Source organism: Zingiber officinale, chromosome 4A (assembly GCF_018446385.1).
Source record: "Zingiber officinale cultivar Zhangliang chromosome 4A, Zo_v1.1, whole genome shotgun sequence".
Taxonomy (NCBI): Eukaryota; Viridiplantae; Streptophyta; class Magnoliopsida; order Zingiberales; family Zingiberaceae; genus Zingiber; species Zingiber officinale.
Window position 1 is genome coordinate 103,597,495 of NC_055992.1, and position 144,179 is coordinate 103,741,673.

General features: G+C 38.7%; 8 protein-coding genes across 10 annotated transcripts in view; 5 read left to right on the forward strand and 3 right to left on the reverse strand.

Annotated features, from left to right (window-relative positions):
* Window positions 1–18,915: 18,915 nt before the first annotated feature.
* LOC121970412 (glycine-rich RNA-binding protein GRP2A-like) lies at window positions 18,916–19,806 on the forward strand. Its single transcript, XM_042521130.1, has 2 exons — window positions 18,916–19,108; window positions 19,214–19,806. The coding sequence occupies exons 1-2, from the start codon at window positions 18,995–18,997 to the stop codon at window positions 19,586–19,588; spliced, it is 489 nt and encodes a 162-aa protein (XP_042377064.1). The 5' UTR covers window positions 18,916–18,994; the 3' UTR covers window positions 19,589–19,806.
* A 1,808-nt stretch (window positions 19,807–21,614) lies between these two features.
* On the reverse strand, window positions 21,615–22,354 carry LOC121973511. Its single transcript, XM_042524927.1, has 2 exons — window positions 21,971–22,354; window positions 21,615–21,904 (listed from the first exon to the last, which is right to left on the reverse strand). The coding sequence occupies exons 1-2, from the start codon at window positions 22,193–22,195 to the stop codon at window positions 21,800–21,802; spliced, it is 330 nt and encodes a 109-aa protein (XP_042380861.1). The 5' UTR covers window positions 22,196–22,354; the 3' UTR covers window positions 21,615–21,799.
* A 1,399-nt stretch (window positions 22,355–23,753) lies between these two features.
* On the reverse strand, window positions 23,754–26,570 carry LOC121970413 (L-galactose dehydrogenase-like). The gene is made up of 5 exons (XM_042521131.1): window positions 26,267–26,570; window positions 25,956–26,184; window positions 25,445–25,744; window positions 24,390–24,518; window positions 23,754–24,158 (listed from the first exon to the last, which is right to left on the reverse strand). The coding sequence occupies exons 1-5, from the start codon at window positions 26,434–26,436 to the stop codon at window positions 24,015–24,017; spliced, it is 972 nt and encodes a 323-aa protein (XP_042377065.1). The 5' UTR covers window positions 26,437–26,570; the 3' UTR covers window positions 23,754–24,014.
* A 17,974-nt stretch (window positions 26,571–44,544) lies between these two features.
* On the forward strand, window positions 44,545–93,366 carry LOC121972567. The gene is made up of 5 exons (XM_042524220.1): window positions 44,545–44,835; window positions 49,991–50,152; window positions 92,987–93,067; window positions 93,150–93,236; window positions 93,346–93,366. Exons 1-5 carry the CDS (start codon window positions 44,545–44,547, stop codon window positions 93,364–93,366), a joined length of 642 nt encoding a protein of 213 aa, XP_042380154.1.
* A 5,554-nt stretch (window positions 93,367–98,920) lies between these two features.
* On the forward strand, window positions 98,921–102,355 carry LOC121970414 (leucine-rich repeat receptor-like serine/threonine-protein kinase BAM1). The gene is made up of 2 exons (XM_042521132.1): window positions 98,921–101,610; window positions 101,694–102,355. The coding sequence occupies exons 1-2, from the start codon at window positions 99,000–99,002 to the stop codon at window positions 102,095–102,097; spliced, it is 3,015 nt and encodes a 1,004-aa protein (XP_042377066.1). The 5' UTR covers window positions 98,921–98,999; the 3' UTR covers window positions 102,098–102,355.
* Window positions 102,356–110,202: 7,847 nt separating this feature from the next.
* On the forward strand, window positions 110,203–113,457 carry LOC121970416 (growth-regulating factor 6-like). The gene is made up of 4 exons (XM_042521135.1): window positions 110,203–111,373; window positions 111,772–111,996; window positions 112,111–112,438; window positions 112,558–113,457. Exons 1-4 carry the CDS (start codon window positions 110,875–110,877, stop codon window positions 113,345–113,347), a joined length of 1,842 nt encoding a protein of 613 aa, XP_042377069.1. The 5' UTR covers window positions 110,203–110,874; the 3' UTR covers window positions 113,348–113,457.
* Window positions 113,458–114,690: 1,233 nt separating this feature from the next.
* LOC121970415 (kinesin-like protein KIN-7L) lies at window positions 114,691–119,014 on the reverse strand. Of its 2 annotated transcripts, none has more exons than XM_042521134.1 (15): window positions 118,797–119,014; window positions 118,633–118,722; window positions 118,449–118,567; window positions 118,235–118,348; window positions 118,075–118,156; window positions 117,931–117,998; window positions 117,756–117,833; window positions 117,531–117,673; window positions 116,925–117,027; window positions 116,770–116,850; window positions 116,408–116,476; window positions 116,278–116,337; window positions 116,012–116,161; window positions 115,639–115,914; window positions 114,691–115,225 (listed from the first exon to the last, which is right to left on the reverse strand). In XM_042521134.1, the coding sequence occupies exons 1-15, from the start codon at window positions 118,996–118,998 to the stop codon at window positions 114,842–114,844; spliced, it is 2,019 nt and encodes a 672-aa protein (XP_042377068.1). In that variant the 5' UTR covers window positions 118,999–119,014; the 3' UTR covers window positions 114,691–114,841. The 2 variants fall into 2 exon arrangements, with proteins under 2 accessions (XP_042377068.1, XP_042377067.1); XM_042521133.1 differs by having other exon boundaries at window positions 115,639–115,917.
* A 21,619-nt stretch (window positions 119,015–140,633) lies between these two features.
* The window catches only part of LOC121970417 (BEL1-like homeodomain protein 2), a 3,951-nt gene continuing 405 nt past the window's right edge, over window positions 140,634–144,179 (forward strand). The window contains exons 1-5 of one of the 2 annotated variants that reach the window (XR_006108916.1): window positions 140,634–141,012; window positions 141,189–142,298; window positions 142,899–143,299; window positions 143,398–143,796; window positions 143,878–143,965. Coding sequence is in view for 1 of the 2 variants with exons in the window: in XM_042521136.1 (XP_042377070.1) it covers window positions 141,246–142,298; window positions 142,899–143,299; window positions 143,736–143,796; window positions 143,878–144,179 (1,817 nt within the window). In the remaining variant the exon portion in view is untranslated. Of the gene's footprint in view, window positions 141,013–141,188; window positions 142,299–142,898; window positions 143,300–143,397; window positions 143,797–143,877 lie in introns of both variants that reach the window. The other variant, XM_042521136.1, reaches the window with a different exon arrangement.

Below are 144,179 nucleotides of genomic sequence, written 5' to 3' on the forward strand. Positions count from 1 at the left end.
CTTAAATAAATAAATTTTGATTAACTGGATCTGGGTCTTGATTAAGATTTGGATTGATTTGATCAATTTTAATTGTATTTAAATTATTTAAATTTTTATTAATTAAATTAGTTTTGTTAAGTAAGGTAGGATTTTCATGCTTTTTTAGATTTATAGTACAATTCAAATAGGAAGGATCTAAATCATACAATTTTTCATGTAACATAAATTGTTTTACCTTAATTGCTCCCCCTGAATCCTTAGGTCTTCTCTCCGGACATTGAGATTTGTAGTGTCCCATCTTTTTGGACTTGAAACATTCGATGTGGTCCTTCCTTTTCCGGACTCTAGGCATCGGTTCCTCTTTTGCCTCCGGTTGTGCGGATCGGTTCATCGGACATTTATTTTTGTAGTGTCCCTCTTCACTGCAATTAAAACATGTTATGTATTCTTTAAAATTTGTATTTAAAATATTACCTTTTGAATCCTCATTAGGATTCTCCCCCTTGACCAATGTCGTTTCGGATTCAGGCTCGATTGTTTGGTCAGACTCGGGTTCAGATCCATCAGCCTCCTCCTCAGCCACTAGTGTGATGAAGCTGATTTGGTCTTGTTCTTCTAGATCTAGTTATGAGGATAGCTCTTTGGATTTGGATTCGAACTCACTTTCACCTTGATCTTCTAGCCTCGATGGAGTCTTATGAAGCTCGATCAATTTGGTCCACATCTCAAATGTGTTCTTGTAATCTTCTAATTGATATAAAACATTATTAGCTAAAACACTAATTAAAATATCAATTACCCTTGTGTTTGCTTCTGAGTTTTGAGAAGATTGTCTCAGTGCGATCCAGTTGTCAAAATTGTTGCTTCCAACGAAGCATTCCATCATTTGCCTCCAGGAATTGAACTAGACTTGATCATGCGGAGGAGGGTCGTAGATACTTTGTCATTCTTGATATGATATCGACATTCTTGCAAGAAAAGATTTTAAAAAAATATTTCCAAGACTTTTGTCTTGGGATTAGTAGTGCTTGAAAGATAAAGACACAAAGGAAAAAGAATATACTAAAAGAAAAGAAAAAAGTTTTAAAATGCTTTGAAAAATGATTAAGTTATTTCAGAGCTAACGAGATTCTGATACTAATTGATAGATCGAATGCGAGCGATAGAGGAGGGGGGGTGAATATCGCTTCTTTTAAAACTCTTCTTTTACTTTTAAATCAGAATTGTGCAGCGGAAAGTAAAAAGGGAGACAAGTTCATTTACTTCGTTCGGAGCCTAGCTCGACTCTTACTCGAAGGCCCGCGGTCCTCGACCGCACCTATGGGCCAAGCACTAAAACCCTTCTTTCCAAAATTTCCGGAAAGAAGCAGATCGTATAAGTACAATGAAATAAGATAGTAACACTCCTACTATCTTATTTTAATTTAAGTGCAATATGAAAATAAATATACCGACAATCGTATGCGTAGGATGTAGCTTGGTCGGTACTTCCGGACGGAGTGACTTGCTGAGCTGTTGAAGATGTGTAGCACAATCCGTACGCGAAGAAGAGCTTTTTAGATTATCAGAAGAGTTGTTGTGGCCTCAGACTTCGAGTCTCATTTTATAGGTGTCTTGGGTGTTCAGTCGACCGATCCCTGTGTTCGGTTGACCGAACCCGCTCCCTTCCTTCCTGGCTGGAGTCTGACGTTGGCTCGATCTCCGGCAATCAATGCTCTTTAAGGGTTCGGTCGACCGATCATGCCTTTCGGTCGGCCGAACAGGATCTTTTCCCTGTTCATCACAATTAGCTGAGATCTTCTTTTAATGCTGTATTTAATGCTGATTGGATCGGTCAACCGGTCCTCCGATTCGGTCGACCGATCAAGCTTTTTTCCTTTTCCTGTTGATCGGTGCTAATGAGCTGGCCAGTGTTGAGTCACCATGGATCGGTCGACCGATCCTCTGGTTCGGTCGACGGATCAAACTTTGACCGGACTGTACTCTGTTTTGGTCTAAACTGATACTTGCTTTGAGTTGACCTGGTTCGGTCGACCGATCCTCCTGTTCGGTCGACCGATTGGGTCGAACCTACAAAACAATGTTAGATAATAATCCTGCAAAACAGAGATTAGCATAGTAATATTATAATGCATGAGTAGTATAAAAGACAGTAGAACTGTCTTGATCTCAACTTGGAAACCTTCCCGGTTTCTTCAGTTGGATCAGCGACCTTAGGTTGTTCCTTTCAGGAACCCGACCTCACTGTCGCTCTTCCAGTTATTTACCTCAACTTACCTACCAAACATGGTCCTCCAGACATGTTTGGACTTTTCCTGCTTAGTGTCTGATCGCTCGATCCACTAAGACTTTTCCTGCAATACTACATTAGCCAACAACAATAATAGTAATATAAAATACAATGGTAAACCTAAACCTAGATTTACCGAGATCCGCTGGTCCGGTCGACCGCGCGCGGTTGACCAAAAATCATCCGAACAACCATGCTTGGAGTTCACTCCTCCAAGATTTCTCGTTACCTAAGATTACCACCCCCTAGGGTTTTCTCAACCTGGCTTCACTCACCAGCACCTAAGGTTATCACCCCTAGGGCTTTCTCAACCTGGCTTCACTCACCAGGACCTAAGGTTACCACCCCTAGGGTTTTCTCAACCTGACTTCACTCACCAGGACCTAAGGTTACCACCCCCTAGGATTTTCTCCACTTGGCTTCACTCATTAAGACTCAGTATTCGACTACCCAGGGATCAAGACCTCCAGACCTATCCACCTGGCTTCCACGATATACCAAGATTTTTACCCTTGCCTAGCCTACAACTAAGACTTCCCTTGATCAAGTTCCATACTTAAGCATACTTAAACATATTTGTTTGACATTAAAACCTTGGAGGTCGATTGCACCAACAACAAACTGTACAACACTCCAGCTACCACTCTCTCGAGTGGCTGAGTGGATAGTTGCATAGTAGCTAACTAGCTACATCTGCGTCGGGAGTCCCTATTGCTCGCAACTCCAGCTTTCTCTACTCATGAGTGAGTGAGTGGGGGCACGACAGGACAAGCGGCATCTGCTCCAGCTACCACTCTCTCGAGTGGCCGAGCGTGCGACCCTGGTCAACGACTCTCTCAACCGCAAGGGAGAATTTGTCGTTAACATGCATGCAATGATATGATGCGCAAAATACAACAGTCATCATATACATATAAACAGGAATCAGGTATGCTACATGAAACTAGCATGCTTAATACAATACATAAATAAACAACAATCAAAGAATACAAGGTTGGTATCTAATATCTGCTAAATATCATAGATGACATCAAGAGACTGTATGGATATAGAAATGAATATCTCAAAGGTTTGAGTGGAAGTATCAAGCACAGGAAATATTTACGAGTGGAGGCAAGGTAAAACAGTCCTTATCCAAAAAAATATAGCTCATGCACCAAGTTCCAAAAAACTAAAGAGAGTAAAAGTAAAAAGTATCCGCCTTTATACGTAGACCATGTCAAGTAGTCCCACGTCAAGACGCTCGTCCCGAACCTCAGCTCTACGATCACATAGTGTATGATATAACTAGCCAAGAATGAACTAGTTAGTTAAATCCATCATGAACCAAATAGTTAACTTAACCCTAATCTGATTAGGAATCTAAACATTAATTCCATTTCAATTATTAGCCCCGCATTTGACAATTAACCAATCTCATTAATCCGGTTAGGTTTAACTAAATCCATAACCTTCATTAGATTAGGTTTAATCCTTCTAACATTCTAATAATGATTATGCTATCGTCCAAATTAACCTAACTAGAGAAACCAACTCATAATTGAATCTCTAACACATAACCAAATAGATTAAGCATTCTCAATCATTTTCCCTCCAATTAAGATCTATTACCAGGATAATCAATCCAAATCTCACTAATCAACACACTAATCCAACCCACATAATTCATCTAATACTTAGTTAACCATCTAACAACAATTCCACCATTTTACTCCTAAAAATAACTTCAACCTTAATACTTACCAAATTCTGATAATGATCACTGGTGGCTCATGATCCGAGTATACTCCACAGCTGGAAATCACTAGTGATACCCACTACTGCTCACACCTCCATCACATATTAGCCTAACAATCCAACCAACCTTTTAACCAACAGATCAAATGCAAGAATAAATCAATACTGTACCAAACCAATATTCATCATAGCTTACCTTAATCCGATGCCTAACAATGTGTCCGTGTAGATAAAAGAGCCCCCTCCCCAATCATGGCTGGTCCGGCACAATCAGATGCCCAAAATCAACACCTTCACCTTCTCTGGTACAGTGAAATCACCACGGTGGTTCACAGCGGCATCAATCGGTGATAGTGAGCTGGGATCGACACCAAAAGTGGCCAGCACCACAATAATCTTCGACAACAAGGGAGGTCAAGGCTAGGGTCAGGATTCCTCTTCTTGGTCGGAGATATGCTCACACGGCAGCGACTCGAAGAGAGCAATGCATTGGCGATGGCTCTAGGGCACGATCAAGAACTGAGGAGGGACGGCGACGGCCGACGATCGACGCGATGGATCGAGACCGCAAGAGGGCTGCAACGAATCACAAAGAAGAGGGGGGAAAAGACTCCGCGCCTCAAGAGGGAGAGGGAGAGGGAGGAGGGACACTCGGTCGACGGTGGGTCGAATGGCGTTGGCGCGATCAACTCCCTTATGGCGTCGGCGTCGGAGGTCGAGTGACACGGCATCAGGCGATGTCTGCCGGGCAACATGGCTGGCTACGGTGACCGACAGTAGTGAGATCGCGAGGGAGGAGGAGGAGATGATCGGATCGAAGGGGAGAAGAAAAGAATCGGGAGCAAGGGTTCGGCGGAGATTAGGGATCAGGTAGGAGAATCGGCGTGAGGGAGAGGTGGCGTCGGGCTTAGGGCATGGGAGAAACGCAAGAAAAGAAAATAAATAGAAAAATTAAACATTTCTTCGTTTAAATATGATAGCTTAAACAGACTTTCCCCTGATTCGATAATTTATCCCCTTAACATAATCATACGAGCTCCGATTAAATTCCAAAAAATTCCTAAAAAGTCCAATAAGATTATTTTCTCAAATATCTTATTATTTAATTATTATTTTGTTACCGTATTTTACATTAATGGCTTCCAATGCAACTATTTTGCTTTAGATTTTGCTTCTTTCAATTTCCCTAGTGCTATTTAACTAATTTCAATGGCAATTACATTTAATTATATATTAATTATAATATAACTATATAAGATAAATACACCCAATATCTTTTTTTCATCTCATTTTGTAATTAGTTGATCATCTATTCATTCTCTCATTAGTGCTCCATGTATTTTTTCCTCTTTTATCATTGATTCTCTAAGAAGACATCCTTCTCCTATCACTCAGTGATATTTTTTCGCTCTTTTCTTTTCCTCGGAATGTTCTTTATTATTTTGTATAAATGATAAATTATAGAACGAATGGACTATGAACCCAAACCTAGATTATTAACAATTGTATGAGAATTTTCTTATATATTTATGTCGATAATAGTCCAACTTTAAAATATCATTAAATTAAAATTACACTGTATAAATTTTTAAATCTAATATATTAAAAAAAAGCTAAATCCGTTGATCCGGTGGTAAGGACGAAGGACCACTCGTTGGCGGGAGGTCAACGACACGTGGAGGTCAATGGTCAAGAGGGGCAATCTCAAGGTTGTGCCGAGCGGCCAGAGGTTGTGCCAAGCGGAGTGGCCGGCCGACCGGACATCCGGCCAAGGGTCTCCCGGACCGGACGGAAGACAACCAGACCATGGGTCGGGTTTTCGATGCTCCAGGTAAAAGAGGCTATGGGTCGGGCGGACAGGCCGCTTGGTCGAGCCGCAGGACAATAAGGCGCAATTCCATCCGAGCACATGAGCAGAGCCTCCCAGGAGGCCATGAGCACCGAGCGGCTAGTCCGCTCGTCCCGGGATCAAGTAAGAGCGCTAGGAGACAAAAAGGACAACTGGTAACTTCGTCCTCGAGACATCTGCCGTCGACAAATAGCATGGTCGACGGCCGGAGTGGGCAGAGTATCGTATGGTGGAAGCTTCCACCGTCACATCCGGGATATGCTCGGACGGTTGTGGAATGACGTCAGACATGCTTTTCTGACACAACCCTACTGAGGTATGTTTGGGGAAGCGTGCATGCATCGAGAAGCGTGCCCACGCCTCCCCGGGGTCCTATATAAGGACCCCCAGACTTCGACGAAGGTATGCAATCTTGATCACTGTAGCCACAGTAACGTTACTCTGCTTCTTCATTGCCTGACTTGAGCGTCGGAGGGTCATCGCCGGGAAACCTCTCCCGACTCAGCTTTTTTGCAGGTTCGCCGGAGGTCCACCTCAACATCAAAGGATAGCGGAGAGCGCCACATCCCCAGCGTCCGTTGACTCAGAGCTCGGACAGGATCAAATTGGCGCCGTCTGTGGGAACACACTTGAATCCGAGCAAAGACGATGGAAGAAGCTGGACGCCAACTCATGGTGACGCTCTCCCCCGAAGAATTAGACGTGCTCATCCAAGCGCGGGCGGCCAAGATAGTCGAGCAACAGCAAAAGGCTCAAGCCGAACTGATAGCGCAACAGGCAACGTCGGCATCAGGCGGTCGGGCAGCACCAGATAACCGGCCGGAGCAGCTCTCAATATGGGGCCAGAACAAAGGTCCAACCGGCACTCAGGTGGAAGCTCCGCCCGCCCCGATACCATTCCACCGGGCTTTATTCCAAACGCCGTCAGAAGTCGCGCAAGCCAACCTCGACCGAGGTTCTTCGTCTGACGAGGCACCCATTCGTGACGCAAGGAAGGGTAAGGCGCCCCGGACGGATTTGTCTCCCGAGCAGATCAACCGGCAATTCTCCGAGGCCATCCTACGCGACCCCCTACCAAGGCACTACACACCCCCCGCGATCGGGGAATATAACGGTACCACTGACCCAGATAACCATCTGAGTAAGTTCAACAACACCGCCACTTTACATCAATATACAGATGGGGTGAAGTGCCGAGTGTTCCTCACCACCCTTTCTGGGTCGGCACAACGGTGGTTCCGAAGGTTGCCGGACAGATCGATCACAAGCTTCAAAGAGTTCCGCACGGTGTTCCTCCATCACTTCGCGAGCAGCAAACGCTACCAGAAGACCAGCGTCAGTCTGTTTGTCATCAAGCAAGGCGCGAAGGAGTCGCTCCGAGCTTACATCCAACGCTTCAACCAGGTGGCCATGGACATTCCAACGGTCACCTCGGAAACCATGATGAACGCGTTCACACAGGGGCTTGTGGACGGTGAATTCTTCCATTCGCTCATCAGAAAGCCACCTCGCAGCTACGACCATATGTTGAACAAGGCCAACGAGTACATCAACGTGGAAGAAGTGCAGATGGCGAGGAAAAAGGAAGCACCAGCCGAGCCACCAGCTCAAGCCGAACGGAAGCCGCCTTCCAACTATCAGCCACCAAGAGGACCCTGCGCAGAAATAGCTCGCCCTCATCAGCACACAAGGTCGCATGCCATCCAACAGGTGGCAGCCGATCAACCCAAGCCAAAAGGGAAGGTATGGACTCCCATGTTTTGCTCGCTCCACTAATCCGCCACACACAACACCCGGGATTGTCGGAATCTCCCTCCGATCGCTCATCCCGCTCCCAGGAGTTATCGTTGTCGATCCCCCTCACCTGATAGGCGAAATCGGCACCAATAGACCGGGCGACGGGCAGCCAGAGAATCTCCCGAGCGGCATCATCACCAGCCGCAGAGAGTTAATCCCCGGGCGTCGCATGAATGACCTAGGCCTTCCGCTCAGGAGGAGGAGAACAGAGGAAATGTCTCGAGGGGCGAAATCAACATCATCGCCGGAGGGCCGACTGGAGGCGACTCCAACAGGGCACGGAAGGCGCATGCAAGGCAACTCACGGTCCATGCGGTCGGCTGCAGTAGAGAGCGGGCGAACGGGCCTGAGATCAGCTTTGGGCCTAGGGACCTCGAAGGAGTCGAAGTCCCGCATGATGACACCCTCATCATTCGAGTGGTAATAGCTAACTATACTATTCACCGCATCTTCATTGATACAGGCAGCTCGGTCAACATAATCTTCCGGAAGGCCTTCGACCAATTACAAATTGACCGAGCCGAGTTGCTGTCGATGACCACCCCCCTCTACGGGTTCACCTGTAACAAAGTTTTGCCAGTCGGACAGGTCCGACTGTCTATCTCGCTGGGAGAGGAGTCACTCAGAAGAACACGGACCGCCAACTTCATCATGGTCGATGCTCCTTCGGCATACAATGTTATCCTAGGGAGACCAGCTCTCAACGAGTTTCGAGCGGTCGTCTCCACCTTCTGCCAGAAGATCAAATTCTCGGTGGAAGACCAAGTTGGGGAGATCCGAGGAGATCAGCTTGCTGCTCGGCGATGCTATGTAGAGATGGTCCGAGCCGAGGCTAAATCCGCTCGAAAAGTGCCACGAGTCGAGGTAAACGCTATAACCGAAAAGCCACCTTCTCTAGTTTATGAAGAAAAGGAGGAGGTATAGATCCACCCTGCCCGACCGGAGGCCATTACTTTCATAGCGTCTGACCTGGAAGCAAGCCAGAAAGAGAAGCTGATCAGATGCCTCCAGAAAAACTGCGACGTGTTCGCTTGGTCAACTCATGAGTTGCCAGGAGTTTCGCCGAGCATAGCGCAGCACGAGCTTCACGTCCGGCCGGATGCTCGGCCTGTAAAGCAAAGGAAGAGGGACTTCAGTGCCGAACAGAATATCATCATAAGGGACTTCAGCGAAGGTGGAGAAGCTCTTGGAGGTCGGCCACATAAGGGAGGTGCAGTTCCCGAGCTGGCTCGCAAACGTTGTGCTGGTCTCCAAACCAGGCAACAAATGGAGAGTTTGCATTGACTTCCGGGATCTGAACAAGGTCTGCCTGAAGGATTTCTACCCTTTGCCCCAGATCAATTAGCTGGTAGACTCCACAACCGGGTGCGAGCTGATATGCATGTTGGATGCTTATCAGGGCTACCATCAAGTGTCGCTCGCCCGAGAAGACCAAGAGAAGGTCAGTTTCGTCACTGCAGATGACACTTACTGTTACAACGTAATGTCGTTCGAGCTGAAGAACGCAGGAGCCACCTACCAACGGCTGATGAATAAGGTATTCCGGGAGCAGATCGGGCGCAACTTGGAAGTATACATAGATGATATACTTATTAAATCATTCCGAGCGACAGACCTTTATGCGAATTTGGAAGAAACTTTCCAGACACTAAGAAGATACGGGGTCAAGCTGAACCCCCAGAAGTGCCTGTTCGGAGCAAAAGGCGGGCGTTTCTTGAGCTACATTGTGACCGAGAGGGGCATAGAGGCGAACCCCAGCAAGGTGAAGACATTACAAGATATGCCTCCTCCCAGAAATCTTCGAGAAGTACAACGCCTCACCGGTCGGATAACGGCGCTATCACGATTCATCTCCCGAACGACTGACCGAAGCTTTCCTTTTTTCAAAATTCTGCGTAAGGCTACCAAGTTTCAATGGGACGAGGAATGCGATCGGGCGTTCGAGGAGATGAAGACTTATCTCAATTCTTTGCCCATGTTGGACAAACCGGTTGTAGGAGAGCCGCTCCGGATTTACTTGTCTTCGACCGAGCATGTTGTGGGCTCGGCATTAGTAAAGTCGAACGGCGAAGAGCAGCCCGTGTACTTTTTAAGCCACATACTAAAGGATGTTGAATGTTGTTACATAGGTCTCGAGAAATTAGCTTTTGCCTTGATCCTCGCCGCGCGGAGATTGCACCCTTATTTTTTGGCGCATACAATCATCGTAATGACGAACAACCAGCTAGGAAGGGTACTCCTGAAATCCAGAAGCGTCCGGGCGGCTCATCAAGTGGACAACAGAGCTGAGTGAGTTCGACATTTAGTATCAACTCCGCTCGGCGATTAAGGCACAGTCCTTGGCATATTTTGTGACCGAAGTGCAAAATCCCGAGCCCGATACTATGTGGAAAGTATTTGTGGACGGATCGTCCACTCGGCTCGAAAGTAGAATTAGCATCCTGCTGCTCTCCCCTCAAGAAGAGCGGATGCACTTGGCCGTCCGGCTGGACTACCGAGCAACCAATAATGAAGCGGAGTATGAGGCCCTCATAGCCGGCCTGCAGGCCGCGCGGCACGTGGGAGCCATCCGGGTGACACTATTTTCAGACTCCCAGTTGGCTGCTCAGCAACTCTCAAGGACCTTCGAGATAAACAGCGTGAGGCTCAGGCTCTACGCGGAGGCCTTTGAAAAGCTCAAGACCAACTTCGTAGAGGTTGTCATACAGAAGATCCCCCGGGCTGAGAACCAGTCTACGGACGAGCTAGCCAAGCTCACTAGTTCAATTTCGCCGATCGTCCTCCAACAACCGATTAAGCAAGTGTCCCTGGTGGTGCACATCGATCGGATGGAAGGCCTCACTTTCCCGAGCGATTGGAGGACATCCATAATAGAATTTTTGCGATCGGAGGCCATGTCGTCCGATCGGGAGGAAGCCCAACTATTGAGGAGGAGAGCCGGCCGGTTCACGCTCATCGGGGACCAACTCTACAAGAAGGCATTCTCCCGACCGCTGCTAAAGTGCGTCAGCTCGGAGGACGCAGAGTACATTCTCCAAGAGGTACACCAAGGATCTTGCGGAGGTCATCTGGGCGGTCGATCTTTGGCTAGGAAGATCTTGCTGGCCGGTTACTTCTGGCCAACTCTACAGGAAGATGTCGCTCGGACCGTCGCCACCTGCTTGTCTTGTCAGAGGTACCATAATTTCTCCCATAGGCCTATGATGGAAATGAAGGCGTCCACAGTATCCTTCCCGTTCGACCAATGAGACATGGATATCATAGGGCCTTTCTCCATGGCGACCGGTCAGCGGAGGTTTCTACTAGTGGCAGTCGACTACTTCTCCAAATGGGTCGAAGCCGAACCACTAGCCAAGATAACCGAGTAGATGGTCAAAAAGTTCATCTGGCAGCATATAATCTGTCGGTTCGGCATCCCTTGTCGACTCATCTCGGATAACGGCCGACAATTCGTTGGTCAGGAGCTCGGAGAGTGGTGCAAAGGATACGGCATCGAACAACACTTCACTTCCGTGGCGTATCCTCAGAGCAACGGTCAAGCCGAAGTGGCCAATCGGGAGATCCTGCGAATACTTCGGGTTCGGCTCTATCACATAGGAGGAAGCTGGGTGGATGAGCTGCCCGGCGTACTATGGGCCATCCGCACAACCCCAAAGGAGGGAACGGGAGTAACACCATTCCACTTGGTGTACGACAGCGAGGCGGTCGTCCCAGTCGAGGTCAGAGTGGAATCCGATCGGATCCAAAGCTACGATAAAGACAATGCCGAGCGGAGGCAGCTGGAGTTGGACCTGGTGGACAAAGCATGAGCTAAAGCAGTCGTCCGGCTGATGGCGTACAGGCAGAGAATGAAGCAGAATTACAACAGGCGTGTAATTCCCAGAGCATTCTAGGTCGGTGATCTTATATGGAAGAAGGTGAAGTCGGTCGGCGATGTGAGCAAAATGGTAGCTCCATGGGTGGGGCCCTTTAAATTCATCAAGAAGCTCCGATCAGGTGCCTACTACCTTGAAGATGAAGGCGGACGGCGGCTAGATCGACCATGGAGCGCAAACCACCTCCAGTCGTACCATGCTGGATAAAAGGTGCACCAGTGTAATTCATTTTATGTACGTTCCGTTCGTATGTATCCTTTGACTGTAGGATTGAAGATAAGAAAAATTGTGAAGAGTGTGAGTGTTACTCGCCGAACGGCAAACAACATGAAGACCGTCGAGCGGTGACGTTAAACTCTAGAGTCGGACCGACGACTATAAACCCCCCGGCTTGAAGACCGTCGAGCGGCGACGTTAAACTCTAGAGTCGGACCGGTGACTATAAACCCCCCGTCTTGAAGACCGTCGAGCGGTGACGTTAAACTCTAGAGTCGGACCGGTGACTATAAACCCCCCGGCTTGAAGACCGTCGAGCGGCGACGTTAAACTCTAGAGTCGGACCGGCGACTATAAACCCCCGGTCCGAAGACCGTCGAGCGGCGACGTTAAACTCTAGAGTCGGACCGGCGACTATAAACCCCCCGGTCCGAAGACCGTCGAGCGGCGACGTTAAACTCTAGAATCGGACCGGCGACTATAAACCCCCTAGCCCGAAGACCGTCGAGCGGCGACGTTAAACTCTAGAGTCGGATTGACGACTATAATCCCCCCCCTCCGAATGGGACAACGTCGCGCAGATAGACTAAGGCCCAGCATCTAGGGCCAATGACCAGCAAGCCTTGATCCTAAGGAAAGGAAGAAAACAATGGCGTGCGCTTACCACCGCCGATCAGCAAAAAACTAACGAAAGTTCCATGTAGGATGAAGATCGTTAGACCGAGCGCCGCAGTTAGGAAAGACACTTGTAACAAGAAACTAACGGGAGTTCCATACAGAATGAAGGTCGTTTGACCAATCGAGGAAGTTAAGAAATTACATGCGGAAAAAAGGTCGAGCGACCGGTCGGCACGGTTACAAGGAGCACAACAAAAGGCTAACAGAACAAAAGTTGGCATTCCAAAAAACATTTAAAAGTTCGCCGACCGGGGGCAAAGTTACAGATGCTACTCATTAAAATTAAGGCTAGCCGATCGGGAGAATTACAGAAAATACTTCATTCAAGGAAATCGAAAACATGCTTCGGAATGGTGGTGAGAAGCGCCGCATGCTCCGTAGCAGGGATGACCTCGGATGCGGGAAGCTGGCCCTTGGACTTCAGATAGTCCGCCGTGGCGGTGATAGCCAACTCGAAGGCGATGACCAGCCGGTCGCAGACCTTCTCCACAAATTCCGCCGAGCGGATGTAGTTTTGCCTCAGGGCGGCGACGCGGCCTGGCTCCACCTCCTGGTACTCTTTGAAGGCGGCACGGGAAGCATCAAGAGCCTCCTGCAAAGCCTTCAAATCGTTCTTGAGTTTAGCCACCTCCTCCGAGCGGCCTCTCTGCTCTCCTTCTAGCAGCTCGGCCAGCTCATTCACACGCTGCTCTAGAGCTCGGGCTTCCACATTCTTTTTATCCAGATACGCGATAGCGGTGTTCTTCCGAGTGGTGGCGAGCTCAATCTTGCGATCATAGGTTTTGACCTGATTGTCAAGCTGGTCCAACATGTATGCTTGGTCGGCCGTCTTCTTCCTCTCGGCATCTAGCAGGTCCTTGGTTTTTGCGAGCTCCTTCTGCAGCTCAGCATAAGAGGGACCTCGAGAAGAAGACGGGCCGCTCGGACTCTTCAGTCTTTTCAGCTCCTCCTCCACCATTGTCAAGCGGTTGGCAACAACAATTTCTTCCACCCATCTCTGATATACAAAGGCATGTTGAAAGGCCGACCGGGAAGGCTACATAAAAGGGCAGGAATGAAGCTTACCCTTGTAGACTGCTGCATATAACTGTCAGCCAGCTTGTCGATTGGTATCATGGCCACACGGGCCCGGGCGTCTGCCCACATCTCAGCGAGGGGCCCCTTGATGGTGATCATATGTTTCGGAGCTGTCGGCCGATCGGACTCGGCCATAAACGCCTCAGTGGGGAGGTGCAGGGTGGCCCTAATAGTGTGGTGCCGACCCGGAGTCGTGTGAGCGGATGTCAAGGGATCGGAAGCCGGGCTGGACATTGTAGATAGAATGCCCGAGCGGCGGACTTGGTGTGGTACAGGAGGTAGAGAGCAGACCGACACCACTTCAATGGGGGTCGCGGGCGCATCCAGTTGAGAGGGGGTTCAGTCGGAGGAGAGCGCCTCAACTGATGGCACTTTGTCGCGTTGAGATTCGGCGCCCGTCCGCTCGGATGCTTGCACTGCTGAGGTCGCCGAACGGAGCGGCATCTCAACCCGCCGTCTTTTCCTGTCGAGCGGGAGCTCGTCCTCCGGTTCGGAGTCTTCCTCCCGAACGGTCGGTTCCATGCTAGGAGTTGCACCGCCAGCCGCATCCATAGGCGAAGCCTGAGCGGCCGACTCCCCTACCTGCGCTTCACTCTCGTCCTCATGAGAGCCGACCGGAGCAATGCCCAATTGCTCCATTTCCTTGGCCGCTGCCGCTTCAAGCGCGACCGCTTTCTTTTTCAAAATCCCGAACAGCACAGACTCCATTACGATGTTTGCTGCAAGGAAAGGAGAAAGAAATCAGTTAGAACTCAAGGCAAATGTACAAGTGAAGTTCTTACCAAAGCTGCTCGGGAGGGGGGTTCGGCTCGGACTCAAACCGAATATATACATCACTCCTTCAGGTAGGAGCTTGTTGATGTCTAGCTTCAGACCGGCTAGCAGATTCGCTGCATGAAGATAGTCTGGTCGGATCTTAAACTTCTTCAGCTCGGGGGAGGTAGGTGGTCCGACCTGCCATTTGGTCCGGAAAGGAAGCCGACCGGGATACGAAGAAAAAAGTAATTCTCTTTCCAATGTTTGTTGGAAGAGGGCAGTTTATTAAAAAAGACCAAACTAGGCCGAGCTTGAAACAGATAAGTGCCCGGCTCGGACTGCTTGGGATAATAGAAAATAAAAGAAAACTTCTGGGAGGAGGGGGATGTTTGTTAGGACCAAAAGTAGCTAGAGGGGGGGGGGGGTGAATAGCTCGTCGCGTTCGCTCGGTGCTCGGCGTTGCTTGTTCCTTCAAAGATGTGCAGCGGAAAATACAGAAACAAACACACAACGCTAACACGGTTGGTTTTACTTGGTATCCACCTCACAAGAGGTGACTAATCCAAGGATCCACACCAACACACACACCCTCCACTAAATAAAACTCTCCTTTGTGGTAACTACCAAGGGCGGAGAAGCCCTACAATACTCAATACAAGAAGAGAGGGAAAGGATACAAGAAATAAAAGCTTACAATGAGTACAAAACCCTAACCCTAGCTTCTCTTCTTGGCTTTGATCCGCCTCTTGACTTGGAGAGCTTCCAAGATCCTTCAAGAACTGGCGATCTGAGCTTTGTGAGCACTGTGGAGGAGTTGACGAGAGCTCTGGAGTGAATCGGAGAACTTCTTTTGCAGCCATCGAACGCCTGCAGCTATAAACGATGTCAACGGTCGGATCCCGATCGATTCGAATGTTCCCAATCGATCGGGGAGGCTTTGGATCGATCCACGGATCGATCCAGAGCGCCTCTGTGCTCTGGAAACGCGCCTGGATCGATCCACGGATCGATCCAGCGCTTATCGGGCGAAGCAGTCGCGTCCCAATCGATCCACTGATCGATTGGGACCTCTGGATCGATCCACGGATCGATCCAGAAGCTCTCTGTTTGCTGGGACAGGTCTGGATCGATCCAGAGCCTGGATCGATCCACTGATCGATCCAGCACTTGGTTTTTGTCCAAAACCAAGTCCTAAACCTTCCAAACCAACATCCGGTCAACCTTGACCTGTTGGTATGTCATGCCTTGCATTTATCACTCCCTTGACCTGCTAGGACTCCCTTACCAAGTGTCCGGTCAATCCCTTTGACCCACTTGGACTTTTCTCTGTGCCAAGTATCCGGTCAATCCCTTTGACCTACTTGGACTTTTCTTTCATGCCAAGTATCCAGTCAATCCTTTGACCTACTTGGACTTCCCAGCACCAGATGTCCGATCATCCTTGATCCATCTGGATTTTCCCTTGCCTGGCTTCACTCACCAGGGCTTTCACCTAGCTTCACTCACTAGGGTTTTCCATCTGCCTAGCTTCACTCACTAGGGCTTTCACCTAGCTTCACTCACTAGGGTTTTCCACTCTGCCTAGCTTCACTCACTAGGACTTTCACCTGGCTTCACTCACCAGGATTTCCATCTGCCTAGCTTCACTCACTAGGACTTTCACCTGGCTTCACTCACCAGGATTTCCATCTGCCTAGCTTCACTCACTAGGACTTTCACCTGGCTTCACTCACCAGGATTTCCATCTTGCCTAACATACCAGTTAGGACTTCCCAGTCAAGTATCCAGTCAACCTTGACCTACTTGACTCTTCTTCAATCAATATCTTATTGTCAAACATCTAAACCCAAACCAAGACTCAGCTTGGTTACCCAGGTCAACCTTGACCTGAGGGATATTGCACCAACAATGTTGTGTATCTTAAATAAGACCACGACTCCGCACAGAAGGCGAAAGGTGTTTGGAACCAATTGGGCGAGCGGAATGCCGAAGAAGTTGCAAACTTCAACGATGAAGAGGTGGAGGGGAAACCGCAGACCGGCTATGAATTGGTCGCGGAAAAGACAAAAGGCATCGCGCGGAGGGTTGTGCGGCCGAGCAGAAGGTGAAGGTAAAATCAGTTCGAAATCTGAAGGGATATCAAAAGCGTTTAGCAGGCTCTCGGCATCGTGCCGATCAAACCGCGACTCCATGGTGGTATACCATGGGTTGAGAGCGGGGTCCGGAACTACAGAAGAGGCAGAAATCGAAAGGGAAAGCAAATGTGCGAGAGAGAAGATGAGCAAAGCAGTAACCAGAAGACGAAACACGGCCAAAAGCGCAAAGAAAACACAGGAATCGAAGAGAGAAAGACAGAATAACCTTACAGACAAGAAGTTCGAAGGAAGAAGATGAGGGTTAGCCGGAGGGCCGATGGGCAGGGTCACCGGAAAGGGGAATGCAGCGAGAGCTTTGCGAACAAGAAAGCGGAGGTGCGGCGAAGGAACGGGGCGAAGGCATTATAAGGTTATACCCGATCGTCCTAAACCGTCGGATTCAGGTCACAGAGACCTAGGCTCACATCGCTCCGTCCATTTCAAACCGACGGACGTCGCATCAGGCGTAAGGCGGGGGGGGGGGGGGGCGTACGATGATGTCAACAGCGCCACGTGGTGCTCGGTAAGAGGAAGCCATTTAATGAGCTACATCACGAGACAAAACCCGCGTGCTCAACCATAATGGCGGAGATTTATACGCATTACGAGAAGATCCCGAGGACATCATCATAGGCCAATGGGGCAGCCTCGGCAATTAGCCGACCGACTCTATTTTTGTCCCCCAAGGGGTCGAGCGGAGGTATACTTTCGGAAGTAGCGGATCGGCTGTCGCTTGGCCAAACTCATAGTCCAGTCAGTCGGACTCAGCGCCTCCTTCGACTAGACTTGAGGGGGAGGCATGTGATCTGGTGGTAAGGACGATGGATCACTCGTTGGCGGGAGGTCAACGACACGTGGAGGTCAATGGTCAAGAGCGGCAATCTCAAGGTTGTGTCGAGCGGCCAGAGGTTGTGTCGAGCGGAGTGGCGGGCCGATCGGACATCCGGCCAAGGGTCTCCCGGACCGGACGGAAGACAACCCGACCAGGGGTCGGGTTTTCGATGCTTCAGGTAAAAGAGACTATGAGTCGGGCGGACAGGCCGCTCGGCCGAGCCGCAGGACAATAAGGCGCAATTCCATCCGAGCACATGAGCAGAGCCTCCCAGGAGGCCATGAGCGCCGAGCGGCTGGTCCGCTCAGCCCGGGATCAAGTAAGAGCGCTAGGAGACAAAAAGGACAACTGGTAACTTCGTCCTTGAGACACATGCCGCCGACAAACAGCATGGTCGGCGCCGCCGGAGTGGACAGAGTATCGAAATTCCATCCGAGCACATGAGCAGAGCCTCCCAGGAGGCCATGAGCGCCGAGCGGCTGGTCCGCTCAGCCCGGGATCAAGTAAGAGCGCTAGGAGACAAAAAGGACAACTGGTAACTTCGTCCTTGAGACACATGCCGCCGACAAACAGCATGGTCGGCGCCGCCGGAGTGGACAGAGTATCGTACGATGGAAGCTTCCACCGTCACATCCGGGATATGCTCGGACGATTACAGAATGGCGTCAGACATGCTTTTCTGACACAACCCTACTGAGATATGTTTGGGGAAGCGTGCACGCATCGAGAAGCGTGCCCATGCCTCCCCGGGGTCCTATATAAGGACCCCCAGTTTTCGACGAAGGTATGTAATCTTGATCACTATAGCCACAGTAACGTTACTTTGCTTCTTCGTTGCCTGACTTGAGCATTGTAGGGTTGTCGGCGGGAAACCCCTCCCGGCTCGACTTCTTTGCAGGTTCGCCGGAGGTCCACCTCAACATCAGAGGACAACGGAGAGCGCCATATCCCCAGCGTCCGTCGACTCAGAGCTCGAACAGGATCATCCGTCATTATCATCGGTCCCAAGTCTGAATAAAAAATAATAAATAAAAAATTATTTTTTTAAAAAATATTATTAGAGATCTATATTTTTTTTTAGCCTAAGGAAATTTTGAGACGATCCTGATTAAAGGAAATTTTGAGACGATCCTGATTAAAGCAGATCAATTATCTAAAAGCCCTGAATAAGCCATCGCTAGTGAGTGTCCGGTAGCCCAGTAGGGATCCTATGGTCTGTAAATTGTGGATCAGGGGATGATCCATTACATGAGGACTTTTGATTTAGATGAACCCCATATTTAAATAGGTAGGATCCATCCAAACCAAGAATGTAAAAAAATGAATTATCTCCTAATCCGCAATTTACGGATCAGAAGATCCGTACTCCCGATAGCCACGATGACCATCTCCTCCCCTCCTTTCTCGTACTGCTGCTATCTCCGTTGTTACTGCCGTTGTTGCCGTGCTCTGGCATCCACAGTTTGATCGGCCCGGCCTGCTTAGTCACAAATCCAAAGCACAGGAGGGCGTGATTAGAGTAGAATTTTTTTACGATTAATAAATTTGTTATTTTTAATCATATGCACACTTCTGCGGTAAAGCCACAACGGTGACGGTATCGCCGATTACATGGCAGAGGTATGCCGACCTGGAGGTGAGGGGATCGCTGACGCACTATATAAATGGAATGTCGGGGGCGGCTAGGGTTTTTGTGTTCTTTTAGGGGTGGGTTTTCTTCTCCTTCCCCGTTCGCCGTTTTAGGGTTTGGATCCGTTCTCGTCTTTCTCCATGGCGGCTTCCGATGGTGAATACCGTTGCTTTGTCGGCGGCCTTGCTTGGGTTACAGACGACTCCTCCCTCGAGCATGCATTCAGCGCCTATGGCGAGATTGTGGAATCCAAGGTTACGATCTACTCTATACCCCCTCTTAGATCTGGGCTTCCATGGATTTGTTTGATTTATTTCTTCCTATCTCGCGGATCTGATTGCTTTTCCTTTTTTTTCCAGATCATCAATGACCGGGAGACGGGGAGGTCAAGGGGCTTTGGATTCGTGACTTTCCGCGAGGAGAAGGCGATGCGGGATGCCATAGAGGGGATGAACGGGCAGCCCCTCGACGGTAGGAACATCACTGTCAACGAAGCCCAGAACCGTCGGAGCGGCGGAGGCGGTGGCGGAGGCGGAGGTTTCCGTAGCGGCGGCGGTGGATTCGGTGGCGGAGGGAATGGATACGGCGGCCGTCGTGAAGGGGGCGGTTACAGCCGAGGTGGTGGAGGGGGAGGCTACGGCGGCGGTGGGTACGGGTCACGTGACCGTGGCTACGGCGATGGCGAGTCCCGCTACCCGAAGGGCAACGCTTCCGATGGCTATTGGGGGAATTGAACTTGATTCGTTGCCGCTGTGGCTTCGATGGATTGAGCTCCGTAGGTTTCTTATTATCGGTCTAGTTTATTTCAGTGGGTGTTTGATGTTGGATTATCCTTAATTCTAATCTTTTGATATCGTAAACTCTAGTATCTCGTTCAGGTTTGTTCGGAAAACCTGTCTTTGTTATGCGATTGAAATAAAATTCTTCAGAAAAAGTATAGCACTTTCTGTTAGTTTTGAGCGATTAGTACTGCCGTTCACGCTGCCTCTGGCCGATTTGGCACTAAAATCACTCTTGGAATGATGAACTTATCGAGGCAAGTCTTGTCCTCCATTGAAAGCATGAATAAACTCATCGACGCGGCCCCTCACATCCTGCAATAAGCTTGATGCCATGGCTGGATAAACTGGACGAGTTCGCTGAATCGAGTATGGCCATAAGCATACACTTTGTGGTGCTATGGATGAACTAGGAAACAGAGTACTATTAGATTGGTTGATGTTCTTAACGATGGAGAGCAGCAAAGGAAACTGAAAAGGCTAAAGAGAAACTTGTTAATAAAAAATGGTGAAGACCCAGAGAAAGAAACTCTGAGAGAAGGAAGGGGATCGAGAGCTGGAGAGAGCGGTCGAAGGAGAAGAGATGGGTTGAACCGGCGTGGAAAATTTGTTGTCTTCAAAAAAACAAGGGGCGGGCGCCGCCAACAAACGTTGAACCGCATCGCAAACCTTGGACCGATCCCGAGTGAAATGACCAAAACGACCTTTTAGTTGCAGTTGCCTTTTTTATTCTTCTCAAAGATAATTTTTAAAAAGCAAAATAAAAAAATAATTATTCTAAATACTCTCCGTTAAATATTTTTACATTAGTTATTATCTTTATTTATCAATAGCTTCGAGATTTTTTAAATCCTGATGTATTTGTACAGTAGCATTCGATTAATTTATATAATTTTTTATTATTTTTAAAATAAATTCGATATTGAGTTCACCTTTTTCTCTGTTTTTAACAAAGACAAAGGTCCAGTTTACTGAACCGTGTTTTGAAATTTTTAATTAAATGGGCGTTCCACCGTTATAAAATAATACAAATATTTTTCTATACCCTAAAAAAAAAAATTTAAGACAAATTGTTAAATGATATTTTTTAAGTTTAAAATCAGGTTGTTACTAGTTCTATAATTGATTGTAGATTTCTAAACGAGTTTCGATTTGATATATTAGACGCCTCATGATTTAACATGAATCAAAAGTTATAATCTTTTAAAATTTAAGGATTAACATTCACGTTATAGTAAATATGAAATCGTAATTACTAATATATAATAGCTATAAAATCGTAACGGTTAGCTACACAACAACTACGATTTTATAACTGATACAACATTAATGTTAAATCATAAATTTTGAAATACCACAACTTTTGACTTGGATTGAATCATGAGACGTTCAATATATCAAATTGAAGTTCGTTCAAAAATCTATCATTGATCATGGGGTGAAACTAGTAACAATCCAATTTTTAACTTAAAAAAATATCGTTTAATTTTTTTTAGAAGATTTCGATTAATTTTAACTTTTTTTTTCATACCCTAGCATCTACAAAATCATTGTTACTATAACTATATAGTAATTATGATTTTATAGTTGCTATAATGCATCCGACCGGTTCAAGATTTAAACATAAAATGCGTGTGTCAGAAATAAAATATTACATCATAGGACAGTTGAGTATTTGTACATAAAACTGTAGCCCCGTTTTGAAAAAAAAAATTAAAATGGATGTCATCTTGGCGGTTCAAAAAATAAGAGACCTTGTTTTTAACATACGCAGCAAAAAAAAAAAAAACCCTTAGCCAGGACGAAATTCTCAAAGTCTCAATCCACACAATGCCCTTCACTTCAATGTTTTCTCATAAAGCAAGAGAGCTCCGTTCAGTTCTGCGACAATGGTGTAATGGTTAGGCTTTCAAATAGATAATCAATAGATTTAAGATTTGAATCTCATCTGGCACTACATAAACCTCCTTTTATTGAGGTGGGAGGCCGGTTAATACACACAAACCAGTGCAGTAGTTCAGAATTTCATTCATAATATTGATTGAACACTGACCTTAGAACATGTTTCTATCTATTTCAGACATACAGATCGCAAGAAAGGAATCACCTCCTAGAATGAGTTCTCCCAACCAAATTAACAACTTCAAACTATCCTTTAGACAGAATTTAATCTTGTCGCGATGCCATCTCTGCATTTTTAGAACCAGAATTGCTCTCGGTCACAAGGTTCGATGAGGAGGAAGAAGAAGAATCAGAAGCAGCAGCAGCAGCCTGAGATGGATTCACCAACACCATGAAGCCAACGAAGACATGCATCAAGCAAAAGACAGGCCATACCTTTCTCTGCTTCCTAAGCTTAACGTAGTCGCTCATTCCTCGAATGGTCTTCTTGAGGCAGATCCTGTGCTGGTCCATGGATGTGCTCACGAACTGGTCCAAGTGGTCCTTCACGTCATCCAGGAACCCGGCGTCCGGCTCCTTCTTCTTCCTGCACGGCGACGTCGTCGGCCGCCGCTCCGGGAGTTGCACCTCCGGCGCGCAGCCGTCGCCGGCCGACTCCATATATGGCCTCCCTCTCCTTCCTGTCACGGAAGAACTGAGACTGGAGCGTAAACAAGCAGCAGCTTTATGTGTTCGACGAAATGACGCGCAGTCAAATACAACGCGTGCAGCGAGCCAAAAGGCAGTCACAAAGCAGCAGCGTAGTCCGCAGGATCGGAGAAAAACAGAGAGCGGCGTCGATTGGTGCTCTGGGATTCAGCTTACGGAGGATACGCCACGGTGGAGTGAGGGAGCGTGGGGAGACGCGCCCCGCTTATCAACAGGGGGACGAGTTGGAGCCGAGGGCAGCTGTGTTGGCGTTACGTAAGCAAAATCTAAGCATATTTTGCATAAAAAACCTTCTATCGTCTCACCTTAATATTTGTTTTTTTTTTCCGGAGCTATGTTAAATATTTATAGTTTCATTTTTAATTATGATAAATTTATGAAAATTTTATCTCTAAATAGGCCACACAATTAAAAACACTAAATTTTTAGATAGTTTATCATGAAAATTTCTTGATTTATCTTAATCATCGATAACAAAAATTCCATGGGTCATATTGATGATCGAGGTTTAACTGTTTTTTTTTTATTTTTAATTTTACGGGTAAAAATAAAAAAGATCCATTTTTAATTTTTTATTACACCTAATTTACTTTTTAATAAAAAAACCATCCCATCTCACTGGTTAATAGTGTACCTTTAGCTCCCGCCCTATATGATTCTTCCTATTATTATTTTTCATGTGAGTTTTAAATGTGTGGAACATATTATAATAACCACGAAATTGATATAATTATCATTTCATAATTATTATAATGTGAATAATAGATAAACAGATATCAACTTGATTATAATAATTATGGATAAATATCTCCCTTATGTATTAGTCATAATTTTAAAGATTAGTAATCAATCTCCCTTATGTATTAGTCATAATTTTAAAGATTAGTAATCGTCCATGCTCCGTGTTAATCTTAAGACGAATTGATGAGAGTACTGGGACGCGAATTCTTCTTTTACCATCTTAGTTATAATAATTATGATTTTATAAATAAATTTGATTATAATTTTATTTATGGATTTTATAATTTTGATTGGATTTATATTTTAATTTTATATATTTTCTTGATTGATTTAAATTATTTTAAAATTTATTTTTAATCATATGAATTTTTTCTTTAATATATAATATTGATTTTATCTCTATGGTTTACTAAATAAGTTTTAGAAACTGAAGTTTTAGTTAGTTAAATTCATATAACCCATGCTCGAATCTCGATACAATGTAAATATTTTTAAATATATATTATAACAGCCACGATTTAATAATAATTATAAAATCATAATTATTATAGCATATCCCATCTATTCATGATTTAAAAAAAAAAAAAAAGAAGAAGAAGAACGAAGGATAAGAGATTAAATATAGATTGAAGAGGGACAAAAAACGCTCTTTTGATTAAAAAGTAAAAAAGAGATGTCCATTACGATTCGGAAAAAAAAAATCAGAGCTTACCAACCAAAATTTATCTGATAGTAGTGCCAATCAAAATGGATTAGTAGTGCCAAGTGATTACCAACCAAATCCGAGATTTATTGGCTAAAAATATGTCCTCCCAATCAAGAACAACTAAAAAACAAGTCTTGCGAACTCCCTTGTAGCGGTCCACCAGGCAGGGCAACAACCATCTCACAGATTATCTGCTACGATTTTATTTTAATTTTTATTGTGCTTTTGACTCTCAAAATAAATTAGAATTGCTGCTGCACTCTGCAGATCCAGCAGCAGTAGCAGCACTGATGCGTGATTTAACATCATAAGCTTTTCAAGGTTTCATGCAGGATTTGGCTTTTGTTGAATCCCACTCGGCCATGTCAGGTTTTTAACCGGCTGTAAAACAGCTTCCACTTCATGCAAAAGATCCTCGTCGATTCCCAGGCTTGACAATTCTACTGCAGCAGCGAGATTTTCCTCGACCTGCAGAACAATTGAAATGCTTTACCAAGAATTTTGATCTTTGGAAGTAATGAAAACTTACAGAAGTTATTGTAATTAACAGATAATGCATTCCTGTGCTAGTTTAATTTATATCTTAAGAACACGAGCCCCCAACTATTTAAGATTGGTTAATCAAGAAAATGGAAGCATGAAGAGCAAGCATGGGGAAGGCGAAAAGGCAAATTTATGTGTTCGAGTTGAGTTTAGTACCTGCTTGGAAGAATTCATACCAACCAGCACAGTAGCAATTTCTTTATTCATCAAACTGTATTGTAGAGCTATCTTTGAAATGTTTTTCCCTTTCTCCTTACAGTGAGCAGCTGCAGCTTTGCAGGCAGACTAGAAAAATACATGTCAAAATTATTTTTTAAAAATTTCTGGATATTAACAAAAAGGGAACTCGAAGCAATGTAACAAGAATAAAGTCTATTAGCAAACCACAAATGATTCTGAAACTAAGTCATATTCTTCTATATTAGATTAAGAGGGATAAAACTATTAGCAAACCACAAACGATTCTTATGCATATCTTCAAATTTAGATACAAGCAATTTAATATCTCAAACGTCAAAAATTTAAACACAAAGAGTACCTACTTTTCTTATACATAGCAACTGGATTGTCCACCAACCGAAAAGAATTTGAGTGCTACTAATTAACTTGGTTGAACATTATTCTTCTGAAATTTTTTACTTATCTTCTATTTGTCTATTCGAGATCTTCAACTTGTGTGAAAGCAAAAGACATAGAAAATGCCAATAAAATGGAACCTTCTTATTAGACTAAACTATAGCTCCTGGAGTTGAGTGTGGCCGGAGTGAGCCAGCCAAATTGGACCTAAACTGAGAGATGTGCCTATGAAACTGGGATTGAGCTTGTAGTAAGGGTGCTGGATGAAACGGTCAGCAGACCGAGAAGTGTGCATCACCAAAAGGGGTGGGCTACCAGGTTTTGGTATAAATCTTAAAGCCTGAATCATGGTCAGCGGGTAAGAGTTCAGACAATTGAATTACTGTAATTTCCAAGCACAATTATAGGCCTCAGGAAATGCAACTCACATGGCCAAACAAGTTATATTTTCACTCATGTGGTGTCAAGTGCCTCCCTAGTATCAGTGTAAGTTTGTTAAAGGGATTATGATTGAGTTTAACTTAATATTAGCAAGTATTCTGTATGTATATCATCCCAGAATCAAGATATATAAATGTTAACACTATAAACAGCATATAAAGTCACTCTTAAAAAAATGATGAGAGAACAACTACCTTGAGCTCTGATGGTGCAGGATGCCACTCCGGTGGACCGACGTCTGTAAGAAGGCCCATCGCTAGAGGTGAGGCAGTGATTACCCCAACACCCTTGCTTTTGAGATATGGTAGCAAATCAACCAAGGTTGAATCGTTAATACCATAATGACAATATGAAAGAACAACATCAACTGAACCCGGTGGAACACGATCAAGAACATATGTGAATATCCCTAAAGGCAGACCAGTTATCCCAATAAATCTGGCCTTTCCTGACTCTTTTATCTTCTGCAATGCTGGAATTGTCTCATTGACAATCTGCAAATTTAAGCATATCAAACAAATTTCCAACATCAAACAAAGCAAAAACAAGCATTCGGGGACAGGAAATTCAGGCTAGTTTTAGTTCAGAATGAAATAATATATAAAGTTCGGACATTTTCTTAGACATGGATGTCAACAATCAACAAGGACTGCAAAAAGCCAATTAGGGTTGAGTGCCAGAGAAGAAGTAACCAGTGGATAGAACCTGATCAAGCGACCCGAATTCGATGTCATGACAGTGGAGGATATCGACGTAATCCAACTTCAATCTGGCAAGGCTCTCATCGATGCTCCTAGTTACCCTCTGCGCGCTGAAATCGAATCCGTCCTTGTAGCGTCCACACTTGGTGGAGACAATGAACTCCTCGCGTGGCACCTGCAACTCGCTGAGGCAGTTACCTAGCACCGTCTCCGAGAGGGTACCCCCATAAAACCTAGCAAAAAAAGGAGAGATCAGACACGGACAAGAGAAAAAATCGGCGCCTTTTTTCAAAAGAGGGAGATAGCAAGGCTAACGGGGAGGTATCAAAGAAGTTGATGCCACTCTGAAGAGCGAGGCGGACGGCGGCGAGGGCGTCTTCATGGGAAACGTCGCCGAAAACTTTGCCGAGAGGGGAGGCGCCGAATCCGACACAACTGAGCTTAAAGCCGGTGTTTCCGAGTTCCCGCCGCTCCAGCGTCGCCATGGCAGGCGATCCTTGGCTCGCTAGGGAAGCGGAAGAAGCGTTGGTGCGGCTGGGCGCTGCAACGCGTGCTTTTTCCAATTAGAGGAGCAGAGCCGACCGCGATAGCCACTTGATAATTTTATGCGAAATCCCTGCAACATTTGATGCTTCTATTTTTAATAACTAATGTATATATTTAATAGCTTACATTTTTACCATGAATGCTTTTGCTGGTGGAAAGTTCCGCAGGGCAGGACCGAATCTGGATATTTAATATCATCCAAAAAAATTTATATAATTTTTAATCGTGATTATTTGTTTCCATATATTTTCAGATAATTTTTAATAGATATAAAATATCTTATTAAATATCTAACCTCCTATATATATCATCATTATACTAGAATAATAATCTTAAATTTACGATATTATGATGAAATATTTAAATTATCATCTAGGTATCCATGACATAATTAGATTTTTAACTATGATGTATTTATTGAAATTTTTACTTCAAATAGGGGATGCAACTAAATGATACTAAACTTCTGTGCTGGCCATTGTGTGCGTTTCTCGATTTATCCTAGTGGCCGGTCGAAAACTTTCGTAGAACCGAGCCGGTCACCTAGGGATCCGGTTTATTATTATTATTATTATTATTATTATTATTATTATTATTATTATTAATTATGGTAGAATAATAAAGATAGTCAATAAGACTAACGAGGGTTATCATTTTGTTTTATTACGCTAGAATAATGGGGCACGAAACCAAAAGATGCTAGACTTCTTGGCTGGCCACTACTAGCACTTCCTGATTTATCATGGTGACTGGTAGAAAAATTTTCTGGGACCAGACCGATCACCCCATGGCTAGCTGAGTTTATCATTATGCTAGAATAAAATCAAATGGGGTGCGCAACCAAAGGATATTGGGTTTCTAGGCTGCCTGCCATGCGCGCTTCCCGGACTACAAAAATAATAGCCAATAACAACTGAATTTTCCGTTGCTATTCCGTCGGTAATTGGGATTACCGACTGAATAACAACGGAATTTGCGATATTGGAAGTAATTGTGTCGGAAGTATAATTTACCAACGGAAATGATATTCCGTCGATATTCACCGATGGAAAATTATATTCCATCGATAAAATTTAACTATAGAACAACTGTCCTGTTGTAATAGAGCAAACGAAGGATAACGAAATTTACCGACGGAATCAAATTCCATCGATATCATATCAAAAGTTACTGTGTCAATTCGATATTTTGCCGATGGAATTGTATTTTATGTAGGAAATCATCGGCGGAATCATATTTATGCCGGTAAAATTTAATAAAAATTTTAACAGCCACCATTTTATTTACAACGTATCCTATATACAATTTTCATATCAATAAAAAACATCACAAATGTTGGCAAGACAAACACAATCCACACATAAATCACAAGTCATACAACATACTCACAAATACAATGCTCACAACATACAAACAATCAAACTATCTAAAATTCAAATACAAAATATAATCATAACTGTCCAAATCTTCAAAATTCAGTACAAAACAAGGCATAACTATCCAAATACAAAATACTCACAATAATAACTATCTAAGAGTAAATGACAAGTAAAAGGCAAATACAAAATATCCAAAATACTTACCATGATACATCTCCTACACATATATCTAAATATAATCATGTAAAAGTCAAATACAAGAGATTATGATCAGAATGAATCGATGCAAATGCAATATATAACTCAAAAATTATAATATATAACTAATTTTACATGTAAAAAAGGTATCTGGATTATATTTTGGATATCTAATGATGGTAATGATGGTGAATGTATCAATACAGACTCCTAAAAAAATATAATATAATTGTAGATAAATATCTAATAATATCCAAATAGAATAAATATATTTTGCTTAATTTATATATGATAAATAAAAAAATCAAGTTGTAGTTGAACATACCTCAAAAAAATATAATCATCAGCAACGTCTAATGGATCTCGAGTCTCCTGTGACTCAATATCATGCTATGGCGGGGGCTGCTGTGACTTATCCCATCTAACAATGATGGCTCATGGCCAATGCTTGCTCCTGAGCAGCCCACCTCTCCTCTCACCTTTGATCCATCGTAATCATTTGAGTTTTCAATTCTTGATTTTCTTTTCTTAATGACTTTACCGAAGAAGAAGAAGAAGAAGAAGAAGAAGAAGAAGAGGAACTAACACGACCCCTAGGAGTCCTCAAGCGATCAAATACCATCTTGGCCTAGGAGCCAAGGCCGTAGAGGAAAAAGTTCTTTGTCCTTTCACCTACAATATCATAATAAATATCATTTATTTGCTGGGTGGATAGATCCTGTGACTCCCCTCCCTCTACTGGTGGCTGAAATGTCGGAGCCACCCTACTTGTCATTTCCTCCTGCATAGAAAAAATATACGATTTATATCTTATACACAATTACTAAAGCTAATTAACCATTATTAACGATTATAATAAAGTTAATAATTCAAACTCTAATGTTCTTGGATCGAGCAACAACATATGCGCTATCCTTTCTCTGGTGAGTCTTGAGAAAGATCTCCAGGCAAGTGGGTTGTCTTTCTAAAGAACACTCCTGTATACATAAATAAGTTGGGCCAAAATTATGCAAGTTTGTTAATAAATAAAAATTTAATTTATTTAACTTTAAATTACACTCACTAGATTCATAGCGTGCTCAACAATGGATCGAGATTCTGATGTATGCTGAGCGGATCCGATACTCTGGCCACCTGACTCTGTATTCCTATTTTCTCGAGCTTTTAGAGCCTTTGCCTGCTATCTCTCTGTAGACCAAGTGGCCGCCCATGCACTTGAGATCTCGTCGGATATATAAGCTGGCCTTGTGTAATTCTTTCTCATATAATATAAGAGGTCTTTGTACAATTTGACACAGTAAATATTCCACGTCACTACAAATTCCGCCTCGTGTTCATCCTCCCACGTATATTTTTTCTTCAATTACAAATTAAAATTTTAGTATATTAAATGATAAATATATTGTACATATTCAATTTACTTATCACAAATTCATTATAATAAAAATCTTTAGTCTCATGGTCAACATATCTCCATGTAATACAAGAAATACAGTCTTTTTCTTTAAATTTTCTGCTAATATATGTCGCTACCCGATGACTATCAGAAGTAAACTTGCACATAAAAAATATTAAGAAATAAAATATATGTTATATAAATAAAGAACTTGAATTACTAATAATAATAAAAATACTTACGTCTCTCCAACAACCCTAAGCATTATAGATCCACGGAGTGGTGTTAGATGGTTTGCCATGATATATAATATCTATAAAATAATATTACAACACATCATAATAAAGTTTACTAAATGATAATTAAGCAACAAAACATGATTGAAGCATAATGCTAAAATTTAATCAATGCTAGACACTGGAAGCATTTCTACTCAACATTAACAATTTCTAAGTCGTTGTCGCTAGACTCTGTTAGTTCAACAAGATCCTTACTGCTGGATATCTCTCCATCATCTATCTTCTTGTAAGTGATATTAACATCTACAAGTAATTATGATATAGATTCGAATTGTGAATCAACTGAATGTCTTTCTACTTTGTCATTCTAAAATGCATCATGGTTTTGAGTAGTGATGGTGTTTGACATTTCTATGGTCGAATGAGGCTTCATTCGACAAACAGACAATCATTCACTAGATCTTCTTATCTTCGTAGGATATTTTAAAAAAAACTTGACTCGCTTGTACCCTAAAAATGAAAGCTTCAAACTTATTGAACCTTCTATTTGCATTAGCCTCAACTAAATTATAATTTGGATGTATTTTGATACATGTTCTTGGGGTCAGATTATACCATGAATATTTGAACAATACACACCTTTTTATAGGTAATGAAGGATATTCAACCTCTATGATTTTCTCAAGTCTACTATAGTAATCAAACTCAGTTGTCGATAGATCCTTTAACACAAACACCAGAATTATAATTTAATCATCGTAAATCTCATTGTGTTACATGGAATTTGAGACCATTAATATAGTAACCAGAGTAAACCATGATTTGACAAAGGGGTCCTGATGCAAGATTCAATATTCTATCATCTTGCACATTTGATTTTTTGCGGTATTTCACCTATCAAAATAGTTATGATATAAATTAAGATCAAACTTAATTTAATGAAGATTTATGAAAATTTCTCAAACTTACATATGTTTGAAACCATAATACAAATTCGATCTCTAACTTTTCAACTACGTCACTTGCACCCATTGATGGATTTTGTAGATATAATTATTGTTTGTACAAGCTATGAAAGAAGGTAATTTTAAGACAATTAGGATATCAAACAAACAAATACAATGAGATAAATGTTTGATTAAAGAAGTTAACTTACTTTATGTATGGTTTGACCTCATCACAGTTTAAGAGTATGTATGTTCTTGCAGCATGATATTTTATTAAATTAACTATCTAGAAACAGTTGCACCTATTGGTTTACTAGAAAATTTAAAAATAGAAAGCATCGATGGGTCTATATTCTGAGCATTATCGAAATTTCTAGGGCACTTGCGATGTCTATTTTTAACATTATCAGCAAAATAATAGGAGCAGAAGGAAGATACTTCCTCAACCAGATAAGCATTATATATTGACCCCTTAACTCTTGTTTTGTTACGAACATTATTTTTTAATTTTCTCTAAAATCATTCAAATGGATACATCTATCTGTACTGCACATGACCAGCTATTCGTGTCTCAAATGGTAAATGTACTGGTAGATGCTCCATTAAATAAAAAAAACTAGGTGAGAATATACGCTCCAGTTTACAACGTATGAGAGGAATATCTGCTTCTAGCCGAAGCATATCGACCGTCATAATACACTTTGCTGTCAAATCTCTGAAAAACAGACTCAACTTCGTAAGTGTTGGCCAAACATTATTGGGAAGTAAATCATGAAAAACTATTGGAATAAGTCTTTACATGAACACGTGGCAGTCATGACTTTTCATTCCAAACATCTTTAACTTATTCATATCAACACATCGAGCCATATTCGAAGCATATCCATTTGGGAATTTGATTTCTTTCAACCAACTATATAAAGCTTGTTTACTATATTTGTCCAATGTATAACAAGCTTTTGGAAACTTATTGGTTGTTTCATTCTGATGCAACTCTGGTCTGTTGACTAATTCTTTTAATTCTTTACATGATTTTGCAGTGTCCTTAGTTCTTCCAAGCACATTCATCACAGTATTGAAGATATTATCAAAGAAATTTTTCTCAACATGCATCACATATATATTATGTCGAATGAGTAGATACTTTTAATAAGACAGCTTCCAGAAAATGCTCCTTTTCTTTCAGCCGCACTTGCACATCCTAACAAGATATTTATTTATCTAATCAAAATTAGGCTAAGATACAACAACAACAACAACAACCAAGCCTTTTCCCACTAGATGGAGTCGGCTGTATGAATCCTTTTATGCCATTGAGCTCTATCTCCTATTATATCATCATTTATATTTAAATAAATTTTATCCTGTTTTATTGTTGCTAACCAAGTCTTTTTTGGTCTTCCTCTTCCTCGTTTGATATGCATGTTTATCATAGTTTCACATCGCCTAACTGGAGCATTTGTTGGTTGTCTAAGTACATGTCCGTACCATCTTAAATGTGTCTCTCGGAGTTTGTCCTCAATAGATGCCACTTTGACTTTCTCTCTAATGCTCTCATTTCTTATTTTGTCCATCTTCGTATGTCCACACTGTTGGTGCAGTAAGCATCCGACGATTGAACCTCAGTTTTGATAATGGCAAAGGGATTCAAAGTTAAGATTCCTTGTTATCTAACGTGGTTAAATAAGGTTTCAGGAAAGTCCTAACTGTGTTTAGGCAAGAGAAAATCCTAAGGGGGGGTAACCTTAGGTCCTAGGGGGTGGTAACCCTAGGTGAAGGAAAATCCTAAGGGGGGGGGGGGTAACCTTAGGTCCTAGGGGGTGGTAACCCTAGGTGAAGGAAAACCCTAAGGGGCGGCAACCATAGGTCCTAGGGGGCGGTAACCCTAGGTGGAGGAAAACCCTAAGGGGCGGCAACCTTAGGTCCTAGGGGGCGGTAACCCTAGGTGGAGGAAAATCCTAAGGGGCGGCAACCTTAGGTCCTAGGGGGTGGTAACCCTAGGTGGAGAAAAACCCTAGGGGGCGGTAACCCTAGGTCCTAGGGGGTGGTAACCCTAGGCGGAAAGTCCAGTCGGTCTGGAGGACCGGATTGGCATCAGGTAAATCTCCTGAGTGGAGTAGGTGAGGGCGCGTTCCCCGTAGAGGGAACAGCAGGCGTCGGGTCGACCTAGGGTTTCCGGTTGGAAACCCGAAGTCAGACTCGAACAGTCCGGAGACTGTCTATACTTCATTTATCATATTTATTGTGCTAACTTTGTGTTGCAAGATAGTGTTTGGGACTAACGTATCTTGCAGGTGCAAAGGAGCAACCTAAAGCCTCGAATGAACAGTGTCCGAGGCGCCTCCATGGAGCTTGGAGGCGCCTCGGGTGCAAAAGCTGAGCTGGCTGCGAAGCACCATTGGAGGCGCCTTGAAGAAGGCAGAAGGCGCCTTGGAAGGCGCCTTGAGTGAGGTTTAAGGCGCCTTGAATGGATGAAATTCGACCAGGTCAGATTTGATCCACGCAGAAGACCAGGCAGCATGGAGGCGCCTTGAATAGCCTTCAAGGCGCCTTGAACACCCTTTATAAGGGGGTTTCGACCAGCACTTCAGGACAACGAATACCAAGTGATCTCTCATCAACGTGCTGCTCCAAAAGACACTCCGAAGTGCTGCTACAAGTGCCCGACGACCCGAAGCTTCAGATTTAGCATTTCTTGTTGTCGGTATAATACTTATAGCTTTTAATTGTACTCATAATTATAATCTTTTAACGAGCTTATAGTTGTTGCCCACCGGAAGCGATCAAGGATCACGGGCCTTCGAGTAGGAGTCGCCTTAGGCTCCGAACGAAGTAAATCTCTGTGCCCTTCTGTTTGTGTTTGTTTGTTCTTTAATTCCGCTGCTTTAATTACTCTAACGCTGTTTTCGATTCTGATATGTACGAAATAGCCACGAGCGCTATTCACCCCCCCTCTAGCGCGTCTCGATCCAACACACACATCCACCTTAACATCCTCATCTCTGCAACTCCCATCTTAAAATTAGGCTAAGATACTATTTACTATTATAAAAAAAATATTTTTTAAAAAGACTTAATTTTTTTAGAAGCATTATTATATAAAAGATTTTAATTAAAATTTTTTAAATTTATTAAAATTATTTTAAATTTATTATAGCAATTATGATCACAACTACTTTTATAAACAATGTTAAAATATTTTTTCCTTAGAGAAACTTTAAGTAAATTAGTAAAAAAAATTACTAATTAAATATTCTATATATACTAATTTTACTCGCCTATTACAAAAACAAAATAAAAACAATTTTAGAATGAAAATTAGGATGAGACATTTTTAATATTTTTTTAAATGATAGATCTTTTAATAATAATAAAAATAGAGAGCCTTTAATTTTCCCTTAACATATGAGTAAAGAATTATTTTTTTAAATGAAGGTGTGTATTAATTAAATTAATAACGTGTTAAATTGGTTATATAATAGAATGCAAGTGTCTGTATTTATTAAAATTAAAAACTATTGCTGAAAGTAGATTTGATAAAATCACCCCAGATTTAAATAATTGAATGTAAGTGTCCGTATTTTCATTTCGCCCCTTCCCTCTAAATTAACTTTTTCTTATTTAAACTTCTCCAAATTCTATAATTACCAAATACACTTTAGAATTTTATACACCTAATAGATTAAGGATGTTGAACGAGTAGGTTAGACTAACCCAATCAAATTAAACTAACAAATCACTAGCCACACTGGTTTTGCAAGTTCAATGCATATTTCTGTGCAAATAATAATTATGAATTAGATTTATCAAATTTATTAATAAGTCAAATAAATATTTAAGCTCACTAACTAACCAAAAAAAAATTAAAATTAATATAAAAGTTTTGAACAAACTCATTGGATAACATCTAAATTAACTAAGGTTAATCAAATTCAAGCTCATAAAATAGAAATCAAATAAAATCAAATTTAAATAATTATATTAATAATTTAATGTTTTTTTAATTTAAATTTGACTCGATTACCTTATTAAAATTTGAATAATATAAACATTTACAACTTACAAGCCCAACGGAGAGGGTTCTCTAACATGGATTCTTTTCCTAAGATATACTTAAACAACTGATTAATGATGCATCAACTTCTTTTTCTTCTTTTTTTTTTCTTTTTTTTTTTTTGGTGTTTATTGACAGTGAGTAGGGCCCTAAGAAGATTTACTACCAAAAGCATATTACAAGGGATGGAGCATAGGGCCCTTGAAGATTTGGATCAAGCATATTCATCCCTTGAATATGGGCAAGAGACTGAAGCCCCCCTCCATGTTCCATGCCCAGCCAGCTCTGCCTGCCTTCAGACAAGTTACCCAAATCGTAGGGAAACGGGGGCCTCTACGACCTCAGCTAAGGGCAGGCAGTTCTGTTGCCGACCTCATCAGATTCTCCTCAACCGCCCCTTTTGCTCACTGCATGCCAACTGATGGGCTGGCATGTGCCCATCGAATCTCTTGTCACCCTGTGCGGTCATCGTTTAGGGTTAATCCATCCACTTCGTTCTCAGTCATGCTGAAGACACCCATTCGCATGACATTGAGTACAGTGACAGAATTATCATATGATGGTTCAGTAGCTCAGACTCTTCCTTCGGAGCTGCGGTAGTGTCCTTCTCAGTTGGGCCCGCTCCTAATGTCATGCAGATCATAGATAGTCGGTTGGGGACTGGTGTTGCAAGCGTGACCGGTGGTGTGTTGGAAAAAAGAAATTATGGGAGAAGAAGTAAAAAAATGAATTATAGAAGGAAAATGTGGAAGAGGAGGAAAAATTTTATGTGGAAGAGGAGCATAATAAAATAAAACTCAATTTGTTTTATTCATTGAAAAGAGGTACATATTTATAAGTTTATTGGATAAATACTAATAATATATATTTTTTAAAATTCTATCTCTACGAAACTCTTACCCTTATCATGACAACTCAACAATTTTATCCTATTATGAAGTCTAATCAAACTTGCCACCTCATCCTTTTATATTCACAAATTTTATCAACATCTAAAATAAAGTTTAATTTCCAGCACTCTCTTTTAAACTTGATTTTGTGACTCCAAACAAATATCGCATCTTAATGAAGTCTTCAAATTTGAGTGGCTTGGTAAAAATATCAGCAACTTGATCTTGAGACTTTATGCATTCTACTTGCACCTCTTTTCTTGTAATACATTCTCTGATATAGTGAAAACGCGTATCGATGTGCTTACTTCTATCATGAAAGACTGGATTTTTTGCTAGTGCTATTGTAGACTTGTTATCAACTTGAATCTTGGTTGCCTCTTCTTGTAGTAAACTTAACTCATTCAATAAATTTCTGAGCTAAACAGCATGACAAACACATGAAGTCGCAGTCACATACTCCGCTTCACAAGTAGAAAGTGTGACAATAGGCTATTTTTTCGACATCTAAGTGAAAATTGTATCTCCTATAAAGAACACATATCCTGTAGTGCTCCTTCTATCATCTATATCTCCACCCCAATCACTGTCGCTATGATAAAGTAATCCTTCAAGTTTGAAGTGGTTAGATGTTGAATAAAGTAATCCAAAATCTATCATACACCTTTGATATAGCGCAAAATTCTCTTAGTAATCTTAAGGTGGATAGTAGTTGGATCTTCCATGTAGCGACTAACAAGTCCAACAACATAAAGAATATCAGGCTTTGTGCATGTTAAGTATCTTAAACTTTCAACTAAACTCTTAAAAAATGTTGGATCAATTTTTTCTTTATCATCATACTTTGATAGCTTGACTCCACATTCTACTGGGGTATTTGTAGACTTACTGTTATCCATCTTGAACTTCTTTAATATCTCTCTTGCATAACCTGCTTGTGAGATGAAACTTCCATCTTCCCTTTAGTTCACCTCAATGCCCAGATAGTATGCCATGAGTCCAATATCAGTCATCTCAAACTCTTTAGTCATCGCTTCTTTAAATTCTCCAAACATACTTGGATTGCTTCCTGTGAAGATCAAGTCATCGACATATATGCATACAATCAAAACATCTTTATCCTTACTCTGAATGTATAATGCATGTTCATAAGGACATTTGATGAAGCCTTTCTCTTGCAGGTGCTTGTCTATTTGGCTATTCCATGCCCTTGGTGTTTGCTTTAGCCCATAGAGAGTCTTCTTCAATTTTAGAACTCTATCTACTTGTCCTTTAACTTCATAACCTGATGGTTGCTGAATATAGACTTCTTCTTCAAGAACTCCATTTTAAAAAATAAATTTTACATCCATTTGATGTATTTTCCACTTATTTTGAGCTGCTAAAGCAATGATTAGTCTGATAGTTTTTAATCGAGCAACGAGAGCGAATACCTCATCATAATCAATGCTAGATCTTTGACTGTAGTCTTTTGCCACCAATCTTGCTTTATATCTTTCAACTTCTCCTTTGGCATTCTTCTTTATTTTATACATCTACTTCACACCAATCGCCTTATGTCCTTTAGGAAGTGAAGTTAACTCCCATGTGTCATTCTTCTCTATCGCCTTGATTTCTTCATCCATCGCATCTTTCCACCTTTTGGTCTTTATAGCTTCTTGGAAATCTATAGGCTTGCAATCCGCAAAGAGACAAAATAGAGTAATATTATCTTGATTTTCAGTTACCTCATAAATGTCTCGTAAGCTTCTAAAGCGTGGTACTCTCTCACTTAAATTTTCACTTGAAGTTGATGCAGATGAATTTCCTTGAGTACTTGATGTTGGTGTTAGTAGTGGAGTAGTAGGTTCCTCTCTTATTTGCTCTACCCTTATTTGCTCCACATCTTCTTCTTCAAAGTATGGGAAGAAGTTGTAATCTTTATTTCGAGATTCCCAATTCCATTCTTCTTCTTCATTAAATATGACATCTCAGCTAATGATTGTCTTCCCAGTATCTGGATTGTATAGTTTATACCCTTTTGAGTTAGTATCATAACCAATAAAAATAAACTTCTTACCTTTATCATCCAATTTGCTTCTTGCTTTATCAGGCACATGAACGTGGGCTATACTTCTAAAAACTTTTAGATGAGAAATCCCAGGCTTCCTTCCACTCCATGCTTCTTGTGGTGTCTTGCCCCACACACTCCTTGTTGGTGTTCGGTTGGATAAGTATACTGCATATGCAACCGCTTCTGCCTAAAGTTCCATTGGTAGCCTCTTGCTTTTGAGAATGCTCCTTGCCATGTCAAGGATGGTTCGATTCTTTCTTTCTGCCACTCCATTTTGTTGAGGGGATCTTGGAACTGTCAAGGGTCGTCGTATTCCATTGGCTTCACAAAATTCTTGAAATTCCTTTGAGGTAAATTCTCCTTCTCGATCAGAACGCATAGCTTTGACCTCGAGACCGTTCTCCTTTTCTATGGTAGCTTTAAATTTCTTGAATATGCCGAAGACCTCCGATTTTTGCTTCAAGAAGTATACCCAAGTTTTTCAAGAAAAGTCATCTATGAAAAGAATGAAATAATTACTCTTACCAAGTGAACTTGGCTTTATCGGACCACAAACATCTATATGTATAAGTTTAAGAGGCTTTTGAGCTCTTGAACTTGACTCATTTGGAAAACTTCTTCTAAATTGCTTCCCACGTAGACATGCTTCACATACTTGATCAGGATGTTTGATGCAAGGTAGTGCTCTTACCATCTCTTTCTTTGAAAGCAATTCTAGTCCTCTGAAATTGAGATGTCTAAATCGAAGATGTCATAGCCAAGTGATGTCTTTGTAACAAACTTTGAGATAGTTGGCAACATCATTTTGAATATTAAGTAAGGACATTCTATTTTTTGACATAGACACCTTATCAATTAAGCAACCAATATGATCTTTCAAGATGAGCATACCATCTTTTAGATGAATATCATATCCTTTTGCCAAAAGTTGTCTTAAGCTTAGGATGTTGCTCTTCATATTTGGCACAAAGAAAACATTTGAGATAAATTCATGTTTTCCATTCTTCAAATGGATGAGAATGCTACCTCTGCCTTTTACCTCAATCTTTGATTCATCTCCGAAGGATACATTACCACCAACTGATTCATCAAGTTCTACGAACATGTTTCTTTTCCCACACATATGATTGCTTGCACCAGTGTCGAGATACCAAATTGTATCTTCTTCTCTTTCATCATCTTTATATGCTAGCAGTAAGGTGTCATCTTCTTCTTTTCTTTCTTCAATATAATTTGCTCTTTCATATACTTTATTCTTGGGCAATCTACATTCTTTTGCATAATGCCCAAATTTGTCACAATTGAAGCACCTAACTTAAGATTTATCGTACCTCGAGTTTGTGTACCCTCTTCCACGTCCTCTTGTTGAATGCTCTCCTCTTTCATTGTTGTTGTTGGAAACTCATCCTTGCTCATTAGGACGACCTCGTCCATATCCACGACCTCTTCCACGTTGACTTCTATTGTTACTGAAGCTTTCATCTTTCTTTGTTGGTTGAAGATGTTAGAGTGTATACTAAAAATCTAGTTCTTTGTAAACATTTATAAGAATCACATTGGTCAAATGTCTACATTTATGCTAAGTGTAGTTGTCTATTTAATTTATATTGTAGATAACATGGTGTGAGGAGACACACAGAAGTTCATGTTATCAGTTCCTTATAAATTATAAACAGTTGCTCACAACCAAGATGGAATAGGATAAACCATTGGAGTAGTTGTAGTGTAATTAGGTATTAGTTTATCTTAATTAATAAATTGCACTAGTACACTATGAGTGTATTGAGCATCATTTGAGGTCGTTTCTTTTTATACTGACTATATAAAAGAACAATACCTCTGTTATTATGGAAGTGTGTACTCTTAATCATGATATAATAACAAGCACATATACTTAATATTTATTTGTTTAATTTATCAAAGGGTTTGATTTAGCTCGTTAAATCAATAGACTCGATAAGTTAGGAAATGATATTATTTATATGGTATGTTGTTGATTATAGAATGAAACAGTGTCCTAGTAATCTAGGTTGATGATGTCCCCTTGAGGAGCTCATATGAATTGTCATGTAAACCCTGCAGGTGAACTTAGTCTGACATGACGATAAGGTTGAGTGGTACTACTCTTGGAGCTAGATATTAATTAAGTGAGTTGTCAGTAACTCATTTAATTAGTGGACATTCAATATTTTAAACACAGGGAGACTAACACACTCATGATAAGAAGGAGCCCATATTGTAATATAGGATTGGTGCGGTAGTGCAATAATAACTCTTTAGTGGTATGAGTTATTATTGATGACCTTGAGTTGAGTGTTCAGGGCGAACACGAGAAGCTCAAGCTCATCGGGAGATCAAAACCAATTCCTCCTCTCGGTCCCCATTGTTGCCTCTTATATAAAGCCTTATATTCACCAAAAGCCTAGCTTCTTAAGGTCCAAGCTAGAGCCGGCCTAACCTTGCTTGGTGACCAAGCAAGGGCCAACCAAGCAAGGGCCAACCAAGCTGAGCTTGGAGCCCAAGCTAGGGTCGGCCAAGCCTTGCTTGGTGCCCAAGCAAGGGGCCCGCCACACCATGATTAAGAAGAAAGTTTTATTTTCTTTCTTTTTATAGAGATCCATAAAAAGGATTTAAAGGGATGATTTTAATATAAAACTTTTCTTATTTAGATCGGTCATAAAAGGAAATAAAAGAGAGTTTTTATTTTGTTAAAATTTTTTCTTTTATGTTAGTTTTAAAAGAGAGTTTTAAATTTTAAAATCTTTCCTTTTATAAATTTCTACAGTGGAATAAAAGAGAGATTTGAAATTTTTCCTTATTTGTAGTTATCTATAATGTGAAAGAAAGATTTTAATTTTTGTTATAAAACTTTCCTTTATGAAACCATGTTTTTATTTTAAATCTTATCTTTTATAGATATCCATTAAAGGATTTAAATGAGAGAGATTTTAATTTATAAAACATTCCTTTTATAACTATCCACAAAAGAGATTTTAAAAGAGAGATTTTAATTTTGTTTAAAATCTTTCCTTGCTTGGAGAATAATCATGTGGTCGGCCATGTCATAGATAAGAAAGGAAGTTTTATTTTTTGTTACAAAACTTTCCTTTTTTGCCAAGACTAAGGAATATAAAAGAGAAGGAGGGGGTGCCTCACCCAAGAATACATCTTCTATTCCTCTCCTCTCTTCCTTGGTGGTGGTCGGCCCTTACTCTTTCTCTCTTCTCCTTTATTTTCCCTCTTGGTGGCCGGTGACATATTGGTGTGGAGATCCATTGATGACCGGTTGCTTGAAGGAGAAGAAGAGAAGGAGGTTCTCTTGTCTAGCATCCCTTGGAGGAAAGTTGGTGGCCGAACTTTATCATCTCTTGGAGAAAGTTGGTGGCCGAAACTTGGAAGGAAGAAGAAGGCTTGGGTGGATTCTTGTCTTGGTAGATCGTCGCCCACACGACGTTCAAGATAAGAAGAGGAATACAATAGAAGATCAAGAGGTCTATAAGATACAAGAGGTATAACTAGTTATAAGTTTTCGCATCATAACTAGTGCATCCTTTTGTATAGATCTTGTAAAACCAAACACAAGAGGCTATCGATTTTAATTATCATTTTTGTTTTCAATATTTGTTTCGATTTCATGTTTCGATAATGTGTTTCTATTGAGGTCTCTATTGTTAAACCTAGTTTACTGTAAGAAGTTTAAATATCTGATTTCTTTGAAAAGCTTTATCTAGGCAGTGGTGGATGATCCCATACCCAAGAAGGTCTAGTGCCTCGTCACGTTTGACCTGGAAGCCGATCCTTGAAATAGATATTTGATCAACTTCTGTAATATGGTTTAACTTAGGAAGATCACATCGGTTGAACTTGAAGTAAGAATGTTATGTTTCGTTCCCAATTCAAGTTTAACTTCTAAAGGGAAAATTTGGATTAATAATGTTAAGCATCATTTGTAATCCAAATTTAACTTTAGTAGAACACATGAGTAGCTAGGATAGTTCTATGCTTATACAAATTTTTGTACAGGGGAACTAGGACGGTATTCCGAGTAGCAACCAATAGAAGAGTCATCTTTAGGAGTTGTTGAGTAATTTCTTCATTTATCTTTTTCTTTTCTTCATGGGCTTGTAATGAACCCAGGAGTTGCTCAATCGTCATGACTTGTAGACCTTGGTCTCTTTGATGATGGTTGTAATGCTATCAAATTTTGAATCCAATGATCAAAGAATTTTCTCAATAATAGTTACTTCTTCTAGTTTCTCACCATTTCTCTTTAGTTAATTGGAAATGGTAGAGACTCTAGAAAAGTAATCGGATACTAACTCACCTTCTTTCATATGAAGAGTATCAAATTGACTTCTTAATGTCTGAAGTCGTACCTTTTTTTACTTTTTCTTCTCCTTGATATGAGATTTGGAGCTTTTCCCATGCTTGCTTGGCCGAAGTCGCACTTGAGATTTTCTCAAAACCATCCTCATCTAAAGCTTGATAAGTGAGAAAAAGAGCCTTCTTGTCTCTCTTTCTTAAATCTCTCGGGCTGTCTTTTTTAGTCAGAGTTAGTGTCGAGTCGTCACGTGACTCAACATAGCCTTTTTCTACAACCCCCCAAACATCATGAGCTCTAAGAAGCGCCTTCATCTTGATACTCCAATTGTCATAATTACTCGCTTTGAGTACTGGAACTTGGAAGGGAACCATATCTCCATTAACCTTGGCTCTGATACCACTTTGTTGGAAAAAAGAAATTATGGGAGAAGAAGTAAAAAAAAGAATTATAGAAGGAAAATGTGGAAGAAGAGGAAAAACTCTACGTGGAAGAGGAGCAGAATAAAACAAAACTCAACTTGCTTCATTCATTGAAAAGAGGTACATATTTATAGGCTTATTGGATAAACACTAATAATATTTTTTTAAAAAAATTCTATCTCTACGAAACTCTTATCCTTATCATGACAACTCAACAATTTTATCCTATCACGAAGTCTAGTTAAACTTGTCACCTCATCCTTTTATCTTCACAAATTTTATCAACATCTAAAATAAAGTTTAATTTCCAACATGGTGTGACTCCTCCGATAGTCAAGTCAGACGGACTGAGGTGTGAATCTCGTGTGCATATGCGAGAGAATTAAAGGAAATCATGAAGATAACAAAGATTTATTGATACTATGGTTAAGATAGACCCCCACCCTATGCAAGACAAAGTTCAGGAGGTCAAGCGACATTGCAGTTGATGTGGTGATAAAGGGAGGTCTGTTTTACATGGGTGAACTACCGAGGTGGAGGTCAAAGTTAAGATGGTCAACACCAGCGTATCAAATGACTCGCCTACGGCGGTTGAGCGGAGGACCTTATTATAGCAGTCGGGGCAATCAGTGTCCAATTGGTAAGAGACTTGTCCGAACTGACTACCTGTCCAGCTCAAGATAATACGATAAGACAGTTAAATGCTCAGTGTGGAATGACAAGACGCTCAGGAGATTGAAGAGATTATCCGATTGGGAGGGACAAACTACTATGCTCAGTCGCCGCAAGGAAGAGCAATTGAGGTCGACAGAGTGGAGAAGTCCCAACCGAGCGGCTACCTCACTCGGCCAAGCAGCGGGACCATTGTTATATCTCTCGATATCCTTTTGGGAGATAGTGCCATTGACAAGCGGCATGGTCGACAGGCGGATCGTACGGTAGAAGCTTCTACTGTCTTGTCAGGGATATGCATGCCCTGTTAAGGTATGGTGTTAGAGGCACTTTCCTGACATGTCCTTTCATAGGACACATTGGAGAACATATCCACGTCTCGAAGAGTGTGCACATTGCCCGCCAGGGCTCTATATAAAGGGGAGTCCAAGCACCGACGGAGGTATGCATTATTCACTATTTGCGCTTACGTTACTATTGCTCCGATTTCCTCTACAGTTCCGGTGACTGACTTGAGCGTCGGAGGGCCAAGGCCGAAGACCCCTTCCTTGGTTCAGCACTGACGTTACTTGTTTTACAGAGCGGGACGCGGTCTACATCCAGTCTAACGCAACAACCACATCCCTAGCTTTCCACCTTCCCATTTCTAGACAGGATCATTTTGGCGTCGTCTGTGGATACGTAGCTTACATCCGAAATGAGAAGATGGAAGACGTTGGAAGACACACTAGATAACGCTGACAAAGGAGGAGCTCAATATGCTTATACAAGCCCGAGCGATGAGGATAGTGGAGTAACAACAACAACAAGTGGCTGGTCGAGCGCTAAGCGTATGAGCCCGCGACATCAACAACCAGGCATCAAGCAGGATATGGAGACCGAGCGGAGCATGCATCCACTGGAGGACAGAACAAGAAGTCGACCGGCACATATGGGGATGCACCTAATGCGTCGATCCCCTTTCATCGAGCGCTGTTCCGGACTTCATCAGAGGAATGGGGCCAAGAAGATAAGGATCGGGGGTCTTCCTTGGATGACGCACAAGTTCGGGATGCACGAAAAGGGAAGGCACCAAGGGATGATGATTCGCTCGAGCAGATCAATCAACAATTCTCACAAGGGATTCTAGATGACCCTCTGCCCAGGCATTTCACTCCGCTGGTGATTAGAGAATACAATGGAACTACCGATCCGAATGACCACTTGGCCAAGTTTGACAATGCGACCATACTTCATTAGTATACCGACGGGGTGAAGTGTCGGGTCTTCCTCACCACCCTCTCCGGATCCGTGCAATGATGGCTCAAGCGATTGCTGAGTGGATCAATCCATAGTTTCAAAGACTTCCGAGCGGCGTTCCTACATCACTTCGCCAGTAGTCGCCGTCACTAGAAGACGAGCGTCAATTTGTTCTCATTGAAGCAAGGGCCCAGGGAAGCATTGAGGGCCTACATACAACGATTCAACCAGGTGGGCATGGATATTCCATTGGTCTCCTCAGAGGTATTGGTCAATGCCTTCGCCCAGGGTCTCACCAAAGGAGAATTCTTTCAGTCACTCATCCAGAAGTCATCGAGAGATTTCGACCATCGGCTCAGGAGGGCCACGGAATACATAAACGTGGAGGAATCCCAAGCGGCTAGAAGAAAGGAGGCGCTTGCTGAGCCCACAACAGTGCCCGAGCATCGACCATCGAGTAGCTATCAACCACCCAAGGGACCTCAATCGTGGGGAGCACAACCACACCATGAGCTCAGGACGCATGTCGTGAGCTCAGGACGCATGTCGTGCAGCATGTGGCACTAAAGGCTATAAAAGGCAAGGCATAGAGGCCACTATTCTGCTCATTCCATCAGTCGACGACGTACAACACGCACGACTACTATGATCTGACTTCGATTGCAAGCTGACCGGCTCCTCGAGGATATCATCGTCGGTCACCATCACTCGATCGACATCACAAACATCAGTCAACCGGTCGAAGGGAGGAAGTGAGAGGGGTGTTCGTGTGGGAAGCATCACACGATCGAACCTGTGTTTTGATAATGGCAAAGGGTTCAAAGTTAAGGTTACTTGTTATCTAACAAGGTTCATTGAGCTTGCAGGGAAGTCCTAAGTTGTCTTAGGTAAAAGTCCTAGTGGAATCTAGATAGATGGAAAACCTTAGGGGGTGGTAACCCTAGGTCCTAAGGGGCGGTAACCCTAGGTGATGGAAAGTCCTAACTGCGGTTAGGCAGGTGGAAAACCCTAGGGGGCGGTAACCCTAGGTCCTAGGGGGAGGTAACCCTAGGGGGTGGTAACCCTAGGCGAAAAGTCCAATCGATCTGTAGGACCAATCTAGCAATAGGTAATCTCTCCTGAGAGAAGTAGGTGAGGACGCGTTCCCCGGTGAGGGAACAATAGGCGTCAATTCGACCTAGCATTTTCGGAGGAAATCCGAAGGCAGAACCGGACAATCCAAAGACTATCAACTTAATTGATTAATATATTATTTTCTCTATTTGCCTAACTCTGTTTTGTAGGAAATTAACAATTCTGCAGGGTCGGACTCAGGCTTGATTGGTCGACTGAACGACCTGATCGGTTGACCGAACCCCATTACATAAAGGATCAGAATCTAACTCTCAGTGAAGGGTTGACCAGAGGGATCGATCAACCGAATCTCGGGATCGATCGACCGAACTGAAGATAGACAGAGACCTGGTCGAGCGAGTTGATCAGATCAGATGTGGCAGAGACCATCGGTTGATCATGTTGGTTGCTACTCGGAAAACCTAATGGTTCCACTGTACAAAAATTTTGTACAAAGGTCTGAACCTTTTCCTAGCTACCATGTGTTCTTTTAAATTAAACTCGGATCGCCTGCGGAACTTAACACGTTTGACCCTAAGTTTAATTTATTTGTTCTTTTAGGTTTAGACTTGGATCTCCTGCGGAACTTAACACGTTCGATCCAAATCACCTAGGTTATTAATTCCATTAAATATTAATTTTCAAAATTGGCTTCCAGGACTGCATGGCGAGGTACATGGCCTTCTTAGATATGAGAACAACCACCACCGCCTAGACAAAGCCTTTTAAGGAAAGCTAATATTTAATTTCCTTAAATAACTTTAGTCAACCAAAAAGAACAATCAAATCACAAGGAAAAGAAAAACAAAAGAACACAACATCGAAAACTAATTCGAAATACTAGAATCGCATGCCTCTTGTATTTGATATTTTTACAAAGAAATAAAACTAGTGTGATGCAGAAATTAAATACTAGTATACCTTTTCTTTTGCAAACAAAAAAAACCTCTAGGTCTTCTACCGTATTCCTCTTCTAACCTCGGACGTTGTGTGGGCAACGACCTTCCGAGATGAGAACCACCAAGCACCTTCTTCTTCCTTGCAAGTTTCAGCCATCAAAACTTCTCCTAGGATGAAGAGGTTCGGCCACCACCACCATGCTCCAAGGGATGCTAGAAACAAAACTTTCTTTCTCTCCTTCTTCTTCTTCTTCTCTAAACTTGATCCGGCCACCATATGAATCTCCACAAGAAGGATGAGGTTCGGCCATCAAAGAGAAGAGAGGAGGAGAGGATGGCCGGCCACACCAAGGAAGAAAAAGAGGGAGAAAAATAGAATAGAGTTCTTGTCATGAAGGCACCTCTACCCCCTCTTTTATAATCCTTGGTCTTGGCAAATAAGGAAATTTTAATAAAAACTTCCTTAATTCCTTTGCCATGAAAAATAAATTTAATTGATATAAAATCAATTTCTCTTTTATTAATCAACATGGCCGGCCACAATAATCTAGCAAAGGAAATTTTAATTCAATCAAGAATTAAAACCTTCCTAATTTGTTTCTAGAAATTTTAAAATAAAATTTCTCTAATAATTTTTATCCCTTCATGATTGGTTTATAAAAAGGAAATTTAATAAATTAAAATCTTTCTTTTAAACATGTGGATAAAAAGAAAGTTATCTCTAAAAATTAAAATCTCTTTTAATCTACAAATAAGGAAAGATATCAAATCTTTTCTTAATCTTTTGTAGAAACTTATAAAAGAGAATATTTAATTTTTAAACTCTCTTTTAAATCATGAACATGGTTAAAAATGAAAATTTTCTTAAAATTTAAAATCCACCTTTTAGTCAACAAATAAGGAAAGATTTCAAATTTTAAACTCTCTTTTAAACATGTAGATGATTTACAAATAAGGAAAGTTTTTACCAAAAATTAAAACCATCCTTTTAATCTACAAATAAGGAAAGAGATTAATCTCTTCTCTTAATCTTTTGTAGAAAGCTATAAAAGAAAATTTTTAATTTTTAAACTCTCTTTTAAAAACCTTGATATCCACATAAGAAATAATTTTAATAAAAATCCCTTTTAATATTCTAATGGCTGGCCACCTAAGCTTGGGACCCAAACTTTGGCCGGCCACCAACTTGGCTCATCCACTTGGTCTTGGCCTACCCTAGCTTGGGTTCCAAGCTAGCTTGGCCGACCCCATTGGATGGGTAAGAAGGTGGGTATATGGTGGGTATAAATCTCTATATACAAGAGGCTACGATAGGGACCGAGAGGAGGAATTGATTTTGGTCTCCCGATGAAATTAAGCATCCCGTGTTCGCCCCGAACACACAACTTAATTTCATCAATAATAATTCATTTCACTAGAGAACTATTATTGAACTACCGCACCAATCCTAAATTACATTTTGGGCTCCTTCTTATTATGAGTGTGTTAGTCTCCCTGTGTTTAAGATAACAAATGTCCACTAATTAAGTAAGTTACTGACAACTCACTTAATTAATATCTAGCTCCAAGAGTAGTACCACTCAACTTCATCGTCATGTCGGACTAAGTCCACCTGTAAGATTTAACATGACAATCCTTATAAGCTCCTCTTGGGGACATTCTCAACCTAGATTACTAGGACACAGTTTCCTTCTATAATCAACAACACACACTATAAGTGATATCATTTCCCAACTTATCGGGCTTATTGATTTATCGAACTAAATCTCACCCATTGATAAATTAAAGAAATAAATATCAAATATATGTGCTTGTTATTATATTAGGATTAAGAGCACACACTTCCATAATAACTGAGGTCTTTGTTCCTTTATAAAGTCAGTATAAAAGAAACGACCTCTAATGACCCTATTCAATACACTCTAAGTGTACTAGTGTAATTATATAGTTAAGATAAACTAATACCTAATTACACTACGACCTTTCCAATGGTTTGTTCCTTTCCATCTTGGTCGTGAGCTACTGTTTATAATTTATAAGGTTCTGATAACATGATCCTCTGTGTGTGACACCACACACCATGTTATCTACAATATAAATTAATTGAACAGCTACATTTATCATAAATGTAGACATTTGACCAATGTGATTCTTATTTCTAGATAAATGTTTATACCAAAAGCTAGGCTTTTAGTATACATCCTAACAGATCAGTCGATCGAACAGAGGGATTGGTCGACCGAACGCAGGCGCTATCCAGAGAGGCTGCATCTGGACGGAAGGCCGGGCAAGATTAACAGGTTTGGTCAACTGAACTAGGGGATCGGTTGATCGATCCGGGTTGAGTCAAGGCTTGATCCCGAAGATCAAGGGATCTGGATCAGGCTTGAAGCTGCTATAAAAAGGGGTCTCGGCCAGCTACTTCGAATAACAATTCTGAGATCAAGAATAACCAACTGCGTGCACTCCAAAACGTCTAAACGCTGCTCCGACAACGATCAAAGCCAGAAGATTGATTTCATCAAGTCGTCGGTAATAAGTTATAATTCATATTTGTAAAGCTTTGTACTTGTATTGTTTCTTTGTAAAGCTTTCTGAACTTATAGTGATTGCCCACCGAAAGTGATCAACAATCACGGGCCTTGGAGTAGGAGTCGCCACAGACTCCAAACCAAGTAAAAGAAATTATGTTAGCGTTTGCCTTTGGTTCTTTCTTTATTTCCGCTACGTATTTACTTAAAGTTTTACGGAACGAACGTATTAGTCAAGAGTGTTATTCACCCCCCTCTAGCGCTTTTCCATTCTACAATTCGTATCAGAGCGGAATCAGTGAAACCACCATCCAAGCAATTATTTTTTCATGGTAATTTTTGATGTCGGAGTCAATCGGAATCGGTAAAATTACCGCCTTCTGATCTATTTTATCGATCGAGTTCTTTCATTTCTCGTAGTTGGTGCAAACACCACTCAAGTTTTTATTATATTCTCTTATTCCCGCACTACTAATCCAAGACCAACTCTTAGAACAAGTTTTCTTGTTTTTCTGTCGTGCTAGATTTTTAAATGGCCCACCAAGAAGGGTATAGCACTGCACGTCCTCCCCTCTTCTATAGCGAGGATTTTGGTTACTAGAAGAGTCAAATGGAGTACCGCCTCAAGATGCAAGTCAAGATGTGGATAATCATCCAAACGGGTCTCGAACTTTCACTCGACGACACTGGAAAGCTAGTATCATGCGTAAACTGGGACTCCAGCTTGATGAAGAAAATCGAGGTCGATGCCAAAGCAACCTGCACCCTTCAATGCGGCTTAACCAAAGAAGAGCTGAACCGAGTCGACCCATTCTCAAGTGCAAAAGAACTATGGGAGAAGCTGGTCGATCTACACGAAGGTACTTCCGATACGAAAGTAAGTAAACATGATTTAATTTTGAATGAATTATATAATATAAAAATGCAGGAAGGTGAATCAGCGAGCTAGCTTTATGCTTGCATACAAGATCTACTGAACGGACTCCACGTGATCGGACAAAATGTTAAAATCGCAACGTCATCAGGTATGCATTAAATGTATTTCCGAGGAACACCTTGTGGGCATCCATGGTAGATGCCTACAAAGTGTCTAAGGATTTGTCGTTAATTAAATTAGATGAATTATTTTCTGAATTTAAGTTACATGAGAAAACTAATACTACTCCTGCCGAGAAAGGTATTGCTTTGATTGTAGGTACGAGGAGAACGCGGGAAGCAAAAGAAAAGCGCAGAACTGAACTCGAGTCTGAAGAAGAACCAGACTTAGAAGACGACGACGACGACAAGATCACAGTGGAGCTGGTAAACCTTGTACGAAAGCTCTACAAGAAGAAAAAAGGATTCACCAAGAAGGACATCAAGAAGGTGATTCAGTCCAAGACGGTACAATCAAGTCCAAAAGTAAAATCCGAGGTAACCTGCTATGGATACAACAAAAAGGAATACATCAAAGCCAACTGTTCGAACCAAAAAGAAGTGAAGAAACAAAAGAAGAAGAAAGCACTGCAGGCGACATGGGATGAGTCTTCTTCGGAAGATTCTGACGAAGAGCTCGAACAGACGAGCTTCCTCGCGCTTACGGCCTGGGAACAAATCGACGAATAAAAAATCGAGAGCGAGTCGGAAACAGAATCCAATAGAAGCCACCAATCTGTATCCATTTCCGAAGGACCTAACCCCATTGTAAGTACTTCTCAGATAACTAAACTGCATAATTTGGTTAATTATCTTATGTGTAAGTTAGCCAAATTTAATGTCCGGGTCAAGTCACTCCAAAAGGAGGTAACACTCTTTAAGGAGGAGACTAAACTAAGTCCTTTGACTGAGCCAGTTCAAAATGAAAGTTCAACTCAAGTCCAACAACTTGAGGAAGAAAATTTCAATTTGAAAACTCAAGTTAAAGAACTAAAGAATACGTTGGAACAATTCACCTTGGGCTCCAAGAATCTTGATCTGATTCTTGGAAAATAAAGAGCCGTATACAACAGATCCGCACTTGGATTTAAGGCTAAATGAAAATACAAGTCTTATTTATCACTTATAAATAGAATTAATAGAAAAATAGTCCAAACTTGGGTCCCCAAGTCAAACTTGGTTAATCAAGTTGGGCGTGGTCAATATTGGATCCCTAATAATCAAATCCATTACCTTGATAGACCCTATCGAGGCTATGATCCAGCGGGAGCCAATAGAAAGACCATCTTTATCGATAAATAAATTTATTTGATGCTTATTTTTACTGCCTTTATTATATATGCTTATACTAGACTAGATAAGAACCTAGGCGTGATTTACACTTGACAAGTTATACCTAGGGGTTTCAAAAAGCGAAATTAAATATCTAATTTTTTTGAATGGCTTTATCTAGAAGTGATGGATGATCTCATACCCAAGAAAACTTAGTGCCTCGCCACAGCTTGGAAGCCAATCTTTGAAATGAATATTTAATTGACTAATTATAAAACCTGAGTCTAACTCAAATGTAAATCAATCCTTAGATGATAATCTAAATCAAAGATAAAATTAACCATCTCACAAAAACCTATAAGGTTCCTTGATTGATAATTTAAAAAAGGGTGAAATGGATTTAGGTAAAAATTTAGAATAATCTTAATTAAATTAATAATCTTAATTAAATTAATTAAATTATCCAAATAATTAAATTATCCAATTATCCAATTAATTAAATTATCCCATTATCCAATTAATTAAATTATTCAATTAATAATCTTAATTAAATTACCCAATTAATTATTCAATTAATAATCTTAATTAATTATTCAATTAATAATCTTAATTAATTTAATCAATTAATAATTCCTAATTAATTTTTATCAATAAGGCTTATTCAGTCTAACCAATTCATAACTTAACTTAATAAATTCAATTAAACACAAAGCCATCTCATAGTCACTCATAGGAATAACATGTTTGACAATCTTGACTGGGTGAGATGGAATATTAAGGAGATAATTTCAATCCGTCAAATTGAATCAAATCAAATATTTTATGTGTAGGAACATAAAGATTTGGATCAATGGATGTTAGATAGTGGATGCTCTAGACACATGACTGAAGATAGATTGAAATTCACTAAGTTACAACTCAAGAACCTAGGGTCAGCTGCGTTCGGCAATGACGGAAAACTTAAGATAATCGGAATAGGTAATATCGAACTGAGTTCCGATTTTATTATTCGAAAAGTACTATTGGTTGATAAGTTAAATTTTAACTTACTTAGTATTAGTCAGTAATGTGACTCTGGGTACTTAGTTACATTTTCAAAATCTAAGTGTTTAATTAAAAATGTTAAAAATCATGAAATTACACTTAAGGGAATTAGGAAACAAAGCATCTACACAATTGACCTATCAACCTCCTCACTAAAGTGTCTCCTAACACAACAAAAGGAAACTAAGTTGTGGCACAAAAGATCGGGTCACACTCATACCAGACTCATTTCAAAAATGAGTCAAAATGTCTTAGTTAGAGGTTTACCTAAATTAAAAATTATAGAAAATATAATCTGTAATGCTTTCTAACAAGGTAAACAAACCAAGTCAACCCACAAATTAACTTAAATAGAACTAACTCAATACTTTAGCTCTTACACTTAGACCTGTTTGATTCACATGGAACCAAGTCACTAAGCAAAAACTAATATTGCTTAGTTATAATTGATGATTACTCAAAATTTACTTGGATAAAATTTCTAAAAACTAAAGATGAAACTTACAAAATATTTAAAACCTTTTGCAAGTTGATAGAAAATGAAAAAGATATTAAAATTAAAAGAATAAGAAGTGATCATGGAGGGGAATTTGAGAACCATAAATTTAGTGAATTTTGTGAAATTAATGGATGCAAACATGAGTACTCATGCCCTAGAACCTCCCAACAAAATGACCTAGTAGAATGAAAAAATAGAACCATACAAGAAGCCGCTACAACCATGTTAAATGAATATAACTTAAACAATCAATTCTGGGGTGAGGTAATAAATACGGCTTGTTACATTCAAAATAAAATTTTAATCAATAAATTTCATAATAAACTCCATATGAAATATATTATAATTGAATTCCCAACTTAAATTATTTAAAAGTGTTTGGATGTAAAGTCTACATTCTAAACACTAAGAACTACTTAGAAAATTTTACATCAAAATCAACCTCAGGAATCTTTTTAGGGTACTCTACAACCAGTAGGGCTTACAGAATCTATAACAAAAATACCCTAAAAGTTGAAGAAACAACCAATGTGATCTTTGATGAAGAAAATAACTTAACTAATTTAATAAATGAAAATATCAATACATAAAAGGTTAATTCAAGAAACATAGATGATGATGAAAATTTTAAAATTAAATCTAGTGAATCACAAGAACCAATTATTGACCCTAATATAAGATCATCAAGAATAAGTACCAATCACCCATCTGATCAAATTTTGGGTGACCCAACCCTAGGAGTTCGAACTAGATCATCATATAGAAACCTAAGTCAGATAGCCCTTATTTTCAAAATTGAACCCAAGACTATAGAAAAAGTCTTACCTGACCCAGACTGGATATTAGCAATACAAGAAGAGTTAGCCCAATTTGAAAGAAACTAAGTTTGGGAACTTGTACCTAAACTCATAAGTAAAACCATAGTTGACACTAAATGAGTATTTAGAAATAAATTGGATGATAAGGGTGAAATAGTAAGGAATAAAGCTAGACTAGTAGCAAAAGAGTTCATCCAAGTAGAAGGGTTAGACTATGATAAAACCTATGCACCCGTAGCTAGACTTGAATCCATAAGGATGCTGCTAGCCTATGCAACACACAAAGGATTCAACTTATACCAAATGGATATAAAATCTACATTCTTAAATGGGTTCATCAAGGAAGAAGTGTATGTAAGTCAACCCCCAGGATTTAAGGATTTGGACCACCCAGACCATGTCTTTAGGCTGAAGAAAGCCCTATATGAACTTAAACAAGCACCTAGGGCTTGGTATGAATGCCTATCAACTTATCTAATATCTAAAGGATTTAAACAAGGCCAAATAGATCAAATCTTATTTGTAAAAATCCTAGAAAAAGGCATCTTTATAGCCGAAATTTATGCAGATGACATAATTTTTAGCTCAACCAACACCACATTTTTAAAAGATTTTACCAAATTAATGGAAAGTGAATTTGAAATGAGTTTAGTTGGGGAACTTAACTTTTTCTTAGGTTTACAAATTAAACAAACTAGAGAATGAATATACATTTTTCAAACAAAATATGATAAGGAACTCATTAGAAAGTTTGGCATGGAAAATTCTAAAAATATCAATATCCCAATGGTAACTAATGTTAAAATTGACTCTGACTTAGATGAAAAACCAATAGACTTAAAGTATTATCGAAGTGCTATAGGAAGTCTCTTATACCTAACTCTAAGTCGACCTGATATTCTGTTTGCAGTAGGTATGTGTGCTAGGTACCAATCTTGTACAAAAGAATCACACTTAACAAATGTTAAAAGAATACTTAGATACATTAAGGGAACCCTAAATGTAGGACTTTGGTACCCTAGGACTAGCACCTTTGACCTACTTGGCTATTCTGACTTAGATTATGTCGGATGGAAACTAGATATAAAAAGCACAAGTGGAAGCTGTCAATTTCTAGGTCAGTGCTTAGTAAGTTGGTCAAACAGAAAGCAACACTATATTGCTTTATCCACTACTGAAGCAGAATACATAGCCATAGGGGAATGCGCATCTCAACTATTATAGATGATGCATATCTTAAAGGACTATCAATTAGAATATAAAAATATAAAAATTTTAATTGATAATGTAAGTTCTATTAACTTAACCAAAAATCCTATCCAACACTCAAGGACTAAACACATAGAAGTAAAACATCACTTTATAAGGGATCATGTAGCTAAAGGTGACATTGTACTTAACTATGTTGAGTTCAAATCAAACCTGGCTAACATTTTCATAAAACTCTTACCTGAACTTGAGTTCAATGCACTTAGAAGACAAATAGGAATGTGCTTAGTAGAATAGAGCTTACTTTTGAAAAAAATTCCTCTTTATTATTGCTCAGCTTGGTTTTAAAATTTTAGGAAAAATATTTTTAAAATTCCAATTTTATTAGTTTTTCAAATTTGGTCTTAGTGTAGGTATTTATCCCCTAGAAAGCATGTTCCTCTAGGTCTCAGCCAGAGAGTCTCACAAGCACACTAGGATTACCTTGCTTGTGTATCAAAAATACTTAGAATGGTGTGAGATGCATAGGATACTGTCTAGACTTCAGGATGCTTATGTCTGTGCATCAACATAAGTCTGGGCAATAAATACTAAATTTAAATTAATCAGATTAAGTTATCCATGCTTAGTCAAACTAACTGGAACACTTAATTTGACTAACCAAGTGAAAGCTACTACCTCATGGTAAACAGCTAGTAGCTAAAGGTTAGACATTTGTTTAAAAGTAAATGTTTAAGCTTGAATATTTATTGTTACTCATGCTTGGACTCTAAGACTTTAAAACTTAAAGAGTTTTTTTTTTTGCATTAATCAAGGGGGAGTGAAAGGAGGCAAGTTAAATATTTTTAAATATTCTTTTTCAAACTTTCAAATTAAAAGTGTTTTTGAAAAAGAAAATTCAGTGTAAGAACATAAAGATTTGGATCAATGGATATTAGATAGTGGATGCTCTAGACACATGACTGAAGATAGATTGAAATTCACTAAGTTACAACTCAAGAACCTAGGGTCAGCTGCGTTCGGCAATGACGGAAAACTTAAGATAATCGGAATAGGTAATATCGAACTGAGTTCCGATTTTATTATTCGAAAAGTACTATTGGTTGATAAGTTAAATTTTAACTTACTTAGTATTAGTCAGTAATGTGACTCTGGGTACTTAGTTACATTTTCAAAATCTAAGTGTTTAATTAAAAATGTTAAAAATCATGAAATTACACTTAAGGGAATTAGGAAACAAAGCATCTACACAATTGACCTATCAACCTCCTCACTAAAGTGTCTTCTGACACAACAAGAGGAAACTAAGTTGTGGCACAGAAGACTGGGTCACACTCATACCAGACTCATTTCAAAAATGAGTCATACCAGACTAAGTGGTGCGGGAAGGATCACATGATCGAACCTGTGTTTTGATAATGGCAAAGGGTTCAAAGTTAATGTTACTTGTTATCTAACAAGGTTCATTGAGCTTGCAGGGACGCCCTAAGTTGTCTTAGGCAAAAGTCCTAGTGGATTCTAGGTAAGTGGAAAACCCTAGGGGGTGGTAACCCTAGGTCCTAGGGGACGATAACCCTAGGTAATGGAAAGTCCTAACTATGGTTAGGCAAGTGGAAAATCCTAGAGGGTGATAACCCTAGGTCCTAGGGGGCGATAACCCTAGACTGAGGAAAACCCTAGGGGGTGGTAACCCTAGGTCATAGGGGTGGTAATCCTAGGCTGAGGAAAATCCTAGGGTGGTAACCCTAGGTCATAGGGGGTGGTAACCCTAGGCAAAAAGTCCAATCAGTTTGGAGGACCGATTTGGCAACAGGTAATCTCTCCTGAGAAGAGTAGGTGGGGGCGCATTCCCCGGTGAGGAAACAATAGGCATCGGTTCGACCTAGGATTTTTGAAGGAAATCTGAAGTTAGAACCGGGTAGTTAGAAGACTGCCAACTTAATTGATTAATATATTATTTGATCTATTTGTCTAACTCTGTTTTACAAGAAATTAACAGTTCTGTAGGGTCAGACTCAGGCTTGATCGGTCGACTGAATGATCTGATTGGTTGACCGAACCCTAGTACACAAAGGATCAGAATCCAGCTCTCGGTGAAGGGTTGACCAAAGGGATCGGTCGACCGAACGTCGGGATCGGTCAACCGAACCGAAGATAGACAGAGACCTGGTCGAGCGAGTTGATCAGATCAGATGAGGCAAAGACCATCAGCTGATCGGTCGATTGAACACAAGCACTATATTGAGAGGCTACATCCGGACGGAAGGCCGGGCAAGTTCAACAAGTTCGGTCGATCGAACCAGGGGATCGGTCAACCGATCCGAGTTGAGTCAAGGCTTGACCCTGAAGATCAGGGGATCTAGATCGGGCTTGAAGCTACTATAAAAAGGGGTCTCGGCCAGCTACTTCGAACAACAATTCTGAGATCAAGAACAAACAACTGCACGCACTCCAAAATGTCTAAACGCTGCTCCGACGATGATTAAAGCTAGAAGATTGATTTCATCAAGTCGTTGGCAACAAGTTGTAATTCATATTTGTAAAGCTTTGTACTTGTGTTGTTTCTTTGTAAAGCTTTCTGAACTTATAGTGATTACCCATCAAAAGCGATCAATGATCGCGGGCCTTGGAGTAGGAGTCGTCACTGGCTCCAAACCAAGTAAAAGAAATTGTGTTAGAAATTACCTTTGGTTCTTTCTTTATTTCTGCTACGTATTTACTTAATGTTTTATGAAACAAATGAATTAGCCATGAGCGCTATTCAACCCCCCCCCCCCCCCCTCTAGCGCTTTTTGATCCTACAAGGGGCATCTAAGCGTCGCCATCGTCAGCCCCAGCGAAGGAATGACATGATTCCCACTCGAGCCTCTGCTGAGTAGAATAGAGCCTCGACTCGAGAAGAGGAGAACAAGAGCAACACCACTTGGGGAGAAATTGGAATGATCGTCGGTGGACCGATCGGCGTTGATTCCAACCGAGTGAGGAAATCACACGCTCGGCGACTAGAGATCTACACTGTTGGGTCAGCAAGGAACAGGCTAAAGGACTTGAGATCAACTTTGGCCCCCAAGACTTGGAGGGAGTAGAGATCTCTCACGACGACGCCCTGATCATTCGAGCGGTAATCGCTAATTATACTATTCATGAACCTTTGCTGATACAGGGAGCTTGGTGAATATTATATTAAAGAAAGCGTTCGACTAGCTGTAAATCGACCTAGGTGAGTTTCAACCGATGACGACCCCACTCTATGGCTTTACAGGCAATGAAGTGTTGCTGATCGGCCAAGCATGGCTGGCCATTTCGCTCAGAGAAGAGCCACTCAAGAGGACCAGGACCACGAATTTCATTTTGATGGACGCGCTGTCTGCCTACAATGTCATATTGGGCCGATCAACCCTCAACGAGTTCCAAGAGATGGTGTCCATCTTCTGCAAAAAGATTAAGTTTTCGGTGGATAATGAGATAGGCAAAGTCAAAGGCGATTAGTTGGCCACACGACGATGCTACGTCGAGATAATCAAGTCCGATGTAAGGGCTGCTCGGAAGAACCAGCGCTTGGAGGTGAACGCCATCATGGAGGAGCCCCCCGCGCTGGTCTAGGAGGAGGTCTAGATCCACCCAAGTCAGTTGGAGGCAAGGTGCGTGAATAAATCTGGATGTGCTTGTATAAGTGTATGTCTTGTAGATGTAGAAAAAGAATGAATACAAATCCCAAGTGTTCTAGACTCTTGTGTCGATCGACTAAGTTAAAAGTCCAGTGGCGACTATAAACCCTTGTCTACATCAATTAATAGTCGAGTGGTCATCAATAGTCAAGTGGCGACTTTAAACTCCTGTCTTTGAAAGCAGTCGAGTGACAACTTTAAATCCCTATTTTCGTCAACAGTCGAGCGACAACTTTAAACTTCTATCTACGTCAACAGTCAAGCGGCAACTTTAAACCTCCTTTCTTCATCAACAGTCGAGCGACGACTTTAAACCCCTATCTTTGTCAATAGTTGAGAGGCGACTTTAAATGGTAAGTGGTTCATAGTCCTACTCAAGCCGAGCGGCGAAGCATGCATGAACAAGTGAGACAACCAATAAAGCAAAGAAATGCATGAACAAGATTTGCTTTGATACCTTTTTTTAATGTTGGTCAGGGCAGCTATGCTCTTACGCACCTCCTCCACCGACTAGTGATTTTTTTAGTCATCTTTGAGATGATATTTTTAGATGGTTTGACTCCTTAGAAACCAAGACGAATGTGTTGGTTGGTCCTAGGAAGATCGTATCAGTTCCACTGTATAAAAATTTTGTACACGTGTCGAACCTTTCCTAAACAACCTATTGTGTTATTTAGAAGTTAAATTAGGAATTGCAGACGGAACTTAACATCATTGATTCCAAATTTAACTTATCTGTTCTTGATGGTTTAGATTTGAATCACAAGCGGATTCAAATCCACCTATGTTATTAATTTCATTAAATATTAATTTCCAAAATTGACTTCCAGGACTGCATGGCGAGGCACATGACCTTCTTGGATATGGAAACAACCACCACCGCCTAGACAAAGCCTTTTAAGGAAAGCTAATATTTAATTTCCTTAAATAACTCTAGGTTAACCAAAAAGAACAATCGAATCACAAATTCAGAAAATAAAGAAAACACAAACTTGAAAAACTAATTCGAAAAACTAGATTTAATGCCTCTTGTGTTTGGTATTTCCAAAAATAACTATATAAAGAAAACTAGTATGACGCGGAAAACAATTACTAGTTATACCTTTCTTTGTAAGCAAAATAACCTCTTGATCTTCTACGTATTCCTCTTCTAATCTCGGACGTTGTGTGGGCAACGATCTTCCGAGATGAGAATCACCCAAGCCACCTTCTTCTCCAAATAAGATTCGGCCACCACAATATCTCCATGAAAGGATGAGGTTCGACCACCACCAAGCTCCAAGGGATGCTAGGAAACAAAGCCTCCTCCTGTTTCTTCTTCCTCAAGTAAAATCCGGCCACCAACCAAGCTCCTAGAGAAGTTGCCATTGGCCACAAGAAGAAGAGAAGAGGGACCAGCTAGGGCCGACCACCAAAGAGGAAAAGAGAGGAAGAATAGAATAGAGTCGTTACCCATGAAGGCACCTCTACCCCCTCTTTTATAATCCTTGGTCTTGGCAAATAAGGAAATTTAAATAAAAAAATTTCCTTAATTCTTTTACCATGAAAAGGAAATTTATTTAATTAAAAATAATTTCCTCTTCTCACATTACATGGCCGACCACATCTATAAGCTATAAAAAAGGAGAGTTTTAATTATAATAAGAATTAAAACTTCCTAATTTGTCTCCAGAAATTTATAAAAATTTCTCCAATAATTTTTCCCTTCATGGTGGTTTATAAAAAGGAAAATTTTTAAATTAAAATATTTATTTTAAACATGTGGATGATTTCCAAAAAGGAAAGTTATCTCTAAAAATTAAAATCTCTTTTCAATCTACAAATAAGGAAAGATATCAAATCTTTTCTTAATCTTTTGTAGAAACTTATAAAAGGGAATATTTAATTTTTTTTAAACTCTCTTTTAAATCATGAACATGGTTAAAAAAGGAAAGTTTTCTTAAAATTAAAATCCACCTTTCAATCTACAAATAAGGAAAGATTTCAAATATTTTCTTAATCTTTTGTAGAAAGCTATAAAAGGAAAGATTTAAATTTTAAACTCTCTCTTAAAATCATGATATCCACATAAGAAATAATTTTAATAAAAATCCTTTTTATTTTCTATGTGGCCGGCCACACCTAGCTTGGACTCCAAGCTAGGGCCGACCACTAATCTTGGCTCCATCCTTAGGTCTTGGCCGACCCTAGCTTAAGTTCCAAGCTAGCTTGGCCGGCCCCCTTGAGTTGGGTAAGAAGTGAGTATATGGTGGGTATAAATCTCTATATACAAGAGGCTACAATAGGGACCAAGAGGAGGAATTGATTTTGGTCTCCCGATGAAATTAAGCTTCTCGCGTTCACCCCGAACACACAACTTAACTTCATCAATAATAATTCATACCACTAAAGAATTATTATTGAACTACCGCACCAATCCCAAATTACATTTTGGACTCCTTCTTATTATGAGTGTGTTAGTCTCCTTATGTTTAAGATATCAGATGTCCATTAATTAACTGAGTTACTGACAACTCACTTAATTAATATCTAGTTCCAAGAGTAGTACCACTCAACCTTATCGTCATGTCGGACTAAGTCCACCTGTAGGGTTTAACATGACAATCCTTATAAGCTCCTCTTGGGGGACATTATCAACCTAGATCACTAGGACACAGTTTCCTTCTATAATCAACAACACACACTATAAGTGATATCATTTCCCAACTTATCGGGCTTATTGATTTATTGAACTAAATCTCACCCATTGATAAATTAAAGAAATAAATATCAAATATATATGCTTGTTATTATATTAGGATTAAGAGCATACACTTCCATAATAACTGAGGTCTTTGTTCCTTTATAAAGTCAGTATAAAAAGAAACGACCTCTAATGGTCCTACTCAATACACTCTATGTGTACTAGTGTAACGACCCAATTTTTCCTATTTCGAGTTCTAAATGTCCTTAAAAGTATTTGGAAATACTTTTAAAATATTCTAGAGATTTTTAGAAATTTTTAGAGTATTTTTATGTAAATTTTGGAAGTCGTTTGGTATTTTAACTAAACAAAAGAAGTTTTGACAAAAAAATATCCAAACCGAGGTTGGAACCAGCAACCTTTGATTTGGTCAAAACCCAGCTGACCAACTGTGCTGGTGGTCGTTGCTAGTAAATTAGGAAGTGAAATATATTTAAGCTATAGTTGGAACATTTAAAATAAATTGAAATAAAAAGTGCGTAGCGGAGGAATCGAAGCCCAAACCTTTAATTCGGTTAAAAGCCGGCTGACCAACTGGGCTAGCGGTCGGTGCTAATTAGATAGGCAACGACAAATATATAAGCTATAGTTGATAATCGAATACCAAGTTATTAAGAGAGGACTTAAGCTTTTCCCGTGACCTAAAACTCCCGAACCTCTCTTCTCCTCCTCTCACGCTCGCGACGGCACGCGGCGGTGCTCTCGGGCGAAAGAGGCGATGGAACTAGGGATCGTCTCCGGCCCCGGCCAGGGTTTCCGAGAGGTTTTCTTCACCTCCTTGGGGTCGGCTCGTCGAGGGGAGCACGCGGGCACAGAAGGATCGCCGGATTTGAAGCTTCACCCGAACCCTAGATTTCTCCCTTCCAGTTGTAAGTCCTAAAAGCAAGGGTAAGTTGCTACTCACCTGCAGTAGGATAGCTCCGATTGTTCCTTTCTTTTCCGAAAGCTTTGGGATAAATTGTAGGTGGTTTTTGCTTTTGATCGGATTCTATGCTACATAGTTGCATCTATGCCGACCACTACAGAACCTAGTTTTTAAGCATATAGTAATTTCTGTAATAACCTTGAAATTATGAATTGAGACAGACAAGGTTAGGTGAGTTGCTAATAGGTTTCAAGCAATAGCAATATGGTGGACCATCTGTCGTGTGTTTTGATGTATTCTTGAGTTATGTTCTTAAATTCATTTATGCTATTAATTAGATGATTTTATTGCAGTTATTTAACCTAAGTTTAGTCGAGAACCTGTGAACAAGATCTTTTAGTAAGATGTGTTTTAAACATTAAGTTCGGTAAGAAGGAGTAATTTAGATATGCTACTTTCATTGAAGTATACATATTTGAGGTTCTTTATTCTAGCATGAGATTTAGATATGTTTTCTAGTTATACCCATTCTAGGATACAGATGTGAGTTCTTTACTCTAGCATGTGGTTTAGATATGTTTCTTTGCTACCATCCATTTAAGCATACAGATTTGAGTTTCCTTGTTACCTCAATATGCAGAACTCCAATCTTAGAGCAGATTTCTAGTTCCTTATGTTATTAGATGTGCATGAGTAGCCTTCTTTTAAAACAATCAGTTTCTAGTTTCTTTAGAGTTTATAGTGCAGAATTGTGTAGCTTAATATGCAGAATTGTGTTTATTCTGTGAAACTCTAGAATTTTTATGCATATAGTGTTCTATTAAACTCTTTTAGGGGTTATGAGTGATTATAAGTAAGAAAAGGCCAAGGTCTTAAGTTGATCCTAAATTCCAGAAGTTTAGGATTAAAAGCACACTAAGTGTTTGAGTAAATGCCAAGACATTTTGTTATAAGAGAATTAAAGAATAACAAGTATAAGGAAGTTATAGTTAAAAAGAAAATAAGTATTTTACTTTTTAATGACATGTATCGGACACAAGGTCCATTGGGTGGGCTCCTAGATCGCCCCTAGGCACAAGATCGCCTAGAAGTACCTTAGTAGTTTCGGGATTAGCTACCTCGACTCATATTAAGGATGCGCGCAAATTGGTACAATGCCGGGCCCAAGAGAAGTTGATTATTATTTTAAAGTAATAAAGTATAAGTTTTGAAACAAATGAAACAAGCACCATTTATGCTTAGAGTTAGTAAGTTTAGTATCTTTTAATTTGAAGCATGCAGTATTAGTTTTATTTGTTTCTTGCTTAGTTATTTAGCATGATTAGTTTTATTTTTCCAGCATGCAGTTTTATCCTGTATAGCATGATTCCTTGTATAGCATGATTCCTTAGTCTTCTTTGCTATTAGTTTGACATGAGCAGTTATATTTATGCTTTACTTTCTTTTAGAGCATATAGTTTCTAGTTCTTTCTGTATACATGCATATTCGTGTTTTTGTGAGTTAGATAGCGCTTACTAAGCAAATTTTGCTTATAGACTGCATTTCCTCTTATTGCAGATAAAGGAAAGGAAAAGATCTAGCAAGGAAGGTGACAAGGTGGTGCGGATGGTGTGCGATGCCAGGACTATGGAAGTCTTGGGGCTAGAAAAGAGTTCTTTTAGTTTTCTTTCTTTATTACTAAGTTTTCTATGTTTTAGTGGACTGTAAACATTTGAGATTGTACTTTATAGTTCATGTCATGTGAGTTTATCTTTGTTTTGGAATGTTATTACTGCATGGTTATTTGATATATGTTCCAGCCACATGTGGCTGTGTATTATTTGCATGTATTGATGAATTTGGTTACCGGTACAGGGGAGACTCTGTCAAAATTTTTTGGTAGGGATTCCTCGTGGTTTCGATCACACCGGTTAAGTAGAGTTAATAGTTAAGTAACGGTCACCTTAGAGAGTAGTAGTAGTAGTAAGAAGGGTGGTCGTTACAACTAGTGTAATTATATAGTTAAGATAAACTAAGACCTAATTACACTACGACCTTCCAATGGTTTGTTCCTTTCCATCTTGGTCGTGAGCTACTGTTTATAATTTATAAGGTGTTGATAACATGATCCTCTGCGTGTGACATCACACACCATGTTATCTACAATATAAATTAATTGAACAACTATATTTATCATAAATGTAGATATTTGACCAATGTGATTCTTTTATTTCTAAATAAATGTTTATACAAAAGCTAGGCTTTTAGTATAAACTCTAACAATCTTCCACTTATACTAAAAGGCTAAGCTTCCATATCTGTTGCCATACATCTGATTCCCAACCCTTCAACATGCCCATCAAAAGCTCTTTCCTTAACGGCCTTAGTGAAAGGATCTTCCAGGTTATCACTTGATGCAATCTAAGCGGCAACAACTTCTCCTCATTATACGATTTCTCGTATTGGGTAGTACTTGTTCTCTATTGTGTTTACTTGCCTTATGGGCTTATGGTTTCTTCGAGTTTGCTACTGCACCAAATTATTTTGGATAAACCAGAAATCATATCTAAGTCTATCTTGAAGTATCTGAGCCATGCCGCTTTTATGGCTACCTCAAAGGCTGCCATATACTCAGCTTCTATGGTGGAGCCTGAAAAAGCACCTATGCTTATCACTCTTCCATAGTTATGACTTTACCTCCTAAAGTAAAAACAAAACCCCGAGGTCGACTTACTATTGTCCCTATCCGATTGGATGTCAAAATCCATGCAACCCACAGGGAACAAATTATCTGCCTTATAAGCTAGCATATAATCTCTAGTGCCTCTAAGGTACTTCAATATATGCTTTACCGCAGACCAATGTTCTTGTCCAGGGTTACTTTGATATCTGCTAACCATGCCCACGGTAAAACAGATATCCAGTCTCGTACACAGCATTGCATACATTAGGCTTCCCACATCCGAAGTATAAGGAACTGCCTTCATGTCCTTTATCTCCTTTGATGTCTTCGGAGACATCTCTTTAGATAAAGCTACTCCATGCCTAAAAGGTAAGAAACATTTCTTGGAGTTCTGCATGCTAAAACGAGCAAGGATTGTATGAAGCTCGGGATAAACACAACATTCTTTTCTTGTGATCCCTTATGTCTTTGATCCCAAGAATATGTGCACATTCTCCTAAGTTCTTCATATCGAATTGTTTGGACAACCATACCCCTACTTCCGACAACACTTTGATATTGTTTCCAACTACCAAAAATGTCATCTACGTATAGTACAAGAAATACCACCACATTTTCATCACACTTCTTGTATTGCACAAGACTTATCAGGTCACTGAATAAATCCATAGGTCTGGATTACTTCATTAGACCAGATATCCAAGACCTTGAAGCTTTGCTTCAGTCCATAGATTGATTTGAGCTTGCACACAAGATGCTCTTTGCATTTTGCAATAAACCCCACTGGTTGCTTTTATGGATGCTTTCTCCAAGACTTCCATTAAGGAAAGCTGTTTTGACATCCACTTGACAAATAGATAAAAGAATCCGGATAGACTTTAGCATGACTACTGGTAAAATGTTTCCTTTTTTCAATAAACCTTGCTTTGAAAGTATACACCTTCCCGTCTGTCCTTCCTTTTCTATTGTAGACCTAATGGCTTTTACACCATTTGGTGATTTTTCAAGCTCCCAGACTTTATTAGAATACATATATTCTAATTCTTTATTTATTGCTCTTTGCCAAGATGCTATATTTTTATCTTGGAGCACTTCATCATATGTTCGTGGATCAGGTTCATGTTTACCAGGGTTCTGGTCTAAAGACACTCCCAAAATATGATTTTTTTAAAGTTGCCTAACAACCCTCCCACTACGATGAGGCACTGTTTGCGATTGTGCATCATTTGTGACACGTGTTGCAGTTTCTTGTGGTATTACATCTTGTACAATTGGTACTAGATTAGATGTGCCCTTTTTCTTTTAAGAACAATTTCACTTATGGGTTGTGGTTCATTTCATAGTCCTTTTAAAAATCGGGTATTGGTGCTAACAATGACCTTCTGATTTTAAGGACTATAAACCTCCTTTCGTTTTTCTTAGGATAACGCACAAACAAGTAAACTCATGTCCAACTTCTCAGCGTCTCCCTTCAGCACATGTGTTGGCCTACCCCAAATCCGAATATGCTTCAGATTAGGCTTACGCCTATTCTGCAATTCTATGGGAGTAGAGAGTTCTGACTTAGAAGGTACTACGTTCACTTCCGTTTTCAGAGTATATCCTTAAAACGAATTTGGTAATTTTGAATAACTCATCATCGATCTAATCTTTTCCATAAGAGTCCTATACCTTCTTTCTACTACACCATTCTGTTGGGGTGTACCAGGTGTAGTTAGTTGGGATTGAATTCCTACTTTTGATAAGTGACTCCTAAATTCTCCCAAGAGGTACTCGCCACTACGATCTTACCATAGTGACTTGATACTTTTACTTTGACGTTTCTCCGCATCAGTCTTGCACTCTTTGAACTAATCAAAGCACTTAGTCTTGTGGCGCATCAAGTAAATGTATATATATCTCGAATAGTTGTATATAAAATAGATGAAATATTCGAACCTACCTCTTGTTTGGATAGTCATAGGACCACACAAATCAGAATGAACCAATTCCAACACATCCTTAGCTCTATACCCCTTAGATTTAAAAGTTTCTTAGTTATTTTTCCTTCTAAGTAAGACCAGCAGGATTGGAAAGATTTCCACTACCAATGAACCCAAGAGTTCATTGGTTTTTATCCTTTGAATCCTACTCATGTTAATATAACCTAGCCTTAAACTGCCAAGGATGTGATTGGTTCATTTTTGAATGTTTGCTTTCTCTTATTAAAGTTAGAAGATATGTTACTAATTTCCATTAATTGCATTGTAGGAGTTATTGGATTTATAAATTGTCAACCAACGTACCAGAATAAATATCTTTCCTATTTTCTTGATAACAACTTTATTATCAAAATAGACACAATATCTATTCTTTAATAGTTTAGAAACTGCAATCAGGTCCTTTCTAAACTTAGTACGTAAAGACAATTTCTAAAAATTCATATTTTATTCCTATCATAGGATAAGCATCTCCCACTGCAACAGTTACCACTTTTGCAACAGTGCCCATGTAGACAGTGACTTCCCCTTCATATAGTTATCGAGTTTCCTGGAATCTCTACAATGAATTGCAGACATGATCAGTGGCTCCCGTATCTACACACCAGGTACCGGTAGATAACACCACTAATCATGTATTAACTAATGAATGAAATACACATATTTTGTTCTTAGTTCTAAGAGGACAGTCTACCTAAATGTCCAAGTCATATTTCCAATCATTACAATTGGGACTACTAAGTCTATTCTATAGTATAACAAATAGGGGATTGACAAACATTTTAAATCCTAAGAATCACAAAAATATTTGGTCAAGACCAACACCTTAAAATCCCCATGAATTTTATATGCCACAATAGTGTGGACGTATACAAAATCAAAGAGGAGATTTTATCCATTAATTTTATTATCTTGTCATCCTGATTTTATGACAAATAAAATTAATAGTTGGTCTATCAAATATTTGGTCAAAAACTTTGAATTTGAAATAATATTGATTCCTCAAAACAATATCATTTAAATTCACCAACATCTCAAATACTGTAAATTTTGCATGCCACGATAGTGTGGACGTATACAAATTCAAACATTTGTAAGAGGAGGGTTTTACCTATTAATTATCTTGTCAATAAGTCTTTATGACAAATAAAATTACCTCAAACACCGTGAATTTTGTATGCCACAATAGTGTGAATGTATACAAAAACTCGACATTTGTAAGAGGGGGTTTTAATTTTATTATCTTGTCAACTTGTCTTTTTGACAAATTAATAGTTGGTTTTCTTCGATCACACAAATAATAGCAGTGACTCCGATGGGGAGGATACTATTAGATGTGCCTAAGTGTATACCATTACTTGATACTAAGTCCATTAATAAGATTGTGCCCCTTCCGATGGGGAATATCACACGCTCTTAATTAATTTCCTATAGTCATTTAAAATGGAAGTTTGATCTAGTGATCCACAAACAAACTCATCCGATATGGAGGAAGGCACTCAGAGCCAACGCGTAAGTTTGTTTGCATCACTTACAAACCAGTAATGGAGACCGTGGAATTTATTAAAATAAATCCCTCTCCCACTTAGTTATTTAAAGTGAGGAATTTTAAACTATCCTAGCATACATCACATGCATACACACATATCACAGTAAATAAAAGCAATAAATATGGAAATTATTTTTTCAACTATTATGCCCTTTTTCTGTCACTGTTCTCTACGTGCTCCAACCCTAGCTGTTGCCTTCTTTAGCCACCGCCACCGGGTCGAGTCGTCGCATCTATCTTGCTTGTTATTCTGTTGCGCCTCTGGTGCTCCAAAAGGACCATGCCTCGCAAGCATCTGATCCGTGACAAAAATAGAATTTTACATATATCGGTCCTATATTCCATGAAGGAATGTACATGTAATCTAGATCGAAAATAAAATTCTAAAATCCTAAGGCTAATACAGCTCCTGCTGTATTAGTTACATACAATCATGCACATACAAAAATAATACCCTTGACATGTCCAAGGGTCCAATAACACACAACATCTATAAGCCATAATAGTTGGAGCCTGCAACCACAAAGTTAGCACATCCTACTATTATCCTGTCTAAATTATGTATGACATGTGCATAACCTAATTTGAAAACCAAACACACAGAGACAAACCCTAGCTCTGATACCAATTGTTGGTTGGTCCTAGGAAGATCGTATTGGTTCCACTATACAAAAATTTTGTACACGTATCGAACCTTTCCTAAACAACCTATTGTGTTCTTTAAAAGTTAAATTAGGAATTGCAGACGGAACTTAACATCATTGATTCCAAATTTAACTTATCTGTTCTTGATGGTTTAGATTTGAATCGCAAGCGGAACTTAACACTATTGATTCAAATCCACCTATGTTATTAATTCCATTAAATATTAATTTCCAAAATTGGCTTCCAAGACTGCATGGTGAGGCACATGACCTTCTTGGATATGGGAGCAACCACCACCACCTAGACAAAGCCTTTTAAGGAAAGATAATATTTAATTTTCTTAAATAACTCTAGGTTACCAAAAAGAACAATCAAATCATAAATTCAAAAAATAAAGAAAACACAAACTTGAAAAACTAATTCGAAAAACTATATCTAATGCCTCTTGTGTTTGATATTTCCAAAAATAACTATACAAAGAAAACTAGTATGATGGGGAAAATAATTACTAGTTATACCTTTGTTTGTAAACAAAATAACCTCTTGATTTTCTACCGTATTCCTCTTCTAATCTCGGACATTGTGTGGGCAATGATCTTCCAAGATGAGAACCACCCAAGCCACCTTCTTCTCTAAATAAGATTCGGCCACCACAATATCTCCATGAAAGGATGAGGTTCGGCCACCACCAAGCTCCAAGGGATGCTAGGAAACAAAGCCTCCTCCTTCTTCTTCTTCCTCAAGTAAAATCCGGCCACCAACCAAGCTCCTAGAGAAGTTGCCGCTGGCCACAAGAAGAAGAGAAGAGGGGCAAGCTAGGGCCGACCACCAAAGAGGAAAAGAGAGGAAGAATAGAATAGAGTCGTTACCCATGAAGGCACCTCTACCCCCTCTTTTATAATCCTTGGTCTTGGCAAATAAGGAAATTTAAATAAAAAAACTTCCTTAATTCTTTTACCATGAAAAGGAAATTTATTTAATTAAAAATAATTTCCTCTTCTCACATTACATGACCAACCACATCTATAAGCTATAAACAAGGAGAGTTTTAATTATAATAAGAATTAAAACTTCCTAATTTGTCTCCAGAAATTTATAAAAATTTCTCCAATAATTTTTCCCTTCATGGTGGTTTGTAAAAATGAAATTTTTTAAATTAAAATATTTCTTTTAAACATGTGGATGATTTCCAAAAAGGAAAGTTATCTCTAAAAATTAAAATCTCCTTTCAATCTACAAATAAGGAAAGATTTCAAATCTTTTCTTAATCCTTTGTAGAAACTTATAAAAGGAAATATTTTTTTTTAAACTCTCTTTTAAATCATGAACATAGTTAAAAAAAAAAGGAAAGTTTTCTTAAAATTAAAATCCACCTTTCAATCTACAAATAAGGAAAGATTTTAAATCTTTTCTTAATCTTTTGTAGAAAGCTATAAAAGGAAAGATTTAAATTTTAAACTCTCTTAAAATCATGATATCTACATAAGAAATAATTTTAATAAAAATCCTTTTTATTTTCTATATGGCCGGCCACACCTAGCTTGGACTCCAAGCTAGGGTCGGCCACTAATCTTGGCTCCATCCTTGGATCTTGGCCGACCCTAGCTTAGGTTCCAAGCTAGCTTGGCCGACCCCCTTGAGGCCTTGAGTTGGGTAAGAAGTGGGTATATGGTGGGTATAAATCTCTATATATAAGAGGCTACAATAGGGACTGAGAGGAGGAATTGGTTTTGGTCTCCCGATGAAATTAAGCTTTCCGTGTTCGCCCCGAACACACAACTTAACTTCATCAATAATAATTCATACCACTAAAGAATTATTATTGAACTACCGCACCAATCCCAAATTACATTTTAGACTCCTTCTTATTATGAGTGTGTTAGTCTCCCTGTGTTTAAGATATCAGATGTCCATTAATTAAATGAGTTATTGACAACTCACTTAATTAATATCTAGCTCCAAAAGTAGTACCACTCAACTTCATTGTCATGTCGGACTAAGTCCACCTGCAGGGTTTAACATGACAATCCTTATGAGCTCCTCTTGGGGACATTCTCAACCTAGATTACTAGGACACAGTTTCCTTCTATAATCAACAACACACACTATAAGTGATATTATTTCCCAACTTATCCGGCTTATTGATTCATCGAACTAAATCTCACCCATTGATAAATTAAAGAAATAAATATCAAATATATGTGCTTGTTATTATATTAGGATTAAGAGCACACACTTCCATAATAACTAAGGTCTTTGTTCCTTTATAAAGTCAGTATAAAAAGAAACGACCTCTAATGGTCCTACTCAATACACTCTAAGTGTATTAGTGTAATTATATAGTTAAGATAAACTAATAGCTAATTACACTACGACCTTCCAATGGTTTGTTCCTTTCCATCTTAGTCGTGAGCTACTGTTTATAATTTATAAGGTGCTGATAACATGATCCTCTGTGTGTGACACCACACATCATGTTATCTATAATATAAAATAATTGAACAACTACATTTATCATAAATGTAGACATTTGACCAATGTGATTCTTTTATTTCTAAATAAATATTTATACAAAAGCTAGGCTTTTAGTATACACTCTAACAGAATGATCATTATAACTCTCTCCAAGGACAACTTGCAAATTTTCGTTAGGAGATGACTGATCGAGCTGATGCTTTTGAGGAGCAGTGTAGGATGTTTGATTATCTTTATGCTGCAGATGATGACGAGGACGAGTGACTTTTAGAACTACATACTTATTTTGATACACTTATGACTTGTTGACATTATGGGATATTTTGCTCTTTCTTAAATGTTATTCTGTCTTTCTTTCATATAGATTATGAATGTGCTTTATAGAATAGGTTTCTTTATTTCTTAACACATTTTTAAAAATTTTTAATTATTAGTTCTTCAATTTTTTTTTTCAAAATTTCCCTTTAATTTATTTTTAAAATAGATTTCAAAATATTTTATCTTTTTGGAGTAGTCTAAGTTTTCCTGTAGACTTGCATGATCTTATAGTTTTAGAAGTTAGCATCTCACAAGTATAATAGGATACTTTGTCTGTGTATTTTGAAATATAGACTGGTGTGAGATGCTTAGGACTTAGCCTAAGATTACAAATACTTATGTCAGTGCATCGCTTTAAATTTGGGTTTTAAATAAAATACATTGATGAATTTGAGTTATCTGGCTAGTAATAAATTAGTTAGAACCAAAAGATTAAATTGACCAATCTGAATCAGCAGTTGCTATCTTATAGTAATCAGCTAAGTATGAAGGTTGGATATTTCATTATAGTGACATTTTTCTTAGTTTTCAAACAATGCTTAGACTTTTAGGTAAAGGGGAACATAACTATCAAATTTAACATTCTTTCAAGACTACAAATATACAAACTTCTTTTTTTTTCTCTTCTTTTCTTTACAAAAATTTTCAAACTTTACAAAATTTTCAAATTTTTGAAAATTTTCAAACTTTTCCTTTCCAAATTTTCATGTCTTTTCAAAATTTACCTTTACAAAATTTATCTTTTCCAAATTTTCTAAATTTATCTTTACCAAATTTTCAAATATTTTCAAAATTTTCAAGAATTTTCAGATATTATCTTTAGAATTATTTTTCAATTATTTGTCAAATATGTATCTTTTCAAAATATTGAAATTTCATTATTCAAAAGCAAACTTTTACTTCTTAAGATTCATCTTATTCACGACTTAAATTCTATACTTATTTTTTTTTTTAACTCCCTCAACTTGTCTTTTTCTCAACTCAAACATATTTATTTTCTAAACACCTGATTTCTTTACTTAGTTTTTTAAAATTATTATCCTATGTTTAGAAAGGTTTTCAAAAGTTTACTTTTCAAATCTTATTCTTGATTCAGTTTTAAAACCACTAGGCTTTTTGAAAATTTAATTTTCAAAATTTTCCAGCTATTTTCTAAACTTTAACACTTACCAAATTCTAGCTTGTTATTTATTTTTCTCCTATTTTTTAATGTGTGTCAAAGGGGGAGAGATAGTAAATTCAGGGGGAGTTAAACTCAGGGGGAGAGTAAAGTTAAAATACTTGTTTACTTATCTTTGTAAATGTTATGAACTTAACTATGAACTTTGGTTGCCAAACATAAAAAAGGGAGAGACTGCTGGTGTAGGGAGCACCAGAATCGAACCTGAGTTTTGATGTTATCAAAAGTTCAAGTCATGTTATGATCTAGAAAGTTGACTGAGTGTGTAGGATGTTTACTCAATTGGAAAAGTTTTAGCAGATCATGGAAGCTAGGCAGGAAGCCCAAGTGGGTCGAGAGGACTTGACACTTGGCAGGGAAGCTCGATAGGTCTGGAGGATCGAAGATCAAGAGGAAGTCTTGGTGAGCTGATCTGATGCTAAGCAGTAAAGTCCAAATAAGTTTGGAGGACCAATGTTTGACAGGTAAGTTGAGGTAAGCAACTGGAGAGGAGCAACAGTAAGGTCGTGTTCCAGAAAGGAACAAACCCTAAGTTACTGATCCAACTGAAGAAACTGAAAAGATTTTCAAGTTGAGATCAAGATAGTTCAACTGTCAAATACTACTTATGCATCATATAACTGCGCTAACATTTGTTTTGCAAGATTATATTTTGTGTAACTATGTTTTGCAGGAATCGACCTTATCTGTCAACCAAACCAAGGATTGATCAACCAAACCAGTTTAACTCAGACCAAATATCATACCAAAGTAAAGTTCGGTCAATACCTAATCAGTCGATTGAACCAGTAGATCGACGGACTAAACCATGATGGCATGGCATAGATAAGATCTATCAGAAGCAAACTTAGAAGTGAGCCTGATCAGTCGACTGAACCCAGTGATCGGTCGATCGAACATTATATGCAATTAAAGGCTCATTAATAAAGAATCTTAATGAACAAGGAAATAGGGCAGATTGGTCGATCGATCAAGGGGATTAGTCGATTGAACATTAATTTCTCATTATTGCTCGAAGATCAGATCTCAACAAAGAAGGAAAACGTAGTTTTCAGTCGATCGATAAAGGGTTAGGTCAACCTAACGGATCAATCGACCGAAGTGTTCATCAATCGATCGAACATGACTTATAAAAGGAGACCTCGAGGTTCGAGGCAAGGTATCAATTTTTAGTTCATCTCTAAGCTAAGTCTCTATTTGTATTATTTCTCTGCTACTCATCATCAAGCAAGCTACGATTCCGACCAAGTGCTGAAGATCTTCGTCACTATTCTTTTCGGTATATTTACATTTATCTTGCACTGTACTTAATCTCATATAAGATAGTAGGTTGTTACTATCTTATACTTCATTTATACGAATTGCTACTTTCTGAAGGTTTCAGAAAGAAGAGTTATCATGAATTATCCAACGGTACGATCAAGGATCTCGAGTCTTAGAGTATGAGTCGATATAGGCTCTAAACCAAGTAACCACCTGAATGACTTGTCTTTCTTTTGCTATTCTATTTTCCGCTGCTTATTCTAATTTGCTTTTAAGAGAAAAGAAAAAAGTTTTAAACAAGTGATATCCCTCTCTATCATTTTTTCTTGATCCTTGAACATCAAATCCCAACAATAGCCTATCACATTTGATATTCTGTTGTGTAGGTATGTGACACGTGTCAACAAGATATAGGCCGCATTAATAAGGGATGGGAGGCAATAAGTAAACTTATGCTAAAAAGTAGTGCTTATCATACTTCACATTAATGATAAGTGATTTGCTCAGTTTCCAAGGCGTCGAGGTGATGTCAGCTAGAGCTGAGTGGCGGTTCAAAAAATAAGCATCCGGTCGAGAGACAAAAGGCGCATGAAGTAGTAGTAGCTTAAGCCTAACGACAATACAAATATGATAGTCAGGTCAGGAAATGAGGGGTACTTAGAAACGCTAGCGGCTAAGCATAATGTCTGTTCGAGCATATGAACACCCTATCGGATAAAAAAAAGAACAAGCGGCACCAGAGTCCAATCAGTCAGACTGTCATCCTCCTTTGATTAGACTTGAAAGGGAGGCTTGTGGTACGGTGGTTAAGATAGACCCTCACCCGACATGGGTCAAAATTTAGAAGGTCAGCCGGTGTGGCAGTCAAAGTCAAGAGGCAATCAATATTCTGAGCCAAGGTGTATCCTCATTTAGACTGAGAGCTTGCCCGATCGGACCCTCTGGCCTGTCGGGCCACGAGCCCCAATCTCCTAAGCATTGAGGAAGCTCTAAGACAAGTATTAACTAGTTTGACCAAGTGCTTCAGCCGATTGACTAGTTTGCCCGATTGGATATACTGGACTCTTGGTCCACAAAGCCAAGTATTAATTAGCTCAGCTGAGTGTTCCAACCGATCAAACATATAACTCGATCAGACATATTGGACGCTTGGTCCAGTCAAGCTCTCTATCCAAATGAAGAGGTAGAGTCACCAACTGCACTCACCAAGGATGACTTGGTGCCTCTTGCGAGCGATGGCCACTCGAACTATAATAAGAACTCGGCCAGCTTGCTAGGTGAGCCTATTATGGGCCCCGCAATCCAACGACCTCATATTCCTTTTAGCATTTTGTGCCACGTAGGATAGGGAATGTTCTGTATGCAAACTGCACATTCGAAGCTTTCATCCTATTAATCGTAGAGATTGCGGGTCTATTTTAGGAAATGTATCAGAGTCTCTTTATGGTCTGTCCTTTTTTGGAAATGCTTTGAGATCTGTGCACAAACATAATCTAATACTATAAAAAGGGGTCTTCATCTACAGACATAGGTATGCGACGTTACGTAATTTTACACATCCATTGCTGTTGTTCTTTCCACTATTCATTTTCTAAAATCGATTACTGACTAGAGCTTTGGAGGTCCAACACTGGGGACCTCTTCCTTGGCCCGGTCGCTAACGCTCTTCTTGCACGTAAAAGCGCTTGGATGTCACTTGAATATAGTGAGGAGTCTTCATTTAGTCCACACCAAAGCCACGTGTCCAACATTTCATTTCCATCGATTTCAAACGGGATCATTTACCTTCACCCTGAGAGAAGAAAATCATACATTCACTTACTTTCATGAAGCCTTATATAGTTGCGAAGATAGAAGATCAATATATACCTCCACGCTAGCCCTAGGCGGGTCGCGTGGACGATCACACGAGCGAAGCGCAGTCTGCTGGCTTGCCACACAAGAAGTCTATTGCACTAGAGGCAACAACTTAGTTGGGTCATACTTCTAGTGTTGTCAGATCTGTAGGCCGATATCTCTTTCCAGATTGGCAACCTTAATGAGATCATTTTCCCGTCAAAGATTGTCAGATGTTGAGGTCAGATAACCCATTCAACCAAGATTATTTATTATCTAGAGATCAATATTGCGACCATAGGTAGAAGAGGTTGGGACTCGATGGATCCTATTAGCATAGAGGATGCACTACAAGAAAATCCTCATTCAACAACACACAAACGATAACGATTTTATACCAAATCATTATTTTTTACCTTTTAACAACAGTTTTAACAAAAATCTTTGTCTTTTAATAGTTATTTTGGCCTACAACAATGGTTTTTAAAAATTGTTGTCTATTTATGCTTTTTTGGGGCTATGACAACGATTTTTAAAGGCTACGACAATAGTTTTTGAAATCTGTTATCTATGTGTGCTTTTTTAGGGATTATTGTTGGAGCAATCCCAATGGTCTGTGCGACCATGTGTTTTCATGTTTGGGCAAAGGGTTTAAGTTAGGTTCACCCTTGTATTTGATATGTGTATATGAGTGTGCAGGTTTACAGGATACACATATGACTCAACTTGATGGCTTCGAGTCTGGTGAAGGATGGAGCATCCGAGGGACCGTGGACAATACAACAAGGACAAGGGTCGAGGGAAGCGACTTTGAGGCATACGTGAAGGATGGCATTGGGGACAAGCCGCATGCTTGGATGCATCTAAGGGACGAGAGCCAAAGAAAGTATGCTTGAAGGCTAAAGGTCAAGGTTGCAATGAAGGGTCAAGTGAGTCATGAGGGTACGAGTGCATGAGAGATTGTACTCAGGGTAAAATCTTAGATTTAGGGTTTTACTGCAGCAGTTACTATAGCAGTACTGTAGCAGTCGACTGGTGAAAACAGCAGTCGACTGATGTAGTCGACTGGACAGTTGACTGGGAGCGAACAAAATGCTTCTGTTCGCTCGACCAGTGTGGAGCAGTCGACTGCTAGTTTTAGCAGTCGACTAGTATCGAGCCGTTGGGATGTAACGGTCGAATTTCCACAAAAGACAATCGACTGATGGTTTTAGCAGTCGATTGGTAGGCGAAGTTTTTCAACCCGTGGCCTATATAAACAAGGCTTGGGAGCTTGGTTGTAGTTAACAAAATTAGTGGTGATAAACCCTAATTAGTAGTATACTAGTCTCAAGAGTCTTGGTTGGTGTTGTAGTGAGGTTTCTCCACCCACAAGGAATGACTTGAGATAGTCGGAGTTTGCCGGGGGCTAATTCATCGACGGATAGGGATCGTCCACCTCAAGGACACGTCGTGGAGTAGGAGCAAACAATCTCCAAACCACGTTAAATGATTGTGTAGCTTGGTTTGATTTCTTTCTTATCTTTAGCTTTCTTTGTATTCTTATTAGTTTGTATTTCCGCTGCGCAAACTAACAAGTGTAGGAAGCAAGTATTTGGGGGTGTCATCTATCTAATCCCCCTTCAAGCCGATCACCGATCTCCCAATAAGTGGTATCAGAGCGAGGCCGCTCTCCGTTGGACTAACCATCGAGGAAGCAAGAAGATGACTGGCTTGATAGAACCTCCGAAGTTTGAAGGAGGAAGCTTATAGGACATCACGTTTTGTTTGGTGAAAATGAAGAACTTCTTCGAGACGGATTGGGACATGATGATGGTCGTCGAGGAACCATTCGAAGTCCCGAAGGACAAGAAAGGAAAGAAGCTCCGACCACGACATTGGACGGAGGAGCAAACCACACGATCGGAGGTAAATTCAAAGGTAATATCAATGTTGATTGAAATTTTGCCCTCTAACGTGATAAGTCATGTAAGTGAATACAAGAACACCCACGAGTTGTAGATTAAGTTGAAGAAAGTTCTAGGAGAGGAACTTTTGCCTACACATGAAGAGGTAGAGCCTAAGGAGATGGATTCAATTACTCAAGGAGAGGAGGTTGAGCAACTGAAAGTTGAGCCATGCTCAACATCCGAGGAGGAGAAGGAGGATAAGGTATCATCTACATCCTCAAAGGTTGAAGAAGAATCCAAGACGAATGAAGAAGAGGTCTTGGAGGTCAACCTAGTGAGCATCTCCACCGAAGTGAAGTTAAAAGACCACATCATTTGCTTCGGGTGCAATGAGAAGGGACACTATAAGAGTAGGTGTCCAATGGGTAAGAAAGAGGTAAATCCTAAACACATTGAAGTTATGTTAAACACTAACAAGGGTAGTAGAAATGAAGAAGCTCAAAGAAGAAGAATGCGCATTGTATGCTTCACATGTGGGGAGAAGGAACACTACCACACAAAATGCCCCAAGAAGAGGGATATCAAGAAGCTTGCACATCTAAAGAAATGGGAGAAGAAGAGAAGCAAGAGTCAAGGGGGAGCTTCAAGGATAAGGGAGGTATACCCAAACTTGAATTACAATTCAAGGTTTAATTGTTATACTCCCATGCATGCTAGGAATAATTTTCATTATTTACCCATGCAAAATTTTAGTTTCAAATATCATGATAGAAGTAGGGCTAATGTAGATCAAAATCCTAAGGTATATATGCATGATAAATCTAGAAACGATAGATCTAAGGAGACCCTAGACATTAATCCCAAGAAGGGAGACACATGCCTAGGAAGGGTAGGTCTAGGAATGTCCAAGGTGGACATATCAACTCTAGGGTTAGGTGCATAGAAAAGGAAAATCAAACTTTGAAGGAAAAGCTTGATAAGTTGACGAAAATCCTAGAAAGATTCAATGTTGGATCTAAGGGTTTAGGTATGGTGTTGGGTAGTCAAAGACCCAACAATGATAGATCGGGTTTAGGATACAGATCTAGTGTCTCCAATGCTAAGGGAAAGTCTTATGCTAGGGTCTCATATAACTATAGTAAGGAGAAACCAATAAATGGCAAGAGAATGTCATTTAATGATAAGAAGAAATTAACCAAGGATAAAGTGTCCAAGGTTAAGAAGGTTAGGTTTGTAGGCCAAGTGTCACCGGAGGTGCACCGATGTGGCCTAGCCATTGTGGATGAGTCACCTAGGGAGGTGGCTAAGGTTAAGAGCTCTAGAAGGAGCTCTAAGAGTCAAGTTAGGATCCATGAAAAATGGATCTCAAGTGGGTACTACTTGGGAGACTAAGTTGGGCCATAGAATGTGCCAAGTGGTTTAGAGACGGACTTGAGTCTCAAACCTAGGGAATTGACACAAATGGGATATGTTTCATGCTTAGAAATATGGCATTGGGGTCATATAGCATGATAATTAATTTTGGATATATAGATGTCATATAAATCAATGCTAGGGATGCATTGTGGGTTAGTATGGACAAATACATTAAGAGGAAGCCAAAACTAGGACTTTAGGTCAAGGTTCAATTGAACTTTTTAGCTAGTTTTGTAAGATATCAAAAAATTTAATTAACAAGGTTATTTGGGAAATAACCTTATAGAATTTTTTGAAATTTTAGAAATTTTCTGGGAATTTTTCGATACTCGTACGACGAGTTTGAGGGGACGAATTTACGGGTCCGGATAAAGCCTGTTTGAGATACCCGTTTAAGAGAGGAAATGATTTATATATAAATTCATTTCCTTTTCTTATTCTTTCTCTCTAACGTCGATCGATCCCGATCTGATTTCCTCTTCCCCGACCCTTCTTCCCGACTCTCCTCTTGTACTCTCTCGCGGACGGATCTGTGGCGATAGTCAACATCGCCAGAGGAGCTCGTTACCGGAGCTTGTCGGAGATCGAACCAGGAGGCTTGGATCATCCTGATCTACTATTCTCAAGTCTTCCCCGAGCTTTCCTCCCGGTTCTGCCAATCCTTTCTTCCCCGATCCGACGCCATTGGATCGAGCCAGATCCACCAATCGCCGGTGTGGAGAGGCAATTAGGGCTTCGAAGGTAAGCGACCGATTCCTTATTTTCTCTCTCTAGTTGTTGCCGATCTTGGAGGTTAGGGCTCTGTTGCTATGTTGATCCTTCTTGCTGGAATCGTGATCGTCTTCCGGTTTTAGACTACGAGGAAAGCATCGGATCTGTGGACCTCCTCTTCCTTACTGCTGACTGAGGTCCCGGTTGGAGGTGAGTTCTGGTTGGAATTGGGTATTGCTGGATTAGAGTTCTCCATTTCTTGTTGATCTGTGATCTTTGCTTGATTCCTTCTTGATCCAGTTGATTCCAGTAGGTTATCTTGTTCGGTGGGTTTGGAAATTTGGGTACTGTGGGGTATTCTTGTTCCGACAGCAAACCCTTCCAACAGCAACAGTCACTTAGTTCCAGCATCATGTTTGGCTGTGAATCGAGGTAAAGTGTAGGGATTTTGATACGTGTTGTGGATAATGGATTTATTTAGGTATGATTTGATTACGTGATCATGTGTAGTTTTGAATTAGGGTTATATTTAGTTGTTTATGTGTAGAATTATTTAGTTTTGGAATTAATATAATGGAATGATTAGGGTTAAGGTAATTAACCCTAGTCAACCGTTGGATTTCTAATCTAATGTGTGATTAGGAATTAGGTAACTAACCCTAATTGACCGTTAGATTTAATTAGGTAGGTTGTGATTGTGTTGATTAGGATTTTGCCCTAATTTAGTTTTGGAGATTTTATTTAGCTATTCATTTGAATTTAGCTAAATAAAATATATATGTATTGTTTGTTGACGCAGGACTCTGATTCGAGACGGGCGTCTCGACTTTGGATTGCTTGATTGTACCTTCTATTTGAGGCGGGTACCCTTTGACTTATCTCTTGATAGTATCTTATGATATGTGTAGTAAATATATAATTACTAGTGATTGGTAGATTTATCACTTCCTTGGTTATAGTTTAATTGATACATGTTACCTGCTTCTACTATTAGCTGTTATACATTAGACTTATATGCTCTTAGTTATTGTTATGTGTACCGATGCTCTTAGAGGTGATGATATGTTGTGCTTCTGTATACTGGATTAATTGCTAGACATACTGGATATGTGATCTTGGATTCATGTTGCTTATATCATGGTTATATATGCGTTTATTTTTCTAGCACATATATATGGAGGAGGATATGTTCAGGTATGATATACTGTAGCATCATGCACCATTCTGCATGATTGCATGTTGGGCGATTGATGACTCCATTATTGTTGAGCTCGTTGGTCGGCTAAATGGGCCTGCACACAACGTGACCACTGCATGGGTAGTGGCACAACACCCAGGGTGTGTATGGTAGTTAGCTCTGTAGGGCTCCGTTGGTCCGCTCATAGATAGTGTGACGCAGCGTGGTAGCGGGACAGGGATCCCTCCCCGACATCGCGTACCGGGAGATGAGAGTATTGTGCTCCCTCACTCTGTTTGAGGTAGGAGGATAGGTGTACTTCGACAGCATCCTGTCCACTCAGTCACTCTTCAAGAGTAGTGATGGCAGAGTGCACGGTTGTCACAGCCCTATCCACTCGGTCTCACCATCGTGTGTGAGATGGCTGACTGGCGCCAGGGGTGACCAGGACATGTCATTTGCATCATATGCACAGATTGCATTTATTATGATTGTTGCATGTTAGATGATGTATTTTGGTGACTGCATATTTTTGACATGCATACAGGATACATGCTTATTTGCTCTGACTATTTTTATCTGTGTATGTTCACAGTCATATGCTCAAGCCTCGCAGGTGAGAACAGTTTATTTCAGTTATGCATTTCTTATTATTCTTGTTGTAGGCTGTACTATCTGCTTATTGTTAGTTTCTACAGTTTACTCAGCTATGCATACCTGTTATACTGTTAGAAGACTGTACTATAGGTTATCGCTGGTAGTTATATGTTACTGTATATATCTATTGGTTATCTGCTGAGTTCTTTGAACTCACACCGATACATTACTACTTTTCAGGTTGAGGTCATCGGGAGATTCCAGTCGCTAGCCCCCTTTGTCGCGACGATTTTCGGTTGTAGACTTTGGTATTCGTTTCTATGTCGATATATACCTGTGATGTGGGTTCTTGTAGTTTGGACTTTGTGTTGAACATTCGGATTTGCTACTCATGTTTTCCGCTGTGGATATTTCATTACTTCACGGATTTCATTTCATTCGTTGTAGTGGAGTAGGATTTACATATATCTGCGATGATTCCTTTATCATCTTTTCTTTTAGTAATTTCTGTTGTCAGCCAGAGGCTGTATACTAAACTGCGTGGTTTGTCTATATAAACCGCATGGATTGGTTATATACTTGCGTGGATTGTTTGTTATTTGTATTATATTGTTCCGGTCATGTGGAACGAGGTATGGATATATGTATATCAGGATTGATATTGTCACACGTACAGGGGAGATGCTGTCGAAATTTCATCAGTAGGGACTACCTGGGGCATGACAAGTTTTGTGTTTTGTGTCAATCTTGGGATTTCTGATAAATATATTTTTATATATATTTTTTCCAAGTAGACATTGATAAAATAAACTTCTCCACAAAATTTGAGAATTTTTAGAGTTCTATGGAATTTCTGGTGCATTTCTGAAGTTGACTTAGAAAGGTTGATTTTTGCATGAATAGTATATCAGTCGACTGGTACAGTTATCAGTCGACTGGTAACACTATTTTTGAGCACATAATATCTCTGTAAGCTCGTTTTGGTAAGGTCAGTCGACTGGTACTTCTGGCAGTCGACTGATACCAATCTGAAATTATTTTCAGCACTGGATTTTAACCGAGTCAACTCGTACAGGTATATGAAATCCATGGGGGATAAATACATGAGTTTATGGTCAATTTGGATGACAAGTTTTCAATAATTGGGATATTGTTGGAGAACTTTTTGGATGTTAGGCAAAGGGGGAGAAGTAAGGTTTAGTTGGGAAAACCTTAAGTGCCTTTACGTAGGGGGAGCATTGGGATAGGTTCTTAAAAATCCCTGTGGAAATATTCCTAACTTAATGGGGAGCATAGGTGTAAGGGGAGCCTTGGGATAGGTTCCAATTCATGTTTGCATTTTTATTTCGGTGGTGTAAGTCCTAGTGTGTAGTCTTGGCAACGTAAGTCCATTCAGCGTTGTAAGTCCAAGTGTGTAGCCTTGGCATTGTAAGTCCATTCGGCGGTGTAAGTCCAAGTGTATAGCCTTGGCATTGTAAGTCCATTATTTTTAGCATGTTTATTTGCTATTTGTTTTCCCTAACTTAAACATATTGCTAAACATCAAAAAGGGGGATATTGTTGGAACAATCCCAATGGTCCGTGCGACCATGTGTTTTGGTGTTTGAGCAAAGGATTTAAGTTAGGTTCACCCTTGTATTTGATATGTGCATATGAGTGTGCAGGTTTACAGGATACACATATGACTCAACTTGATGGCTTCGAGTCCGGTGAAGGATGGAGCATCCGAGGGACCGTGGACAAGGCAGCAAGGACAAGGGCCGAGGGAAACGACTTGGAGGCATACGCGAAGGATGACATTGGGGATGAGCCGCGGGCTTGGATGCATCTGAGGGACAAGAGCCAAAGGAAGTGGGCTTGAAGGCTAAAGGTCAAGGCTGCAATGAAGGGTCAAGTGAGTCGTGAGGGTACGAGTGCATGAGATATTGTACTCAGGGTAAAATCATAGTTTTAGGGTTTTACTGCAACAGTTACTGCAGCAGTTATTTAGCAGTCGATTGGTGAAAACAGCAGTCGACTAATGTAGTCGACTAGGTGTGAACAGAATGCTTCTGTTCGCTCGACTAGTGTGGAGCAACCAACTGTTAGTTTTAGCAGTTGACTGGTATCGAGCCATTGGGATGTAATGGTAAAATTTTCATAGAGGACAGTCGACTGGTAGGCGGGGTTTTCCAACCCGTGGCCTATATAACCAAGGCTTGGGAGCTTGGTTATAGTTGACGAAATTAGTGGTGGTAAACCCTAATTAGTAGTCTACTAGTCTCAAAATTCTTGGTTGGTATTGTGGTGAGGTTTCTCCACCCATAAGAAGCGACTTGAGATAGCCGGAGTTTGCCGGGGGCTAATCCACTAACGGATATGGATCGCCCATCTCAAGGACACGTCGTGGAGTAGGAGCAAGCAATCTCCGAACCACGTTAAATGATTGTGTAGCTTAGTTTGATTTCTTTCTTGTCTTTAGCTTTCTTATATTCATATTAGTTTGTATTTCCGTTGTACAAACTAACAAGTGTAGGAAGCAAGTATTTGGGGTGTCGTCTATCCAACCCCCCTTCAAGTCGGCCACCGATCTCCCAACAATTATGACAATGGTTTTTGAAAACCGTTATCTATTAAGCGCTGTTGAATACCGTTGTTTTTTTCCTTTGTTGTTTTTCCCCTTCGCCATATTTTGCCGCTGTGTTTTTTTCTTTTCCTCTCCCCAAAATTTTTTACCGCCGCATTCTCCTCCTTTACCTTCTCCAACTTATGATCTCTTCACCTATTTTGCATTTTTCTTTCTTGATCTCTTCACACCGGCGACCCCATCTATGCCGGCGAACTCCTCCTCGCCTTCTCTTCTGATCCTCTTCGCTTTCGCCTCCGCATCCCATCGATCAATCGCTCCTCCTCTCCTACGCTGTAGAACCCTAATCTCAAGGTAAAGTTTACGATTTCTCATGATTTATGTGATTTTTTTGTGTGTGTGTGTTTTTTTTTACTATTTTAGACCGATCAAATCGTCTTTGCTGCAGATCTCGCCATGAAGAGGGAGAAATCGAAGATTGATGCTTCCAAGAAAACTGATACCAAGTGAGATTCCATTTCACCTTTTAATGTTCTTAGCAGATCGATCGGTGTTGAAAAAGTTTGATTTTGGGGGGATTGGACGCTTGTTTTCTTCTCTCTAAAGGCTTTTGGTGAAGAAGGGACTGCAACGGGCGACGAAGAAGCCAAGGAAGTCCAAAGCTGGCAAGGATCCCAACACGCCCAAGAGGCCTCAGAGTGCCTTCTTCATCTTCATATGAGATCCTCTCTTATCAGCTCATCGATTTGTTTTACCCTTCTTTGTACATCGTTGCTCACTTGATTAGCTCTGCAGGGAAGAATTTCAGAAGATGTTCAAGGAAAAGAACCCTAATAACTTGTAACGACCCAATTTTCCTCATTAGGAGTTCTAAAAGTTCTTAAAAATATTTAGAAATACTTTATAAATATTCTAGAGATTTTTAGAAATTTTTAGAGTATTTTTATGTAATTTTTGGAGATCGTTTGATATTTTTACTAAACGAAAGAAGTTGCAAAAAAATAATGTCCAAGCCGAGATTCGAACCGTGGATCTCGGGTTAAGCCAAGCCTTAAATGAATCCGGTTAGCCAACTGTTCCACGGCTATTTAGTTATAATATAAGGGAATTAAATATAGTTAAGCGGTCTTAAGAAACGAAATAAAATTTCCGTTTAAAAATGAGCCGAGGGCGGCTCGAACCCTAGACCTTCGGGAATTCGCCTTTCCAGCGGACCAAGCGCGCACGCTGATGTTTCGTGAACAAATTAATAATGAATTGGTCTTAAGCCATAACTGAATTAGAAAATACCTAAGTTATAAGAAGGGATTATTTTCCTCTCCTGTGAGCTAACCTTTCCCCTCTCCTCCTCCCTTCTGCGCGCGACGGCGTCGGCTCCTGCTTGGGCGAAATCGCAGCCGAAGCTAGGGCTTCGATCCGGCGGTCGGACAAGGTTCTCCGAGGGGTTCCTCCATCTCCTTAAGCTCTTCTCGACGAGGAGGAGTCGGGAGCACGAAGAAGAGTCAGGATTTCGAGCTCGCCGAAAGCCCTAGAAGCCTCCTTCTCGGTTGTAAGTCCAAGAAACCCAAGGTAAGTTGCTACTCACCTGTGGTAAGAGTAGTTCCGAATTCGATTTGAGTCTTTTCCCTGTTTTCCCTTGATTTTGAAGCATGCTGTGAAGTTGTTTGAAGCTTGTTGCTAGGGTTGCTGCCGTGAGTTTTTATAGGAGGTTGAGATAGGGTTTGGTTTACAATCACAGATTTAGGGCTTTTGGTTGAGTTTTATGTGCCGTGTTTCTTCTCACTGGTTGAGTTTCGGGAAGTTCATATTGTGGAGTCTTAAGCTTTGATCGTTGACGTTTCAGTAGACCTGTTGCTTTCGAAACGCTGATCAGATTTAGACTTTGATCGATGATATTCTTCTTAAACTATTATTTCTGAAACGTTGAACTAATTAGAGACCTTGATCGAAGATGTTCTAGTAGACTTATTGCTTCGGTAAGATTAAACAGATTTGGAATGTGTAGGTCCGATTTGATGATGTCCCATTTCCCTGATTGGTTGTGGGTTCTCTATGGATTTAATTAGAGGGTGTACTGCCTAATTGCATAACCTGGGATGATGAGGGTATCAATGCAAGGTTGATTTGTTTCTGCAAATGGCTACGAATTTGGGTGAAATCAGGTTGTTGTACTCCCTTTCGGTTGATAGCATTATAGACTTGAATGGTTGTAGAATATGTAACATGTGAGTGGTTTGAACGCTATATTACATATGGCTAATAGTGAGGTTCAACAGATGATGAATAGCTACCCATTTATGCTGAAATGCTATATAAACTGCTGATGATGATGAAGGTTCATTATACTGGATAGGTGGTTTCAAATACGAATAGAATTAATTGCTTCACCTGCATGTTACTTGGAACACTAGGAAAATTATGCTAAGTTTTACTGCTGGAGATTTAATTCTATAAATTTTCCTGTACCAATTGCTATGAAAGATAGTTCAGATTTTATGAAGTTTAGAATGCAGATTTTATTAAGTTTACAAGTGCAGAATTTTATCAAGCTTACAAGTGCAAGAATTAGTTAGTGTAGTAAGCAGATTTTGTTAAGCTTAGTATGCAAATTTTAGATAAGCTTAGTATGCAGACTTTAGATAAGCTTAATATGCAGATTTTAGTTAAGCTTAATATGCAGATTTCTGTTTAAACTTGTATGCAGATTTTGTTTAAGCATTTCAGTGTTAGAATTTGTTTAAACATTTCAGTTTTGTAAGAAGCATTCTTTTAAAGAAAAGTATAAGAAAGATAAAGAAAAGAAAGAAAAGGCTGAAGCCTTAAGTAGATCCCAAAGTCAAGACTTTAGGGATTTTGGCACACAAGGTGCCTATTAAAATGCCAAGGCATTTAAAGAAGAAGTAATTAAGATTATAAGTATTTTACTTTTAAGAAGAGGCTAGTACCCGACTTCCGAGGTTGTCGTTAAATAAATCTAGGTGTCCAAATCCGAGGTTTTGGCCCTGGTAGACCGAGGTCTGCTCTTTTAGGATTGGTGGCTCGCTACCCCAACCTATTAGGGAACGCGCATAAGATGGTACTATGCCTGGGCCCAAGAAGAAGTTGATTATTATTTTGAAGTATTATAAGTATAAGTTTTTGAACAAGTAAAACGAGTTTTACATAAACATAAAGTATTAAAGATTAAGTTTAGAACAAATGAAATAAGTTTCATATAGTTCTAAAAATCAGTAAGTTTAGTTCTTTATTCTACCATGTTTATCTAGTAGATGAGTAGTTTTTCATGTTTACCTATTAGATGAGCAGCATGATTAGCTATTAGAATTATATGAGTAGATTCCTTAGCTTTTCTTTGCTATTAGTTTGACATGAGCAGTTATGTTTATGCTTTATTTCTTTTTAGAGCATATAGTTTCTAGTTCTTTTCGTATACATGCGCATCCGTAATTTTGTGAGTTAGATAGCGCTTACTAAGCAAATTTTGCTTATAGATTGCATTTCCTCTTACTGCAGATACAGGAAAGGAAAAGATATAGAAAGGAAGGCGACAAGGAGGTGTTCAAAGGATGTGTGATGTCTGGACTATGGAAGCCTTGGGACTAAGAAAGAAGTTTTCTTTTAGTTTCTATTGTCTTTTGCTATGTTAGAAGTATTTGAGATAGTACATGATATTTTGATGTGATTAGGACATAGTAGATGAATTGTGATATGGTGTGATGAGTTGTGGTATTGTTTTCTTTATTTTGGATTTATTATACTGCGTGGTTGATTGTTACGTGTTCCAGCCGCTTGTGGCTGAGTATATATTGCATATATTGCTGAATATGGTCACCGATACAGGGGAGACTCTGTCGAAATTTTTCATAAGGGTTTCCATGTGATTTTTAATCATACCGGTTAAGTAGAGTTAGTAGATAAGTAACGATCATCCTTAGAGTGTAGTAGTATAGTAAGAAGGGTGGTCGTTACAGTTGGTATCAGAGCAGTTCCCATTTTCCAGCATCACACATCAGCACCATCCTTGCCGTCTTCAAGTAAGAAAGTATTTAATTTTCTTTTATGCTTTCTTTATTATTTGCAGTATAGAATATCTGTTTATATGCGCTTAAGTAAGAAGAAAATTCTTGTTTTATTTTTCTATGTTTGGATACATATGCTTAGGAAGAATAGAGACGATTTTAGTTTTGTTTCTCTCCTACATAATTAGATGTCAAGAAGAGGACGCCCCCGTACCGTTCGTACTGAGGACCGAGCACAGGAGAACGAAGAGCCCAGAATAGCTGAACCAAATCTCTCTGAAGTTGTTGCTCAACTCCAGAGACAAGTGGCGGAGTAGCAATAAGTAATCGTCAATCTGATGGCGAATCAGCATCCAGTCCCTCCCACTCCTCCAACTATTAATGTGGAAACTCCAGTGGTAACTGAAGTTCCACCAGCCGCCTTGGAAGTCCCCACAGTACCTAGAAGACAAGAAGCCTACGTCGGTGGTTGGTGAAGCCGAAAGTTTTCAAGCACGATGAGCCACAGGATGCTCGGGCTTGGTTGACAACTGGAGAGCACCATGAGATTCTTGAGTGGCGAAGTCGAGAAGGTCAAGTGTGCTTCTTTCTGCTTATCGGAGATGCCCGTATGTGGTGGGAGAGAGTGAAGAGCAAGAGAATAGTCAATCGGATGAGCTGACTTCAAGACGGAGTTTTATGAAGAATTCTTTCGTCAACGAATCACCAACAAGCATTATGAGGAGTTTATAGAATTCAGACAAGGTGCATTGATGGAAGACATCAAGAGGTTCAACAGGTGGCCATCCAGAGCTAGTAAGTACGGAGAAGGAATGAGTCGACTGATTCTTAGGATGCTGAGACCGGTGATAGCACTTAATGTGAGTAGTGGAACACACCACCTCGGATGGCGAAGATCGTCAGCAGAGCATTAGTGAGCATTATTTGAACAACATCAAGGCACAACGAGAGCAACACAAGCCAGACAAGATAAAAAACAAGACAGTGGAGAATCAGAGACCCCAGTCAAGTAATCAGAATTGGAAGGGCAAGGGTAACAAAAGGAAACAATGGAATTTTGGAGGTAGCCAAGAGGAAGGCCCAGCAAACAAGCAGACCAAGTTTCCTCCCTGTCCTAAGTGTGGAAGAGTACATCCAGGAACCTGTCTTTTAGGTATAACTAGATGTTATTCATGTGGTCAAGAAGGACATCTAGCTAGAGCATGTCCTAACAAGTTTATGGCACCTCAGCAACAGTCAGTGCAATATAGAGACGAGCCTGCACAGTTACACCACATGACAACATCGCTAGAAGGACCCTGTCTCAGTCAGGGACGGTTGGAAGCCCCACCCGATCCAATGAATGCCAGAGTATTTTCTCTTACTAGGGAAGAAGCTGCCGGTGCCCCATAATAGTCACAAAATTATTCTAAGTTCGAGGACGAACTTTTTATAAGGTATGGGGGATTGTAACGACCCAATTTTCCTCATTAGGAGTTATAAAAGTTCTTAAAAATATTTAGAAATACTTTAGAAATATTTTAGAGATTTTTAGAAATTTTTAGAGTATTTTTATGCAATTTTTGGAGATCGTTTGGTATTTTTACTAAACGAAAGAAGTTGCAAAAAAATAATGTTCAAGCCGAGATTCGAACCGTGGATCTCGGGTTAAGCCAAGCCTTAAATGAATCCGGTTAGCCAACTGTTCCACGGCTGTTTTGTTATAACATAAGGGAATTAAATATAGTTAAGTGGTCTAAAGAAATGAAATAAAATTTCCGTTTAAAAAGGAGCCGAGGGCAGCTCGAACCCGAGACCTTCGGGAATTCGCCTTTCCAGCGGACCAAGCGCGCACGCTGATGTTTCGTGAACAAATTAATAATGAATTGGTCTTAAGCCATAACTAAATTAGAAAATACCTAAGTTATAAGAAGGGATTATTTTCCTCTCCCGTGAGCTAACCTTTCCCCTCTCCTCCTCCCTTCTGCGCGCGACGGCGTCAGCTCCTGCTTTGGCGAAATCGCAGCCAAAGCTAGGGCTTCGATCCAGCGGTCGGCCAAGGTTCTCCGAGGGGTTCCTCCATCTCCTTAAGCTCTTCTCGACGAGGAGGAGTCGGGAGCACGAAGAAGAGTTGGGATTTCAAGCTCGCCGAAAGCCCTAGAAGCCTCCTTCTCGGTTGTAAGTCCAAGAAACCCAAGGTAAGTTGCTACTCACCTGTGGTAAGAGTAGTTCCGAATTCGATTTTAGTCTTTTCCCTGTTTTCCCTTGATTTTGAAGCATGCTGTGAAGTTGTTTGAAGCTTGCTGCTAGGGTTGCTGCCGTGAGTTTTTATAGGAGGTTGAGATAGGGTTTGGTTTACAATCACAGATTTAGGGCTTTTGGTTGAGTTTTATGTGCCGTGTTTCTTCTCACTGGTTGAGTTTCGGGAAGTTCATATTGTGGAGTCTTAAGCTTTGATCGTTGACGTTTCAGTAGACCTGTTGCTTTCAAAACGCTGATCAGATTTAGACTTTGATCGATGATATTCTTCTTAAACTATTATTTCTGAAACGTTGAACTAATTAGAGACCTTGATCGAAGATGTTCTAGTGGACTTATTGCTTCGGTAAGATTAAACAGATTCGGAATGTGTAGGTCCGATTTGATGATGTCCCATTTCCCTGATTGGTTGTGGGTTCTCTATGGATTTAATTAGAGGGTGTACTGCCTAATTGCATAACCTGGGATGATGAGGGTATCAATGCAAGGTTGATTTGTTTCTGCAAATGGCTACGAATTTGGGTGAAATCAGGTTGCTGTACTTCCTTTCGGTTGATAGCATTATAGACTTGAATGGTTGTAGAAGATGTAACATGTGAGTGGTTTGAACGCTATATTACATATGGCTAATAGTGAGGTTCAACAGATGATGAATAGCTACCCATTTATGCTGAAATGTTATATAAACTGCTGCTGATGATGAAGTTCATTATACTGGATAGGTGGTTTCAAATACGAATAGAATTAATTGCTTCACCTACATGTTACTTGGAACACTAGGAAAATTATGCTAAGTTTTACTGCTGGAGATTTAATTCTATAAATTTTCCTGTACCAATTGCTATGAAAGATAGTTCAAATTTTATGAAGTTTAGAATGCAGATTTTATTAAGTTTACAAGTGCAGAATTTTATCAAGCTTACAAGTGCAGGAATTAGTTAGTGTAGTAAGCAGATTTTGTTAAGCTTAGTATGCAGATTTTAGATAAGCTTAGTATGCAGACTTTAGATAAGCTTAATATGCAGATTTTAGTTAAGCTTAATATGCAGATTTCTGTTTAAACTTGTATGCAGATTTTGTTTAAGCATTTCAGTGTTAGAATTTGTTTAAACATTTTAGTTTTGTAAGAAGCATTCTTTTAAAGAAAAGTATAAGAAAGATAAAGAAAAGAAAGAAAAGGCCGAGGCCTTAAGTAGATCCTAAAGTCAAGACTTTAGGGATTTTGGCACACAAGGTGCCTATTAAAATGCCAAGGCATTTAAAGAAGAAGTAATTAAGATTATAAGTATTTTACTTTTAAGAAGAGGCTAGTACCCGACTTCCGAGGTTGTCGTTAAACAAATCCAGGTGTCCAATTCCGATGTTTTGGCCCTGGTAGACCGAGGTCTGCTCTTTTAGGATTGGTGGCTCGCTACCCCAACCTATTAGGGAACGCTCATAAGATGGTACTACGCCTGGGCCCAAGAAGAAGTTGATTATTATTTTGAAGTATTATAAGTATAAGTTTTTGAACAAGTAAAACAAGTTTTACATAAACATAAAACATTAAAGATTAAGTTTAAAACAAATGAAATAAGTTTGATATAGTTCTAAAAATCAGTAAGTTTAGTTCTTTATTCTACCATGTTTATCTAGTAGATGAGTAGTTTTTCATGTTTGCCTATTAGATGAGCAGCATGATTAGCTATTAGAATTACATGAGTAGATTCTTTAGCTTTTCTTTGCTATTAGTTTGACATGACCAGTTATGTTTATACTTTATTTCTTTTTAGAGCATATAGTTTCTAGTTCTTTTCGTATACATGCACATCCGTGATTTTGTGAGTTAGATAGCGTTTACTAAGCAAATTTTGCTTATAGATTGCATTTCCTCTTACTGCAGATACAGGAAAGGAAAAGATATAGAAAGGAATGCGACAAGGAGGTGTTCGAAGGATGTGTGATGCCAGGACTATGGAAGCCTTGGGACTAAGAAAGAAGTTTTCTTTTAGTTTCTATTGTCTTTTGCTAGATTAGAAGTATTTGAGATAGTACATGATATTTTGATGTGATTAGGACATAGTAGATGAATTGTGATATGGTGTGATGAGTTGTGGTATTGTTTTCTTTATTTTGGATTTATTATACTGCGTGGTTGATTGATACGTGTTCCAGTCGCTTGTGGCTGAGTATATATTGCATGTATTGTTGAATATGGTCATCGGTACAGGGGAGACTCTGCCGAAATTTTTCGGTAGGGTTTCCATGTAATTTTTAATTATATCGGTTAAGTAGAGTTAGTAGATAAGTAACGGTCATCCTTAGAGTGTAGTAGTATAGTAAGAAGGGTGGTCGTTACATAACTAGTCCGTCACAGCGGTTAGTTTTCCTCTTCCTTTCCCCTACAGATCTTTCTACTCTATAACTGATTTTTTTTTCTCTCTTCGATTTTTTACCACCATAATAAGCGCATCAATTTAATCTGAACAGGTTGCTAGCTGGAGGAGACAAGTGGAAATCTTTGACGAAATAAGTAAGTAATCAATAGCAACACATGATTTGCTAATTCAATTGAACAACCTTTAACAAACTCTCCTTTGCAGGAGAAAGCTCCATACATAGCCAAGGTAGCAAAGCTCAAAGCTGATTACACCAAAACCATGGTTGCCTACAACAAAGGCCAGGTACTGATCATAAACTTACCGCTTTTTGTGGAACAACTCCAATATCGAATCACTTAATCATTCACCTTTATCTGGTTCATAGTCTGGTGGAGGAGGAGGAAGTCATGCTGCTGCCGCAGATGAAGAAGAAGAAGAAGAAGGCGAGGAATCCGACAAGTCAAAATCCGAGGTGAATGATGATGATGAAGAAGAAGAGGTCTGAAATCTAATAATAAAAAAAAAGAAGTTATTTTCTACATTATGTCTCTATAAATAAAACATTGTTGAACGATGAACAGGATGAAGAGGATGATGAATAAGGGAATTGCATCTGCAGCTCAAGATTATCTCTTTTCCTTTCGGCTTTTTCTCTTGTTGTAGTTTCTATTTGGACCCGAAGAAATCGTAAAAATTATCAACTTTTCATTATCTTCTCTAATGGTAAAAGTCTGTACTATCATAATGTACTTAACTTTTGTCTAACCTGATCTAATCTAGTTCCAATTTATCTTGCTCTAAGTGCAGTGATCTTTGATTAAAACAGTGCTTTCAGTCCTTTATAGGAAAGGCAGTGCAGAGGTTTGTCATATTTCTGATTTACTTGAGTGGTTATTGATTGTCTCAAATAAGGCAGTTTGTTAGGTTTACTAACCTGATTGTGTCAATCGGTTGACTTTGTTCTAGCTCAACTCATCTTGTTCCTATTTAGTTACTATAATTGGTGGAATTCCATCATACATTATGAAAATAATAGATTTGGCTCTATTTTTGGGAATTAATAGATTTAGCATAGTTTCATGCCCAAAATACTTGTTTATTCTCTTGAATATTACTACTCTGACTTCTTTTCCATGTGAAGATTGCAAGTATGTTCATTATGCAAATATATTCATATTTATTTGATTACTCATGCAGATTCTCAAGCATGTTTATTATACAAGAATCCAATGTTTTTTACACAGGTGAAAAAATAGTACATTGCATGTCTCAAATCTTTTGATTAACAATCAGAAAATTGTAAGCACCTATCAAAGAAATACTTGCAATGCTGAATGGAAAGGTTAGTTTGCATCTAGTTTAACTTTTTTCCTCTTAATGGAACATTCTTGAGATTGAAATGAGTGCAAAATAAGTCTATTAATATCTTAGTTGTCTTGGAAGAAGTCTATTGTGTCACTTGTGCTGGGCTACTGTATAATTTGAATATCTAATTCTATATTTTTCCCTCTGCATGACATTATAATTGTTCCTCTTTGAAAGTGCCCTTAATCTTAGTCCTTCATCTCCTATTGACTTTATTCACAAATTATTAGTCTTGATAAAGCTCATACCTCTTGGGTGCTTGACAGATGAGTAGATTAGAAATCTTTATTTTCTTAAACACACTAATGGTTTTATTTTATTTTCAGAAACTTGATGGTGAAACAAGACCTATTAGAGCTTAGTTTTTGCAATGCTACAACAGATTTATCCGAGAAGTCCTTGATCCCTCCTTTGAGATAATAATTGTTGATCAAGTTGTATCTACTATTGTTTGAATAAGTTGATTAAGGTTGCAAGTTGAGCCTGTACTTTCAATAAGACTAGAAATGTTATCCTTTAATCAAGTAGTAGCTTCTTGATAGAGTTTATTTAGCATATGAAACTCATTTAAGATTTATAGTTTGTTGTTCAATTTTTTTTTGACCTCATACTTGTTATAATTTTTGGTTTATAATGCATTGAACCTTATTTAACATTGTTTAAATTTTAAAGTGTGTATTTAAATACATATATAACAAGTAGCCTTATTGAAGAAACTACAATGCCAAAGAGGGGCATTATTGCAGTCATTCAAAGGTTTAATATCCAAGTTAGCAATTTGACTCAAGTAAATTTTACAATAGCTTCTTTATATAACTATACTTATATGTTAGATTTCCCCTTGAATTGTTGTCAATCAATAGCTTTTGAAATATTCTATGAACTTATTGAAAAAGTTGCTTTGTTGGATGATAGATAATATAGATGGTGAAGCTACCAAATATTTTATCTTGATTTTGTTTGCAAACTATATTGCATGTGTATTGTGGCATCTAGTAGAATTTGCATTTTGATACTCCACACTCAATCAAGAATTGGTACAATAGCATGTTCCAATTTTCATATACTAGGAGAAATTACTTAGCATATTAGTTTCTTTGGTATATCCTATGAAATGCTCATTCCTTATTCAGTCAGGAGCTGCATTTTTCTGATATTTTTGATACATATACCTGCCTAGTTTTCCACGCAACATTAGATTTTGGTTTAATACATACACAGAGATTGCTCATTTATCTAATCATTGTATATTTCTTTAACTCTAATAAGACATTGACGGTGCACGTATTGGCACAACTTTTCCTCACCTATTTCTGATGGCATTCCCTTTAGCAAAATCATCAGCAAACTTAGTGTATTTCCCTGCATGCTATTTTAAGTTTTCTAATGTAATTGTGTTAAACTCTCTGAAATAGAGAGTGAAGAGTTACTCTGTGAAGTTGATGAGGACTACATATTAAGGACTAGATTTATTATGAAATTGATGATCAACAATGTTGGAAAAGGCTAACATGGAAGAATCAGCAAGTGAGAAAGAGGAGTCCAATGAAATCCTACAAGTTGAAGAATGTGATAGGACTTGGGTTGACAATAATTAAGTATAATCCTACTTGGCATGAACCACCATCATAAGTGTCTAGTCTTTTACCTATTGTTCATTAGTTGTAAATGGAGTTTATAAATTTTATTTGAATATGAGACATGCTTCTTCTTTTGTGATTGTAATTCTTGTATAAGTAACATTTTGAATGACATTGATATGGAGAATATTCTTTCTTTTGTGATTATGATTCTTTAATATATTTATATTGACATATGATATATTGGTATTAAAAGACAATAGTTTAAAAGATAACGGTTTAAAACCGTTGTTGTTATCTATCGCTCTCAAAGACAACGGTTAAAAATCGTTGTCGTAGCCCCAAAAACTGTTGTAACTGGTAGTATTATTAAAAGTGCTCTAAACAATAACAGTTTTAAAACGTTGTCTTTTCATTCAAAGACAACGGTTTAAAACCGTTACAAAACTGTTGTTGTTTTATTCGAAGACAACAGTTTAAAACCGTTGTCATAGCCCCCATTTTTAACAATACAGCCAGTTACAATGGTTTTAAAGGACCTACGACAACAGATAAAATTCGTTGTCTTTTAACATTTTTGTTATAGTGGTGTCAGCCAACATACATCATCTTCAATGACTAGAGTTCTTTATAAGCTTTGTTTTAAATCTCCAATATATCACCTCAATACCACAAAAATATAAAACCTACCGCTCTCTCCAAATAAATAAATAAATATATCTTACTATTTTATTAAAAATCTTCCCCCTTTACTAACTAACTTTGGTGAAGCCTAAAATGCATTTACGTTAATGTCCTTTTTTCTATTTACACTAAAAATAATTCCAAGGTTTATTAGTAATTTCACAAGCGAAACAATCAGTGATCTAGAGTTCGAGACTCAGCTACAGCGTATTATTATGAATTTTTCTCATCGTTAATTTTCTCTGGTTGTTTTATATAAAAAAATATAGTTATTTTTAGTCCCATATCTTAGAATTGACAACACTATGATCAAAAAAACTTCTATAAATATTTTAGGCCGACGATGTTAAAAAATATACTTTTCTTAGTTTTTTTTTACTAAGACAAGTATAATATTAAATTAAAATAATTTTTTGCATAGGGAAACCTATTATAATAGTTTGACGAATCTTACCCAAATAATTAATTCTTGGTTTATAAGGATGACACTAGAAAATCCAAATAATTCGGATTTTCAAAGACCCAAATAATTTATATATTAATATATTACACACGCAACGCGTGTGCACGATCACACTAGTGTATATATATATATATATATATATATATATATATATATATATATATATATATATATATAGAATTTTGATATGCTGCGCGATGCTGCAGTGCACATGCGCGTCGCGCAGCATATCCATTTTCTTTTTTTTTAATTATTCTTTTTAACATTTCCTGATTTTGAATTTTCAAAATCTAAAAAAATAATAGATATTGTTTTTTTAATTTTGAATTAAAAGATTAATTAAAATATTTTTTTTAGATTTTATTTATAGGTTTAGGGTTCTTAATTGGATTATAATTTTTAAGCTATTATTTTTTAAAGATTTTACCTCTATGGTTTAGACTTCCCAATTACATTATAGTATTTAATTAAAATAAATTTAAGTATTTATGGAGTTTTGTAATATGTTTAAGGGATATTTCTATGTGTTACTGATTTATATAAGGAAATGTTAAAATTTTTAAATTCAAAATGTTAAAAAGAATAATTAAAAAACAATTAATTAAAAAAAAAAGAGAAAATGGATATGCCGCAGATTTTTCAAGGTGCTCACAATTATATATACAATATATCAAAATATATATATATATATATATATATATATATATATATATATATATATATATATATATATATATATATATATATATATATAACTTGTTTATAGCCTCTACATTATCAATTTTTTTTTAATTTTTACATCATTTATTATTAATCTCATCTACATTATTAATTTTGTTATTTAACTATCGTTTTTAACTATAAATCTCAAACTTTATATATTTATAATGGTTAAAAAAAATTCTTCAATTTTTTTTATTTTACAAACCTTTTTAAAAATTTGTTTACGACCGACTTACGCCGACTGTAGCAATCATCTTCTCGCCTGTTGCTTGACTATGGAAAGTGTGCAAGATTTGACTACGTAGAAGGCACAATTCCCTACTGTTTCTGCAGCATGGGCTCATTTTACCAGAGATGGGATCCATAGGAAAGGCTTCATTCATTGGTTTAGTAATGAATGTGAGGACCAGCAAGATTAATTACAAACTTGGATTCGATCATTATGTTGATGGTGGTCCAGAGATATAATTTAAACTGATCAGTTTACAGACAAGATCAACTTGTTTATTGCAAGAATTTAGGATCTTACATACATGTCTATAAAGCCACATGCCGCGAGATCATTCAATTCAATTCAATTATTGATTCTCTTTAATTTACATCCAAAATTATCCAACAAATAATTGGCAGTCAACCCAGCAAACACGGTTCATGTCTTGCTCTTTTGACTGTTTTTAGTGGTTAGCCAAAGGGAAGTTCTAATTATTAAGCTACCATTGGAAAAAGATCGATCAACAAGGTTCGATGTAAATGCACTCACTGCTGCTGGACCATGATGGTTGCCGCTAGAAGCTGCTGTGCTTGAATGCAACTACTCATGTGCGAGTCGGGACCGCGGTGGCTCTGCGGTGAAGTTGATCGAACAGTGATGAGCTTTCGAATAATGGAGTGTGGTCCGAGTTCATGGCGACCTGGCTCATGTGGTACTTGAGCAGTGCTGCTAGCTATCAACTAATGTCCCCTGAAAGCTTAAACAGATTACAATTTACTTTGAGCAGTATACATTAATGTGGCTGAGTGTGTAGGAATCGAATCAATTTAATAGATCAATTCAGTTGATTTCTAAATTTAAATTAAATTTTTTAAATAAATTGGTCTATTATTTGGGTATAATTATGATTTAGTGAAATATTACATTATTATGTTTTTTTAAATAAAATAAAATAAAATACTCTGCCTTTCAATGTTTATGCAAATTTCATAGCATCTAAACAAAATACTGAAATAGGGATGAAAACAATGTCCCTTCTCGATCGGATGACCCCAAAATAAAATTTGAAATTAAAAAAAAATTGAATAAAATTTTCGTTTCCCAAAAAATAAAAAGGGGAGGAAATTAAGTAATTTGGCGATAATAAAAGCAAGGCCGTGGCAACCCCGACGCTCCTCAGTCCTACTTCCCGTCGCTCGACCCAAAGCAATGGCGCCCCCGCCGCCTCGCCGCCGCCAAAGCCTCTTCTTCTTCCTCCTCGCCGCCGCTTTACTGGCCGCGGCGGCGCAGGAGGAAATGGAGGCTGACGTCTTGCTCGAAATTAAGGCGGCCGTGCTCGATCCCTCCTCCGTGCTCGACGCCTGGAACTCCTCCTCCGTCGACGGCCACTGCTCCTGGCCCGGCGTTTCCTGCGACTCTCTTCAGGGATTCGTCGAGTCACTCGACCTCGGCGGACTCAATCTCTCCGGCGTCCTCTCCCCGGCCGTCGGACGCCTCCGCCACCTGCTCAATCTCTCCGCTGCCGCCAATTCACTCTACGGCCCCGTCCCTTCCGAGCTCTCTCGCCTCGCGAACCTCCGCCACCTCAATCTCTCCAATAACGTCTTCAATGGAACCTTCCCCTCCTCCCTTTCCCGCCTCAAGAACCTCGTCGTACTCGACCTCTACAACAATAACCTCACCGGCCCCCTCCCGACGGAGCTCTCCGAGATCCCCAACCTCCGCCACCTCCACCTTGGGGGAAACTTCTTCACCGGCATCATCCCCTCAGAGTTTGGTCGTTGGGAGTTTCTCGAGTACCTAGCTGTCTCTGGCAACGAACTCGTCGGCTCCCTGCCCCCCGAACTCGGTAATCTCACCCGTCTACGACAGCTCTATGTTGGTTACTTCAACAGCTTCGAGGGCGGCATCCCGCCGGAGATCGGCGGCCTTTCGTCGCTCGTCCGTCTCGACATGGCCAACTGCGGCCTGACAGGGGAGATCCCTCCCGAGCTCGACAAACTCCAGAACCTCGACACGCTGTTCCTCCAGGTGAACGGACTCTCCGGCAATCTTCCCATGGAGCTTGGCCGCCTGAGCCACCTCAAGTCGCTGGATCTCTCCAACAACGCCCTCTCCGGCGAGATCCCGTCTTCCTTCGCCGAGCTCCGCAACCTGACCCTGCTCAATCTGTTCCGCAACAAGCTCCACGGGTCGATCCCGGACTTCCTCGGCGACCTGCCGGCTCTGGAGGTGCTCCAAGTATGGGATAACAACTTCACCGGCAATATTCCCGAGCGACTAGGCCAGAGTGGGCGTCTGGAGATACTCGATATCTCATCGAACAAGCTCACCGGAACGCTTCCGGCGGACCTCTGTTCCCAGAACCGGCTGCATACCCTAATCACCCTCGGCAACTTCCTCTTCGGCCCCATTCCGGCGACTCTCGGCGCGTGCAAGTCACTAGCCAGGATCCGAATGGGGGAGAACTACCTCAACGGATCGATCCCCGATGCTCTCTTCAGCTTGCCGAAGCTCTCACAGATCGAGCTCCAGGACAATATCCTCACCGGCGGGTTCCCGGATACCGGCGCCGTAACCATGTCGCCGGACCTTGGTCAGATTAACCTGTCCAATAACCGGCTCTCAGGGCCTCTTCCGCCGACCATCGGCAACTACTCCGGCCTCCAGAAGCTTCTTTTGAACCAGAACCAGTTCTCTGGCCGCATTCCGCCGGAGATTGGGCGGTTGCAGGAACTCTCCAAGCTGGACTTCAGCGGGAACCGCTTCTCCGGGCCAATGGCACCGGAGATAAGCCACTGCAAGCTGTTGACTTTCGTCGACCTCAGCCGCAACAGGCTCTCCGGGAAGATCCCACCAGAGATTGCCGGAATGCGGATCTTGAACTATCTCAATCTATCTAGGAACCAGCTCGAGGGGAGTATTCCTGAATCGATCGGCACCATGCAGAGCCTCACGGCTGTCGATTTCTCTTACAACGACCTATCCGGACTCATCCCTGCTGCCGGGCAGTTCAGTTACTTCAATGCGAGTTCCTTTGTCGGCAATCCTGATCTCTGCGGTCCTTACCTCGGCTCCTGTGGCTCCGCCATCAACGACGGGAACTCCACTCATCCGAGGGGGCCGCTCTCGGCCTCTTTCAAGCTGCTTCTGGTTATCGCTCTCCTCGTTTGTTCCATCCTCTTCTCCATCGCCGCCATCATCAAGGCCTGGTCGCTAAAGAAGGCGAGCCAAGCCAGGATGTGGCGGCTCACGGCTTTCCAGCGCCTCGACTTCACCTGCGACGACGTCCTCGACTGCCTCAAGGAGGATAACATCATTGGCAAAGGCGGCGCCGGCATCGTGTTCAAGGGCGTAATGCCCAACGGTGAGCAGGTGGCGGTGAAGCGGCTCCTGGCGATGACCCGCGGGTCGCCGCACGACCACGGATTCTCGGCGGAGATTCAAACGCTCGGCCGCATCCGGCACCGGCATATCGTGAAGCTCCTCGGCTTCTGCTCCAATCACGAGACCAATCTGCTGGTCTACGAGTACATGCCCAACGGGAGCCTCGGCGAGGTTCTCCACGGGACGAAGGGCGGCCACCTCCTCTGGGACACGCGCTACAAGATCGCCGTCGATGCTGCCAAAGGGCTCTGCTATCTCCACCACGACTGCTCGCCGCTCATCCTCCACCGCGACGTCAAGTCCAACAACATCCTCCTCGACTCCAACTTCGAAGCCCACGTCGCTGATTTCGGCCTCGCCAAGTTCTTGCAAGACTCCGGCACCTCGGAGTGCATGTCGGCCATCGCCGGCTCCTACGGCTACATCGCTCCGGGTAATCGCGATGCTTTTTTACTCCTTTAATTCATCATCTGACCGCCGGAATCGAGCTCAAAAGCTTCGAACTCGCTTCGACAGAGTACGCATACACGCTGAAGGTGGACGAGAAGAGCGACGTGTACAGCTTCGGAGTGGTGCTCCTGGAGCTGGTGACCGGCCGGAAGCCGGTGGGGGAGTTCGGCGACGGCGTCGACCTCGTGCAGTGGGTCCGGAAGATGACGGGCTCCGACAAGGGGGGAGCGCTAAAGGTCATCGACCCCCGGCTCCACACGGTTCCTCTGCACGAGATCATGCACGTGTTCTACGTCGCCATGCTTTGCGTGGAAGAGCAGAGCGTGGAGCGGCCGACGATGAGGGACGTGGTTCAAATCCTTATGGACCTACCCCCACCACCGCCACCTCCGGCGATCATGGAGGCGAAGCAAGCGGCGCCAGAAGAAGCACGAAGCTTGCCGCCGCCGCCGGATCTCCTCAGCATCTGAATGTTGAGTGAATTTTTGCTGAACCGTAAAATGGAACTCGCATTTCCTAGAGATTGCTACAAATGAGGGAGCAGGAGAATTGTCATCGAGTGGATGTCTTTTTCCTTCCTGCGTCGCATCATGAATCTTGTTCTTGTTCCCTGCCAAGGACAAGTAGCACAAACATTCCATGTAATTTTTCTTTTCTTTAATTCTTTCTGCTGTTCATGATTTGTCCACAATCACTGTGCAAGAACGGAGAGAGAGACGATTGAGCCATTTGATTTGACGAGTTTGGAATTGATTGGCAAAATGACATCAAAAGGTAATACAGAGAACCTTGCCAGAGAGACATTCTCCCGTGTAAATTTCCCAAGCCTGCAAGTGGCCTCGTGGAGCAGTTCATTTAAACTCTCCTCTCCTCTCCTCTCCTCTCCTCTCTATGCGCCACTAGCTGAGATTCCATGAAAATCAAACTTCTAGCTGTTTGTTTGTAAATGGGTTAGGTAATTGATTAAAAATTTTATTATGAAAATCAAATAAATAAAAAATAGATTAATTGAATTTCCTTTATCAATCTGATCTTGGAAATCAAATGAGTAGTCAATTGCTCACGGCATATTTTATCGAATAAATTAAAATAATTAAGATTTAAAAATAAATAAATTTTAAATTAATCGAATTAAAATTTCTAATTAGATCAGCTCGATTGGTTATTTAAATTTAAATGAAAATTTGTTCAGCCCTATTTGGTAATCATAAGTGAGATCCGCTTTATGTGAAAGCGGATACTTCAGGAGATTATAAGAAAGGCTATTTAATGGATTAAAGCAAAAGCCCAATGAGTCCACTGGAAACGACGAAAGCAGATGGATCTCCATTGTCGTTTTTTTTTATAATTTTTTATTTAATTAACTCAAAGTATGGTAGCAAAAAATAATAGCCTTTGAAATAGTATTAACACATAAGGAAGACATTTACTTCGATTTTATCGAAATTCGAACTTCAAATTTTATGATGACAACACCTCATGTGCTAGCCACTAGACCGTCCCGATTCCTGTAGTATGATCCAACAATAAAATGTTGATGCAATCCATTTGATTTTCAATTGCGACGTATTACATAGCATTTTACTTCAGTGAGATGATAAACATAAAATGTTGGACGATTGATAGGACTATAAATGAATCAAGTGTTCGTGAATAAGTTTGGTGTTTAGCTTGGGAAAAACTTATTTATATTCATTTAATATACACAAGATTAATTAAATAAACAAGCTTAACAGTTCGTTAAACTAAATAAATAAATTTGAATATATATGTGTTCAGTTCGTTAATATTCATGAACAATGTTCGTAAACAATATTTATGAACAACATTCTTAAACAATGTTCACGAACCATATTCATTAATAAAACTATTATCAATATGCTAAATAAATAATAAAATAAATAAATAAATTGAATTATCAAACTCAATAACCAATAAAACAATTAAAAGTTTCAAATAATCAAATAAGTTCAAGCCAAGTTTGAATTGAGAGCTTAATAATATCTAAATGAACCAAGCTCGAACCAAGCTCAAGCCAACTTTCAAATAAGCTCAAGCTTATAAAAAATAAACAAAGTCAAGCTTGAATAATTATTTTAAAAGCTTGATTCATTTTAAGCTCGACTCAGTTTAGTTCAGTTACATTATTAAACAAGCTTAAACACCCTGAGACTCAGTTCGACTTAGCTCACCTACAACCCTAGTGGTTGAGTCTTACAATGAAAGTCTTCAATGGACTAAATCAATCATCCAAAAATTAATCAATAGAAAGAATTATATAATTATATTAGTGCTAGTTAAAAAATTAATATTTATTTATCAGAATGAATCTGTTAATTAATCGTATATTATATATCAATATTTGTTAAGTCTACCGAGTGCAATGTAAATTTAATTATTAATTTCTTATATTGAAATGTCAAAATCAAGAGGCAAGTTGAATGTATAAAAAATAGATTTCTATGGCCATTTTGTGAATTTTAATTACCTTTTTATTTTCATTTATACATTTAATTTATAAAAATGACAATAATTATTTGGACATTTCAAAAATAGAATTAGATTATAATGACCTTTTAAAGCTGTATTTATCTATTTAAAACAAAAGGCCATGTTAATCTAAATTGTTGTATGCTTATTTTTAAATCACAATAATTATTTATTTAAAATAATTGTACAATAATTTCACTATACTTATTTTAAGTTTTTTTTAATCATTTCAAAACCCAAAGTGTTTTTTTGGGGGGTTTTATTATTTCAAAAGTGATGGATGGATAGATAAATAAACGATAAATTATCCTAAAATTTTCATATAAATTTTAAGTTTACCATCAGTCTACATGTCAAATAATATTTATTTCAACTTCTTAATCCATCTAACTTACTTAATTCACTACATGTGCACAATCTTATATAATTATATCCAATTAAATTATATATATATATATATTTTTTGATTTCAAATATTTTATACCTAATAATAAAGTGAATTATATACCTATATATATACAACATATTGAATACGTGACAACATATTGAATATGTGGCAACATATATATAAATGATGCTGATTGATTTATTATAGATAGTACTAGAATAAAAAATTTACTAAATTTTAATTTAAATGATGTTAAATTTAAAAGAAATTATATTTCATTATGGGCTCTTTTAACCTATATTTTGTAATGTATCTAAAAAATGTGTACACAAAAATTATGTTAAATTTAGGAGGAATTATACATCATCATAAACTTCTTATACCTATATTTTACCATGATATAGGTAGTGTACTAGTTTGACTTTAAATAGTACTAAATTTAGGAGGAATTTTACCTTATTTTGGATGATTGATACCTCCTTTTAGAATATTTGTACTTATATTTTATAATAGTCTCTCAAAATTTATGCACAAGTAGTGAATTGGAAATAATTAGGAAGTTGAAATAAATATTCTCTGACATAGGGACTGACAAAAATTTGCATGAGAATTTTAGGGTAATTTGCCTATAAATAAAAACATCATTTTAATTTTAATAAATATAGACCTTAATTATGTCAATCATTAGGAAACGAGCCCTCTTTTCTATTGGAGCAATCGGTATAATTTTAGATTTTGATATTTGAACAAAGATTTAAGTTAGATTATTTGTTATATTTTATATGCACTTGTAAGTATGCAGAATGTAAGTACAATAAAGAAAAATCCAAGTATGATCTTGGCAAAAAAAAAAAGTCCAAGTGTGATCTTGGCAATAGTAAAAGTCCAAGTGGAGTCTTGGCAGTGTAAGTGCAAGTATGTAGTCTTGACAACATAAATCCAAGTGTGACTTGGCAAGGTTGAAGTCCCGGAGAGAGAAGCTCTTAGCAATGGAAGACCTGACAACAAGGACAAAGCCGAAGAAAGTTCTCGAAGGCAGTGAAGGATGAGAAAGCATCTGACAAACACAAGGCTGATGGAGGAGGCTAGAAGGCAAAGTCAAGATTGTTCGGATGAGGATAAGTGCTGAGAGAATGTATTCAGGATAAATGCTAGGTTTAGGGTTTATCAATCGACTAGGAAGAGAACAGAATATTTCTGTTCTCTCAACCGAAGTGGACGACTGGTCCTGACATTAGTTGACTGGTATCGAGCCGTTAGGATGTAACGATCGAATTTCACAGAAGACCAGTCAACTGATAGTGTGATCAGCCGACTGGCAATGGTAGAAACAACTTGGCTATTTTTTCCCAAGCTCTATATAATGGAACTTGGGGTGCCTGGTTTGAGTGACAAAATTAGAGATGGTTAACCCCATAGAGTCTCCCAAGCTCAGAGATAATCCAAGAGATCTTGATCGAGTTGTGGTGAACTTTCTCCATGACAAAGAGAATTGAGATAATTGAAGTTTGTCGGAGAATCATCTACCGACGGATTAGGATCGTCCACCTTACGAACAACCATAGAATATGAGCTCTAATTTCCGAGCCACATTAAATGTACATGTTAGGGTTTCCTTGTTTTTTTATTGTCTTTCATATTTATAGGTTAGTTTTCGTATATACTTGTTGTTTATATTTTCGCTGTGCAAACAAGTATCGAAAAATGACTGAAGTGGATGATCGATTATTCATCCCCTCTAACTAGGAATCAAAGTCCCAATACTTCCACCAACAATCACATTACCTATCTAATCATAGAATCTTACAATTCAATTATTTGATTTATTAATCAAGTCTCGCAATTTCCTTTATTTTTTAATTTTTTTTAAATTTTTAAAATTTTTTAAGTTGAAATTAAATTTCCTCCATTTTCAAAATACAAGGAACTTACTTTAAAAAGGTTTTTTCAATTATAAGAGTCATATTTAATATCATCAATCAATTTTTTATTTTTAAATATTTATTATTATTATTTTGTTCTTGAGAGATGTTGGAGGGAAGACTTCATATTTTCTATCCACTCATCTAACAAATCTGATCCAATTCAGTCTTCTATCTCCACTTTATAAATTTGTCATCTCTTCGTTTCTGTGGGGGATAACCAGGGGCGTAGCTATATAAGGCTCAGGAGGTGCGGTCGCATCTCTTGGAATTCAAGGAAAATATTAATACGGTGGGAAAAAAATATATAGTTATAAATTTTGAAACGTTCTCTACTTTTTTGTAAAAAATTTCAATTAAACCCCTTTCAACTTAACCTATTTTCCTTTTTTCCCAACTCAATTTTTTTCTTTATCCATTTTTCTTCTTCCCCCTCTAATCCCGAACTTTTATTTTCCTCTTTTCATTTTTTTTCTTCCTATAATTTTTTTCATATTCTTTTTTATAACTTTAATTTTGCCCGCAAAATCTTTCGCGACTTGTCGCTGTTGTTATATTCCAAGTCACTATCACCGGACACCGATTGCTACCATCGTCACTGTCATTTGTTGCATGGTTGTTGTCTTCACTTGGTTAACGTCGTCGCTTCGCCGATGCTCCATAAAAAAACATCTTTTAATTGAGGTGAAATTTACTTAATTGATTTCTTTCGCTTAGCCGACACCGTTGTTTGCTATTAGCATCATCATCATCGTTCGCTGACTTCGTCGCTTTGCTCCTCTTGAATGAAAATCCTAGCTACGCCACTGAGGATCACCACATGGTGGGTGGCCTTGGGTTAGGTTGAAGGTAGTAAAGGTGTCAAAAATAAATCTAATCCAATGATATGATCCGAATCAATTCGAAAAAAATAAGCTCCAGTTAGAAATTTTCAAATTAGAGATTTTTGAATCAGATTCGCGTTGACCTAGGTTGATCCGAATTTATATTTTAGTAAATTTTTTAAGGTTAAATTAAATTTTATTTTAAAATTAAGATGTTTTTATATATATCAATGTTAGTAGGATAATGATGGAGTATTAAGATAAAAATAAAAAATTATAAAAAAATAGTCAAAAAATATATATTTTTAATTAGATTATTTAAGTTATTCGGGTATGATTCGAGTTGGTCGAATTCGGGTTCATATTTAAGAGTTTCGGATTGTATTCAGATTCGGGTCAGATTCAAATTGTAATATTTTATATTTTTGTTTTCAATCTGACCCAAATTAACACCCCTAGAAGGGAGACTAGAGAACACCTTTGATATGGGCCGTTATGAACAGACCCAGGTATGACGTAGCAGTTAAAGTCAAGGGGGTGTGACGGTCAGAGTCAATGGGAGGTGGTAATCAAGGGGTCACTCACAACAAGACTTGGTTCCTTACCCAACACTAAGGCCCTCGGTACAAGGACGCCCGGCCAATAGGTCTGTCGGACCAAAGGGGTCTAGCGCTCGCTGCATGTAGTAAGACACCTAGTATATAATCGACCAGCCATCATCCGTCTGGGTTCAAGAGAGTCTTAGCTGACTACAAGACTAGTCGGGTGTAATATTCGAGCAAGCCCCAAGGGCCTAGCATCCCTCTCTAAGTGCCTAGTCAAACATATGAGCCTTCACTGTTCATTCTCCCGTCCTCCTGTGTATGAACGGTCGGATAAACAACTGACTTATCTTCGCCAAGTAAACATACAAGGCAAATCTCAGAAAACCTAACTGGATTTCCATAGCTCAAATATCACTTCAGGTACAAGCCTCCCAATACAATGACGATCAGCTAAAAATACTAATTGAGCCTCTCGGGGGCTCGGTTCTCCATTCTTCATAAACAAGTTTCCTTGCATATGGTTGGTCGGTCTTAAAAACCGTCCGAATGTAGGGAACTTCGTTTTCCATTACTTCATAATCAAATCTTCAGCATTACATAATATATATCCAAGCAGTCTTAAAGGTCGAACATTTTACCATACTCGGTAGTCTGCTCTTATATACATACCCAGTTGACTAAATATCCGACCAGGATATTTTCGGGGACCACATTGCCAAAGAATCGTAATAAATTGTCAAAAAAATAACAACCGTTTGTCAGAGAATATTCTTCTATTATTATATGAGCATTCAATAAAACCTTCCTCGAAAGTGACTTTACATTTTCCATTAGTCGACACTTTATGATAGTTTGTCAAAAAATAACAATCGATTGTCAGAAAATATTCTTTTATTATTACATGGACATTCAATAGAACCTTCCTCGAAGATGACTCTACATTTTCCATTAGTCGATACTTTATAACAACATATTCCTTTAACTGCGTCATTAATGACGTCAGTTACAAAAAAAAGTATGCACACGAGTAACGGAAGATTTCTTGAACAATAACTATATGCCTCTCAGAATATATATTTCCTTACTCGACAACTTCTGAGAACTGATATCCTCTACCACCTCATGATTTCGGAGGTTATGAGAGATGATATATAAAGGGGTCCTCTCCGATAGTAAAATACGCTTTTGAGACACGCCTTAATACGCCTGGACATGCTCTGCTACATTGCTACTATTCAATTTTCCACTCAGGTATCACACTGACTTGAGCGTCGAAATGCCTTCGCCAAAGACCCCTTCCCTGGTTTTTGACGTTGATATTTGTTTATTCTCTCGAGTGTGTAAAGGAGAGATTTTCACCCCCATTCAAAACCCCTGCTCTAATTTAAAGTCTTCGTTATGTCAACCTCGCAACCACTGAGTCACCTGCCCAACGCACCATCTCTCCCACTTTCAAATCGAATCAACCTCCATTTTGAATTTTAAACAAAGTTAGATTTTCAAATAATAGATATTCTAATCTATAAAATATTATGTGATAAGAAAAGAATAAATAAAGTTACAATTATAATTACACGATTAGTTGATTAATGAGAACTCATTTCCATCCGCTAACTAGCAGTGTATGGATTCAAGTTTTTAATCTGTTTAAATTTGACAGTTTAGATTAATTGATTTTTTTTATCTTGAATTTTAAAATGCATTAAGATCGTACTCTTACCATAGCTCTGAAAATGGTGTTAAAAAATGAGAAGGTTTTGTTGTCATTTTATTGTACGATGAATGAAAATGACAAGCAAAACACAGCATTTTTGTTTTTATGAAAATGGTGAAAAATTCTTTCATATTTTTTAGCCCTTTAGATCAGAAAAAAACAGTGGAAATATCCTAAATCATACCTTAGCTTTCTGAAGAATCTGTCTTCTTTTTGTCCTGTCCCGGTAAACAGGCTGTAATTCTTCATAAGCTCGATCTATGTATTTGTTCTTCTAATAGCACTGGAATAGAAGAAGAAGACGACAAAAAGGTAAAGATGTACTGTAGCTTTCACGATTGGATGCAAGAATTGACATACGTTTCAGACCTTTTTTATTTTTTTGAAGATAAAGTGCGAATTACCTGACTGATTACCATCGATAAAATTGACCGAGGAGCAGTGAAAGAAAAGCAGCAACGCCTCCACCAGGTCCACCACCACCACCAACACCACCACCAGATTCTGAGTCTTTTTTGTTAGAAAAATCAACTGTTAATAACCTAACTAATGTAAGTAAATCATCATTACTTACCAAACTTGTCGCCTGTAATCCTGTACTTTGATAAATATGCACAGGAGTTCACTCATCTTGCTTTAGCTTTGAGTGTGATTTCCTCAAGCACATTCCACGCCTGTTCTTTATTGTCTACTTCAGATTAAATCCAATGTGGCCTACGACAATGAGAGCAATGTTTTGGCTGTTCTAAGAGTTGGTCCGTGGGCTCACGTGCTGCGACCTAAGTCTTCAGTGATGCGAGCGGGATTTTGATAGTAGCCAAAGATCAAAGTGGCAGGCAGCTCCCTCTTGCCACCCTCAAACTGTGGCAATCCCATTTTAATGCCGAGTGTTCTTGGCACCAAGCATCCATTATTCCATAAGGAACATTGTGGCTGGTGTGGTGCATGCATCCAATTTGTTCAAAAATTGCTGGCAGAAGACACCAAATCATTTTTTCCTGGCATGCCCAAATGTAAGAATTCACCGTTACAGGTATCTGTTTGGATGAGACGAGAGGAGCTTCATTAATGAAAAGGGAAGAAAAGAAAAGGGAGGCTAATTTTCTTACACTTTAATTTGGAGTGTAAGAAAATAAGGCATTGAAGGGTCGGAAGGGAGGATAGGAGAAGGGAGTTAATTTGGAATGTGAGGAAATAATCCATTGAAGGGTAGGAGAGGGTAAAAATTCCCCTTCCCTCCCCTCATCTTCTTCCCTCACCTTCTTCCCAAACAAGATAAAAGTTATCCTTCCATTACTTACCCTTCCTTCATCTCCTCCCAAACAGACCACTGCTCCTCTGTCCCCTTCTTACCATGAGAATGAATGCTGCACTTGCCGGCCCCACTCCCTCCCTCCACCTTCCTCAACCTTCCATCCGATGACCACCACCCCTTTTTCTGCAGTCATTGCTACTTTGGTCATGCATTGGACATGGACCTCGGCGGTGTGGTGAGCATGGATGGATTAGTAGGAGGAGTAGGTGCTTCCTCTGAGGCTGGCAGCCTTCTGTCTTGTTCCCTGACCAACTCCAGTAAGAAAACCTGCAAGCCGAAAGGGCTCCTTGGGTGTGAAGGCTTTCAGAAGTTGGGGAGGGTTGCTGAGTCTCCCCATGAGCATTGTGATTGGAGAGCCTCCAAGATGGCCAGGACTGAGGCAATGGTGGCAGACGCCCATTTTCTTCTCCCCGATGGGGGGCAAATGCTCAGCTTCTCATCAACTTCCAAGCAAGATAGCTTTGTGCTCAAGTGTGATGGATCACTGCCTTCATACTACTCTCCTCCTCCGGCATCATCTACTCCAAAACCTTGTCTTTGGAGCGCAGGTAACTTAGACCATCTCTCAGATCTCTGAGCTGGTGCCTGTTTGATTCCAGAGTTGCTATTCTTCTGGCTTATTTAGTGAAAAAAGTGTCTTTGTTGTGATTTTTTTCCCTCCTTCCTTTTGAAACCTTGCCGCTATTCTCGTGAATGAACGGGAAATAGGGAATGTAAGCAGAATGAGAGAAAAAGGTGGCTGCTCGACGAAAGGGGAAGGGATAGAGAAGAATATACATGTTTGATTTGGTGTTCTTGCAGTTTGCTCGACGTTCTTCATCATGGCATTTTTTTTCATGCTCATCTTCCATGCCTCTATGCCTTGCCTGTTTTCCTGTTAAATCCTTATGAAGATTCTGGCTTGCTTTAACCGTAAAACGTATTCCTTTTCTTTTTCCTGTTACAGGTTTGTATTCAGAAAGCCATGACGTGAATATGAATGGAGCTTTGACAAGAGCAAGATACCCCTTCACGCCATCTCAGTGGCTGGAACTAGAACACCAGGCCTTGATCTACAAATACATTGATGCAAGAGTACCAATACCTTCAAGTCTACTCGCCCCCATCAGGAGAAGCCTCAGCTCTTCTGTGTTCCCTCCCTTCTCAGCTGGATATTTTGGTTCAAGTGCATGTAAATATTTCGTCATCATTTTTTCCCCTCACTATTTGTTCTGCCTTAGCAGATTATTACCTCGTGAACTTTTTAATCATCATGTCAAATATTTTTGTTCTTGAGCTTTTATAGTGGGATGGGGATCAGTGTACCTGGGCTATGCTGGAAATACTGATCCAGAGCCTGGTAGATGTCGACGAACTGATGGGAAAAAATGGCGGTGCTCGAGGGATGCAGTTGTCGACCAGAAGTACTGTGAGCATCATATGGAGCGGGGCCGCCACCGTTCAAGAAAGCATGTGGAAGACCAATCTGGCCATGCCGCGGAAGTGAAGCCTTCTGTTACACCTCCACAATCAGCTATAGCAGTCACTGGCGGTGGAACGTCCAGGGATGCGCCACCACAGAGTGAACTCACCAAGTCCACCGTTGGTGATTCATGCCCTGCCCCATTCAACATGTATGGAAAACTACTAGCTATTATTTACTCTGCTTACCAGTCGATTTCATAGGCTGATTATTTAGTTTATCAACAGCTGTCTCTTGCCGTTTACTTAATTGCTAATCAATTGTGTGCAGGATGATGCTCAGAAAAGAAAACTCAAATGACGAAGGACAAGATCCTGTAAGTCTATCCATGCTATCCTCTACTAAACCAAAGTCGGTGACGTCAATGGCTATCACAGAACAACACACAGCAGATTTTCAACTTGTTTCTGCATGTCCTCGTTTCAATTCATCTACTTCTTTCTCTGATAACAGCAATCATTTCCCCACTCTGAAGATTGAATCCCTACAACCCCAACCCTATTCGCTTCATCACTTCATTGATGCTTGGCCCCAAAGCCAATCTGATCATTCAACTGTTACGTGGCCTGAGATTGAAGACATGCAATCTGAAAGAACTCAACTCTCCATGTCAATACCCATGGCTTCCTCAAAATTCTCATCCTCCACTTCTCCAAACAATGAAAATGTGACAGTCTCACCCCTTAAGCTGTCACGGGAATATGAACTTGCAAGTGAGGGCTCACAGGGCATACTGAATGAAGTGAACCAAAGAAGAGCAAATTGGATACCAAACCACTGGGTGGTCTCAATGGGCGGACCTCTGGGAGAGGTCCTCACAAACACCACCAGCACACCCAAGGATCAAAACAAGAACTGCTCATCATCATCACTAAACCTCATGCCTGATGGCTGGGATTCGAGCCCCCAGATGCATTCATCTCCATCGGATGTTCTGCAAAAAACCTCATTTGGTTCTCTTACCAGCAGCACAGGGAGTAGCCCAAGGGCAGATAACAAAAAAACTAATGAAAACTCTGGTGGGAGTTTGTGTGATGAATTCATGGCCAAGCCCTTGTAGGTCCTTCCGATCATCACCTAACTGTATGATCTTTTCTGAAGCTGCAACTGGAAAAATATATGTAATGTTCACTTATATGCATCACTGAAGACAATGAGATTTGAAAACCTTGATTGGGGTATGTAGTACAATTTGTTTCCTTTTCCTTCCCTAGTTTTTCTATTTTAATCCTAACTTGTAACATTGTGTGGTTGCATGACTTGACGAGTACTTCCGTGTGAAACCTAAACCTTTATTCAAGGGCTTGCACATATTTGTAGTTTATGCAAAGCAATGTGGATACCTTTCATTTGCAAGAACTTGAAGTAGGTTCAGGAAGTGGCGAATAGTTGATGATGATATGGTTAGTTGGCCATGAAAAATCAAAAGGTGTTGAATCTGAAGACATGGATTCTTTGCTTCAAGGGAATTCCTACTCCTGAAACAAAACCAGGGAATGCATCTTGAATCAAGAGTTGATAGAATCCATACCTACACTAGGAACACTTGGTCATGCAAAATTGAATTCTATAGAACCCGAGTGATGGTTGAACACAGAAATTACTACCTGTGCCATAGTTGTTGGCCTGCACAATACCGAAAGGTTCATGCACATGGAGAGGATTGCTTCAAAAGATAGTATTCATTTTCAGTGGAGCACTACAAGAGCTGTATGCATTTAGTGACTACAAATAGATGTCTCTGCTGTTCAAACTTCAAAATTAACCTCAGTTGTCGTTCGTGATACGTTGCTGTAAAGTGGCAGTCTCTGGCTCAAATTCGTGTTGGAGCAGTGGAGGACAGGGAGCCAAATCTGGCGGCAATTTATTGCCCAACTGTACAATTAAACAGTGGGGGTCACAATAAGTGTAGCTCCTCATACTACGCTTCAAATTAAGTGAGAGACCACCGAGTAGCCGAGTAGCTAAAACAAGGACCAAGTGGCTCGATATCCAGAGAAATAATTGTCTGTTTCTTTGAGCAAGAATTTAGAAAAAAATGGACCCAAGACATGTGATGCAGGAATTGTATTCCCTGTAGGAGAAAGAGGTTGAAACAATACATGGTATTTAACACAAGAGGTGGATATTCGGGTAATTATCTAACTAGAAAGCATAGGGTGAAAATTAAGAATTACCTGAATGCTTGTGCGTGGAGAAGTTTCCTGCTGTCTGTTGAGGAGAGCATTGGAATGAAGTGAGATGACCGTTGAAACACCAACAGAATGAGGAGCTGATTATTTAAAAAGGCGATCAACTAAAAATGAAGTGATGAGCTGAACCTGAATGAGTGCAAGGATAAAGAAACAAGTTGGAAGAAAAAAAAACAAAAAAAAAAATAGTAAACAAAATATTCATAAATAGTGAAGCTAAAAAAAATACACATCAATTTAGAATAGATGAAATCCAATATGATGGTCCCAAACAAGGAGGACGTGCACCAATATTAACGTGGGGAATGCATGAAGAACACTTAACAAGAACAGGGGAACACTTCGTCCGCAAGCCACAAACTTTAAACATCACATGGAACTTTAAGAGTTTTAATTTTCTCCGACATGGCCTTTAATTTGGTGAGAAGGGCTACTTGTAACTCTGTCTTCCCCACAAATGTCATGCCAAACCGCTGAATATCCTCTTTAAGTTCCTTGAACTTCTGCTTTTCTTCATTCAATTTGCTTACTAATTCTTCGTTTTCAGCTTTGATCAGCTTGTTCTCTTGTTTGGACAAGGAGAGAGCTTCTAATAGAGAAGATTTTTTGTCTTTTAATAGGGTGCATTCACTTTCCATGATGGTACACTTTTCCCTTAGTGCTTCTAGTTGTTGTTTATTGAAGTCACATTCAGTTGCCAAGGCATGACATATTTTAGTTGTTGCATCTTCATCCAATGCCGGTTCCTTCAAGAAAATTCAATATTTTCAAATGTATATCCACAACAAGAATTGGAATTCCTATCATGTGCAGTGAAAAACAAATATTTTAAGAACTGTACTATTATATCATGAACATATCCATAATGATGACAATAATAACCAAGCATTTATGATAATAAGTGGGATCAGTTTATAAGGATCCTCCTAAACTACTGGACTCTATCTCTTACGATATCCTCCTCTATATTTAAAAACATATCGACAATTGCTACTTTTTTAACAATGCAATAATTGTCTATATCAATAATTTGGAAAAAATAAATACCATCACAATAGTTCACTTTCGACACAAATATACAGGTGAAAATGATGAATAGTTCATGTAAACCAGCAAGGGCTACATGTGTAAGGGTAAAAAAGGAGAAACGTTTACTTACATGAGGCATACGAAATGATGGCAATGGTCGGCATTTCATATCTGGTGTCACTTGAAGCATATCAAGATCAGTGATGCAACCTTTGTTTAACTGCATCCACAGATCCTCATCGTCTGTGTTACCGAAAGCTTCAAGGCTAGGGCTTGAATCAAGTTCCATGAAGCTACTTGATCGTTTCGCGACAAAATCATCTCCTACTGGTTTAAAATTGGGAGTTCTGAGTACCTCACCCTTTGATACACTCGTATCATCAAACATGGTTGCAAAGCCTTTTTTCTGCTAAAAAATTCAAATGTGAAGTTGATCAGTATCAGCCCAACAACTCGTGACTTCAGTAGGTTGTCAGCAATGTTTAGTAGGCTAATCAAATTACCTGAGTCGAAACTGAAGCGTAGTCTGAAGTAGAGAGACTGCCAAGATCTTCTAACTTCTTTTGCTGATCCTTTATGCAAAGTTCTAATGCTGCACGTTTTGTTCTTTCTTTCTCAAGTTCCATTGCAAGTCTTTCACGTTCTAATTCAGACTGGTTAGAAGTCAATAAAGAAATAAGATGGATTTAGCTAAAACGATGGATCTCAAACTTCGTGTATAAACTCAAACTTTTTCAACTCATCTTGTGGCTAAACAAAACATTCATACCTTGTGCATATCATTCCGTTGCTTCAAGATGACTTGTTCCAATACTTCTGAATGAGAACCCTGAATATAGAATGTACGAACTATATGTTTGAAGTAATTTTAGTGATAATTAATATAAATGAAGTACAACCTGTAGCTTTTCACGTAATTCTTCGATCTCTTGTTTTTGTCGTTTCAGTAGAGCAGCATCTGTTAGAATCTATAAGACCAATAAGAAGGGCTTAACATCTAATAAGGGCTACAAACAGATACAACAAAATGCCTCTAATATACTTCATATTCTGATTGGCCTACAGGTTTAACTTGATTCCACAAACATGTAGCTAACAATAAGGTAAAAGATAAAGAAACATAAACTTTCTTAGTCATCCTACAAACTTTTCCATAGAATTAGCCCATTCAAACATATTTTCTGAATAGATATCACATAGGAAATGTTACTAGCATCTAGTTTTCAAGAATTTATTGTCCAACCAAAATTGAGAAACCAACCTCATTCACTTGGGCACAATTTGTGATTCGTTTGGCTCTGCTTGCAAATTGAAGGGTCCCTCTACTTTCTTCTACATGAACCTACAATTTATCAATAATCAGCCCACAATATGGATGAAAATTAAGAATTTCAGAAAAGTTATATTAGGAACTACCTCTTCTGGTGCAACTGTACAAATTATAGAAGTTTTTGAGTTACCACCAAGTGCCGGTTGAAGAATGCGGGTGAGTTTACTATCACGATATGGAATGTGCCCCCTATACAATTAAATAGTTATCACCAACAGCTTGGACTCTTGAAGTAGCATTTTTATATTTCATTAATTGTATTCACTGATACTTATAGTGTAATTTATTTTTGTAAGTAAAGTGACTTGCATAAACCTTAGAGTTATGATGAGTTACTAAATGTAAATAATGAAACTAGAACTTTTCAACAAAAGAATGAGACATTAATCTATGTTGCTTAGCGATGCTTATTCTTTAAGATATAGGGAATACCAAATCGATTAAGTCCTTAAAGCTCATTGGCAGTGGGTTTGAAACCCCTCATTCATTAAAATGGAGTTTGCTATATAGAGATTTATCTATATTGCTAGATAAATTTTGTAATGATACATAATATCTTTTTATTTTATGAGTATAGAGTCATGCATAAGATGTAGCATAGTAACAAATCAAAGATAAGTCAAAATTCACACTCCAGTTTGCACCATTATAATGAAATAAGGAAACAATCAACTAGTTAGAAGTTAGAGTACCTCTGTTTTCCACTCTCGCTGAGTTTGTTGATCACATTTCCCAGAATCATTAAGCTCTTATTAATGTGTTTCCCCTCCCTAAGTCTAGCTCCTCCTGCGCCTGTTTTAGCAACCCTCTCTGAACCAGCTAAATCTACTAAATTCTGTTAAAAGTAAAACAAAGCATAAGGTTTGCTTTTGAGATGATTGCATGATTTTGGATCTGAAATAAAAGAAGAAACACACCAGAACAGATACACGAATAGCATCTGCATTCGATACATCTCCACATTTCATGGAATCTCTCGCACTGCTTTCAATAACCTAAGAGGAGTTCATTTTGAATGTTATGGAAATGGAACATAGCAATAACCAGAAAAAAAAAATAAACATGATGAAAGAACAAACTTAGGTTCCATACCATCCTAAATATAGTATGTGATCTGCTGCTCCGAGCGTTCATGTTAGTTTCGCCGAAATGTCTATTTGCTGCAACCAAAATATGATATTCACCCACAAAACCATAAATTAATGATTTAGTTTGGACACAACTCATTTTCTAAACCTTCTCCGAGTTTGAGTAGTTCGATCACTTGTTCAGAACAGTTCACAATCTCCTCTCGTAGACCCGACACATAGATCCCTCGCTGAATCCAGAATGCAAAAGATTTTTGCAAATAAATAATCATTTATCTCCTGAATATATCTTATGCAGTAACTCTTACCTCCAAGCTCTCATGAACAGGGAGTTTCTGGTTCCCAAAAGACAATAGATCATTGATCTCTTCATTGTAAATCTCCATATACGAGACCCTAATCAAGAACTCGCGATCCGTAGTCTGTTTACCCAGCCAAAAAAAAAAAAAAACAGTTTTTGATTGTTTTTTTCCTCCAAAAGAAGAAACTAAACCTAGCTAGGAAGCAAGTGGGATCACACACCATTTCGATTCTACGGAATACATCCTTGACGCCGAGAGTGATGATTCCAGGATCCTCTTCCGAACCATTCATGGTGAATGTTTTCCCGCTGCTCGTCTGCCCATAAGCGAAAGCAGTACCTAGAAGGAGCTAAATCCATGAATCCCCCCAGTACTGATGGCAGAAAGGAGACAACTGAACTCACCGTTGAAACCATCGATGGCGGCTTGGATGATGGATTTGATGAGGAGATCGTAAACCATGGCGTTGCTATAGCTCGGATCGAAGACATAGTCTGATAAAAATTAAAACAATAATAAGCACAAACAAAGATCAGGAGACACTGTCGAGGCGCCGACATAGATTCACCGAAAGCAAAGTTGACGCCGGAGATCGGGGTTCCAAGGGGACGGTGAAGGGAGATGCGATTATCGTCGACCTTCCAAATCCGATCTGGGGACGGATCGACGGCTGCGGGGGGACGGAAGCGGACGGCGACGGAGATTTTCTCCATGGGCTGGGCAAGACTCGAGAGAGATCCAGATTCTGATGGAAAGCTGCCAAGGGGCATTCGAATGGTCGCTGTGCGTTGAGCGGGGAAAACGTTTGAATTAGTTTGCTCTGCATCAGGTTCGGTCGACGCTCGTCGGGCCCGTTGTTGGACTTACATGGGCTTACAGACCAAATCAAATGGAGAGTAGCCTTTAACATGCCTTCAAAATTTAAGAGCCTTTGAAATTTGATTTACTCGGCGAGTCCAATCGGAGTGTTAAGAATAATTTAAAATAAAATTTAGTTGGTACGAGGTGTTTTATTTATACTGATTAAGTTTAAAGATGAATAATTTAATTTTATAGAAATTTTCTATTAATCATCAGTTAAATCAATGAGACCAACCCAATCGTAGAGGTAGAGCCGAGGATTTAAGAAGCCAAATAAATCAAATGTCAGTGAACAAGTTGGTACTCAACGGAGAAGAACTGAATCAAATTAAATAAATAAATTTATTATTAATAATTATGAATAATATTTGATCCTGTCCGAGAGTGAATCGACGGATACTGGAGAGATAGCGCTCACACGGACTGGGCATCGATCGAAGATGACGTGGGCCTCCGACGAACTAGGCCTGCAACCACAAGTCGTTAGTGCCGAGCCAGGGAGTGGTTTCCCGGTGATGGCCCTTCGACGTTCAAATCAACTACCGGCAGCAAGCAAATGAAGTGGAAAAGAAAGGAGCAGCGTAACTGTAACAACAGTAGTAAAAACATACCTCCGATGAAGTTTTGGGACTTCTTATATAGAGCTCCCGGGAGGCACACACACGTTTCTTGAAGCATGCACATTTCCCAAAGCATATCTGAAAAGGTCGTGTCAGAAAAGCGTGACTGACGTCATACCTTAACAGCCCGAGCATATCCCTGACGTGACAGTGGAAACTTCCACCGTACGATCCTCTGTCTGGCCATGCCGTCGATCATGCCGCCTGTCGATGACACTGGTCCCTAGGAAGACATTGTCAACTGCTCTCTTTGTCTGTTATTAGGCCGAGCGGGAGAGCTCGACCAGTCTGTCGTCCGGGTGATGCAACGGCAGGGCCGAGCATCCGCTCGGCCAATGAGTTGCTGTCCAACTCCACCCTGTCAAGCGAGGGAGCCCTGCCTGTCAAGTCGAGGCTGCGTCCATTGCTTAGCCGAGCGGGACGACCGCTCAGCTTTCGTCTCTTCCTGCTTTGAGCTTCATGAGCATTGGAAGCTCGGTATCTGATCGAGCTATCGAAATGTCGAACCGGCTACTCTTCCTGTCGATCAGGAAGGTAATTCGCCCGATCGGATGCTTTTCTAGGACGTTGACCACTTTGACCTCCTGTCGAACGGGCCCCCCACCTAACCACCAGATCAATATTCATAAATAAAATTTATAATTAATAGATAAATTGACAAACTAAATAAATTTTAAAATATAAAAATTTTAAATAATGTTTGAATTAAAAATTTTAATAATATATAAATAAATAAATAAAACTCAAATTAAACTAAATTGTAAAAAAGAAATCAAGCTAAATTTAATAATTATTTCATTGAATTGATTGAAGCTTGGTTTAATTTAGTTGGATAAACAATACACAAACTTAACTCTGTTTGAGTCGGGTCCTGAGAGGATTAGAAATTACAAGAATAAACTACGAAATATTCATTCCCTAAACACGTTATAATACAATATGAATCCAACGTGTGCAAAAGTTTATTCTTAAAAATGATCGATTATATTTATAAAGAGACAAGCGTAAACCTTATATACAGTCAAAAGGGCTTTTCAAATTTTACAAATCATCCAAGGACGTTCCTTTTTCTAAAATAAATTAAATGGTCATCTCTTCCATGATTTTATTTCAAAAATATCCAATAATTTAGCACTGATAACTGTCACAATGTATTTAATATGAATTTAGAATTATTAAAATGATATTTATCAATTTGATCCATTTAAACTTTAACAAAATCATTTTAAATAATTGTAAAAACTATTAATATTAGAAAAAAATTTATACAGTTCCTAATCATAAATAAAACTTTATATGTAGCCCTGTTAATAAAAATCTTTATTTTTACTCCCAAGTTAAATATAATGGACTCTAACCTACCTAATTACCCCTAATATTTTTAGATATAAAAAGTCCTAAACAGAGCATAATTTCTCTTAAATTCAGCACATTAAATTAGAATTTAGTATATTTTCATTCTTTTTTCATCTCAATTAGATGAAAAATATACTAGATTTTATTTAAATAGTGCTCAATTGGATGAAAAATATTCTAGATTTTCTTTAAACGGTGCTAAATTTAGGAGAAATTATATTAAGTAAGAAAAAAGTCATGCTCAATTTAATAAAAAAATATACTCGATTCTAGTTTAAAGTGCTAAATTTAACAAAAATTATACCCATTTTAAACTTTCTGTACAGGGACAATTTTGATAGAAAATATACTTAATTCTAGTCTGAAGTACTGAATTTAAGAGAAATTGTACTTATTTTTGGACTTTTTGTATCTAAAAAAACTGAGAAAAGGCATGCTCAATTTGATAAAAAATATACTCGATTCTAGTTTAATTTGCTAAATTTAACAAAAATTATACTCATTTTTAAACTTTTTGTACCTAAAAAATATGACGGACAATTTTCATAGAAAAAAATTCTCGATTCTAGTTTAAATTATTGAATTTAAGAGAAATTATACCTATTTTTGAAAAAAAAATTTACCTAAAAATTTTGAGAGACAATTAGGTAACAATATTTGTATGAGGGAGTTGAAGCAAATAAAACTTTACAGGGAATGGAAATAAAGTTTTTTGGACATGTACATGCAAAGTTAAAGTTGTGATTAGAAATTTTTCTCTAATTTACCGTTAATATTATGTAGTTGCTACAACCTTAAAACCAAAATACATCTATATGTTATTACAGTAACTCGGTAGTAGGGGTGCAAATGAGCCAACCTGCTCATGAGTCCCTCATGAGCGACTCAGTCAAAGCTTGACTTGAGCTCGAATTTGACCTAACTCGAGCCAGCTTGAGCTGAGCTCGAGCCGGCTCGTTTAACATTCGAGCTCATTTAACACTGACTCAAGGGCTCGTCGAGTCTTGTAAAGCTAGATTAATTTAATATTTTAATAATTAAAATTATTATTACTTTTAAAATAAAGAATAAGTTAAGGAGAAGTTGGTGGTTAGAGCATGTCATTTATTGTATTTGAGGTCTACGGTTTGAATCTCTACTTGAACAGACTTTTAATTTATTTTTCCAAATCAGGCTCGAGCCTGACACTACAAAAAAATAAGGCTTTCTGGGACGAATTTTGGGATAAATTTTTTTAAAAAAATTCATTGCAAAATTTTTTGGGACGAATTCAGGGACGAAAATTTTTTCGCCCCAAAATGTTTGATGCCAACTTTTGGAACGAATTATGGTTTGTTGCAAATTTGGGGACGAAATTGGCGGCGAATAAAATTTTCGTCCCCAAATTTGCAACGAATATTTTTTTTGTTGCAAACTTAGCAACGAATTTAGGGACGAATTCACATAATTTTTTTTGCCAAATTTGTCTCTATTTTTGCAACAAATTTGGGGACGAAATCGGTGACAATTTTTTTTTTGCTGCCAATTTTATCCCTAATTTTGCAACGAATAATAAATTTGTTGCAAAATTGGCAACGAATTTGGCAACAAAATTTGCCAACGATTTAAATTTTCGTTGCCAAATTCATTGATAATTTTCATAAGCATTTGCGACGAATTTGGCAACGAAAATACTAATAATTACGATAGAATTGGGACAAATCATTTTCGTCGCCAAATTCATCCCTATATTAAAAATTTTTTCCAGATTCAATTTATTTCTACAATTCAATCCATAGATACATAAACACCAAATTCAAATAACAGATAATATACATTCAACACATCCTAATTTCACATACAGTATTAATAATTGAACTCAACTCATAATTCAACAAATATAAAGATCTCAACAAATTTTACAAGATCTATCTTGTTCAAGCTTCTAGAAAATATTATACAAGTTCAACAACCCAATGTTATATAAGTCCATCATCCATCCAAGAAGGTAAATAAACTAAGAATACATCAAGTCATCTTCGTCTGCCACAAAAACTTTGCTCCCTCTCAAATCTCCTTTGCCTACATAACAACAAACAAATAAACCAGATCATGTGTAACAAGAAAGATTGTAAATATGATACGATATGCCCATGTAACAAGAAAGATTGGAAACAAGACATAACTGTGAAATTCCTTAAACATTCAAATAAATGCCCTATTTACCAATGATATAAACCATCCATGTCATAGTAACGGTAAATAAAATTATAAGAAGTATCTTGAAACTAAGTACAAGTATCGTAAATATGATACAACCTAATATAATTGGTACATCATAGAGAGAGAGAGAGAGATCTTGTGTAGTATGGTATTAGGGTTCAAATTTCCTCACTTTGTTAACTTAATTTTTCATTTTAATTTGCTAAATTTATAGTTTTGTCCTTGGTTTGGTTGTGTGTTTGGTGGTTAATGTAAACTAAAGAATGTTTAAAAAAATTGTTCCTTTCATTGTGTTAACTAGTTGACAATTTCATATGATTAACTTTAGCACATCTTTAACAACTCTTTGCAAAATATTAAGGTAGGAGGATGCATCGTTATCTAGTAAAGAATTTTAGAATAGTGTGATGTAATTCTAGATGAAATATAGAACTTTTATGTATCTATATAGTTTTGAGACTGTACATAGATCAAATTCAGAACTTTTATTTATCTGTATATCCCATAAAAATAATAATTAAAAAATATATAGTTTTCTATCCATTTTTCCTCTATGCAAAAGTTATTTAATTTATGGTGGCGTTCTTTATTCTATAAACTGTAATTGCACCATTAGATAATAAAGTGGGTTGGATTAGTTCAATAATATTTTCACTATGAATGTCAACATCTTTGGTACCAACTTTGATAATGTCTTGTGGTATTTTTCTAGATTTATAATATATTTACCTTGCACGCTTTTGCTTATTTTCTGTTCTTGATGATTCTTGAAAACTCACTGATGCATGAAATAATAGTCATGCTTCTGTGGTTTAAACATACATGTAACAATCTTAAAAGCATAGTTAACATGTGGATTTTTGTTTCAAGTGTATGGATTTTATAAATCTTAGTTGATATATATGTCTTTTTTTGAGGGGACAAGAGAGATGCAAGAAGGACTTGGCTTTGTTTCAATTAGATTGTCTTTTAATACGGAAAAGATGCATATCATGAAAAAAAGTTGATTTATGGTTTGATAGTACTAAATTCATATGTGTACAATTAATTTTGAAAATCTTAGTTGGTATATTTTTTGGTTTCTTTTACATAGCTATATTATCTTACAATTCAGATGTGTATAATTAATTTTGAGATTTTGAACATAATATAGCGATGGATTGAATATAGTAAATATTTTATTTTCAATTGATTTTTTTTACGTTTAATTGTTATCTTAAATATTGTAAATAGACAACAATTTTCTAACAATGATAATGAGTTTTAACTATTGAAATTGTTATGATAATACCTATTTCACCATATCAATCAATAGCTACAAATATTCTATGTCCATGTGACATGGAGAGCATGAAAGGTAATCTTAAAATTTCCTAACATATGAAAATAGCTCAAATGAAGAAAACTCAAACTAGTTAAGCTTAATTTGGTGATACTAGTCTTTTAGTACTCATGGTTACTTGGTTGCTAGGTAAACTGTAATCATAATTTGGAATTTGAACTAATAATGCAGTAGTAACAAATTTCAATAAATTAAAAGCAATTAGAAAATAAATAAATAAATAAATAAAATTAAAAGTTTAACATGTTACTTAATACTTACTTTTTTCTCCGACCTTTAGTTCGCCTCACCAACCCTATTAAAAACAAATTGACAATATTAATTAAAATAAAAATTAGAAGAGTTAACAAGTCATTGATTAATGTGTAAAACAGTAAACATGAGACAAATAAGCATCATACATAATTAAAATCATCAAAAACCATCACCACCATCATCGTTATCATCGTAGGCATCATCATCATCGTCATTGGGAGGATTCTGACTTTGAGTGGAGCTCAACTGAAGGTGTTGCATGATTAATTATTGTTATCGGTGCATATCTCTAATATCTTTCTCTAAATTAGCTCGTTCTAGGTCTCTTTGCGATATTATTTCCTTCAGATTGCTAACCTCATCAGTCAAGGTATTTATTTGGGTCGTAAGTACTGATGTGGAGGAAGATGTTCCAACTAATCTTTGGGTTCTGCTCAAGGAACTCATCCCCAATATCCTTCCCCCTTTTGGTCATCCACTGGCCTCTAACCATAAACTCAAATTATTACCAACAGACTCCTCAGACCCCCTGACTATTGATACCATCTTGTGAGCATGTTTGGGCTAGCTCGAGTAGATCATATTTTTCCTGTTTTGTAAAACACATACGATATTGATTAGATATAATAGAAACACATATAATATTAAGACAGTGATGGTACGTAACTAATTAAATTTAAACAATATATTACGATAAAATAAATATTAATTCCAACCTTGACTGCTTTTGCTCTCGCCCCACTCCATGTGTTATCTTTTTTTTTTTTTTAAAGTGCGGGTGAAAGTATCAATGAAAGAAGGCTCTTTCCCTATCTCCTTGGTATAAAAAAACATTATTTCAAATAATGAAATAATTTGATATATATTAAAAATTTGTGAAAGAGTGAAAAAATTACCATTCTCCGTCTATGCTCATCTATGTTAATGGAGTCTCCCGCATATATAGCACTTGAGTCACCAGAATTGTGAGATTGATTCATTCTATTCAGGTCACTCCTTTGCTTACTCTCCTCCGTTGCCCAAAATATAGTGATCCTCTCCCAATTTTCTTCGGTGATGAAGTTTGGCTTTTTTCCCCCGATTCTTTGCGTGACTTAATACATGTCTAATGTGATCACCACATTTCTTTTTAAATATTCTTCGTATCTCCATTTCAGCATTCGGGTCCCAAGTATTTAAGCGCTGAAATGGAAATTTGTTTTATTATATATTAACTGTAAAATTGAAGTAAACTCAAGAAAATATACTTTGAACTCGCTCCACCAAAGTTGTTTTGTGGCCGGTGGAGTGCTTGAATATGCCATAGAATCCCCTCCCCAATGGTTGTTTACGATTCTATTTATTTCTCGAACAACTTGTACCGAATTTTCAAATCTGCATTAAATTACAAAATAATGATGTTAAATAATTAAGATAGGACTAAAAAATAAAATATTTTATAGTACTTACGAATCACCGATGGGGACTAAAGGAGCTCTATCATTCCTAAACTTAGCAAATGAGTTTCTTGCTGAGTCAGGAGGATTTGAGTGGATAGGTAACTGCTTTGGGTATGGTACTTGCGGCGGTGAATATGAAACCGGTGCAGAAGGTACATGAGATGGGCCCGACTGATGAAGAGGTGGCATAAGTACACTGGCAGGGGAATATGATGCCGGTGGAGAAGACACATGGGATGGTCCCGCCTGATTAGGGGGTGGCATAGGTTCACTGGCAGGTGATGGATTTGTCTGGTCCTGTGGCCGCCGTCTACGTCCACCACGTCGAAATATATGCTGGAAATTTTGATAATTTGATAAAGTTAATTACAGATCTGATACATAACAAAGGATAATTAAAAACTTACCATTTTTATGTAAAGATTCTGGAAAAGGGGGAAGGGGAAATTTATGAAATGTCACTTCTAATGACCTGTAGGAACAAATACAATGTGTTAACAGATAAAGTAAATCAAATTATAAAAGAGACACTATATACAATAAATTATGGGAAATTTCTTTAAATAAGCTAACAAAATTTACCCATCATCAAACATCAAAGTCATCATTGTCATTATCCTCCTCCTCCTCCTCCTCCTCCTCCTTATCATCATCATCAATTTCACTTCTATCCACGTTATTACTACACCGTTGGGATCTCGTAAAGTTGGAATAATATATTCCTCAGTCTGAAAGGTGTTTGCAACTTCCTCTTGTTGATATGCAATGTTTTCCTAACGTGCCTCAATTTTTTTTCGTGCTTTGGTTTTACAAACAACCCACCAATCAATCTTATCGTGTTTTAAACTCGGATATGAAGAATAGAATACTTGAATCGCTTGTTGTGCCAACACAAATGGTTCATCTCTTATAAAATCTCTTATGATTTATTTCAACTAAATTATAATGTGGATACACTTTCATACCTCTAACAGGGTCAAACCAGTGACACATAAATAATATAATTTGCATTTGTGGCCCTGGGTATTCTACTTCTATAATTTCATCCAACAAACCATAAAAATCATTACTTGCACCTTCTTCATTGGATGACGATACACATACCCCACTATTCATGGTATTCTTTCCCATTCCATAGTCTTGAGTATGAAAATTATATCCATTTATGAAATATGTTGGCCAAGTGTGTACGCATGAATTTTGACCCCATGACAGATGGATTAGCCATTCTTGCTCAAGGTGAGCTTAATTAGCTTGAACCTAAGGTCAAAACACCAATTGTTAAAAGTATGCATATGTATCAACAAAATATAGATTGTTTACTTACATATGATTTGAACCATGCAGCAAATTCTTCTTCACAAAATCGATCGAACTCTTGTGTTGATAATTCAGAATATAAGTTTTTAAATATCCTACTCAAAAAAACATATTGTTACACAAACAATTGACAAAATAAAAAAATTAAAATTAAAATATATACTTACTCGTAATATGACGATACTTCTGGACAATTTAGTAAAATATATGTTTGGGATGCCTGCCATTCTTTACTAGTTAAGTATCTTTGTTTACATGGTCCACTTGGTCGTCTAAGGCAGTTAAAAATTGAAAATGAGGTAACATTTGGATCAATAGGACCCTCATCATTTCTGCCCGCTCTTCACCTTTTGCATTGAACATGAGGTTCAAAATAATATGATGCAAAAGTGGTGACTTCCTCCACAATGTATGCATTAATAATAGAGGCTTCAACTCGTGCTTTATTTTTCACTTTTTTCTTCAAATGATAAAAGAATCTGTTGGAGATATATAAAATTATATTAAATATAAATATATGATCCAGGAGTAGAAGTAATTTTATTTTTTTTTGCATTCAAACAATCGAATTATACAAAAAAGACACTCTACCTTTCAAATGGATACATCCATCGAAAATGGACGAGTCCTCCAACTTTGGCCTCATATGGCAAGTGAACCAAAAGATGCTCCATGGAGTCAAAAAAAGATGGTGGAAATATCCTTTCCAAATTGCACAAAATGATTGGAATATCTCTCTCTAACTTCTCCATGTGTGAACGTCTCAAAACTGTTGAGCAAATATCATGTAGGAAAATACTTAACTCTGTAATCGCTCCCCATACAAATTGTGGTAAGAGTTCCTTAAAAGCAATAGGGATCAGTCTTTGCATTATGATATGACAATCATGACTTTTTATACCAATTAACTTCCATTCTTTCATATTGACACATCTTCCAAGATTAGAGATATACCCATCTGAAAATTTCAAAGATTTCAACCATTCACATAGGGCACGTCGTTGATCCTTATTTAATATATAAACTGCCTTTGGCTTTGGTTCCCTACTATTTTCATCGACATCAAGAGTGAGTCTTTTACATATGAGTCACATATCTTTTCTTGCATTGAGATTGTCTTTTGTTTTTCCGGTGATATCCATCACAGTATTTATCAGATTATCAAAAATATTCTTCTCAATATGCATTACATCGAGATTATGATGTATCAAATGACTAAATCAATACGACAAATCTCAAAATATACTTCGTTTAGTCCATTTATGTGTACTCCCATATTCATATGTTGTACCATATGGTTGTTCAATAACAGATGGAAAGTGAAGCACTCTGTACCAAATATCTAGACCTGTCAATCTCAATGGCGGAAGTGTTCTTTCGATCCTATTTTTAGTGAATTCATCTTTATTCTTTCTGAAATTATGATTTGTTGGTAAGAATTGTCTATGACAATCAAAATAACTTGGTTTCTTTCCGTGTTTCAATCTGAATGACTTTGATCTCTCCATACATATGGGGCATCCCAAGATCTCAGCAGTACTCCAACCTGATAGCATACTGTAAGCTGGAAAGTCATTTATGGTCCAAAGAAGAGTAGCCTTCAGTATAAACATCTAATTAGAATGAACATCGTATGTAGGAACACCTTCATCCTATAGTTGTTTAAGTTCTGCTATCAGGAGTTGCATATAAATATCTATTAACTTCTTTGGATTTTGCGGACCTGGTACAACCAATGTTAAAAACATATAAGGTGTTTTCATGCACATCCCAGGTGGAAGATTATACAGCGTTAAGATAACTGGCCAACAAGAATAATTTCTTCCCGATTTACCAAACGGAGCAAATCCATCAGCACAAAGACATAATCTAATGTTTCTAGTCTCCTTTGCAAAATTTGGATATGTTCTATCAAAATTTTTCCATGCATCTGCATCTGATGGATGACACATTAAACCCTCTTCTGTTTGATGAGTTGCATGTCAAGTCATGTGTTCCACAGTTGCCTTTGATGCATACAATCTTTGTAACCTAGGAATTAAAGGTAAATAAAACAACTAGTTGTGTGATTTACGTCGTTGTTGACTCCTTCTGGTTGTCTTATACCTATCTTGATTACAGAATTTACAAACCTCTACATCTGCATCATCTCCCCAATATAACATACAACCATCTCTGCAAATATCAATTCTTTCAACCGGAAGACCTAAATCTTTCACCAGTTTTTTCATACTGTAAAAATCAAGAGGCAAATTGTGATCACGTGGCAATGTATCGTCAAACGCTTGAACAATATCATTAAAACAATCTTCCGACATATTATGATCTGCCTTTATATTTAATAGTCTGGAGGTGAGAGATAATTTAGTTTGACTGTCACAACCGGAATATAATGGTTCATTTGCGGCACTCAATACTTCTTGAAATTTGTAATATATTTCATCCAGACCTGGTACATCAGGCTCCTCCAACGACAATGTATTAGTGGCAAACATTTGTTCACTTGTTGGAGGAAAACTAGAACTTGCACCAAGCGTCTCGGGAATATAATTCTGACAACTTGCATCAATTACCATCCTCTAATATGGATTGAATTGTTTATAATAACTCTGCTCCCCATTAACAGAGGCTTGGAAATTCCGTCCATAATCCTCATCAGACATGAACGGTTCGCCATGACTTGTCCAATTATAATATTTCGGGGTAAAACTAAATCTACAAAGATGTTCTTCAATTTTATCGGTGGGTAAAAATTTGTCATTGCGACACTTTCTATACGCACACCTTATCTTCTTGTCATCCATATACATACTTGACTAGATGCAAAATTCAAAAATTGCCTCAGACCAGTGATAAACTCAGGAGTTAACCCCTGACGATTAGGCAAATTCTTGTTATACATCTAACTTCGCTCATTCTGCATTTTACCTGAATTCAGCTATTTAGTTAAACATTATTAAAAGTAACTACAGATAAATCTTATCATTGAAGACAAAACAACAAAGAGCAGCTTATCAAAAAGAAGGAACACAATTAATCAACTATAACATAATTATTTAAAACTAAATTACAATTTCATAATGTAGTGACTTTTAGGTCATCAAGATTTAACAATTTGAGTTTGAACTTACAATTTTAACAATTCCATTTACCCACTGTAAAGTGTAAAAATAAAGTGTTCCCAATTCTTAGTTAATTCATATGTTATTTTTCTTACCTAGACTTATACATGAATGTTTCTTGCTATGGAAGTCTATTAACAGCAATAATCATTTAGTCTTCTTTTATTGGCTACTAGTGTACGCCTTAGTAGGTTACTCCATGGTAGTCATTTTTATTTACATATCTAGACTTGGAGAGATAACTACCATTGCAAGAAACACAAGTATGAGCGAGCATCAGCAAGTTAAGAAAGCAAGTGTTTGGGGAATATATTGCGATTATATATATATATATATATATATCACTAACTAATCAAAACTCAGCAAGAAACACAAACTCATGTAACCATCATAGTAAGTCAACAGCGCAACTTCTTTTGTGAAGGTTCAAGTTGTATTTAGCAAATATAACTCAATTTGAAGTATCTATTGTGAATCTTGGTTGAACTTCAGCACAACCATGATGCGGGCTAGATTTGGCCAGCCATGACTAGGTCGGCGCCGTTGGCCAGACGCCGGCCAGCCAGCGCCTGGCAGCGGCCAGCCCGTGGTGGCGGCGGCCATCCTGTGGCCAGCCCGCGGCGGCAGCCAGCACGCGGACAGCTCGCGAGGCGGCCAGCCCACGACCACCCCGGAGATCACGTCGTCGAGAGAGAGGGAGATCCAAGAGCAGCATAGAGATATGAGCTTACCAATCGAAAAGCTTCCACCTCCGGAGATCACACGGTCGTCGCAGATCACGCCGTCGTCGGTCGGAGATGTGGCCGAAACACTCCTGGAAATCGTAGGTTGGAAGGGGGAACGGGGGAGAGAGGAAAGAAATGGGGAAGAAAATAAGAAGCATGATGAGGTATAGATCTAGGGTTTTTACCCTCAAATCTTTTTTGTTCCCAATTTCGTCCCTAAATTTGGGACGAATCCCAAAATCTGGGACGAATTCAGGGATTTGTCCCAGAATTTATTTATTTTTAAATAAAAGAGGAGATAATTCAGAAGGAATAAATACGAACCTAAAGACATCGGAATTTGATGAAACAAGTTTCTATGTGTTCGTATCATTGTCCTGATCACAAATATATCCATAAAAATATTTTTAACCAAATATAATGATTTTTGGAATTTTTAATCCCAATTTGACCTATTTTTTGTGTTAAAAAATTAAATCACTCAAAATAATAATTCAAAATTAAGGATGATGGTATATTTACGATCAGGATAACGATACGAACGCATAGAAACTTATTTCATGAAATTCTGATATCTCTAGGTCAAGATATAAGCCTTCGATATTTGATTAATTTTTTTAAAATTATTATCTGTTTTGGGACGAATCCAGAGATTCGTCCCAAAAATTAAATTATTTTAAAAAAAATGGAAAAAAATGGGATGACTTAAATATGGACATAGAGACATCGAAATTTCATGAAACAAGTTTCTATGCGTTCGTATCGTTGTCCTGATTGTAAATATACCATCATCATATTTTTGATCAAATTATTTTTTGTTTTGGGATGAATCCTGGATTCGTCCAAAAATTAAATTATTTTTAAAAAAATGAAAAAATGGGACGACTTAAATATGGAACTAGAGACATCAGAATTTCATGAAACAAGTTTCTATGTGTTCGTATCATTGACCTGATTGTAAATATATCCATAAAAATATTTTTGACCAAATATATTGATTTTTTGAATTTTTTTAATTCTAATTTGACCTATTTTTGGTGTTAAAAATTTGAATCACTCAAAATAATAATTTAAAATTATGGATGATGGTATATTTACGATCAGGACAACGATACGAACACATATACTTATTTTATGAAATTTCGATGTCTCTAGGTCAAGATATAAGCCTTCAGTATTTGATTAATTTTTTTTTAAATTATTATCTGTTTTAGGACGAATCTAGGGATTCGTCTCAAAAATTAAATTATTTTAAAAAATGGGAAAAATGGGACAACTTAAATATGGACCTAAAGATATCAGAATGTTATGAAACAAATTTCTATGCATTCGTATCGTTGTCCTGATTGTAAATATACCATCATCATATTTTTGACCAAATAAATTGATTTTTGGAATTTTTTAATCCTAATTTGACTTATTTTTGGTGTTAAATATTTGAATCACTCAAAATAATAATTCAAAATTATGGATGATCGTATATTTACAATCAGGACAATGATACGAACGCATAGAAACTTGTTTCATAAAATTTCGATGTCTCTAGGTTAATATTTAAGGTTTCGATCATTTATTTACAATCATTCGCTGTACAACACCTTTTTAGTTAGTAGCAACCTATATATGTTTTAAAAAATATCTACCTAGAGACATCAGAATTCCGTGAAACAAGTCTCTGTGCGTTCGTATCATTGTCCTGATCGTAAATATATCCAGAATTTTTTTTTAACCAAATATATTGATTGACGAAATTTTTTAATTCTAATTTAACATAATTGATGTTAAAAATTTGAATCACTCAAAATAATAATTCAAAATTAAGGATGATGATATATTTACGATCAGGACAATGATATGAATGCATAGAAACTTGTTCATGAAATTCCGATGTCTCTAAGTCAAGATATAAGCCTTCGGTGTTTGATTAATTTTTTTTAAAATTATTTTCTATTTTGGGACGAATCCTGGATTCGTCCCCAAATTTGGGACGAATCCATGGATTCGTCCCAAAATTTGGGTCTAATCCAGATATTCATCCCAAAAATTAAATTATTTTAAAAAAAATTAAAAAATGGGATGACTTAAATATGGACCTAGAGACATCAGAATTTCATGAAATAAGTTTTTATGCGTTCGTATCATTGTCATAATCAATAATATATCCATAAAAATATTTTTGACCAAATATATTGATTTTTGGAATTTTTTAATCCCATTTTTAGGCCTGTTCAACCGGTCGGTTAACCGGTTTACCGGTTTATCGATTTCGCTTAATTCTGGTTTACCATGATTTATTTAAAACCGGTTAACCGACTGGTATCTTATCGGTTCTACCGATTCCGGTTGAACCGGTTCCGGTCGGTTAATCGGTTCCAACCGAGAACCGGTAAAACTAAAGTTAAGAGTCCCAGACCTTTGATGAAATAACAAAACAAACAAAAAGACCATTAATTAAAAGGATTAATATAGAAATTTTCTCATGTTCTCGACTAAATGTTGTAGATTGATATCCAGTTCATCCTGTTACATTACTCTTACCTACTTTGCAGATCAGGTGGTGGCGGCGGTTGGATAGATTGGAGACGTAGACATGTCCAAAAATTTATTTATATAAAAGCTTTCAAGATGGGACCAAGTTTGTTTATACTTTTAGAGAGGTATGTGCTTTAACAAAATTTATCCAGAAGATGGTGAAAGATTGTGAAGAGTTCAGAGTTCTGCAGGTTGAGCTCGAGTCCATTGAAAGGTATATGAAAGAATTTGAAGCACCATTTGGTCAGATACTCAGATTTCATTTTATAGACTAGATTCATTTACCATGTAATTTGTAATCCATGGCTCGTATTAAAACCAAGTCAACCGGTTGGTCATTGGTGCCTCGTTTTACCGGTTTACCGGTTAAACCGGTAAAAAAAATCCAAAACCAGGAATCAACCGGTAAATCGGTAAAAACCGGTTAACCGGAACCGATTAAAACCGATTAACCGGTTAACCGGTAAACCAAAATCGGTAAGCTACCGGTTCCGGTTCGATTTTCGGTTTTTTTTCACAGCCCTACCCATTTTGACCTAATTTGTATTAAAATTTTGAATCACTCAAACTATTAATTCAAAATTATGGATGATGATATATTTATGATTAGGACAATGATACGAATGCATAGAAACTTATTTCATAAAATTCCGATGTCTCTAGGACAAGATATAAGCCTTCGGTGTTTGATTAATTTTTTTAAAAATTATTATCTATTTTGGGACGAATTTTGGATTCATCCCAAAACTTGGGACGAATCCAGGGATTCGTCCCAAAATTTGGGACAAATCCAAGGATTAGTCCCAAAATTCGGGATGAATCCAAAATTCGTCCCAAAAATTAAATTATTTAAAAAAAATAGAAACAAATGGGACAACTTAAATATGGACCTAAAGACATCGGAAATTCATGAAACAAGTTTCTATGCGTTCGTATCATTGTCCTGATTGTAAATATACCATCATCATATTTTTGACCAAATAAATTGATTTTTGGAATTTTTAATCCCAATTTGACCTATTTTTGGTGTTAAAAATTTGAATCACTCAAAATAATAATTCAAAATTATGGATGATGGTATATTTACGATCAGGACAATGATACGAATGCATAGAAACTTGTTTCATAAAATTTTGATGTATCTAGGTCAATATTTAAGGTTTCGGTCACTTATTTACAACCATTCGCTGTACAACACCTTTTTAGTTAGTAGCAACCTATATATGTTTTAAAAAATATCTACCTAGAGACATCAGAATTTCATGAAATAAGTCTCTATGTGTTCGTATCGTTGTCCTGATCGTAAATATATCCAGATTTTTTTTTTAACCAAATATATTGATTGACAAAATTTTTTAATTCTAATTTGACGTAATTGCTATTAAAAATTTGAATCACTCAAAATAATAATTCAAATTAAGGATGATGGTATATTTACGATCAGGACAACGATAAGAACGCATAGAAACTTGTTTCATGAAATTTTGATGTCTCTAGGTCAAGATATAAGCCTTCGGTGTTTGATTAATTTTTTTTTTAATTATTTTTTGTTTTGGGACGAATCTTGGATTCGTCCCAAAAATTAAATTATTTAAAAAAATGGGGCGACTTAAATATGGACCTAGAGACATCAGAATTTCATGAAACAAATTTCTATGTGTTTGTATCGTTGTCCTGATCGTAAATATATCCATAAAAATATTTTTTGACTAAATATATTGATTTTTGGAATTTTTTAATCCAATTTTGACCTAATTTGTGTTAAAATTTTGAATCACTCAAACTATTAATTCAAAATTATGGATGATGGTATATTTACGATTAGAACAACAATACGAACGCATAGAAATTTATTTCATGAAATTCTGATGTCTCTAGGTTAAGATATAAGCCTTCGGTGTTTGATTAATTTTTTTAAAATTATTTTCTGTTTTGGGACGAATCCTGGATTCGTCCCAAAACTTGGGATGAATCCAGGGATTTGTCCCAATAGAGATTCATCCCAAATTTTAGGGTGAATCCAAAGATTCGTCCTAAAAATTAAATTATTTAAAAAAAAATAGAAAAATTGAGATGACTTAAATATGGACCTAGAGACATCGAAATTTCATGAAACAAGTTTCTATACATTCGTATCATTGTCCTAATCATAAATATACCCATAAAAATATTTTTGACCAAATAAATTGATTTCTGGAATTTTTTAATCCCAATTTGACCTATTTTTGGTGTTAAAAATTTGAATCACTCAAAATAATAATTCAAAATTATGGATGATGGTATATTTACGATCAGGACAATGATACGAATACATAGAAACTTGTTTCATGAAATTTCGATGTCTCTAGGTTAAGATATAAGCGTTCGGTGTTTGATTTTCTTTTTTTTTTTAAAATTATTTTCAGTTTTGGGACGAATCCAGAGATTCGTCCCAAAAATTAAATTATTTAAAAAATTAGGAAAAAAATAGGACGCCTTAAATATGAACCTAGAGACATCGGAATTTCATGAAATAAGTTTCTATGCGTTCGTGTCGTTGTCTTGATCATAAATATATCCATAAAAATATTTTTTACCAAATATATTGATTTTTAGTATTTTTAATCCTAATTTTACCTAATTTTGGTGTTAAAAATTTGAATAACTCAAAATAATAATTCAAAATTATGAATGATGGTATATTTATGATCAGGATAATAATACGAATGTATAGAAACTTGTTTCATTAAATTCTGATGTCTCTAGGTCAAGATATAAGCCTTCAGTTAATTTTTTTTAAAAAAATTATTTTCAGTTTTGGGACGAATCCTGGATTCGTCCCAAAACTTAAAATATTTTAAAAGTATAGGAAAATAATGGGACACCTTAAATATGAATCTAGAGACATCGGAATTTCATGAAATTAGTTTTTATACGTTCGTATCGTTGTCCTGATCATAAATATATCCATAAAAATATTTTTGACCAAATATATTGATTTTTGGAATTTTTTAATCCCATTTTGACCTAATTTGTGTTAAAATTTTGAATCACTCAAAATATTAATTCAAAATTATGGATGATGATATATTTTCGATTAGGACAATAATACGAACACATAGAAACTTGTTTCATGAAATTCCGATGTCTTTAGGTCAAGATATAAGTCTTCCATGTTTTTTTATTTTTTTAAAAAATAATTTCAATTCTGGGATGAATCCTGGATTCATCCCAGATTTTGGACGAATCCTCGATTTGTCCCTAAATTTGGGACGAATTCTGTATTTGTTCCAGATTTGAGGTCGAATTTAGCAACAAAATTTTTTCCTGTTGCAAACTTGAAACGAAATTTTTTGTTGCAAATTTCATTGGTCATTTGGGTTGAAATTTATTTTCGTTGGTAAATTTGTCCCAATTTTAGGACGAATTATTTTCGTTCTAGACTTTTGTCCCCAAATTTGTGTTTTTTTGTAGTGTGACTTGAGCTCGGCTCGGACTCGAGCTCAAGTCAAGCCTATGTAGTTTTCTCGAGCTCGAGTTGGCATGAGCTCGAGCTCGGCTCGGCTCGATTACAGCCCTACTCGATGTAAACCGTAAATCTTAAATTCATTTAAAATATATTATAGCAATTACCAAATAACTTTTACAACAACATTAAATCCAATAATATTTTTTGAAAAAAATTATGAGAGAGCTGATTTAAACTTTTTAGAAAAAGAAATGTCCATATGTTATTTCTTTTAATTTAGGACGGTTTTTGATTTTTACCAAATATATTTTTCTCTCTACTTCCTGTTTCCAACATGGAAATTAATCTTGCTCTGTGGTTCGTATTATTTAATTTTCCCTGCCTCTGGCGCTGCCGCTGCCGCTGCTGCTGCCGCTGCCGCTGCCGCTGCTGTACAGGTGCCCTCGTGACAAAAATAGGAGCAGACCTTTGTCCCATATCTATCAACAACGCCTATTGAACTCGTCAATCAAAGAGAAAATAGCTGAAGAACAAATCTTCAAAGCTGCAAAAGGCTTTGCCTTTGCCTCCCTAATAATTCAAGCAGCAGATGGTCGCTTTCCTCGAACAAACCGCATCCAATGCAACCACGATTCCTGCAAGATGCTCTGCGGCGATCTGATCTGATCTGATCCTTTACGGCCACTAGATTGGCCGCTGGCCCGCCGGAGACGTTGATAATTTGCCGTCAGAGAGAGTATAGACAGCGGCTGTCGCTGTCGTCCTCGCCTGAGCACCGATCGGGTCCATAGAATTTCTTCCGACGACGAGCTCGTCGTTAAGAAGAAGACGAAATAAACAAAAACAGTACAGGGAGCAGAAAGCTACGTGACTGCGACAGAGTGCATGCGCTGTTCGTGGCAGCTGGCTTCGTGCTTCCCTCCCTTCTCCTGTTCCATCGCCGGAGAGTTTGTGGATTGGAGTTCCAGCAGAGGACCAGAGAAAAGAGGGGACGGAACGGGGGGAAGACGACAAGCGGCGGCGGACCCGCGCGCGGGCTGTCCTAATGGCGCCGGAGCAGGACAGCTGCGACACCGGCGGAGTGGGACACCGAAGGCACGTGCTCGGGAGGCCGGGGCTGTCGGCGGTGGATCTATAATTTGTAATTTCTTTCAATAAAAGCTAAAAATATACAGGACCCACATTTATCAAATTGTTAGATATGAACACTCTTTTGTTTTTTTTTAAAAAAAAAGTGAAAAGGGATGTCTCACTTTCTAAAAAATACCACAATGTAAAAAAAATTATTTTATTTTAATCAAAATTATAATACATAAAATATTATTATATTAAAATATTTTTTATTAACTTATTAAATTATTTAAATTTTATCAAAAATTATTTTAAAATAATTGTACAAATGACTAAGAACATTCACACCAATTTATCTATCTAAAATACATAAACTAGTGTGATCATGAGCTATCTAAAATACATAAACTAGTGTGATCATGAGCGTTGTGTGTGTAATATTAATATAATAATATATAAATTATTTAGGTCTTTAAAAATCTGAATTGTTTAGATTTTCTAATGTCACCATTATAAACTAAGAATTAATTATTTGTTAGTGACGCTAGAGAATCCCAGGATTACCTATGCAAAAATTATTTTAATTTAATATTATACTTGTCTTAGTAAAAATAACTAAGAAAAGTATATTTTTTAACATCGTCGGCCTAAAATATTTATAGAAGATTCTTTGATCATAGCGTTATCAATTCTAAGATATGGGACTAAAGAGAACTATATTTTTTTTATATATAAAACCACCAAAGAAAATTAATGATGAAAAAAATTCATAATAATACGCTATACCTGAGTCTCAAACTCTAGAGTACTGATTGTTTCGCTTGTGGAATTACTAATAACCCTTGAAATTATTTTTAATGTAAATAAAAAAAAGGACATTAACGTAAATACATTTTAGGCTTCATCAAAGTTAGTTAGTAAAGGAGGGAGATTTTTAATAAAATAATAAGATTTAAAAAAGTGCTTAAATTTAGGAAATGAATATAGTAATTAATATAAATATTTTTTAATTATTCTATTTAAAATTTAAGATAAAATTTTTAGATAGGATAATTGAGTCTATAGTTGTAAAATATATCAAGTAGTTATTATATGAGTTATAGTTAGATCTTAAAATAATTTGAGCTCTCTTTTATTACAATTCTTAAAATAAAAACATAATTGGAGCACTTTTTTATTTCACATTTCTCGAAAACTTTGTATTAGAGATGACCTGAGAGCAGGGAAGCAGGGCAGTGAATAAGGACGACGTTAGGACTTGGGCAACACTTAAACTTAAAGGCACAGAAGTACACGAGAATGAGATTTACTTCAAAGGAGAATAAAGGGCATAAAAAGACGTGAATATTCCAATTGCTTTGCTGCTCAACTCATGCAAATTAAACAAGTAATTTTTTTTTATAAAAAAAAAACAGTACTTCTCTGGCAACCTTTCTGACGTGGATGTTTTAGCAGCATCTGCTAATTCCTTGCAAATTTCAACAACAAAATAATAATATAATAATTATATTAATAAAATAAATCTGCTTCAGTGGAAATGTCCCATTCAATACAATACCAGCCAGGCCTTTTTCTACCAATGATTAGTGAAATAAATTGCTAGATTTTTTTTATAAAAAAATTAAACATCTGTGCCAAATTCACAAAACGCCACGTCCTATTCATGAGGCTTTGCGAAAGGTTGAGCGCGGGGGTCCCACAGTAGGCTCAAATGGAGACCCATCGGAGGCCCAATAGCTTGAAGGCCTAATACCATGCTGAGGTTAATCTGACGTCACGCTGAAAAGCGCTCGCGATTCGATCCAAGGGCCAAGGCTCTTCTCAATTAACAGACCCTTAATCAACGGTGTTGGTTTCTGCCTCCTCATCACAACCCAACCCGTATCTTATACTTTAATAAAACTGGGGCCCACCGATGCAATGACGATAATGACCCTTCAGACCGTCGCCGTTGGTGGCTTCGTCCGTTTACTATGGCGAAACGACAAGTCAACCAGAAAAAGAAAAACAAAACAAGAGGATTTTTATATTTATCTGGAGGAAAAAAGGAAGGAAGAAATATTAGGCCTGCAAATTTTTACACAAAGTGGACTCGTAGTCAAGTTGACCTAAGTTTTTAGTCTGAACTGCAAAGTGTTTAATGCTAAAGAGAAAGCTGTGAGAACAGAGAGAGGAAGAGGAATAGCTGCGCCCTGTTCTGTTTTTCTGTCTTCTTCTATCGCCCCTTCTTCTTTTAATAATTTCTCTTTTTTTTTTCCTTTTAATTTTATATTACTTCTCGCTCGCGGATCTCCCCTCTCGGAAGGCGATTGCAGCCCAAGAATGAAGAAAGGCGACAGGGCAGACAGAGATGGAGGCCATGGCTAGCTGCTGATGCTGATCGGGAAGATCCACGAGACAACAATCGATCGATGTGCTCAACATCCAAATTAATCCACCAAAATCTCTCTCCACTGCTTTCATCTATATCCGGAAATAGAACTCGACGACAGTAAGCACCTTATCGTCTTCCGAGTTACACTCTTTTCTTAATTGAGGAATTATATAATTGAGGAAGCTTGGTTCTTTGCTTCTTGAATTCTAATTGATTTGTGGATTTGTTCGTTGATGGAATTTTATTTCTTGGTCTGATCGAGATATGCTTTGGTTTTGATGTGGTGTTTGCAGATCATAAAAGTTAGCTTGCTCGCGGTCGATGATGGTGATGAAGGAGGGAGCAGAAATATGGGAGTAGCCACGCAGCTGATCAGGAGCTCGATCAAGGATCCGCTCGGACATCCGCCTACATCGCCGGCGTCGCACATGTCTAGCCAGGGCTTCCACCGAGGCTTCTTAGGCTTCGCCGACGGGTTGGGCAGCGGCAACCGGGACCACCTAGAGCAGCAAAGCAGGCAGGACAAGCTCCGGGTGCAGCAGCAGCAGCAGGGCTTCGATGGCGGCGCAGGAGGACACTTGGTCCCCATGGAAGACGAGACTGGAATCTACGAGTCCGCTTCCGTCGGAGCCGCTGCCGCCGCGGGCCACATACTGTCCGACATATTCAATTTTCAACCGCCGCTGGGGTTGGCAGCGCAGATGGAACACCCGATTATTCCAGCGGGGGGCTACGGGCATATTATCCCTTCGAGATCTGTGGCCGTGGGCGGCGGCGCTGCCGACTGGTACGGCGCGAACCGACATCCTCACGACCAGCATCAGCATAATTCAGTACATGCCGGTTTGACCGCAGACGACTCCGCGGCCGCCGCGATGCAGCTCTTCCTCATGAACCCGCCGGCGATGCAACCGCCACCGCAACAAATCGGATCCCCATCTTCGCCGCCACACGTCACCGACTTTCATCATCAGCCCTTCACTGAGTCGTCTCCCTTCGGCCAAGGACTCTCGCTCTCTCTCTCCTCCTCTCTGCAACACCTGGAGATGGCCAAGGCCGCCGACGAACTCCGGATGAGACAAGGGGCCATATATTTCAATAACAATCAACCCCAGCTGCAAGACCAACAGTTGCACGCCGCCGCCTTTGGAGGCTGCGGTGGTGGCGTCGTCAACGTGTTGCTGAGAAGCTCCAATTACTCCAAGGCGGCGCAAGAGCTACTGGAGGAATTCTGCAGCATGTGTAACGGACAATTCAAGGGAAATACACTCACAAAGCGCGGCCGCAGCAGCGCCTCAACTCCGGCTGCATCCTCATCGAAGCACGACCTTCCTGCTTTGTCTAGCGCCGAAAGATTTGAGCACCAGAGGAAGAAGACCAAGCTCATCTCCATGCTCGACGAGGCATGTATAATTTATTATTAATCATCTCAAATTGCGATAATTAATTTATAATTCATAGCATATAGAATTTCATTCAATCGGCCGGCGGAGGCCCGGCCGCCAGCATATAGAAAGTGGCCGAGATGATTCTCAGGTCATTTTTAATAAGATTTCTTGATAGTGGTGGCTGTACTTTACATATTTCTATTCACAAATCACAATTAGGTGGGTTTGATTTCCATTAAGGGTATTTTCAATAATATATAAAACCATGCTGACATGAACCTTTTCTCTGTTTCGTGAAACAATGACCGTTTTTCTTCAATGGAAGGGGATATGCTTCCTAATTATCTTAGTAATACTGGTTTCTTTGCTTCCACAGAGATAGAAACCCACAGAGGAAGAAGAAATGCATGCATGCTGATGTGTATAACATTTGTCTTTCTTTCTCTCCTCGATTAATTACATCATGATTCTGGCAACAAAAGCATGATCGATAATATATATATATATATATATATATATATATATATATATATATATATATATAGTTAGAAGAGGGGTATTGATTATTGTAAGAAACTACTGCGACTCATTCATGGCGATTGATTGTGATCGCAGGTGGACAGGAGATACGGCCGCTACTGCGATCAGATGCAGCTGGTGGTGAACTCGTTCGACTCGGTGATGGGGTTCGGGGCGGCGAAGCCGTACACGGTGCTGGCGCAGAGGGCCATGTCGCGGCACTTCCGGTGCCTCAAGGACGCGATCGCAGCGCAGCTGAAGCAGACGTCCGATGCCCTCGGGGACAAGGATGGCGCCGGCGCCGGCGCCGGGAGCGCCAGCGCCATCACCAAGGGATCAACGCCGCGGCTCCGCCTGCTCGACCATAACCTCCGGCAGCATCGCGCCTTCAACCAGCTGGCCGTGACGGAGCCGGAATCGTGGCGGCCGCAGCGCGGCCTCCCGGAGCGCTCCGTCAGCATCCTCCGCGGCTGGCTCTTCGAGCACTTCCTCCACCCGTACGCCTTCTTTTTTATGTCTACTTCAATCTCATTATAAGAAGGCTGTTACTTCTTGTATTCTGTGCTAACTGAGATTTCTGCAACATACTGATTAGGGTTCCACTGTACATGAAAGATCTGACAGCGAGCATTTATTACAATATTATTCCAGTTAGCTTTGGATCGCCCTTCATTCATTTAATATACGTAACCGTAAATGAGGGAGAGAGAGAAAGAGAGACGAACAGAGCATGCAGACCCTGTGACCTATGAACCGAGTTTACTTTTATCATGATTTTAGATCTCGTTGTCCATGTGCTCACTCGTCCTTGCATCAGAAAAGCTCGAAAAGGAACTTCCCTATTACTCTTGGTGAATGAATTGAATTCATATGTATAATTGATAGGATTTTGATGTCAATTTTCCACTGGTGTTTCGTTGTGTTGTTTCTTAGGTATCCGAGTGATGCGGATAAGCAGTTGCTGGCGAGGCAGACAGGTTTGTCCAGGAACCAGGTTTGATCTCTAACTGTTCTTCAGTAATCTTAATTATTGAGTTTAGTAGGTTAATGGGAGATTAATTATCGATTAACGTAGGTGGCCAATTGGTTTATCAACGCAAGGGTGAGACTGTGGAAACCGATGGTGGAGGAGATGTACCTCCAAGAATCCAATGCAGAGGAGGAGGAGGAGGAGGAGCTGCCGTTGCCGGAGGACGGCATGGATGGGAAAGACCAACGAACGCACTCGCCGCCACTCGGGAGCGGCGACGGCGCCTCCGCCGGGACGTCTTGGCGTCATGATCGTCACGGCGGCTACCTTCGACCTTCTTCTTCAGAAATAGCCGGCGAAGAGAGGTCAGGAGGCGGTGGCGGCGGCAGCGGAGATGTGTCGCTCAC

Excerpts from the sequence above, each read along its gene's own strand:
- LOC121973511 (XM_042524927.1), bottom strand. The coding sequence starts at position 22,195 with ATGGAGTCGGCCGGCGACGGCTGCGCGCCGGAGGTGCAACTCCCGGAG. Across the intron at positions 21,905-21,970 it reads AGCTTAGGAAGCAGAGAAAG|GCTGCTGCTGCTGCTTCTGA; the intron begins GTATGGCCTGTC and ends AATCCATCTCAG.
- LOC121970414 (XM_042521132.1), top strand. The coding sequence starts at position 99,000 with ATGGCGCCCCCGCCGCCTCGCCGCCGCCAAAGCCTCTTCTTCTTCCTC. Across the intron at positions 101,611-101,693 it reads CTACGGCTACATCGCTCCGG|AGTACGCATACACGCTGAAG; the intron begins GTAATCGCGATG and ends TCGCTTCGACAG.
- LOC121970416 (XM_042521135.1), top strand. The coding sequence starts at position 110,875 with ATGCTGCACTTGCCGGCCCCACTCCCTCCCTCCACCTTCCTCAACCTT. Across the intron at positions 111,997-112,110 it reads ATATTTTGGTTCAAGTGCAT|TGGGATGGGGATCAGTGTAC; the intron begins GTAAATATTTCG and ends GAGCTTTTATAG. Across the intron at positions 112,439-112,557 it reads TGCCCTGCCCCATTCAACAT|GATGATGCTCAGAAAAGAAA; the intron begins GTATGGAAAACT and ends AATTGTGTGCAG.
- LOC121972567 (XM_042524220.1), top strand. The coding sequence starts at position 44,545 with ATGGATATTCCATTGGTCTCCTCAGAGGTATTGGTCAATGCCTTCGCC. Across the intron at positions 50,153-92,986 it reads ACAAGATCACAGTGGAGCTG|GAGAAAGCTCCATACATAGC; the intron begins GTAAACCTTGTA and ends TCTCCTTTGCAG. Across the intron at positions 93,068-93,149 it reads TTGCCTACAACAAAGGCCAG|TCTGGTGGAGGAGGAGGAAG; the intron begins GTACTGATCATA and ends TCTGGTTCATAG.
- LOC121970413 (XM_042521131.1), bottom strand. The coding sequence starts at position 26,436 with ATGGCGACGCTGGAGCGGCGGGAACTCGGAAACACCGGCTTTAAGCTC. Across the intron at positions 26,185-26,266 it reads AACTTCTTTGATACCTCCCC|GTTTTATGGGGGTACCCTCT; the intron begins GTTAGCCTTGCT and ends TTTTTTTGCTAG. Across the intron at positions 24,519-25,444 it reads CTGCACCATCAGAGCTCAAG|TCTGCCTGCAAAGCTGCAGC; the intron begins GTAGTTGTTCTC and ends GTATTTTTCTAG.
- LOC121970415 (XM_042521133.1), bottom strand. The coding sequence starts at position 118,998 with ATGCCCCTTGGCAGCTTTCCATCAGAATCTGGATCTCTCTCGAGTCTT. Across the intron at positions 116,851-116,924 it reads GTACAGTTGCACCAGAAGAG|GTTCATGTAGAAGAAAGTAG; the intron begins GTAGTTCCTAAT and ends GATAAATTGTAG. Across the intron at positions 116,477-116,769 it reads ATTGTGCCCAAGTGAATGAG|ATTCTAACAGATGCTGCTCT; the intron begins GTTGGTTTCTCA and ends TTGGTCTTATAG.
- LOC121970412 (XM_042521130.1), top strand. The coding sequence starts at position 18,995 with ATGGCGGCTTCCGATGGTGAATACCGTTGCTTTGTCGGCGGCCTTGCT. Across the intron at positions 19,109-19,213 it reads GCGAGATTGTGGAATCCAAG|ATCATCAATGACCGGGAGAC; the intron begins GTTACGATCTAC and ends TTTTTTTTCCAG.